The 144179-nt window shown below is 41.2% G+C and overlaps 2 protein-coding genes across 11 annotated transcripts; one reads left to right on the top strand and one right to left on the bottom strand.

Annotated features, from left to right (window-relative positions):
• Nucleotides 1–39572: 39572 nt before the first annotated feature.
• On the top strand, nucleotides 39573–49716 carry LOC310632042 (uncharacterized protein). 5 transcript variants are annotated; one of them, XM_083348920.1, is made up of 4 exons: nucleotides 39586–39765; nucleotides 43260–43396; nucleotides 44211–44451; nucleotides 46966–49716. In XM_083348920.1, exons 3-4 carry the CDS (start codon nucleotides 44268–44270, stop codon nucleotides 48315–48317), a joined length of 1536 nt encoding a protein of 511 aa, XP_083205046.1. In that variant the 5' UTR covers nucleotides 39586–39765; nucleotides 43260–43396; nucleotides 44211–44267; the 3' UTR covers nucleotides 48318–49716. The 5 variants fall into 5 exon arrangements, with proteins under 5 accessions (XP_083205048.1, XP_083205046.1, XP_083205047.1 ...); XM_083348919.1 differs by having other exon boundaries at nucleotides 39598–39648; nucleotides 43238–43396; XM_083348922.1 differs by lacking the exon at nucleotides 43260–43396 and having other exon boundaries at nucleotides 39573–39765.
• A 1587-nt stretch (nucleotides 49717–51303) lies between these two features.
• Nucleotides 51304–97589, bottom strand: ZNF395 (zinc finger protein 395). Of its 6 annotated transcripts, XM_083348439.1 has the most exons (12): nucleotides 97469–97474; nucleotides 85757–85783; nucleotides 84294–84341; nucleotides 82150–82402; nucleotides 73029–73330; nucleotides 71212–71324; nucleotides 66145–66371; nucleotides 65364–65464; nucleotides 63108–63378; nucleotides 61943–62035; nucleotides 60133–60236; nucleotides 51304–58975 (listed from the first exon to the last, which is right to left on the bottom strand). In XM_083348439.1, exons 2-12 carry the CDS (start codon nucleotides 85759–85761, stop codon nucleotides 58864–58866), a joined length of 1629 nt encoding a protein of 542 aa, XP_083204565.1. In that variant the 5' UTR covers nucleotides 85762–85783; nucleotides 97469–97474; the 3' UTR covers nucleotides 51304–58863. The 6 variants fall into 6 exon arrangements, with proteins under 6 accessions (XP_083204565.1, XP_083204567.1, XP_083204569.1 ...); XM_083348441.1 differs by lacking the exons at nucleotides 84294–84341; nucleotides 85757–85783 and having other exon boundaries at nucleotides 97469–97589; XM_083348443.1 differs by lacking the exons at nucleotides 84294–84341; nucleotides 85757–85783; nucleotides 97469–97474 and adding an exon at nucleotides 97400–97462.
• Nucleotides 97590–144179: the final 46590 nt, after the last annotated feature.

Raw genomic sequence — 144179 nt, 5'->3', positions numbered from 1 at the left:
ACTGTTCCCTGAAACTTAGATGAAAAGTGCTACTCGCTACAGAAAAGGTTCAGACAAATTCCAACCTCAGCTCAGGCAGGCAACATAGCCTGTGCTAAACTATGTTCCACGATCTCAGGGCAAGACCCTCTGCTTTTCACATTTTTATTTTTTATTTTTTTATTTTATTTTAATTCCATTTATATCCCGCCCTTCTCCGAAGACTCAGGGCGGTTTACAAGCTTGTGTGAGTTTTAATTGAATTTTTAACCCATGTTATACAAGCTGCAACATAACATGTACAAAAGTGGCAGGATTTCATTTGAAACACTGTCTGCCAACTTAGAATCAAATAAGCTTGCTAAATCAGAAACTGGCCATGCAGAGATACCACAAGTTTCTGATTGACAGAAAAACAAGTTCCAGTTAAAAGAATCTCTGGAAATTAATGCTGCAATTGCCTGTACCACGGTACAGTAGTACAGTTGCCTGGACTACTGCAATTGCAGCTTAAAGTAAAAATTCTAGATTAGTCTGATATATATTCTCTAAGCTCTCATAAGGCAGCTTTCTATGTACAACTTTCCTGAATCTTTCTGACTAGCTCAGGAATTCTGGGAGTTGAAGTCCACAGGTTGTAAAGTTACCATAGTTCTAGAAGACAATAAGGGATAACTAAAACATCTAGTCCTCCCTACTATGTTGATCCAGTTTTTGCAGCGCAAATATGAGCCTTATCCTTGGTTCATATAGGGGTGCCCACCATGTGAGGTCAAAAGTTGAAGATACCTTCACTTGTTTTTTATTTGTGCTGCATATAAACACTGCAAATACGCTAAATTCAGATCTCACCTATGTTGAGGGACTCACTAACCTTTGGCAAGCCATTTTTCCTCTTGTGTATATCCCTGCAGTATAACTTACAGGGGATAATGATTTTGACTTACAGGATTGTTGTAAGGGTTATAACTAGATAATGGATATAAAGCACTAAACAAATAGTAAGTGATAACCATGAATTTGGTTGTGATTGTTTTTAGGAAATTCACCACAAGCAGTTTTGTAACAGGCAGTTTTTCCATGACTTCAAGTTCATCTTCACAGCCACCATTACCACGAAAATTCCCAGGTTTGTAGGAGAACTTCTCTGTTTTCACTTGTTCAGTTTCTATGCCCAGAAATGACACAAATTCCTTCTGGATAAAATTCATTTAGCTTAGCATCTACTCTACTGACTCTCACCAAGCAGAAATTAACTGGGAGGGAGTCAGATATGCAAATAAAATACAATAACAATGTCCATCAACAAGTACTTTAGAGTTTCCACTCTAAAATGGCTTTGCTAATGGCATTCATGCATTATATATTTAAAAATAATGTGATTTAGACACATATAGTTTGATATTAATTTGTCATGCATATTTCCACATATACACCATTATATATATATATATATATATATATATATATATATATCTTATATATATATAAGATCAGCAATTATATATATATATATATATATATATATATATATATATATATATATATATATATATATATATATATATATATCTTATATATATATAAGATCAGCAATTTGGCGGGTCGAATCCTGAGTGCTGCGTAGCAGAGTGAGCGCCTGTTACTCGTCCCAGCTTCTGCCAACCTAGCAGTTCGAAAGCACGTAAAAATGCAAGTAGAAAAATAGGGACCACTACGGTGGGAAGGTAACAGCGTTCCGTGCGCCTTTGGCATCTAGTCATGCCGGCCACATGACCACAGAGACGTCCTCGGACAAGCGCTGGCTCTTCGGCTTTGAAACGGAGATGAGCACCGGCTCCTAGAGTTGGCAACGACTAGCACGCATGTGCGGGGGAACCTTTACCTTTATATATATATATATATGCCTTTTTTTTAAGAAAAACACTTTGCCTCTATGCCAGTCACCACAATTTCTTTATGTACATGTTTTTACTGAATAAACCTATGTATCCAGAAAGGCTGCAGATGTGACCTGAACATGCAGCCAAACATGAAAGCAAACATTCTCAAATTATTTTAAGAAATTATTTTCTATTGGAAAACTAAAGAAAAAAGAAAAGGCATTTCTCTGTTAAGCAGTCAGAACAAAACATGACCGAAACAACCTTTAGAATCATAAAGATAACAGGAAGGACATCCCTTTCATTGATCCTTGAAAATGGATTATCACAAGCAGCTTCCTCAATTTGTTATATCTCAGAGTGGGGCTGGGAATTATAGTCTAACTCTAACACATCTGGAAATTGCTCAGTTGGAAAACGCTAGTTGTATGTTTCCAGCTTTGATCACAATGGGAGATCTAGAAGAAAAGAGATGGGGACAATGCCATGGCAGCAGGCTTAGGATGGTATTAAATAGTGAAAATTGACTGTTTCTTTCACACAATGTGTATACTTTCTGTATGTATCTCATCAGTCACTTGCTTCCCAGGGTGATTACCAGCAAGATAAGCGAAAAGAAGAAAAATAGGAAATAAAAGTAGATCAACAATTAAAGGAACAAAAAGAGCAAAACAAACAATTGTGAGAAAAAGAAAGCATAGCAGTAACATTAAAGAGTATAAAATGCCCTCATCACTGGAAAGGCCCTTTCTGGGTGGCTCAGATATTGGGCACATCTTCTGGAATGAAGGACCTTCTACGTGGTGTGCTTCAAAAGTCACTGCCAAAAAAAAAATGCCCAAAGGAGTTCCGTCAGTGTTTTGTCACCATTGGCAAGATGGCACTGAATACTGGCTTCTGAGTTCAATTAATATATGGCAAAATGGTCTTACACACTGCACTAAGCCACAGTTTATTTAACCAAGGTTGCAGATTAAGCCACACTTGAATGAGTAAACGGCATACAAATATTTCTACTCATAATTCATCATACATCATAAACAATCCAGCAAGTAAGCATACCAAATTGTAAGTCTGTAATTTAAAATGCCAAAACGTAATAACCTGCCACATGGATTGCTCAATACAATAAAATCAGAATTAAAGTCATGTGATGTAGCAACTGTTTGCAGGAAATAATGATTAAATTTTTGAGAAGATTATGTCTCTGGGTCTAAAAACAGGTTTGTTTTTTTAAATTTGTGCTTAAGAGATGAACTCCCTTTTTCCCCTCACTAGTTAGATAGCTAAAGAAGCACCTCTTAGTTACTTCCCAGCATGTCAGAAACGTCACTACAGGCAGGGAAAATAGAAAATAAGCAAATGGAACAGAGACAGCAGGATCCCTACATTGGCTGTTGGTCTCTGGAAATCTGCAAAGCAGGATTTTACTGCACACAATTCCCTTCTTTCTCCTTAGCAACAGTCTGTCCCTTTCATCTAATCTCATTTAAGCAAATACTGAGTTCTTCCTTCACAAAAGCTTTTTGCTTCTTTCACTTTATTTCTCCAGTGATGCTATTAGAGGAAAAGCCAACAGTGATTTCTCTTCCACTTCCTCCTGTTGTTAGTAGATGTGTACACATTTAATTTACTAAACTCTAAAGGGCTTAGATCCTCTGTCTGTCTATCTACTATTAATCATGTGTGTAAGGCCTCACAAACCCCTTAGCAGTTTGGGGCAGTATACAATATTAAACACAAATTAACAGCAATAACAGAATCAAAAAAGTAAATAACCAGAGAAAATAATCATTTCAACCACAACATTTTTTCCACAGGAGTTCATCACCCAACTTAACCCAAACAAAAGAGCTTTGAACAAGCCCCAAATAGAGGCAATGCAACTCTCTGGATTACCAGAAGACCAGTGCAGGAAAAGGCCTATTTCCTGAGTCCCACTAAATAGGAACGTTTAATCAATGAGTAATCAAAAGATATCAACTTGGTTGGATTGAACAGGAGAGACAGACACTATAGGTAGACAGTTAGTCCCTCAGATAAACAGGCCTTATTCCATAAATAGATAAGCAGTTAATGCCTTTAGTTGTGATATTAGGAAGACTACAAGCTGTACATGCAGGGGTGATTTATTCATCTTATCAATCGGGTAGCAGGAATTGGATAGTAAACAGCCCAAACAGACACACATACTTCCTGCATCCTCTTTAAAATGAGCATTGAGGAAACGAAATTATGTCTCTTAGCCATTAAAGCATTCCAAGGCTAGAACAAAGTCAAGCATTCCAAAGATTAGAACAACATTTCCTATTATTATTATTATTATTATTATTATTATTATTATTATTATTATTATTATTATCATCGCCACCACCACCACCATCATCATCATCATCATCTTTTTCTACCTTGGGCAATGGGTTGGATTAGAAGACCTCCAAGGTCCCTTCCAACCCTATCATTCTTCGATTATGTCCCCAAAGGCTTTTTTCCACTTGCACTTGACCATGAACAGCATGTCCTGGCCATATCCTTTCTTCTGTGTCATTACATCTGGGAAGCAAAAATTGATTTCCCAGCTGCCAAGCAACTGAATTTTGATCACATGGCCATGAGGATGCTCTGATGGTTGTAAGTGCAAGGACCAGTCCTAAGTCACTTTTTTCAGTGTTATTATAACTTTGAACCGTTGCTAAATGAATGGTTGTAACTTGATGATTATCTGTATAGCAGCAAAGAATTAGTGTATGTATCTTAGCTGCCATCTAGCATCCCAAGGATGCTTTTTCACAAGGCAACTGGACTTAGTTGTTTTTCTTTGAAGACTATGACTATGACCTGGATGACTGAGAATCTCCATGGACATTTGTCATCTAGCATTCATTCAGAAATTTCTGCATCTCACACCTAATCAGTCCAATTTGCCTTGTAAGCCAATTTTTGGAGGCAATGTTCTGAATACCTTCCACAAAAAGTTCCTATAAACAGCTGCCTTTTGTGTTTTTTTCAGCACCAGGCAAGTGATCGCAATAGTTTTAATATTCACCAGATATTTTTTGTTACTATAAAGAGCCCTGAGTATTCACAGTTTGTGTGTTTGTGTTCTTCTGTTTCCTAGTCCCCAAAAAAGAAGGAAGCAGCAGTCTTAATGTAGTCACGCTTTTTTCCGTTGTCTCCAAAACAATTGATGAGGGGAAAAATCAAAAGAGCAAAAACTAAAGACGGCTGAAAGAAACTCAATCACGGAGTGGAAGTAAAGGAGAATGTGAGCACCCACAAGTAAGTCAAGTAAAACTTTAGCTGATACTGGTGAACAGACACATGCAGGGTGCTTTTAATACACATACTTTCTGAATTCTGTTGGGATAAACTGTGAGCATCTACTCAACCTCATTAGCATGGTTCAGGACCTCACTTTGCTTTTGGCTCCTTTGTGTCTACTTCTAAGCTGGAAAAGCTACCGTAAGTTAATATTTCCCAGTGTGTTGAATTCTTGCATTCTGTCTTAGCCTTCCACCTAATTGGTTTCTTCTCTCTTACACTGATAATCCATTTACTCTGTGATTTTTTTTAATGACTTGGCACCTCTTATAAGAAAAGGATCTAGCACTTCTTTCTCATTCTAAGTCTCTGTAGCCACAAACAGCTTCTCCAAAGGACCAAATCAGTGTTGGATGGCCTGCAGGGATTACAATACTATCCAGTAGTTCCAGTGGAACTCTGTTTAATTATGAGCAATTTTCTTATATTCCAGCAACCTCCTAAGCCTGTATCTAGGGGCATTATCTAGTTCAGTGTTTCTCAGTCTTGGCAATGATGTTAAGATGTGGGGAGTTCAACGTCCAGAACTCCCCAGCCAGCATGCTGGATGGGGAATTTTGGGAGTTTAAGTCCACACATCTTAATGTTATCAAGGTTGAGAAATGCTTTGCTGCTGATTCAGTCCATAGTAAGAAACAATTGTTGGATTTCTTGCATATTTCACAGTTTAGCCAAATTCACACGCTTTCCCTGCTTCTTCAAGAAGAGAATGGAGGAAAGTCTAAATCACATCTGACAGAATGCATAAGCAAACTCACAGCCCTGATACAACTGTGGTGCAAGCCTGCTAGGAAAAATGCAAGCTTATCTGTGTAACTGTGATTTATAGTTGAACATTTATCCCATTTTTTACATGCACTGTACATATGGCTATTTAATTTAGTAGGACTTTGGGCATAAATTTGTATTGTGACAATCCAGTTCTAAAAAGAAGTATGTCCAGATTATTAGCTGAACCCCCTTAACTAATAAAACCTTTATCATTGTTTTAACAACTATATTATTATATTAGGACTATTAAAAGGGCAGAGGAGTTGAATAAAAGAAAAAATTCTCTATAAGCACTTCTATTTTATTATAATTCCAGAGGTATAATAAGCTGTTTAGCCATATATTTTTGCATTTATCATGCAGTGACATCTGCAGGGGGATTCAAAAAGTCAAGATGGTAGATACAACCACACAATGAAACTCCGCCATTTTTCATGTTTGTGCAATGCATGCAATGTACACTTAAAAGGTCTGGTGTTGCACATTCACATCTAGTCTTGATTTTTAGAGATACACATGCCTTCCACAGATTCCCCTTCTCTGGAAAAAGCAACCAGGACCAAACTTTTTATACCATCCAATTGAAAGGAAATTCTTTTTATGGAATATTTTTAATTTTATTTTTATTTATTTTAATCCCATTTATATCCCGCCCTTCTCCGAAGACTCAGCACGGCTTACAATTTAAGCACAAACCAATGTGCTTAGCAATAGCCTTCATTCTATGTATATGCCTGCTTATTAGGGCTTTCGGCCCCCGCCAAGCGGCATTATTACAAAGTCAGCTTATTGCCCCCAACAATCTGGGTCCTCATTTTACCTACCTCGGAAGGATGGAAGGTTGAGTCAACCTTGAGCCTGGTGGGATGCGAACCTGCACTAATTGCAGGCAGCTGGTGTTACTTACGGAGGCATTAGCCCACTGCTCCACCAAGGCTCTTAATGTTGGTTTTACATTCCAAGAACATTGTGTATCTCAGTTTAACTCTGCTGAATTTGTAATATGAAAATAATTGGACAGTTCAATTCTATTTTATATTTCAGGAGTTTTCTTGCACCACAAAATCAGAAATGCTTTATTTTGGATTCATTAACTGAACAAAAAATTAGATTCTGCTGGTGAGTGACCATCTGGAAAAATAGATAACACCTTCTAACAGTAAAATTCTAGCAGTCCACAAACTGGACTTTTTTGTACAGATCATGGAGAAATTTGTTCAGCTTGTCCTCTTTATGAAATGTACCTAGTTAACATTTCCTATATCTCTGTGTAACAATATGTCAGAACTGGGCCCAGAGGAGTCATTCAACATTTGCAAGTGTGCCTCTCTATGTGATCAGTGCATATAAACTGTTCCTTTTTTTCTTTTTTTTAGTGCTCCTCTGTCTGCACCATCCACTTTCCCCAATGTTGCCACTTTAATGATCTCTCCCACAGTGCAATTAAACTAGATTTCATCTTTGACTGGTCACTTTTTTTTATAAGCTCCTTGTAATCAAGGTAATAGATAATTGAGCTGTTGCTTAATTTCAAGGAGAGGAGCCATCCTGCATTTTCTGCAACATTGAACATAAAGAGAAAACCTGACAGATCTAAGGTCTATTGCTTTAGCAAAATTAGCTAGTAGAATGGGCAGGGGAGCATAAACTCATAGGATGGAGAATTTTATCAATGGTGTCTATCTTTTTTTTTCCAATTCAGCATTTGGTCTTGGACTAATTCTTTTTAGGAAACATGTTTAGCCATTCATAAAAATGTCTAAAGATCCTACTATAAAACATATAATCTCCCCAAGGAATATTATGGTGAAAGTGCCTCAAATGGATAACAGCTTATCATTATTATGCATTATTATGCATTATTCACTTAACAACTGCATTTATTCACATAAGAACCATGGCAAAAATGTGTGATCTACTTAATAATTTCCTTGCTAAGCAACAAAACATTTGGTCCTAACTGTGATCATAAGTCGAGAATTACTGTAGTGCAGCTCAAATGTTTTGCTTAGATATACCTGTCCAGAAAAGAATACAAAGGGAAACTGGAATGGTAGGCACTAGTGTCTTAGAGAATCAGTGAAAAGTGATAGGACATTTTCCCTTCTTTTGAATTGATATTTTTTTTATTAATCTAGCCCAGTTTGATAACTATCTCCGTCACAAACACACATTTCCAAATATGTTTATTGACTCAAGTGAATGATCTGTGACTTTACATACATGGTTTTAATGTACAAAATATAACATTATTAGTATCTCACTTTTATATCTGATCTAATGGGTTCTTTTAAAGAGAGATGTTACCACTGGGTAATGAACATCCAAACATATCAAGTATATATTTGATCTTGATAGCAATAGCAGTAGCATTAGACTTTTATACCACTTCATAGCGCTTTACAGCACTCTATAACAGTTTACAAAGTCAGCATATTGCCCCCAACAATCTGGGTTCTCATTTTACCAACCTCAAGTCAACCTTTTCTGGTCAGGATCAAACTCCTGGGTGTGGTCAGAGTTAGCCTGAAATGTTGCATTCTAACTACTACGCCACCACAGCTCCTCAGACAATATAAGCCCTTCCTTAAGTTTGTAAAAATTTGTAAAATTATTTGGCTGATTGCAGAATACTAAGCAAGCTTCCAGGTCTTCATAAAGCTTTACCAAACTCAATAATAAATGCAAAGGATGAGGAGAGAAGGAAAACAAGGTAAATTTGCTGTTGAAATCCCAGTATATTAATCTGATCACAGGCTGCTTCTAGATAAGACTATTATTGAGCAAACAATCCTAGCTTTTTCACATAATTTGATTCGGTTCAGATAATACTGTCTTTCTTGTAATGTCTCCCATTGTTTTCCCACTATTTCCTTCATTTTATTGACAGCAACCAAAAGACAGAATAATTGCCTGATGACTTTTGACTGATGGATGCTTCAAATAGTTCTAATCTTAAAATGTAAATGAAGATTGCAGAGTTAATTGGATGGTGCTCTCCTAGGTGCTATACAAATTTTAGGTGTCATTTAATCCAATAAAATTAGAAATTTCATCCTTTGTGCCACATGTTGCAACTTCTTCCCTGCTTTTTTCTGCTTTGTATCTAATCTGGGGGTGAGCATACTGCATCCCTGAATTTCTTTGACATCTGCAAACTCCTCTGGCTGCCGTGGCTGAAAAATTGATGGCATAGTTCTTACCCATTCTGACAAACATTAAAAGTATCATCCAAGTCAGATAACAAAAATAAGTACATTTAAAACGTCAAGAATTTGCTCCTGAAATCAAGAAAAATTAGCCCCAACCATTTTGCATCATTGCCTGTGTCTCTTCAAAATGTTCAATCCTCACTGTAAAAGGTTACCCAGCCAAATTCAGCCTCAAGGAGAGTTCCAGAGAATGGGAAAAGCTGGCTTGCTATTTTATGATATACAGGAGAAACTCAAAAAATTAGAATATAATAATAATAATAATAATAATAATAATAATAATAATAATAATAATAATAATAATAATAATAATTATATCGTGCAAAAGTTCATTTATTTCAGTAATGCAACTTAAAAGGGGAAACTAATATATGAGATAGACTTATTACATGCAAAGCAAGATAGTCCAAGCTGTGATTTGTCATAATTGTGATTATTATGGCGTACAGCTCATGAAAACCCCAAATCCACAATCTCAGAAAATTAGAATATTACATGCAATCAATAAAACAAGGAGTGTACATAGAACAACATCGGACCTCTGAAAAGTATAAGCATGCATATGTACTCAGTACTTGGTCTGGGCCCCTTTTGCAGCAATTACTGCCTCAATGCGGCATGGCATGGAAGCTATCAGCCTGTGGCACTGCTGAGGTGTTGTGGAAGACCAGGATGTTTCAATAGCGGCCTTCAGCTCTTCTGCATTGTTCGGTCTCATGTCTCTCATCCGTCTCTTGGCAATGCCCCATAGATTCTCTATGGAGTTCAGGTGAGGCGAGTTTGCTGGCCAATCAAGCACAGTAATCCCACGGTCACTGAACCAGGTTTTGGTGCTTTTGGCAGTGTGGGCAGGTACCAGGTCCTGCTGGAAAATGAAGTCAGCATCCGCATAAAGCTCGTCTGCAGAAGGAAGCATGAAGTGCTCCAAAATCTCCTGGTAGATAGCTGCGTTGAACCTGGACTTAATGAAGCACAGTGCACCAACACCAGCAGATGACATGGCTCACCAAATCAACACAGACTGTGGAAACTTCACACTGGACTTCAAGCATCTTGAAGTCTCCATTCTACCTCCAGACTCTGGGTTCTTGGTTTCCAAATGAGATGCAAAAGTTGCTCTCATCAGAAAAGAGGACTTTGGACCACTGAGCAACAGACCAGGACTGTTTTTCTTTAGCGCAGGTAAGACGCTTCTGGCGTTGTTTGTTGTTCAGGAGCGGCTTGACAAGAGGAATACGACATTTGAAGCCCATGTCCAGGATCCGTCTGTGTGTGGTGGCTCTTGATGCACTGACTCCAGCCTCAGTCCACTCCTTGTGAAAGTCCCCAACACTTTTGAATGGCCTTTTCCTGACAATCCTCTCCAGGCTGCAGTCATCCCTGCTGCTTGTGCACCTTTTTCTTCCACACTTTTCCCTTCCACATAACTTTCTATTAATGTGCTTTGATACAGCACTTTGGGAACATCCAACTTCTTTTGCAATTACCTTTTGAGGTAATGGGTGGGTGTCAATGTTGGTTTTCTGCACAACTGTCAGGTCAGCAGTCTTCCCTGTAATTGTGATTTCTACTGAACCAGACTGAGAGACCATTTAAAGGCTCAGGAACCCTTTGCAGGTGTTATGGCTTAATTAGCTGATTAGAGTGGGACACTTTGAGCCTAGAATATTGCACCTTTTCACAATATTCTAATTTTCTGAGATTGTGGATTTGGGGTTTTCATGAGCTGTAAGCCATAATCATCACAATTATGACAAATCACGGCTTGAACTATCTTGCTTTGCATGTAATGAGTCTATCTCATATATTAGTTTCCCCTTTTAAGTTGTGCTACTGAAATAAATGAACTTTTGCACAATATTCTAATTTTTCAAGTTTCACCTGTATTATCTGGTCCTAATAAAGTACAGGTAGTCCTTGACAACAGTTCATTTAGTGACCATTTTTACACTTACAACCATTGCAGCATCCCCATGGTCATGTAATCAAAATTCAGACACTTTGGAATTGACTCACATTTATGACCGTTGTAGTGTCATGTGATCTTTGTGATCTTCTGACTAGAAAAGTCAATGAGAAAACCAGATTCACTTAACAATCATGTTACTAATTTAACAACTGCAGTGATTCACTTAACTGTGGCAAGAAAATTCATAAAATGGAGCAAACTTTACTTAACTAGTGTCTCACTTAGCAACAAAACGTTTGGGCTCGATTGTGGTCGTAAGTTGAGGACTGCCTGTATCACATAATTATTGTAGCATTTGTTTTCTTCTAATGAACTAACAGTGTTACATAGTCAGATAATCTATGTAACACCAAATCTGAATACAGTATGTTCCATCATCTGTCCAAAAATAGAAAAGGTCTTTAGCATCTCTCCCTGAATCATTTTACAGAAAGGAGACATGTGATTTGTTGTTAGCATTTCAGATTCACAAGAGTATTAACTGCCTCCTATTCAATTCTCTCCCAAAAGCTTTCCAAAGAGCAATATATGTTATTGCATTTGCTGGAAGGAAAAAAACACCATATTACAACACCATATTTGACAGGAGGTTCAGTGGGCCGAAACAGGTTGATTATCCCAAACCAGGATTTTCCTGTGCCAACATTCATAAACCAGGCTCCAGGAAGCACTTAGCATGCCAGATGACAGATGAATGCTTTGTCAGATCACATTTTAAAATCAAAAGGGACGTCCATAAAAGTTAATGCTATGGAACAAGAGCAGAAACACACATGCTGTACCAAGTGTTGTTTGGGGAAAATGTATGTATTTCATGAGGGATACAAAATGAGGCTACAGCTGGCAAGCAGGATGTGTCATTGTGTTCTATAACAGTATTCATTATTATTTAACTGAGCAGAAGCTATTACAAATTCAAAAGGGCAGCCACAACATTTCATTGCAAAGCTCAAGAGGACCAACAACCCCGCTCATGTGTGGTAGAAAAAAAAACCTCTTCCACCCTCAATCCAGATATGTGCAAGGATAGCAGCCATGAGATGGGAAAACAAGAGCATCCTGGTCATTCTCAGAAAAACTAAAAATAATTTAAATACATTTATAAAAGTGCTGCAGAACTGGTTACTCCACTTACTCCATTCCATTTCCCCATTCCTATTTCCAGTTCTCAGTTTACAGCGGGCTTTCAAAGTTTTCAATGAGCTATTTTTATCCTGCAAACCTAGATCTATTTTTGCCTATCCAGTATTTCTGCATCTTTGGCATTCCTCCAAACAACCTGTTGATACGAAAAACAATGCTTCTTGTTGCCTGAACATGAGAAACAGGAGGAATAATGTTTTTGCATTTTCATTTATATGTTGTTTCCTACCCATTTGGTTCTTGAACTAATATATCACAGATTAAAGCAATAATAATAATAAAAGAGACCATTTACCAATAATTAAAAACAGCAAAAGAGAACAGAACACATAGAGAATGGTTGCTATCCTTAGAAAAAGCTCCTCTAAACACAGTAGAGCATACTTCTAAAAGTTTATGTATAGAATTGTACTTTAATCCCCTTTTAATAGCTGGGCAAATAAAAAATAAAAGCTTTTGGAATGCAGATCTCTCAAAAAGATATTTCCCAATTTCCAGAAAGGCACAACTTTTAAATATGGCATTTTTAGTTTTCTCTTTTGATATGAAATTAACTATTTGAATGAGGAAGAGGTTTCTGTCCCCAACTACTTAGAAAGGAAAAAGTCACATCTGCACAATCTTTTCTGCACCATTGTTTAACCGGTGGGTGGTACTTACTCCTCCTCCTTCCCCCACTTCCTCCTTCTCCTTCTCCTCCTCCTCCTCCTCCTCCTCCTCCTCCTCCTCCTCCTCAGGCATGGCCAAAAAAAATATCCTAGGAGATGGGAAGCCAGCTACATATAGATCAATCTCCATTTCAATATTACCAGGCCCTGCTTTTTCCTGGACATAAATAGCCTTTCAAAATGTTCCATCACATCTGAGGACAGGAAATCAACAATTTTCCTAATTATTAGCAAGGGAAAGAAAAATATTTCCAAATTTTATCAAGGCAGGATTTTTTAATAGACAGAATAACCTGTGGCAGGAATCATTTCATGAGATATTTCCTGATTTACTTGATGTATTGGAAGCCAGGAAAAATAAATCAACCTTCTTATTGGAGGGCAGATATTCTTTTCATCTCCCTGTCTCTTTTACCATTAGTATTTTAGCAAGAGTTTAGATTAAAATCAAACACTTAATTACTTTTCTGAAGGTCATCCAATGCTATAGAGCCAGACTACAACAAAAGACAACACTTGGAAATCACAGAGCTAAATCAATGCAAGATTTAACTATAAGAACAGTGCACCAAACTCCACTCATGAGAATGTCATCAAAACATCAGTTCCTCTTTAAAAGAGAGAGCTTGTCAAATGAGGGATGATGGTGGGGTTTCCTTTCATAACAGTTGGCCAATGTAATGCCTTTTTCCAAAGTCCTCAGATAAAGAATCAAACAGAGATCTCAGTTTCTCGTTTTGGAAATCAGGATGGCTGCATAGGTTCCCTTAACAGTCAACAGTCAACTCTTCAGAATTTTAGGGATTCCTCAGAATAAGGTATTTTCTCAGAAAAATTATGTACTCATCCCAATGGCATGGCTCTCACAATATCATGTACTAAAATCGGCTTGGTTAATTGTAATGTATTAGGGGTTTTGCTTGTACTGATTCACGTGTCTGTTTAAATGTGGCATTAACTGTTGCTCAATGGTGCATGTGTAACGACTATTGACTAAGCCAGACTTGTTGCCTCCAGGGCTATTATTGGTAGATTTGGGGTGGGAATGGCTTCCTTCAGATCTATTGGCTAGTGGCCAACTGTATAAATAGCTGCATAGCAGCCACTGTTTCAGTTCTGCTCTGTTTAACTTCAATAAAGCATGTTCCTGTTTGAAACCTTCTGTCTCACTCAATGCCTGCAAAGAACCAGCTACACAACACTGGCAATGAAGGTGAGATCTGCTGCTTCTTCGTAAGAGCCTGAAGTCACTAGGGGGTGAAAACAGCACAGCACCTGGTAGGGATAGCATTCCCCCCCCCCCTCGGTCTGCCTAGCAAGCCACGCTGGAGACCACCCCACCCTGAGGATCAGTCCCAGGGCCTATGAAGAAGCCAGCAGCACAAGGCAACGTGAGACATGATCCATCAAGACTTGTCACCATGGCAAAGGTCAGAAAACTCAAAGAATTCAATGTCACACACCCGGAAAGATGGTCGTCCTACATCTCCAGGGTGGAGAACTATCTACAGGCAAATCAAGTTACCGAAGATGGTCTGAAGGCCACAACACTCCTCTGCATGTGCGGGTCTGCAACGTTCGACATCGCTGAGAACTTGGTCACACCGGAACAGCTGGAGTCCGTTACTTACGCAGACCTGAAGAAACGGCTCAGCGCCTATTTTCAACCGAAACTGTTGATGATAGCATGGAGACATGCCTTCGAACAGCGAGAACAACAACCCAGCAAGACGGCCATGGAGTTCATCGTGGCACTGAGGCAAGGGTCTCTTCTTTGTCAGTTCACGGACTTAGAAGAAAGACTTCAAGACCGTCTTGTCTGTGGACTCAGGAGCAGAGAGCTCCAACAAAAACTTTTTGCAAAGGAGACTCTCTCACTCCAAAAAGCTTTTTTATTATTATAAGTTTTATTAATTTTATTCTATTTACATTCAAATATTTGTGAAGCAATACGTTGGTTGGGTAATCAAAAGTAAACAATATCAAATAACAAGTTATTTGTACATAGCTCAGGTTACATCAACAAAAATTCCCTCTCCGCTTCCCTTAGTTATAACATAGTCAAATTAATCAAATTAATACATTTCTAATTGTGACCTAGTCAATTAAAAGAATTTTCAATATATATTCACTAATACATATCAATATCCTGCTTTTAGGTTTTACCTAATTGCAATAAAATAATCTAAGTAGTCTATAATAAATGGAAGAAAGCTTACTTTTTGGATAACCCACATTTCCCTATTTCAATAAAGAGTAATTATCCTGTCTACAAAACTTACATTGTTCATTTCAAAACATTCTTATTTTTTCCCCCAATAACGTCTATTTATTATCTTAACAATTCACCACTTATAGCAAAATAAGTTATATTATATCTTTCCAAATTCTATAATATATATCAATTCTTAATAACCAACTTTCCTTTAAAAGTTAAATACAAGATGAGTTTGTGTCTATATCATTACAGCTAATATATTCTATATGTCGTCTTAACCGTTCATCAATTGTTAAAATACTATCTTTCGTTATAACATTCCAAATTCTATAATATAGTTCAGAATTATATTCTAGAAGCTTAATTTTGTTTTCCCTTACAGATCTAAAACCTAAATGTAAAATCAGTTATATTTTTTAGAGATTCCCCTTAATCCATTAAAAGATATTTTTAAAAACTCTATCCTTAGGAATCCCAAAGAAGAAACAAGTTCAATTTTTTAAATCTAACTCTTGCCTTTCTTTTGTGCCAATCAGGCTTCCCTTTTGGCATCTTTAAATTCTCAAATGTATCTCCCTTTCTTCCTATACCCCTTATTTGAATCCAGGGAGAGCATCCAAATGTCAGTTTTGCAAAGAAAGTGTCCCCTTTGTAACCATTGAAATTTTGCTTTAATAGTTCAGTTTTTGATGATTGATGTAATATAGTTGTCATTAGATCAGTCAAGTCTTTTTGTTCTTCCAATTCTATCTGGGTTAGGTAGAAAGTAGTAGCTGGTGTTATGGTTGTCATTTGATTAGCTGAATTATCAATATAGTGTATTTGAAGGCCTTTAATATCTTCACTCTTAACGTTGCTTTCTTTGGGTGCTATTGCTTTTTGAGTTGTAAGTTTTGTAGTTGTCATTGAAATTTGGATTTTAAGGTTCTCTGTAGGTTGCATTTGTTGTTCTTTGAAGTTTCCTGTTTTAGTGTTAGTTTCCACTTCTATTTGCTTTTGGATTGTCAGTTCCACATTTAAGGTCATAATTTGATTTAGTGGCTTTAAATTGTCAGATTTTTCTTGCAGTTTGGCTTTAATTTGCTCTGTCATTGCCAAAATCGTGTCTAGTATCAGTTTGTAGTTAAGTGATGGGATATATTCATCCATTTCATTGTTGTTTGCAGCTAAATCTTCCATGAAGGCTATTGTAATAAGAGTCAAAGATTATCCACATCCAAAGGAGTTGTTTTCAGTGTCAGGTGTTCCCACACTTATCTTTAAAAGTGATGTCAAGGACAGCTCTGTTATTCAGTCAACTCTCACAATAGAAAAAAAAATTACTTGCTGTACCAAGTTTCTCCACAAGATGTCATCAATAGCATATAGAATGTGATGTAATTTTTTTTCAAAATTAATATAAAACTTTTATAATTTTTAATTTTTTTAAATTTTAATCCCATTTATATCCCGCCCTTCTCCGAAGACTCAGGGCGGCTTACAATTTAAGCACAAACCAATGTGCTTAGCAATAGCCTTCATTCTATGTATATGCCTGCTTATTAGGGCTTTCGGCCCCCGCCAAGCGGCATTATTACAAAGTCAGCTTATTGCCCCCAACAATCTAGGTCCTCATAGCATTAGTCCATTTTTTTCCCCTTAATTCAGAGCTTAAAGAGAAAATAGGGTAGTAGATCCCCACCAAAAAAACAGGAGCTTTTTAGTAAATACAGATAAAATTGCTTAATTTCTTTGCTGAATTACTTGATTTTCTTTTAAGGCTTTAAAATTTGTTCCCCAAGTAAATAATCGCCGTTCTTTCAAAAAAAATGGGGAGGAAATTTTCAGAAAAGTCCCACAGGAAGATGGTTAGGGGAATAAGAAAGGTAATAAATTTCACCCAGGTCCTCCAGATTGCTTCTTAGTGTTAGGTAGTGCTTTTGGCTTTTGGCAGGAAGTGGCTTAATGATCGGCCATCTTCATGGCTGGTCTCTTCTTCTTTGGGCCAAAGGAGCTGCTCTGGATTCAAGCAGAGGGCTGCCGCCCTTCCATGATCACAGGGAGAGCCTCCTCATGGTAGTTGCCCCTCCAGGGCGACTTTCAACCCTTTTCAGGGTCCTCCAAAAAAGAAAGATTGGACGGCAGGGAGCAGACTCTTCATGCACGTCCAGAGGAGCCGCGCACGCAAACTGGAAGCCACTCCAAGAAGCTCCAAGAAGCTTTGAAAGAGGTCATGGCGGACAAAGCCACCGGTGGGGACATGAAGGTGTTGTGGCCTGCCAAAAGCACACCACATGCAGAAGCCGTCCACCACGAGGATGCCGAGCAACAAGACATCGACTCTGACCATGAAGTTGACAAGATTCAACGACACCAAGACAAGGAACAGAGGACCCCTGACAGTTCCCTTCCTTCAATGTTTGGGCTGTGGAGGCTGCCATCAATGAGCAGAATGCAGATTCCGGACAGCCACATGTTGGGCCTGTGGGAAATCCGGCCACATCGCAGCCATCTGTAGAGGTCACCAGCGGGACCACCAACCAAATGAGGCATTCAGGAGAGGTACCGGGGCCCTGGGGCAACATAGAGTAGGGTTCTGCTCCAGCCATCGGAATGTCTGCTGCATGGGAGCTCGCCACCCCCTCAAACAAAAGCTTTGACTACAAGCCGAGCTGCAAGGCATTCCTTGCAGAATGGAAATAGACACCAGTTCAGCTATATCCATCATTTCCCTTGAGACCTTCTGGTTTGTTTGCAGTCGCAAGAGATGGGCCAAACTTCAGCCGTCTGATATTATTTTAACCGACTTCCAGAATTCTCGAGTAGCCGTAAAGGGCGAGGCCACTTTGGCTGTAAAATTCAAGGGGTTTTCGGGGGCCCTAGATGTCATTGTGGTGGAGGGCCAGAGACAAGCCTCATTGGGCTTGATTGGTTTGATGCACTGGGCATTCAAGTAACTGGAATCCACCAGACATAAACGGCAAACTTGGCATCAGTATGCGAAGAATTCACAGATGTTTTTGACACAGGTCTGGGAGAGTACAAGGGCCCTCCGATAGCCTTTAAACTTGACCAATCCATAACGCCAATTAGGGTTAAGCCCCGTCGAGTGCCCTTTGAGTTAAAGCACAAAATTGATGCAGAGCTGGAGAAGCTGGTCAGTCAGGGGCCACTTAAGGCCAACAGGGAGATCAGGATTTGTGCTGATTACAAGTGCACCATTAATTGGGCACTGCAGCAGCATGCGTACCCGGTGCCAGTCATGAGCCACATCTTGGCATCGCTGCAAGGGGGTAGCATGTTTGCTAAGTTAGATTTGGCACAGGCCTATCAGCAGTTACCAGTGGATGAGGCCACAGTGGCTGCGCAAACCATTGTGACACATAGGGGGGCTTTTAAGGTCAAGCACCTTCAATTCAGGTTTAGCGTAGCCCCAGTAATCTTCCAGGGAGTAATGGAGCGCACGCTCAAGGGTATTCCAGGGGCCTGCCCCTATTTTGATGATGTACTCATCACCGGAGAGTCTACTGAGGTCCTGGCAAGGCGGCTCAAAGCTGTCCTTCAGCAATTCCACACAGCAGGACTCAAGCTAAGGAGGGACAAATGCAAAATGGGGGTCCCTTCCACTGAATTCCTGGGGTTCCGTATCAATACTAAAGGCATCCATCCTGCAGATTCCAAGCTGAAGGTGATTCAGCTGGCACCAAGTCCCAGATGTAAGGGAGAGCTCCAAGCATTCCTGGGTCTCCTAAATTTTTACCACGCATTCCTTCCTAACAAGGCCACAGTGGCAGAGCCGTTACACCGGCTCTTAGAGAAGACCCCATGGAAATGGAACAAGGATCAGGAAAACAGTTTTAAGGTGGTAAAATCACTTCTGTCCTCAAATTCAGTGCTGACACACTTTAATGAAAACTTGCCAGTTTGTATTGCTTGTGACGCATCCCCTTATGGGGTTGGGGCTGTACTAAGCCATTTGCCGGCTGATGGGACTCAGTCCCCTATTGCTTACTATTCAAGGACCTTGTCCTTGGCTGAGTGCAATTATGTTCAGATTGACAAAGAGGTCTTGGCCATCGTGGCCGGGGTTAAAAAATTCTATGACTATTTGTATGGCTGCCAATTTACGGTCTTTACTGATCACAAGCCATTGCTGGGACTAACACAGACCAGTAGATGCCTCAAATACTTTCCCCAGAATGTTAAGTTGGTCCATTTTTATGTCAGCCTACAGCTACAGGCTGATCCACAAACCTGGCAAAGACATGGGCCACGCAGGTTGCCATTGCCACGTGTGGAGCCAGATCCGGCTCCAGCCACTCGCATCTTGTCCATTCAAGATTTGCCAGAGTTTCCTCTCCATGCAGGGGACGTTGCTGCAGAAACAGCAGCAGACAAAATTTTAAGCAGGAAACTGTCCTGGGTTCACACCAGATGGCTGGAAAATAGCCCGGGACCAGAGTTCCAGAGCTATTTCATATGAAGAAATGAGCTTTCAGCTCATACAGAGTGCATTCTTTGGGAGAGCAGGGTCATTGTCCCCAGTTCATTAAGGCACAGAGTTCTCCAGTCTCTGCATGAGGGACATCCAGGTATCGTCCAGATGAAGGTACTGGCATGGAGCTACCTTTGGTGGCCAGGTTTAGATAAGGCTATTGAGGCCCAAGTACATGGGTGTTACACATGTGAACAGTCCAGACCAGAGATGCCACAGGCTCCTGTCCACCGATTGGAGGAGACTCATACACTGAGGTCAAGAATCCACATTGATTTCTCTGGGCCCTTTAAGGGACAGCTGTTTTTAATAGTGGTTGACAGGCACTCTAAATGGTTGGAAGTAATTCCCATAGCCACTATGACTACTGCTAGGACCATCCAGGTGCTTAGGAAACTTTTTGCTACACATGGGCTGCTGGACGTATTGGTCTCCGACAATGGAACCCAGTTCACAGCGTCAGAATTTCAGGCCTTCTTAAGGGCCAACCTCATAAGGCATACCACGTCAGCTCCATTTCACTCCATGACTAATGGGCAGGCTGAATGCATGGTGCATACGATGAAAGAGTCACTAAAATGCATTGTTTCAGGGGATTGGCACCACAGGCTGGCTGATTTCTTGCTATGCCAGCACACTATGCCTTGCACAGCCATGGGCAAAAGCCCAGCAGTGCTTCGCTGGGGAAGAAGACTGATCATAAAACTGGACAGGTTACACCCTGACTGAGTAGCAGCTGACACCACACACCCAAAGGCACCAAGGGGTTGCAGGTGGGTGAAAGGGTGTGGGCTCAAAACTACAGGCATGGGGCTTTGTGGGTGCCTGCTAAAATTGCTAAGGTTTCAGGATCCCCCTCCTATGAGGTGGTCCTGGAAGGGGGACGAGTTATTTGCCAACATATTGATCAGCTGCGATGGTGGGTTGCTGAACAGTCACTAACTGAGGACTCCTCAGAGGGTCCACAAGAAGAACCACCAGCCAGCAGTCTAAAAGAGCAGTTTAGGTGCTCTGAAGACTATGCCAGACATTACAACGGGGACGTGGCCATAGACAGAACCAATCTGGAGACTCAAATCATGTCCCCAGACGGGGAAGGACAACCCAAACTGTGCAGCAGCCCTGCTGACCCCGCTGCCCAACTGGACTTTGATTTGGGCCAGCCAGGAATGGCCAGCCAAAGGAACATGAGTCATTTCGACTCGATCTAACCCAAGAGTCCCAGTTTACCCAGCCCGGCAGGCAAGCAGGTAGACCGGGAGCTTCCCAGAACCCCCAGGCGTTCTGAACGGTCTCATCAACCACCGAAATATCTTCAAGATTATGTTAGTAAATAATGTGTGTACAATCTAGGGGGGAGGGGTGTACTGTATTGGGGTTTTTGCTTGTACTGATTCATGTGTCTGTTTAAATGCAGCATTAACGGTTGCTTAATGGTGTATGTGTGACAGCTACTGACTAAGCCATACTTGTTGTCTCCAGGGCTATCATTGATAGATTTGGAGGGGGAATGGCTTCTTTCAAATCTATTGGCCACCGCCTAGTGGCCAACCATATAAATAGCTGCGTAGCAGCCACTGTTTCAGTTCTGCTCTGTTTAACTTCAATAAAACATGTTCCTGTTTGAAACCTTCCGTCTTGCTCAATGTCTGCAAAGAACCGGCTACACAACACTAATTACGGTTCAGTATGTTTCATGAAATTAATAATTGTTATCTTTTCCCCAAGAGCTCACTAGCAATAGTAATAGCACTTAGACCTATATACCACTTCATAGTTCTTTACAGTCCTCTCTAAGCAGTTTACAGAATCAGCATATTGCCCCCAACAATCTGGGTCCTCATTTTACCGACCTTGGAAGAATGGAAGACTAAGTCAAACTTGAGTCAGTCAGGATTAAACTCTTGGCTGGGAGCAGAATTAACCTGCAATACTACATTCTAACCACTGCGCCACCACAGCTCTTAGATGGGGATGATTAGATGGGGATCTCCCTTTATTAAATTTATGACAACAGCAACCTTTAAGAGAACCTGAGCTAGGAAAGAGTGACTAGTCCAAAGTCACCCAGTGAGTTTCCATGGTTGAGAGTGAACTTGAATTGGGGGGTCTTTATCCATCCTAGTATTTGAATCCTATCTCTCACTATGCATAAAGAGAGGAGCAATGTTGCTACTGTTTCTCTTTCTAGATTAAAGAAGGATGATTTTTCCCAGGGCGTAGTTTGATAAAAATTACAGTGACACTGAAACCCTGCCTCACTGTCAAGCTGAAGTCCCAACTATCCATCCTCCCAGAATCAGCAGAAAACAATGCCTGCATGAGATTTGTGGTCCCGTTTTTGAGCCCTATCCTGTATCTGTTATCCTTCTGTCGCATCACTGAAGTCATTTGATTTCCCTTCAAGGTAATGGGTACAAAGCCTAACAGACATTACAAGTCTTGTGGCTCCCATTAAGTGCTTTTGACTTAAAGAAGGAAAAGGCCACTTTAACACTAGTAAAAACTAAGGCTAATTTAAGGTTGATTGTAATGGGCTGGAGATGAAAATAGTGCCATGGAGGGTGGGGGGGATGTTGCCAGGGTATGTTTATTGATAGCTACAAGAGAGAAAAGGCCCTGAGAGGCTATCTTGTGAAACAGAGCTGGGTATATAAGGTTAAAATTGTGGGCAGAAGCAGCTGCAAAATTGAAAAGCCACAACAATTTACAGAATAGATTGGCTGGAACATCCTGGGTTGCTGATGCTAACACCCTACAAACAACAGCCTTGGATTTGGCTTATTCCACAGCTGAATATTGTGCCAATCTGTGGCTTAACAGTGCCTACAACCAAATAGTCGAAGTCCAACTCTGCCAGACACTACGTATCATCTCTGCACATTGCATTCCTCTCCTGTGCATTGGTGACCAGTACTTAACAATAGCATACCACCCCACATTAGAAGACAGCAAGCTCTCATTCACTGTAGTCAAGAATGCTGAACAACAAGGCCCATCACAAGACTGAAATTCTGTAAGCCAGCTTGGAAAACAGCTATTCACTTAACATCTACCCAGTTTAACCCCAAGTATGCCTGGAGAAAGGAATGCTCCAAGGTTGCCTTCTTGGGGCCTGACCATTAGTGATCCCTCTACCAAACCACCTGGTTTTGACATGTCTCACTTTGTCTATTCAAAATTGAACAAAATCAGGTGTGATACTGGAAGAAGTGCCTCTGCCCTTCTCAATGTCGATGGAAAGATTTCCCTTTTTGTGATTCTTCTGCTGACATGCAAACTATTAAAATATTGTGCAAGATTGCCCTGGATGTTCAGTCTCTGGTTTCCTAGGTCTGGATGAAGCAACGCCAAAGGTGATCTCCTGGATAGCTGAATTGGACATGCAGTGATGAGACCACTGCCATACCCCTACAGAAGTGAACTATGTATGTGTGTGTATATGTGTGTGTGTGTATATATATATGTGTGTGTGTGTGTGTGTGTGTGTGTGTGTTTACTTCTCTTATGTCATGTTCTCATCATATGCTAACTCTGCCCACAGTCTGGACTTCAATCCTGACAGGCTCAAGGTTGACTCAGCCTTCCATCCTTCTGAGGTTGGTAAAATGAAGACCCAGATTGTTGTGGGCAATATGCTGATTTTATAAACACCATATTGTAAACATCTTGCTCAGAGATTGCTGTAAAGCACTATGGGGTAATATATAGGTATAAGTTCTGTTGCTATTAAAGTAGGCATAGGAGGCTAAACCACAAAAGAAGAAGAAAAACCTAGGTCTTAGCCAAATTAATTTGCCTGGAGAAAGGGTATATATTCCTCAAGCACCACTGACAGCTATGCTGTGAGGGGATAATGGGAACTGCAATCAACCCATTTTGTTAAGAGCACCCTGGGAAAATATTAGACAGAAATAACTGGAAAAAAATTGACCAGCTGTCCTCAACAATATCTACCCATTTCCCTTAGCACAAGTATAAGGCACTATTCTATCATCATAAACTGTTCATTAATCTTCAAAGCACCCCTAGGGAAGATAAAATTAATATTACTGTATTTTATTTTCAAAGGGAGACAGCAATGCTCAAAGGGATCATTGGGTGAAACTGTTATGGGCCTGTGAGCTAGACATAGATGAACCCCATTTAATGTAATTCCTGTGCAGAGAATTCTAGGTAGCATACTGTATCTCTCTATTTCCACCACTGAAGCAGAAAAAAACTTCTAAATTTTTTTGCATCCCACAGCTGATTTAACCCTGCCAAGGGGACCCTAAATGGGTCAAAAGTCACCCCAGAGAGTTGACAAAGAAGGAGGGGTGCCCCGATGATCGCAGAACAATGAGAGAAAGGCTAGCTGCACATCAGTGTCTAGCCCAAGCTACCAGCAGCCGAAGTCCAAAAGCACGAACCAGAACAATGGTGAACAGTGTGTTTGAAACTGGGTGAGAATATCGATCTTCTCTCTTCTATTCTGTAGCTGATTCCCTGGAAAAGATCCCCAAAGCAAGAAATCCTCCAAAAGTGAGGGAGGGACTAAATCCCCACCCCTCCATAGACAGAAGCAGCAAATTAATTTCCAAGGGGAAAAGAAATATACTGAAATGAAGTTTAAAACACTATAGTCTGGATAAATCTGAAAATTAAGGAAATAGTTAAGATTTTACACCATAAAGAGCTTTGATGAAATTATTTTAAAAAATTACTTGAAAAAGTTGGAAAAAAATAACTACTGACATCTAGTGGAGAATCAGAGCATAGAACAACAGTAACTAACTCAGAAATTGGCAAGACACTCAGAAACAAAGAATAATCTGTTCCTTGAACTTTAATAACCTTCAGCTAAATAGAAAACAGATGGGAACAAAGAAAGAAAACATACTGGGCCATATTTAATCTTAAAAAGTCCCTGCAGAAAAAGAAAACTTTAACTGTTGTCTAAGCTGAGGAATTGTTTGCAGAAAAAGGAAAACTTTGGCTCTTGGCTAATCTTCTAGAGGGGAATTTATTAGAAGGCTTCAAGGTAGCTAAACATTCTGGATTGTAACTCTGACTGGTTAATAATTGATCCCTGAATAGAAGAATTGTTATAAAATACTGCTTTCACTGATGCCTTGACAATTGGAAATGCATTGGATTACAAAAAACATATATAAAGATAAGAACTATATAAGATTTGGTTGTTTGAATTTTGAGATTGGCTGATTTGATAAGGCTAACTACAGAGACTATGGTACCAGTGAAAGACTATTTGGAGGGGGGAGATGAAATGGATATTGCATATTTATCTAAAAGGGACAGGAAACCACACCTAATATACCCATCTGAAGGATCTAGCCTGAAACATCAGAGATCTGCAGGAGTAATATTCCAAGACAAGACAAGTACTGTTCTGGAGGAAATGTACGCAATGCTATGACAGATTCAAATGACAATAGTATCAAACCACAATGAGATCAAAAACAACTTTGATGACATAAATGAGCACATCTTCAATCTAAACTTACAATTAAAAAAACTTTCAGAAAACGACGATAAAGAATGAACAAATCAGATAACAGAACACAAACTAGAAGAAAGTAACTTAAATAGGGAAGCTACAAATGAAGAGAACTACAACTTAACACAAACAGGAAAAAAAATCATGACAATGAAAATGCAAAAGATATTTTATCTGTCAGGACTTCAAAACAAATTCAAGGATAAGAAAGAAGATTTAACAAAATGGATTATAGAGCTGCTGGGGAAATCATCAAAGTCTGGGAGACAAAAAGCATATATCCTATTCCAGGGCTTTTCAACCAGTGGTACGGGTACCACCTGTGGTACATTGGCACCTGGCAGGTGGTACGCGATCATCCTAGAAAAGTGGTAGCGGGGGAGGGGAATGAGCTGAACCAGTGGTAGCACTGCACAAGCCTGAGCGAGAGATGGCTGGAGCTGCAGGGTTGTCAGGGCTCAGCGGAAGCGCCAGGATCAGCGCTTCTTCAGGGCTGTCAGGGCTCAGTAGAAGCACCAGGATCAGTGCCAGGCTCCAGCTGGAGCTCGGCGCTGATCCCGGTGCTTCTGCTGAGCCCAGAAGAAGCGCCGATCAGCTGGAATGTTGCAGCATCTCCAGGGTCTTGTGATTTACATTCAGATGCTTGGCAACTGATTCATATTTATGACGGTCACAGTGTCCCAGGGTCACGTGAAGTGACCAAAACTTGCTGCAACCACCCAGCAGATGGGGGGGAATAAAAACCAAACATCCCCACCCCACCCCCACTGCCAATTCTCAACAGAAATACTCACAACAATGAAAACCTTGGACAAGAGGAAGAGCACCGCCTGGCAGGCAGGCAGGTGTCTTGCTCAGCTGTGGCTTGGGGGGCACTTTTTTCAGTGCCATTGTAACTTTGAACAGTCACTAAGCGAACTGTTGTAAGTCGAGGACTACCTGTATTTCATCACTTTTGTCCTTCTTTTTTTTGGGTCATCAAGTTTTTGACACCTTGCTGGTGGTACTTGGATGTTGCCATATCCTAAAAGTGGTACAATGGGTGAAAAGGTTGAAAAGCCCTGTCCTACTCAACTTGTCCTTCTCACTACCAACAACACTTACAAAATACAGGAACCTCCTGGCAAGCGGAATATACTAACTTGGAAAGCTATTTGGCAAAAGAAGAAGGCTAGTGTTAGACTTAAGAGAGTTGATTCAACTTACCAGATGGAGTACTACATGATTAAACATTTGTTTGAATGTGGTTAAAAGAACAGATAACTTTGGATACAAAGGAAACTTATAGTAAGAGGGATAAGAGATATAAGTAGTATAGTATTTTTTACAATATATGAAATGTGAGATATACTTTTACAAATATAGTTGAAATATAAGCCGCTCAGAAAAGATGTTATATGTGGATATTATAGGATATATAAGTAGTATAATATATTTATAATATATGAAATATGAAAATATTGGGATGGTATATGTAAATGAAAAGTTTGGATATTTAGGTAATCAATTTTGAGCAAACTATGACTGATAAAAATGGTTTCAGTACTGAGAGGAAGAATTTTGAAAACAGGACACATAGTGACCTAACAAGATGACAAATACAATTGAAACATAAGTTAATTAGAAAAGATGCTATATATGGATGTCATTGTTATTTGTACAAACACAAAAAATATTTATATCCAACCTTGCATGCATTGAAAATATTATTACATTTATCTAATGTTGACAAAGGAGAATACCATTAGAAGAAGGGAAGATCAAGGAAACATATTAATTAATATATTGATTATGAAATTATAGAAATTAATTATTATTGTTTTTTCAAATATATGAACCCAGACAACACACCGTTTACTAAGCACTAAGGATTGTTATTGCAAAATATCAATAAAATATATTTTTTAAAAAGGTGAGTTTCCATTTCACTTCACCAACCCCTAGATACAGTATGTTCATACTGTAATCTTACACCTACACCTTGAGAATCGGAAGCTTGAAGAACAGTCTGCCATCTGGGGACTGAAAACAGAACAGGTCTTCTATGTAAGGAAAAAGAAAAATTGGGCCAACATTTCCCTCTAGTGGGTAGTACTGTAGTAATACATATTGAAGCTGGAACGGTATGAAATTAACAAGCTATAATGAGAGTGTAGCAACAGTAAATGAACAAAAGATCTTGAGGCACTTTAAAGGTGAACACATTTTATTTTTATATGTTCAGCGCTGGAAAGTTATACTTACAATAGAGGAGTGTAAAGTAAAGATGACAGGATTGGCATGATGGTTAAATTAATGGATTTTGTGATAGGAAAAAATGTGGGGGGACATCAAATTATAACAAATATGTATTGGTTTTAAAAAAAATTAAATTTTTTTTAAAAAATTCCTTTGGGAGAAAAATGGACACTATATTATAATGTTAAACTAAGGGTTGAATATAAATACATCTTTGAAAGAAGCCAGAAGTCATTCTTCATATATATTTTTGCTTTCCATTCTTTCTTATACAGGTAGTCCTCGACTTACAAGAATTTGTTTAGTGACCATTTGAAGTTACAACAGCACTGAAAAAAGTGAATTATGACCGTTTTTCACACGTATGACCATTGCAGCAAGCAAAGACAATGGCAGAAGCTGGATTTGCTTAATGACCATGTTACTAACTTAACAACTGTTGTGTTTCGCTTAACAACTGTCTTGCTTAGCAAGAGAAATTTTGGGTTCAATTATATACACGAAACAGATATATAGAGGTCTTGGTGCAGAAGTGGCCATAGAAATGTGTGAGTGTGTGTGTGTGTGTGTGTGTGTGTGTGTGTGTGTGTGTATTTCTATGGCCACTTCTGCACCAAGATGTCCAGGACTTTTTTTCTCATAGAACGCTCAGAACGGAGTTCCGGCACCTTTTTTTGATGGATTTTTTCAACTTTTGCACAAGCTGTGCTACTCCCTCTATTGGCTTTCAAAAGCCAGTAGGAATTGCTGCTGAGCGCGCCAAAAGACCCAGCCGGCAAACATTGCACATGCAAGTTGTCTGCAATGAAGGCGAGTTGGCAGGAACTTTGCACCCCTCCCTGCTGCCCAACTACACCATCTCCTAGTTGTAAGAGAGGACCAGGAGTGGCAGGTGGGAAGCAGCACTTAATTCTGCCCTGCTGAAAAGCGGAGTCCATGTGCACTCCTGACTCGTGCTCACCCATCTCAGCCAGGCTCTCCATGCCCCACTGCAGCATGGAGAGGCTGGCACCAAAGCATAGAAAACATGTGCGCACCTGCATCATGGTCACCTCATGTCACCCAGGCTGACCACAAGTCAGAAGGAAAAAAACGCGGTGGCAAAGAAACCACCTCCTCAAATAACTCGCATTTGTCAAGTCCACCCTGCCCTCTGCAGGACCATTGACCCAATGGGGAGGAGAGGCCTGGCGGACATGATTTCCCTCTCCACCTCTTTTTAATGGTAGTCCTGAAGATACCTGGAGGAGATGGGAGTGGCAATGCCACGGTGCTGTGGGAGCCACAGGGCCCGCTCTACATGGCAGGGCTGCATGGGGCGGGCGGCAGGATGGAGGTGGTGCTGGCAGGCAGTTGGGGCGCAGCGGGCAGCTGACCTTCCATGGGCCAAGCCAGCTGGTGGCCTACCCAGTGCTGGACCTGTGCCGCCGCTGCCTCACCCTGTGCACCTACATGGCTGCATCTGGAGCACCTGGCCTGCAATCCCTGCTGCTGCCTTGGTCTGCCCGCTGCCCACGCCCTCTCGCCACCCCATGCCAATGTCTGGCTCAGCGACTACAAGCTCTGCGCCATCGATGTGCATTGCGTCTGGTGCTGTGGGAGCCGCAGGGCCCTCTCTACATGGAGGGGCTGCGCAGAGTGGTCGGAGGCAGCAATGGTGGGACATCTGTGGGCCCTGGGCACAGAGGTGGCACCTGTGGGGCATGGCAGGCAGCTGACTTTCCACGGGCTGGGCCAGCTGGTGGCCTACCCAGTGCTGGACCTGCGCCGCTGCCTCCTCGCCCTGCGCGCCTACGTGGCCACCCTGGAACGCCTGGCCCGCGATGCCTGCAGCTGCCTCGGCCTACCCGCCACCCTCACCCTCCCACTGCCCCGCACTGGCATTTGACTCGGTGACTGCAAGCTCTGCACATTATGGGAGACACATCACCTTGCACAAATTGGCCCTGAACTGCTGCACTGACTTAACCTGGTTTGACCACATCATCCCGTGTGGCCTGGAGGGGCTGAGGGTCACCTCCCTCAGCCAGGAACTCTGTCTCATGGCTACTATTTTAGTGGTTATCTGGATTCTTGCAGATTTTGTACATCTATCTGAAGTGATAATCTTAAGCATTTTTTCATAAATTACTTAAGGATATGCAACTATATTTTCTCATATTTATCTAATGTTACTTTTACATCTACTTTTTTCAGTCCATTTTCTTTCTGTCATTAATTCCCCAAGAATAAGAAATGTAAATTGTAAGCTCCTCATAGCACAGTTCTATATCATTGTTAAAATACGCTGGGCAATTATGGACATATTCATTCATATTCATAAATAAATTGAATTGTAACACTTTCCCCCTCACCTAAGCCTGTTCTCTTGTGTGTATAATTTGAACATAGCCAGGCCATTTTTTATCAGCAGTTGTAAAGAAATAGAAACAAAATGTTTAACTTATGTATTAATAGCAATTTCTTTGCAATTCATTATCTTGTCAGTATCATGACTCTATCAATTAAACACATATATGTTGAAGGCAGCATATGCACTGTATTAGACATCTATTATCTCCCACTGCTAGTCCTTCCAAAAAGAACTCAATATATGTCATACTATATATATGCAAAAATTGTCTTCTCTATTAAAGTGCAAGACATCATTTTCCAAGTAGACAAAAAATAATATTCTATCTTTACTATACCCACCTGCAGTATATAAACATGGGGGAGCTATTCCACAATTTTTCACCCCTATGGCAGCCTACTATGCTGTCTTTATGATAAATTTGATAAAACAGAACTTAGTGTTCTAAGTTCATCGTGAACTAAGTCTGATGAAAATAACTATTTTGGCAGGGATGAATTAATAGCATGCATTTTGGGTTATAGAAGCATCTCATTCACTTGAACCAATGTGATCATATCTTTAAAATGGTATGTACAAGCCATCAATAATGTGGTTGCAAATATAGGTAGGTCCAGCTTATGAGCTGTTTGTATTTAAGGAAATGCTCACAAAAAATTCTAGTTTATTTGGTGAATGCCTGAAAGATGCATTACTTCATCTAAGCCAAAAACAGATGAAAAAACTAAAGGCAATTATGAATTAAACTTGGCTCAAATCTCAAAGATTTGCCAGACAAGAATTGGACAAAACTTTGGAATTTACTATGAACATTTGCCTTAAATACAATAAATTAAATTTATGTTAAGAACTGAATATATTTTTAATTATATAAATAAATATATAAATAAAATAAAAGATTAACAATATGAGAGTTCTGGCACCTTTTTTTTTTTTTTAGAAAAAAAGCACTGAAGACGTCTATATATCTGTTTCGTGTACACTAGTACAAAACCAGGCTGCATTTACTCTAAGGCTTGTGATCTATAAAACCCAAAAGTGTAAAAAAAAAAAAAAAAAAGTGGGGCTTGAAGAGAAGAAGAAAAAGAAGAAACTGGTGCTATTGGTTGTTAACACAGAACCTTTCTCTAATAAATATAATGATCAGCTTCAATGGAAGCAAACCAGAGAGATGCAATCCCTCTGCAAAGTCAGTTAGTGGGGCTCCCAACTTCCATCTCTCCCCTATGCAGCTTGGTACAGTAGAAAGGTTGCCACTGAATGACAGCTGAGGAGAATGATACCAATGAGCAGTTGGTCCCTTTCAGCCAAGATGATCAGAAGGTCCTTACCGTCCTTAGTGTTCCTTCCATAAGTTCCATTCAGCCATTAATAGACTTCCCCATTCCCCTTTGGAGCCCCCTAAGTAAAGGTAAAGGTTCCCCCGCACATGCGTGCTAGTCGTTTCTGACTCTAGGGGCCGGTGCTCATCTCTGTTTCAAAGCCAAAGAGCCAGCACTTGTCCGAGGACGACTCCGTGGTCATGTGGCCGGCATGACTGGACGCTAAAGGCGCACGGAACGCTGTTACCTTCCCACCGGAGTGGTCCCTTTTTTTCTACTTGCATTTTTATGTGCTTTCGAACTGCTAGGTTGGCGGAAGCTGGGACGAGTAACAGGTACTCAACTCTGTTATGCGACACTCGGGATTTGACCCGCCAAACTGCCGACCTTCTGATCGACAGGCTCAGCGTCCTAACCCACTGAGCCACCGCGTCCCTCTAATTGCATCAGAGATTTTTTAAAAAGCATTTACAAACAAGCTATATATCATAGTAAACGTTAGTCTCATTTGAGCTTAGATTGACTCTTGGTCGTCATGGACACATTTCATGGTTTTCTTGGGAACAGTACATGTGCTGTCCTGCTTATTTATTTATTTTGTATACTCGATCATCTTACTTGCACATGACTCTGGGTGGTGCGCACAATTAGAGCAAAAACTGAATCAGCAGCATATTTATTCAAAATCAGTTATTTTATCTGAAAGATGCTCTTCAAATTCCTTGGTCCAACCCTGAAGGTGGAACTCAGGACCCATTTACACAGAAGGATCTGGATCACCTTAAAAAGTGCTACCAGTTGGCTATCTGCAGATGTAATAAGGGCAGAGAAGTATTAATGCTTCACCACCCTTACCACCTTAAGGTAGGCCTAACCAGTGTTCATTTAAATTCATTCTTTGTTCTCACCAGACAGTGCTCCAGACATCTCATAACCTGCTTCAGCTCCCAGAGCAATTCTATGAACCATAGAGAGTGATGTATTATATGGGTAGGGAGAGGTTGCATGGGTGTGATCTGATCCAAGGCCTTGGTCACCCCCCTGTTCAAGGTAACAACCAAAGCTTTGGTTAGACCCTAAAATGGATCATCAGGAAGTTTCTTTTGAAACCCATTCAGCTTCATCAGTCATTATGGGCAAACTGATCAACTAGGTTCCACCTCCCTGCGGTCAAGTACAGTAACCAGAAATTCTTATGGCCACCAGGGAATGATTTGACCATGACAGGAAAACCTTGGAGAGCTCCCCCAAGTCTAGATCTTATTGCCACTAATCCAATAGGAAAACCAAATCAGGGGTGTTGCCACTGTCCCATTTTGGACCCGGTGTGGCCTGGGACAGGCACATGGCTGTCACGGTAACCAGAAACCCCTGAGCTATCTCAGGCCTACCCATAGAGAACACCAATTGAAGTGTCTCAGGACCATAAGCCTGGGAAACTCCACTGCCAACTCACAAATGGAGTCAAGGAGCTCAAGCCAGAAGTTGCTATGAATGCCTGGTACCTTAACTTTAGTCCAATGAAGAATTGGTCAGTGAAGGTCAGGTGTTTTAATTTTGCTTATAGTCAAAGCTATGCCTCACGTTTCTCCGTAAGAGCTAGTTAAACAGAAGATTCAGCCACCAGCAACTTATCTCAGATAAACAGAAGCTTGCCCGCAGATGTTAACTGTAGGTAAGAATCAGCCCAGGCATAGACCACATATTGTAGAAGGGGTGATAGTTCGATAAAAAGATGTGGTCAGAAAACAATTCAAAGAAACGTTGCAAGTATGCCCATTACTTGAAAGTATCATGACATTTAACTTACAGCTATGGGCAAAGAGTCTGGGCAGGCATCCAGAGGTGAACAAAACTTCATAATTAGCATACTAAAAGTAGAACCCCTAAGTATTTAAATAGCAATTTAAACATTATGCTAAAAGTATAATGGGTTGGAATATGCTATGTGGAAGTTCAAACAGTATAAAAACTTAGACCACAGAATACTAGACTTGGAAAGGACCTTGGAGGTCTTCTAGCCCCAACCCCCTGCTCCAGCTGGACTCTATATCAGGGCTTTTCAACCAGTGGTACGGGTACCACCTGTGGTACATTGGCACCTGGCAAGTGGTACACGACCATCTTAGAAAAGTGGTATCGGGGAGGGGAATGAGCTGAACCAGTGGTAGCACCACACAAGCCTGAGCGAGAGATGGCTGGAGCTGCAGGGCTGTCAAGGCTCAGCGGAAGCTCCAGGATCAGCGCTTCTTCAGGGCTGTCAGGGCTCAGTAGAAGCGCCAGGATCAGTGCCAGGCTCCAGCTGGAGCTCGGCGCTGATCCCGGCGCTTCTGCTGAGCCCAGAAGAAGCGCCGATCAGCTGGAATGTTGTAGCATCTCCAGGGTCTTGTGATTTACATTCAGATGCTTGGCAACTGATTCATATTTATGATGGTCACACTGTCCCAGGGTCATGTGAAGTGACCAAAACCTGCTCCAACCAACCAGTAGATGGGGGGGTTGAATAAAAACCAAACACCCCCACCTCACCCCTGCTGCCAATTCTCAACAGAAATGCTCACAACAATGAAAACCTCAGACAAAAGGAAGAGCACTGCCTGGCAGGCAGGCAGGTGTCTTGCTCGGCTGTGGCTTGGGGGGCACTTTTTTCAGTGCCATTGTAACTTTGAACAATCACTAAACGAACTGTTGTAAGTCGAGGACTACCTGTATTTCATCACTTTTGTCCTTTTTTTGGGTCATCAAGTTTTTGACACCATGCTGGTGGTCCTTGGATGTTGCCATATCCTAAAAGTGGTATAATGGGTGAAAAGGTTGAAAAGCCCTGCTCTATATCATTCCAGATAAATGGCTGTCAAGTCTCTTCTTAAAAACCTCCAGTGATGAAACATCTACATACAGTACAGCTTCTGGAGGTAAGCTGTTCTACTTGATGTAAAGCTGATTTGAGGCCCATTTTCTTTTTGCTGAAGTTTACCAAAACTGTCAGCAGAGGTGCTCCTTTACTTCTGAAATAAAGTGTTTGAATTCCACTTTCCTCCACTCTCCATGAATAATTGGCCTATTGTGCCAGGTGAACAAACCACAAAGATGGCTCTTGGCCATCAGCTATGAAACAAGAAGTAGAAAAATCCCAAATGATCTGTAGAGTCCAACTTAAGGAACAGGATCTCACATCCTGCAATTTATGGAGCAGGGCCCCTAAAGGCCATAAGAGACTCCCAAATGACAATCCTACACTCCCACCTTTGCCCTGAAGTATTGGCCAATGCCATATCCTAAATCCAAGTTGGCACATTTCCAAGAGATGGATCCCCCTTTCTGGACCCAGTCAGGTCTTGCTAATACACACCAGGTTGTACCTCTCCTGAGTGATCAAGTCATATGTGGGAGGACTTAAGCCTAATAGTAAGCAGCAATAACTGAAAGCCAAAGCCTCTGGTAGATTGTTGGTACAGGTATGATTGAATACAGGGCGTTAAGTACATTGCCTCCTAGAGTTTTTTCTCCCTCAAATTCCATATTAGCTCAATTCTTTTATATTTCTTAGTGGTCTCCCATCCAACTTCTAACTAGAACTGCCACTGCTTAGCTTTCCAAGTTTAGCTTGATATTAACACAGCATGGCATTCTAAGGGAAATGTATATTTCCCTGGAAAACAACCAGTTCCTGCAGAAACATATTTCCTGCCTCTCAAGCACATACCTGCACCAAGTGATAAGCCTTGGCTCTAGTTCTCCAAAAAGCACCCTAAATACCATTTGGAATCACTTCTGCTTTCCTAGCCCTGAAGATGCTAGTTTTGGCTCAATTTCCTACTCTTTGAAATCTGTACTTAGAATAATTTATTATCTCAGAGCATTTAAAATTAATTAAAAGTATTTCAGAGGCTACACCTTAATCAAAAGCCATGCTATTTATTTGGAGTAGATTGCTATACAAAACTGGCAAGAGTGCATGGAAGTTTGCCTTGTAGCATGCCTTTTGGCCCCCCCAAAAAAATCAAAATCAAAATCACAGAATAAGAAATAAATGAAGATTTTTTCCAAACTGGATGAACTAAATCTACTTATATAACTAGTCTCACTTTCTTGTTGGTTCAACACACTCATTTGTAAGTGTATATTTATGCATTTTTGCTTATCAATTTTAACTTTGTTAAGTGCTGTATAATAGATCTTTAAAGGATCTCCAGTACTGAATAATATGAATATCTCTTGAAGACATTGCTATTTCTTTCATTCATTTTACTGAAGTGATTTTTTCTGTCTCTTCCCAGATTAAAGCAGCTTTATGCTGGATTACCACATTGTGACACATTATATTTTGCTTAACTGGGGTTTGTTAAATAAGCCACAACTGCCTAGCAGGTCATAAAGGAGCCAAATCTAGACCATTGCATTAAGATTTTGTGGAAAGATTCCAGCTATTCACAACACACCAAGTTGGCAGGCATGGCCCACGTGCAGCCACCCAGCAACCCCCAAGAGTGATCAAGGCTGAAAATGTAAAGCATGTTAAACTGAGGCTGGGTTGGAAGTGAAGCCTTTAACGCTTACTGCATTTTAGAAGTTTTTCATTTCTTAAGATCCTGAACTCTTGTTCTAAATTAGGTCACTTTTTCCAAATGGAATTTGGGCACTTTAGAACTCCTCCAAATATCAACCCCATGGGGGGGAAGCATGCAAACAGAAAATTTTTTGGCACTACTCATTTAGTGGTATAACATGACACCACAGGCTACATTTTCTCTGACTCCCCAAGCCACAATCTGCACTTAATTAGTTATATGAGATGGGTTAAAGAGCATGGTAACTCAGACTAAGCCAAATTCTAATTATGTTTTGCTGAATAAACTACACTTGGCAGGACTGTAGAACACTATTTTAAACTGTGGTTTAAGTGAGTTCTGGTGTGAGGTAAAATGGGTAAAACCTTTTACACAAATACAAACTTTTACTTGAACAAACATATGATCACATCATCAAAATCTGAACTTTTCCCTTGGAGAAGATATAAATTTAACCCCTGAAACTGTCCAAATTTGGGATTACTTGAAATCTAGAAGGATTACTAAAGATAAAACATAATCATGAGATAAGGACAAATAATAAAATAATAGCAGATTGTTAAGTGGAAGCCATCTTCTTGGTAAAAACCTCAATGGATAAGGCCAACACTGCTTCCCTTTTTCTTTTACTGATCTGCTGAAAAGGTTACAAGCCTGCAGCAACAGTTAATTCCAGAAAAAAAGCACTCTGGGTTTATACAGAGATGCAAAAGGCCAATTTCTAGTTGCTCCTTAAATAGGATTCTCCCCCAATGAGGGAGGGGGAATGCTTCTCCAAGATGAATGAGAAATGAGAAATGGCTCTTACCTTAACTAAGTAGAAAACTGAGGGCCAAATATGGCTTTAGGCTCGTGCCTCAGCATGCATATTTTCCAAATAAACAGACCAAGACAAGAAGATAAATTTATTATGATTTATTCATAACATTCTAATTTAAAAAGATCCCTGTTATTCAAAGAGGGAACCCCAGCTTTCAGTCTTAGAGTTAACACTTCAAAGGAGAATTAAAAGAGAAAAGTTGATTGGACATGACAAAAGGTAGTCCCTCCTTCAGACAGAAAATCAGTTATGTGGAGTTAAATGTGAAAGCAGGGGTGTAAAATTTAGTCAAGAAGAGACAAATCAGACAGTAATTAGACAGTAATTGTCTCTCTCCTATCAAAAGATAAGACTGAAGACATCCTATTAAAACAAACATGCTGCTATCTAGCCTGACCTGGAGAGCAAAGACATGTTTTTATCTTGAAGTTTAGGAATGTTAGAAGTTATCAATTAATCCATTCTTCATTCCAATCTGTGCTGATTTGGTAAGCCATTAACATCATTTAAAAGAGAGAAAAATAAGTCACATTAAAATAAAAAATATTTTAATTAGCAAGTACAACAATACTACAAAGTCCATGTTGTATACTACAAAGTCCATGTTGTGTGGCCCTCAAAAGAGAGAGCGAGTTGGGTGTAGAGTAGTGATTAAGGCGTCAGCTAGAAACCAGGAGACTGTGACTTCTAATTCCACTTCTAGCGTCAAGTTAGCTGGGAGATTTTGGACCAGTTCCCTGGGAAACAGGCAAGGGCAAACCACTTCCTAAATCTTGCCAAGAAAACTTCAGGAACTTGTACAGACAGTCTCCAGGAGTCATTGTTGTCGTCATCGTCATCATCATCATCATCATTCTCTCTCTCTCTCTCTCTCTCTCTCTCTCTCTCTCTCTCTCTCTCTCTCTCTCTCTCTCTCACACACACACACACACACACACACACACACACACAAAGAGACTTCAAACAATATGTCGAAGTTTTCTCCTACTTGTTACAGGCCTAATTTCAAGTGATAAATAAAGGCTAACTTTATTTCTTAATTATCTTTTGGGTGGAGGACATATAAGAGCACAACTGGTTCTAGGCAGCTCCATAACCCCCTCACTATGGTGACTGTATGGTACGGGTGTCAAACTCGCTGTATCATGTGGTGTGTTGTGAGGTATTGCAACTTTTTTTGCATTGCTGGAGCAGGGGTGGGCACAGCCTCCGCATGATGCAACCGGCCTGTGGGGCAGCAGTTTGACACCCCTGCTTTTATGGGAACCACCAAGTCAGATCATGTGAAGAGACTAGAAAAAGTATCTTTGGAGAGTTCAGCTGCAAGAAGGGTAGTTCTGATTGCTCCTTTATTCCTGAATGGCTAATGTCTCAGTCTGCATCCTCCACTCCTTCCATCTATGTCTTGCTGGCTGTGGAGACTGGCTATTTTTTTCCAGGAGGCATTTGATTGTGGCTTTAACTCTAAATACTACATGGAATTATAATAATTTTTATTTCTGTAAACTTTATATGCAATGTCTAATTGTGAGGACCTTAAGAATCTGCTAATCTTTGATTGCAATAAATTGAAATTGGCATTAAGAACACCTTTATTAGATCTACTGTACATTCCTCTGTTAGGTTACAGGGCAGCCAACAGCATGCTCTATTTTTTTTCATAAGGATCTTGTGGGATACATTGAGCTAACAGCAACTGTCCTGAAGACATCCAGTGGAGGAGGATGGACCCGGATTTCCTTGGTCAAAATCCTGTATTGTACAAACTATAATAATTGAATGCATGGAACCTGCTAAACCAAAACCAAATTAAGCTTATTACAATTCAGTATGTTATATGAATACAGCCCTTGAGTTTGTAATAGAGATAAGATTCCGAGGACTTGAGCGTTTATATAGATCCCTTCTCATATCAGATGGCTCTTGATATAGACAGAAGAAGGAACAGGAAAATTTTTTTGCTAATGAGCCAATGGTCTGATAAGAGCAGCTTGATTTTGGGTCAAGAAAATAACTTAAGAAAACATTTCAGATAAGCTGCTCCCTAATTCACACAAAGATAAGGGGAAGAAGGAGGAAACACTTTCAGATTTGCAATATTCTGTCACTGAAGCTGTTTCAACACCGTAAAAGCAGTTCTGATCTATATAGTATTGATTACTTTGTCTGTTCTTCCTCATTGGGCTGAGTTGCTGTGCCTCCCCTCACCCGACATTTGGAACCATGAATTATTGCTCTACATTCTTCTTCCAGTCATGGTGCACTGTACCATAGTACAGGGTTTCTCTCCCTTGGGAACTTTAAATATGGGCTTCGCAACATCCCAGAATTCCTCAGCCAGCATCCTTGTTCAGCTCCCTACAAGTGCAAAATCCCTACAAGTTCAGAATCCCACCTCCAGGTTTGGTGACCAAAATTACAAACAGCATCCATGTAATGTGTGCAGTCAAAGCTCCTCTTTCTCTTATGTTACTAAAAGGAAATAGAGACTGCTTGCTTCCCCCATTTCTATGGAATGGATACCTAGTTGGGTAGCTCTTGGCTGAGTATGTACCAGGTTGCAAGTTGTTTATATTCTAACCTAGTATTTCTTAAGCTTGGCAATTTTAAGAGGCATAGACTTCAACTCCGATAATTCCCCAGCCAGCTAACTGAGGAATTGCAGGTATTGAAGTCCAGTACAATACAAGCATAGGTCTATGTTGCAAGGTTGTTCAAACCTGACACCCTAATTCCAACACGACCAACTCTCATACTGCAGTATCTAAAATCAAGGTTGTGTTTTTGCATAAATACTTTTTAAAAATATTGTACATTTTTAGAAAAGGCTTCACACAAAACAATACTTGAGTTTGATATTGCCTACTTATTTTGAAGAGAGGGAGGACCATCTTAACTATGTGGGGGAGGGAACTTCTACAGCAACTTAGCGATACCAACCTGCCATTTCCTACCTAGGCAAATTAGCAAAGCCACTTTATTCATTCTCTCTCTCTCTCTCTCTCTCTCTCTCTCTCTCTCTCTCTCTCTCTCTCTCTCTCTCTTCTCTCTCTCTGCTATTGGCTTTTCCTTCATTAAGACCCGCCCCGGAAGCTGATGTTTGAAAATGCAAGTAAGATTTCCTAAAAGCCCCAGGGGAAGTGGGGGGGTTTTCTCTTGGATTTTACAAGCTCGAAGGTGGGCGAAAAGGTCTTGGACAGACCTGGGTGAGTGTTGAGAGCGGGATTTTCCCCCCAAGAAAAACCCCGAAAGAGGCTGAGATGCAGATCGGAAGGATACGAAAACCCGCTGCCGCACCTTCTCATCCCCCCGTAGCCCAGCTTGTAAGAAGGGACCAGTTTTCCTTCCTCTGCGCGTCTGATAGTCTGGGAAAGGGGACCTTTGCAATACCTGGTTTCATATTCCGTAACTAGTGGGTTTTGTAATCTCTGAAGCTGCCCTCCCTCGGGCTTTATTAAACACCTGTAGAGAGAGAAATTGCAGGGAAAGAAAGCTTAACCGAAAATCTTCAAGGAGATTATCAGGATGTCGATCACAAACAGATCGACCTCTTTGATCATGGTCTTACCAGAGGGACACGGTTAAGAGAGGAGAAAGGATGGGGGAGGCACGCCATCTAGGCAGATGGCAGGGAGCAAAATCTGCAGCTCAGGAAGGAAGTTTGCAATATAATTCTTAGCTGGAGGCTTTCCCCCTTAAAGCTTAGAGTAATTCTGGATTGGTGACTTAGTTTTCACTAGTTTGATGGCTGCAATCTTTTGTAGATAAAGTTGACCTAGCTTCCACGATGTTATGGTTATGGCCAGGCTAAATTATTATAAAGTATACATTGAGATTCTTCAGACAGCCAGGCTGCAGAGTGTGTGTATGTGTATGCATGAGGAGGGGAGATGTGGAGAGAGAAATGAAGCATTTGAATCATGCATATTCTTTGCCAGTACCATTAATTGCATATTTATTTCCAGATTCCATTTAGTGTTGATCTTAGTCATTAAAGCCTCACATGGTTTAGCTTGAAATACTTCCTTTCCCTGTATGAACTTGTGTGAATTCTGAGCTTGGCTTCAGAACCCCTGCTTTCTGTAAAGGTAAAGGTAAAGGTTCCCCCGCACGTGCGTGCTAGTCGTTTCCGACTCTAGGGGCCGGTGCTCATCTCCGTTTCAAAGCCAAAGAGCCAGCGCTTGTCCGAGGACATCTCCATGGTCATGTGGCTGGCATGACTAGACGCCAAAGGCGCACGGAACGCTGTTACCTTCCCACCGTAGTGGTCCCTATTTTTCTACTTGCATTTTTACATGCTTTCGAACTGCTAGGTTGGCAGAAGCTGGGACGAGTAACAGGCGCTCACTCTGTTACGCGGCACTCGGGATTCGACCCGCCAAACTGCCGACCTTCTGATCGACAAGCTCAGCGTCCTAACCCACTGAGCCACCGCATCCCTCACTGCTTTCTGACCCACCTCTAAAACCTGTTATTTGTGAGCATTGGGGTTTGAGAGATGAGATTCAGCATTTTGCTCTTTTTATAAGTTTGTTTTTGAATTAACCTTTTTTTAAAAAAAACAAAACAAAACATTGCTTTGTTTGCTTCTGCTGCAAGGAATTTACCATCAACTGTTCATTTTTCAAACCACATCCATACTTCTATTATCCTAATGTTAATCAGTTCTTTATTTTTTCCAAAAATTTACACTACACCAATATTTGCAGGTAGGATTATTGTAGCATTAAATATTAGTAAATTTAAAAATGCAAGTAATTATTCTGCATTTAGTTATCATTGTGGCAGATGTTGTGGCCACAATGTTAATTATATTTCTGATATCTAAATTTCTGATATATAATCATAAATGTTAAATGTTAATATAATTGGATTTATTTCTACTTCAGTGCATTTTAGAGAATATTAGATTTCTGTATATTTGTTCAATATCGAGGTCTTGCAAAGCAAGTAAAAATCCTTATTCCCTTGCTGGAGAGAAAAAGGAAGACATAATTAATAACAAACATAATTATTTCAAAAATAATAGACATACACACTTTTAATGTATGCATAAGGAATACATAAGGAGGAAAAGAGAGGAACCTGCCCCACTTTACATTGGGGGGAGGGGGGACTTTGTGGAGAGAATTCCTGGGAGTCTACCTCTGTGAAGATCTTACCTGGAAAGTCAATACAACCCAGGTGGCCAGAAAGGCCCAACAGAGACTCCACTTCCTCAGGGTCTTGCGGAAGAACAAGGTAGAACAACGGCTAATGACCGGTCTACTATAGAGAGCGTCCTCTCGCACTGTATTGTGGTTTGGTATGCTGGCCTGACAGCCGCAGATAGGAAAGTATTACAGAGGGTGGTGAGCACAGCACAAAACATCGTGGGCTGTCCCCTGACACCACTGGATGACATCGCCAGGGCTCGCTGCCTTGGAAGAGTGAGGAAAATTCTCAGGGACGACTCACACCCTGGTCAGTACCTCTTTACTCTCCTACCATTGGGTAGGAGATACAGGAGTATAGCCAGCCATACCAACAGGCTGAAGAACAGCTTCTATCCATGGGCTGTCAGGCTCTTGAACAGGAAATAACTTTATGTATGATTGACTTGCGAGGCCGGTGTGTTGTATGCAGTTAGCTCACATGGTGTAACAAAATGGTGGATTTGTTGTCACTGTGAGTTTGGGGGGGGCACGAAGGGACGCTTAGCCAATCTCAATGTATACATGGTTGTACTTTGACAATAAAGGTTCATTCATTCATGTAATTAGGCCAAAATGGACTGTAAAGAAAATTCTTGTGGTAAGAAGTGAGATACTGTTTATATGCTGTTATACAAAGAATTAAGACTCCAGTTGTTAAGTATTGCTTAAAAGTTCCGCTTTGCACAAAACACAATGGATAATATTGTTTGCCCTTCCGCTTATGCTCAGACATTGAGGGTGGACCCCTCTAGTGACAGCCCTATACACAAAGAGTCTTGCACAGATCAGGACTCCCATTTTTTGGAGGACTTCAGTTCTCACAGTTTACCATGCTTTTTGTATTGATGGCAGGGATAAGGAAGCATGCAGTATGCTTGTATATGCAGTAATTAGGGGCTTCTCTTTCTTAAAGTCAATTGAGCACTAGTCCTACATCTAACCTGTTTGGGAATACATCCCATTTAATTAAAGATTTGGCAGGTGCATTTGTACAACATAATAAGCTTGGGTAGAGTTAATGTCTTAGATTTTTTGTAGTTTACCAGAGTGAGCAAACCTTGCTGTTAGGTTAGTTTATGATATATAGGTAGTCCTCAACTTACAACAGTTGGTGACTGTTTAAAGTTACAAAGGCATTTCCACCTTACAAACAAAAAGACCAAGTTTTAATGAATTAGTTGTTGTTTTTTTACTCTTGGAAAACGTAGGTGATAATGTTTATTATACAGAGGTGGAAAGAGATATTTGGGCTACTAAGTCCAATAACATTGGAAATCAGGGTTGCTAAGTCCAATAACATTGGAAATCAGGGTTGATAACCAACACTGACATCAAAAGGAAGCATAAAAAAGCTTTCCATTTGTATTAATTTGTAGAACAGGATATCAGTGGACATTTTTATAGACTAAAGTACAAGTTCCTTGTCCATCTTGAGTCAACTGCATGCAAGGTTACCATGAGCTGTGTGTAACTAGTTTCTAACAAAAAGCTTCAACAAGTTTAATATATACCTTCAAGTAATTCAGTCCTGATATCCCTCTAGCTTGTGCTAATGGGGCTGATAAACATAAAATTGGGTCTTTTTTGTTATGCCTTTCAGTTTTTTTGCTTTATCTTGAAAGGATTCATTCCCACTACTGCTCTGGAAAAAAAAAACTTCAAACTTCTAGCAACCTGAAGTTCCAACTAAGATGCAAATGAGACTTCTGTGTGCTGTGACTAAGAGGGATAGATGAAACAGTGTATGTCTGCTTCTTGGGTAATGAGGAATGCCTTTTTGTGTATCTAAACTTCATTGTGAGTCTGAATTCAACTAGGACTCCTTCCTTCAGGGAAGAGAGAAGTTGATGTATGCTTACAGTATCTACACTCTTTGATCCTAAATGGAAATGGGGAGACAAAATAATTTTCCCAAGGTTATTTGCTCTTTTAAAAACACTACCAAGGCCATCCACATGATCTAAGTTTACAATTTCCATTTAATTTTTTTTGGGAACTTATTTTATTTAAGGTCTTCGGGATCTGAAAAAAGGAAGGAAAGGTGAAAGGCCTGATTGTAGTGAAAGGAAGGAAAAGAAAAAAAATCCAGATATGCAACATAGGTTTACTGAATACAATTATTTTTGAAACACATTTGAGCTCAATGTATACAGTATATGTTTTCTTATGTATCTGGGGATTCTTTCACCTCCTTCACAATTGCATCAGACATCTTAGAATGCTTGATAACATTTTTTTTCATTTTTATTTTATTGGGCTTATAAACAGTCATGATTTTTCAAAATAACTAGAGGCAACAGACTGTCAGAAAGCATACGATTGGTTTTTTCCCCTTTTATTTTGTATACTGGGGTAAAGTTCAATATATGGAAGAGATAGGAAAATTATGCTCAAAATTTTGGATTCTTAATCTGATGAATGCATGAGACAGCTAAATTCCTTTTGAGATCTGAAAGGTGATTCTTCCACTTAATTCCATTCCCACATACATATAGAAAATAATTTTGAAGTTGCATATTTTCTAATTTATGGAACAAATTGGGGTGGGGTTTTTTTTTTCATTACTCCAACAGGCCAGGAACGTTTAATCAGAATCAGCGAGGAGAAACATACCAGAATATTCAAAACCTATGGAATTATATGGCAAATCAGCATGGAAAGGAGAAGATTGTGGTTTCCAGAACTGGGAGCAGTCAAAAACAAGCCAAGAAAGAGCAAAATATATCCCAGGGGAGAAAGTAAATAAAGCCATTCCCTGCAGAGATGGGAGCCCAACTCCTTGTGGAAATAGTGTCCAGTTGAGAATTGATACTGGTAAGGACTATGGATATATCTTTTGAGCTTGGTTCATTTTTGCTCATTTTAACACTAAGCCCCAACTTGTTTTCATCATGGCTTGTTGAATAAGCTGTTGTATACTTATGTATTACACAGTTTCTGTGCTGCTTCAGTTGCAACTGGCTTCATGCAGCATAATTCCATTTTAGTAAACAGATTATAAAATACAATAACCATAATAATTCTAATTGTGCTACGCTGAGAAACAACATTCCTAGAAACAAAATCGAGAATCATTTGGGAAGCGGGGGAAAGAAATCTCATTTCTCAAGTCAGTCTTAAGCAGTTTCTTGGTTGGCCTAATCTTAACAACTTTGTTAAATTGCAAGAGGGTTAATGCTGGGCTAATCATAGCGGGAATGTTAGTCCATAGCAGTGGGGCAGCAGGAGAAAAAGCTTGGCTTTGTGCTTGATGGTTGTTCTGTTTAGAATAGGGATTCCAAGTAAATCTTCCCATCTAGGTTTTACTGGTATTGCTCAAAGTAGCCTGTCCTAAAGCTCTCCACGCCCCAGGCCACATAGGTCTTCCAAGGTGCCCATTGGTACTTTGAATTACATCCTATTATCTGGATTTACTCTCAGAAAAAAATGGAAAAAAAACCCAGTATGGCACAGCATAAAGATCAACAACATGGCAGTCATGGACATAAAAGCTACTGCCTCCACCTGCTAAAATAGTACAAATCAAAACACTGAAATTCAGTGAAATCCCTCATCTGTGACATTTTGGTGATGTTACCAGACCTGAGGTACAAAACTTCAGGCCACAACAAATGTGGCTGCTTGCTGCCATCTAGAGTCATCCGGATTTTTGAAGCACCAAACTGGTAGCCTTCATTTTTAAGGCTTTTAGGAGAGCTGACGGAGCACGGTGGCTCACATGGTTAGAACATTGGGTTAACAATTTGCAAGCCTGCATTCAAGACCTGAGGCCTTCTGTGTGATGGGGTGAGCTCCCATCATTCGCTCCAGCTCTTGCCAACATAACAGTTCAAAAGCTACAGACATTAGATAAATAGATTCTACTTTGGTGGGCTTATTAACAGACCATGAAAGGAGCCCCCAACTGTGTGTCCCCCAAGCAGTGGTGATGCTGCTGGCTAATTCTTTCAACCTGGAAATGCCTCAGTGCTTCCGACACGACAATGACAACCACCAGGAGAGCTATTTGATCCCAACTCATTTAAAAGAGCCTTGGTGGAGCAGTGGGCCTCCTTAAGTAACACCAGCTGCCTGCAATTAGTGCAGGTTCGCATCCCACCAGGCTCAAGGTTGACTCAGCCTTCCATCCTTCCGAGGTAGGTAAAATGAGGACCCAGATTGTTGGGGGCAATTAAGCTGACTTTGTAATAATGCCGCTTGGGGTGTGTGTGAAAGCCCTAATAAGCAGGCATATACATAGAATGAAGGCTACTGCTAAGCTTGTAAGCCGCCCTGAGTCTTCGGAGAAGGGCGGGATATAAATGGAATTAAAATAATAATAATAACAAAAACTTGGTCAGTGGAAAGAATGATTAGATATTATTAGCATGATGTAACACAAAAGAGATCAATTGACCCAGTTAGCTAATACTCAATAAAATTTATCCTCAAACAGAACCAGTTATGCATAGAATTAAAGCTAATTTGACCCAATGAATTGTGGACAGGCCTAAATCTAGACATTCTGTTTTGATTAAGTAACTGTTTGCTATATAGAGAAAATCAACTGAAAAACCAGTATTGTTTATTCCAAGATCTGGCAACCCAGAGATATGTCTCTTCCACATTAATTGGCTATTGTTAGCACTTAGAGGTAATTCTGATATGAAGCAGTACTATATTGCTAATTCTTTTGTAAAGTCACATTAACAGAATCTTGAAAGACAAAAAGTACCTCTTCCTTTCTTCACGTTTACTCTCCCAAAAACTAGAGAAAATGCCTTCCGAGATACTTTCACCACATCTCCTCCTTCAGACACACATTTTATCAGACTACTGTATAATCTAGGCTGCACTCTTCTTCCCAAGATCATTCCCATTACAGTTATAGGGGTGAAGCTTCTCCTGCTGCTGCCTTCTTGTTAAAGGGGATGGGGTTAGTGATATAATAAAACTTGCCAGTATTTGACTGATACAAAGACTCATAAGGTATCAGGTACTTCATGAAAAAGTGAGATGGAGAATCTGTCTTCCTAAAATAGCAGTTGTTGACCCAATTAAACCAGACGTGTGCTGCAAAAATCACTGCTGATGAGATGTAGTGAGATTCTAGTTGATTATTAAGAATGTTGCAGAAAAAAGCCATTTAAGATTATATTTGTCCCTGTAAATCAGAATCCTAGTGGAAAGAGAGATAAATCCTGTAGCAGATTACTTAGGAAGGACCTAGGGGGCTAGTTAACTGTTGTTGTTGTTTTGGGGGGAGAGCCCAAGAAACTAACTAGGTTTATAACACAATGTCTGGAGGTCCTACATAGAAATTTTGTTGCATTTCTCTTTTTATTCCAGTGGATAATGGATGGAAGAGTGAGAATGATGGGAAGCAATCAGAAAAAGTCAAATCTGAGGAACTGAAAGAGAATTTTTGGAATCAAAGCAGACCAACAGGAGAAGGAGGAAGTTTTGTGGAGAAAAGAGTTGATAAATCTATTACTTCTCAAGGTAGAAGTTTCAGTGAAACTCCAGTGCAACCTAACAACCAAACAGATAAGAGATGTAATAATTGTCTGAATATTCACCAGTTAATCCATGCAGAGGGAAAGTCAAATAAAAACTTCAAATTTGGAAAGAGTGTGAATTGGAACCACAACCTTGCTGATGGTCAAGCATTTCTTGAAGACAAGAAACCCTATAAATGTTCAGAGTGTGGAAAGGGCTTCAATCACAGCTCAAGCCTCCCTTCACATCAGAGAATCCACACAGGAGAGAAGCCCTATAAATGCTTAGAGTGTGGGAAGAGCTTCAATTCAAGCACAAGCCTTTCTTCACATCAAAGGACACACACTGGGGAGAGACCATTCAGCTGCTTAGATTGTGGCCTGAGCTTTCGGGACCATTCAGGCCTTATTAAACATAAGCGGATTCACACTGGGGAAAAACCCTACAGTTGCTCAGACTGTGGCCTGAGTGTTAGCACTCAGTCAAGCTTAGTTAGACATCAGAGAATCCACACAGGAGAGAAACCATATCGGTGCACGGAATGCGGAAAATACTTTGGTCAGAGCACAGATCTTGCTTCACATAGAAGAACCCACACAGGGGAGAAACCATATAAATGCTTAGAGTGTGGGAAAAGCTTCAGTCGAAGCACAAGCCTGACTTTGCATCAGCGAATCCACACTGGGGAGAGACCGTACAGCTGCTTAGACTGCAACAAGAGCTTTTCTGATCAGTCAAGCTTTATTAAGCATGAAAGAAGCCACACAGGAGAGAAGCCATATAAATGCCTGGAGTGTGGTAAGAACTTCAGTCGGAGCACAAGCCTTTCCTCGCATCAAAGGACACACACCGGAGAGAGACCGTTCAGTTGCTTGGACTGTGGCCTGAGCTTCCGGGACCATTCAAGTCTTGTTAAACATAAGCGGATTCACACTGGGGAAAAGACATACAACTGCTCAGACTGTGGCCTGAGTTTTACCACTCAGTCCAGCCTAGTTAGGCATCGTAGAATCCATACAGGAGAAAAACCATATCCATGCTTGGAGTGTGGGAAGTACTTTGGACAGAGCACAGATCTTGTTTCACATAGAAGGATTCACACAGGGGAAAAGCCCTATAAATGCTTAGAGTGTGGGAAGAGCTTCAGTCGAAACACAAGCCTAACTTTACATCAGAGAATACACACCAGAGAGAGACAATAAAGTAGGAAAAGTTTTTATCAAGCAAAAAAAACCTATCCAGAGAAGAAGTCATATTTATATGTGCAGAAAGATCTACAGAGAACAAGCATTACTTCAAAGTATTAACTTGGACTTTTCATCAGCCTACGTAGACTTCTTTTACTTAATTGTATTTTTGAAGGCAGCCATATGAAAAAGTTATTTTGTTGGTACTCATTCTCTTAAGAAATTTCTGCTATGGTCATTGAAATATAGATTAGAAATACATTGGTAATTCTAACGCATTGTTTAAATGGAAAAGTACGAGTAATTAAATTTTACATTGCTTGCAAAGAATGTTCTGTTGGAACAAAAGGTAGACAAAGTATATACAGTATCTGTAAGAAATTTTTGAACACTTTCAGAGCAACCATCTAAATTTGCATAAAACAATTGCATGGAGTAAAATAAACCATGCTGTTTCTCCTGACAGTGCCAGTTATAGCTTTTACGAGAAGGAAATTAGGCTGATAACCTATAGAATGGAGGGAAACATCCAGATGCAATTGCAAGCGAAGGGGAAAGCTTTAATACATTAAAGCTTTAAAGGTCTGTAATTGATTGCTAGGAATTTTTAATATATTCCTGGAGATAAGCTACATAATGGGACTTAACCTCTGAGTAGGTTTGCATAAAATTGTGCTGTAAACCAATAAAAGGTCAAAGAGGAAATGCAGATTATTGAAATCAAACTGAATGTGTCTGATCAAGGTTTGTTCTATGTTGGGGCAAGAGTAGAAGGGGTGGTGGTGGAATAATCACCAGCAATTAAGAGAAGGATAAGCAATGCCTGCAAGTAAAATGCAAAAGGGAGCTTCTGAGATAGGAGAGATCTTGAGGAAAACAGTTGGTACTTTAAATTGCATACTACATACTTATTCTGTTCAGTAAATTAGATAGTCCTTGCTTAGCCGTCACAGTTGAGACCAGCTCAGTCATTAAGTGAAGTGGTCGCTAATTGAAATGACTGCTTGTAAACTTACATCAGCTTTCCTTTCCTTTGTAGACCTGTGAAAATCATAAATTTGAGGATTGGTCACAAAGTTATTTTTTCATCAGTCATAACTTTGAAAAGTTGCTAAATGAGGACTATCTCTAATGTCAAAATATGCAGTAGCTGTAAAGGAAATGTCATAAATTTCATAAAAGATGTAAAATACAGGTGTTAGCAGACTGAAAGGTTAGATTCCTTGTTGAATATTGTGTGACTTCGTAAGATGTAACAGAACAGTTGGGAAATTGATAGTGGGGTTTTGTTGAGATTATTTCATTTGGATTCAATTTAAATCATTTTTTTTTAAAAAATTGAATCACCAAGAGATTAAAAACGTGCTGTTACACTTTATTTTACATTCTAATTGTTTTTTATATATTTTTTTAAGTTGGGATATTGGAACACTGCTATCATGTCACCCCTCACCCTTCTCTTCATTAAACTACACATACCCAATTCCAGCAACCGTTCCCTATGTTTTAGCCTCCAGTCCCCCAGTTGCTCTTCTCTGTACTCTTTCTAGAGTGTCGCCATCTTTTTTACACCGTGGTGACCAAAACTGGATGCAGTATTCCAGGTGTGGCCTTACCAAGGCATTGTAAAGTGGTATTAGTACTTCACGTGATCTTGATTCTATTCCTCTGTTAATGCAGCCTAGCACTGTGTTGGCTTTTTTGGCAGCTGCAGCACACTGCTGGCTCATATTTGTCCACTAGGACTCCGAGATCCCTCTCACAGTTACTACTATCGAGCAAGGTACCACCTATACTATACCTGTGCATTTGATTTTTCCTGCCTAAATGCAGAACCTTACTTTTTTCACAATTGAATTTCATTTTGTTAGATAGTGCCCAGTGTTCGAGTCTGTCCAGATCCTCCTGTATCTTAAGCCTATCTTCTGGAGTATTGGCTATTCCTGCCAGCTTGGTGTCATCTGCAAATTTGATATAGTTCCCCATCTATCCCCTCATCCAAATCGTTGATGAAGATGTTGAAGAGCACTGGGCCCAGAACAGAGCCCTGGGGCACCCCACTACACACTTCCTTCCATGTAGATGCAGTTCCATTGAGGACCACACGCTGAGTACGGCCTGTCAGCCAGCTACAAATCCATCTGGTGGTGATGCTATCTAACCCACATTTTTCTATCTTATCAAGTAGTAGGTTGTGATCTACTTTATCAAATGCCTTACTGAAATCCAAGTAAATTAAATCTACAGCATTCCTCTGGTCCACTAGTTTTGTCACTTGGTCAAAGAATGCAATAAGGTTTGTCTGGCACGATCTGTTTTTGACAAACCCATGTTGGCTTTTAGTGATAACTTTGTTCACATCAAGGTGTTCGCTGATTTGTTGTTTGATTATCTTTTCCAGAATCTTCCCAGGTATTGAGGTTAGACTGATAGGTCTGTAGTTTCCTGGATCTGTTTTTTTCCCCTTTTTTGAAGATGGGAACTACATCAGCTCTCTTCCAGTCCTCTGGTAGTTCCCCAGTGCTCCAGGATCTTTGAAAAATATAGTGCAGTGGTTCTGAGATCACGTCTGCCAGTTCCTTGAGAACCTTGGGGTGTAATCCATCTGGTCCTGGTGATTTGAACTCGTCTAGGCTGGACAGGTGTTCACTTACCATTTTCTTGCCTACCTTAACTTGCGTTTCTATTCTGTTTTTTAAGGTACTGTTTTTGATAGGTTGGACTGTTTTTTCCCTTTGTGTAAAGACAGATGCAAATTTGGCTGGATATCAGTAAGAACTTTCTAACAGGAAAAGCTGTTCAACTATTGGGGTAATAGTTGTACCAGTAGCCTGGTTTAATTTAAAAGTCAACTTTCTATGTCTCCATACACATCCTGACCAATTGGGACTATGAGTCGATAGTCTTCTGGGAAAGTAGATGGAGAAATCACTTTTATGTAGACCTACCCAATCACCCAGCCACCCTCCTGAGAAGGAGCAAAAATACAGAAACTGACATCTACCAGGCCATATCCTTTTATTATAAAATATATTTCATATTGCTGTTGTAAAAATTACATTTCACATTTTTTGTTTACAATAAAAAATAATACTTGGAAGACAATCAAAAGAAAAGCTCCAATTAGATAGCAATTCACAATACAACAGATTCCCCCTCCCTTTAGGCTTGATAGCATATCACCATTGAAAGAGCAGCGGGTTTGCAGATTACAAGAACTATCCAGCCACTCCTACCTTCATTCCTTTTTTTCCCCAAAATCTCTCATACTTAAGAAATTCAAAAACCTAGGCTCACCAATCTCAAGCTCAGAAAACCAACCAAGTAACTTGGCTTTAAGTGATATTAACTGAGGTTTTAACAGGCTTATTGATCTTCTAAGAAGGCTAATTCTGGGGCTTCCTCTTCACCTTGTGTTGCTCTCTGTAAAAGCAATTGTTGGTGATAGGACCAAGGGAATTTCCTTGTTCTCTACCCTGCACTGGAGTTAATGTTTACACTCAGTTTTAGGGGAGAATTCTATCCGTGCCTAGAATTGCATGTTGATCCCAGAGGATGAGCTGGCAAACTGTCTCTACATGCCTAACAAGGCATGGCACTCACACACATCTGCACTCAGTACACATATATACACCGCTGTGCAACTATATAGCCCTTTTATTTGGAAATCAATTCCACTTCTGTTTGAAAGCAAAGACATTTTTTTAAAAATTCAGACACATTAAATTAATTGGATTTTGGAGTTCTACATCTAAACCTCATTGAGGTGTTTTGGTTTCCATCATCCCCAGTCTCCATGCTGGTTAGTAATTATAGGAGCTGGAGTCCGACCCAGCAGATGGAAACTGGGTTGGTGATGTTTCCAGTATGCCAATTTTGCTACACAACATTGGTGACTTTCGTTTGAAATAACAAAATCAAGGGTTCACAGTGCATAGCATGAATAGAAAATAGGCCCTAGCTAGTGCTAATAAAATGGTTTATATATGCGTGCACGTCACAATTTCCCCCTTCCTCTCCAAAAAAAAAGTTAGTGGTATTTGCAGATCTCAGATCGAGTTAATTTTTGAAAAATGGATACAGATTTGGAATTCAATCCTGTAATCCAGTGTTTTTCAACCTCAGCATCTTTAAGCAGTGTGGACTTCAATTCCTATCATGCTTCAAGTCCACACGGCTTAAAGTTGCTGAAGTTGAGAAATACTGCTGTAATCCGAAGTAACTAAAATCAAAATGGAAGAATTAAAAACTGTACTATCCATTAATTCAGATGAGAGGACCATGGAATGATTACTGTCTTAAAGCTAAAATCCTCTGGCATCAGAAATACACCAATGTCCTTAACTCAGTAATAAAAACAAACCATAATGACCTCATTTGGGGAAGGTGCACTCAGTAGGGTCCTGATGCATCCTATTGACTCCGGCAGTGAATTATGCTTCTAGGATGGGGGTAGGCAACCTTGGCTCTTTTATGACTCGTGGACTTCAACTCCCAGAATTCCTGGGAATTAGTCCACGAGTCATAAAAGAGCCAAGGTTGCCTACCCCTGTCCTAGGAGGACAGGGAGTGTGTCTACTCACTACCCACAGGTGCTATGCAAATCAAGTAATTAGAAAGATTGGGCTGGACAAAAATGGGGAAAAGGAGCCAGCCTAAATATCTGAAAATGCTTTTTTTCCCTTTTTTTGCTATTTTCAAAACCAGGAGAAAAGCCTCAGTTGCATCTGTGAAATGGTAATCATTTTTTTAACATTTTCATAAAAGAAAAAGTAGTGGCTTGGATACTGATAGGGATCTCTTTCATTCTCTCTTTGGCCTATTGCAAGAAAGAGCAAAGGTTGGGAAAAGGACAATCCTGTGAGCAGAAGAGGCAGAAATGAACTAAGACAGAGCAACTCACAACGTGGACTACTGACATATTACAGGCCGCCCTTGCAAAATGGCTGCCACCCAGAAATGAGATTGTTCACATCTTGTTCCTTATTTCCTCAAAGCCTCTCTCAACTACCAATACAAGCTCTCTTCATTCTATGAAGAGAAAACAGGATGGTCTCCACTGCAAATACAACATTTTTAACACAAGTATTTAGGAAGCATTTCCTAAAATTGCTTCCTTCCAACTTTCCCTTCCTGTGGGGAGGCTATATTTGGGGTGAAGGAGTGAAGAGAATTATATTCCAAAGTGTCTTGGTTAAAAAACAGAAATACCGAAGAAGAAAAAAACAGTGACATACATTGTCCAGCCTAATTGTACCGCATAGCTCATGAAATAAAAAGAGAAGGGGAAAAACATATCCTATTTAAAAGATATTGGTAACAAATATATTTCCATGGAAAGCTAGCTTTTCTTTTCATGCTCCAAAATTAAGTGCTATAAATTTTGGGGGGAATGAGGCATTTGAGAAAGGCTGGGTTTTTGTTTTGTTTTTTCAAAAAAAAGGACAGCACTGACTGCATGCTTTGGTGATGATTATGCTCCTAATAGCAGTAAATGGCACATATTCCTTTGACACCATAATAAAAGGAGTAACATTTTGACTCCAAGATCTGTCATAGCATAACAGGGATATCCTATATTGCAGAACTGTTTCTCAACCTTGACCACTTTCAAGATTTCAATTCTCAGAATTCCCTAGCCACAAATGTTGGCCAGGGAATTCTGGGAGTTGGAAGTTCACACATCTAAAAGTAGCCAAGGATGAGAAACATTCCAGAGGCTTCTGTGTTTCACTGCTTATTCTTTTATAGGGCCTTTTCTCTCCACAACTTTTTAATCATATTCTAACAACAGCTACCCACCCACCCCCCGCAAAAAAAACCCCTGCTTTTTGTAAGCATAAGACTCAGACTTTTGCCACTGAAGAAACTGATCTTTAAATATCAATCTGAAGATAATCATTTACTACTCTCTCCTGATTCAATAAGAAATTGAGATACCTCTCCTAAATCAAAAAAGAAACTATTTTACTGATACAAGGATCCACCCATAGTAGGGTGGCTGAAGTAAAGGAGCTGTTAAAAATGCTGGGATTTTCAAACATTAATTTTAATTTGGGGGGGACTGAATTTTAATCAAGGCTATTTCTCAATACTCAATTTTTAGTGTCAAAATTGGAGCCTTACCCGTCTTGGAATTTGAGGAGAAATGGCTTTGAAATTCACAGGTTCCCACTGAGAATTTTTTGGAGACCATCAACCTGCAACAGATTGGCTTTGCATCTTATAACTTTGGTCTATAACACAGGCCACCTGGAGAGTTACTAAGACTAGTTTGAAGGAAGGCAGCTGCAGAAAAGCAGTCAAAATCCCTTTTTAAAATTATTTTGAATCTCTGATAACCATAGAGGATCAGAGCAATGAAGTACTATCATTAAAATAAGAAATTTCAGTCCTTGTACATTTATGTATTTTTAATATTAATTTTCTCTTTTTATTAAGAGGACTTATAGAAATCAACTCCATCAGACCTCCCAAGTGTTTTATACTTTATAGTTTGGTCCATAAAGAAAAAGCGATTGCACTGCCCCAAACCTCCAAACATTTATGGCTTTAGATGGAAGCCGTGATGATGCACTTCAATTGTAGAAAGCCAGAGATTCCCTTCTTTACCTGGCTTCAGGGACAGAAAGTAGCAGCAAAATGTTTCTCAGGAGGAAGAATGGATGCTTAAAAAAAGAAAAATATCTGGCTGATTAGTCAGAGCAGAGAAGTTCTGAACCAAAGGCATCAAATAATCTAATTTGAGCAACATCAGCCACAGATCTCCAAAAAGAAGTATCCATCTTCTTGGATGGGTCAGTCTGATCCACTTGCTAAATCATGACTCATTGTAATGATAACTGGCTGCTTTGCTTGGCAGAAACCATCACTCAAACAAAACCAACCAAGATGGTCGGTCCACAAAAGTTCTGTTGACTTGGATGTAATGGGAAACAGGCTAGTAGGTCAAGGCCCTCCTGCATTCAGCAACAGGTGGAAGCCTAAGGTTTTGTGCCACAGCCACTAATCCTAGTAAACTAGTCATCTTGATAATGGGTTGTGTTTGATGAGATCAAGTTGTACTTTTTAAAGGGCCAGGTTTGTCTCTGTGGACCAAGGATTGATTTCTGTTCAGCAACCCCTGCTTTTATTGAAAGAAGGATGTCCAGGTCAACCCCTTTCAATGTTTCCCAAGAACTCACTGAACCGAAGCTGTAGAAGTGAAAGAAATGTATCTCAGATGGGGAGGAAAAGACATGAGGTTTCTCCTGAAGCTAAAACTAATATTTCATCTAGGACTTTTCCCTACCAAATTCCCATTAGTATTTTGGCATGAAGCATGATTTTCAAAGCCAAGCTCCTCATTTTTTAAGTTCCAAAGCGTTTTCACTTTGTGACCCAAGCAATGCATTTAAGTAAAAATCCCACATTTTATTATAAACCTGAAGCTTCAGTTGTAATACCTCTTATCTGAACTTCAATATTCCCAAATTCCCTATTCAGAATTTCCATTACATAAATCTGAGTTCAATTTTAATTTTCAAAAAATTAATTTGTAATTTGTACAATTAATTTGCAACTAATTACAAGATCAGTTAAGCATCTATCAGATGTCCAGGCTAGAAAAATAAAATCTGACATACTGTGAATATTATGCACAAGATTACCAAAAAAAAGCAATCAACAAGCACCAAAAATATACATAATTCCTTTTCAAACTCTTCCACCCATCCCTTAAAGTACCCTCAAAGAAAGATAAAAGAGCTCACATTTTTATATAAAGAAATTATAATTCTCCAGGACATATAGTTCAGTTAATATTTTACAGAGAGAGGTTTATCTCTTTAGTTTATGGCTCATGATTATCAAAACGCTTCAGGGAAGGGGAGAAAAAAGGCAGAGAACCAACTTCAAAGCAATGTAAATACCTACCAATATACCTCATTTTTCATTTCCATTATCATTACTATTGGTGTCGCCATTTTACATCTGCAAAATAAAAACAAACCAAGCCACATGGTTTTCCGAAATGGAGGAACAGATTTCCCCTTCAGCCAAACTGATGGCTTATTTGATAACTTGACAGTGACTTCCGTGGTGAAGCTAGCCATCAAATTTAATTAGGCTCACCACTGAAGCAGCATTGCACCACCTATGATCATGCATTTTTGAGTTTGTCAACCTTGAATGTAAACTTCCACACACCTCCAACACATCATCTGAGCCCTGAGAGCCCCCACCCTCCTGCGTGGGCAGGACTGAAAAAAATAGATCCATTTTAATTGATTTGGGAAATTTAAGAAGAGAAATGAGTGGCTTAGGCCAACAGAAGTCAAGGCACCCATAACAATCCTTAAAATACCCTTTGCCTCAAAAGTTCAGCCCTGCCTATTATGTCGATGGCATATGGCTAACTGCCACCCATTGCAACATCCATCCAACAGTTGGTTTATTGGACTGTATTCCCCCATCCCTCTGAGATCCTACCTGGCCTACCTTCATGTCACCAGATAACGAGAGAGACAGAGAGAGAGAGAATATTTGCAAGGAAATATGTCTATATGAATTCTAACATATACATGCTAATCACAGAAAACTGAAAGGAATAATTGTACAGCTTGGCTAACATACTTTGGATTTACAGTCCCTTCTGTAGATGATACAACCAACACCAAGTGTGTTGAGAGAGCAGGCAACCATTTCCAATTCCAGTGTCTCTCATTGTAGTTTAACCCAAACACAGTCATAACAAGAATAGTTAGACAGAAATCTTGTGGGGGGAATAGATTATTACAATTTTACAGGTTTTTGAGGCCAATGGGTCATGAGGAAAATACACGTTTATAATGATGGAATTATTGGTTATTCTTTCAACACAAACACACCCCAAAATGGGAAAATATTCATTTTTTCCCAGATGACTCAAGAATCTTTGAAAATTGTGCTCATAAAATCCAAACCAATTTTAAGACAGTGTTGGCCTCAGCTGTCAACATATCTCTGTGTCCCTCCCAATTTCCAAGAGGCCTAGATTTTCTTTCTCTTCTAACTATATCCTGAGAGACTGGGACTACAGATATCTAAGATTACTACAGTGGCCAGAAAGATGGGATGGAAACAATGAATGGGGCGGCAGGGCAAAATAAATGGACATTCCAAGAAACTGAACATGGATGAGCATGCCCTACAAAACAGATCTGGATTCTGATATGCAAATCTTGTTATGCTGCTTCACTGATGTTCAAAGGTTTAGACTGCTGACCCTGAAGAGGAAGGAAGAACATAATCATGGTTTTTATGTGCTATGCTACTTTGCTCATTACCTGTTGCTTCCTATGATAATTAGAAGAGAAATGAAACTGTCCAACCACGTTACCATTCATAGGAAACTTAATTAATTCATAATTAAACATCTAATTCTTCTCTGGAAGATAGGCCTAATTTGGGGAGCCAATTAATAAAGACAGACGAATGCAGAGTTGTAAAGGGGAAAAAATCCCAGCTGCATCACTAAAAATGTGATATGCACAAGTCAAATTCATGCTCCAGAAAACATTCCAACTATTGGGAAAGCCAAGACTGACCCAGATTCTTGCTTAAAAATACATGTGTAGAACTTTAATTTACTGCCACATACTATATAGAGTGGCAATGGGGAGATTGTGATGTTCCTATGATATCCAGGTAATGAAAGTTGCATTGTGGATACTCAAGATACCATACATCTTAAACCACCAGTTACCTCAGTCAGTAATTCTGTGCAGTGAAGACTCTTGCAGAGTGCATTTGTTGTGAGGTTTACAACTGCTAAAAAAAATCCAGAAGATTATTTTTATATTCCTTCCACTTCAGGGTTATTTGGATTTTTTTTGGGGGGGGGAATCATCTTACAATTTAAAGCAATGATTGTTTTCCAACAGCAACTAAAGAAAACGAAATAAAAAGCAGTGCTCATTAGGATGCAAATGGCTAATTCCTGTGCAGGCATCCAAGGACTACCAGGGAAACACAGTGTCCATTAGTAGAGCAACTGTCCTCGTCTGCTAATAGCAGTTCCCTTCCTGTCCTCTTTTGCACTCTCTAAATGGTTACGTGACTTCAGGGGAAGTGAAACAGTTGCTTCTCTCCTCCATATTGCAGTCATTGATCCAACTACACAGCCAATCTCACCCTATACTGGGGAACAGATCAAAGTTCTTTGGTCCCTGGACACACCTAGAAACAAGTCTGTAAGATAGATCAAGCAATCAGCTTTTTTTTTCCTTTGTCCTCCTTATTTACAGATAGAAAGGGAGGCTGTATTATTTGTCATTTTAAAAAAAGAAAAAATTGTGTAGAAAAAGCTTTCCCACAAAACACTGAACGTTAGAAAACCTGGCAGACGTAGACTATACAGAGCTTGGGATAAACACGTGGCTCGCGAGACTTCTGCCAAAGCACCAGGAATTGCTTCCAAGATGACAGGGCCCTGGATGTGGCCAAAATACAGAGATCTGGCAATTTGCTCTTGGGTGACTGCAAGAGAGAGCCCTCTTGAGACTTCCCATCAGAAAGGGATGTGAATACAGATGCATCCTTCTCAGTCCAAAAATCTCTGGCAGGCTTTTTTCCACCGGCAGGCTGTGCACCACTGGTCTCGGTGCTCAATGCCATAAACTTTGCGGCACTTCTTGGCTTCACCACGGACTTTCCTAGAGAAAACAAAAGACAGAAAACTAATGAACATACATAGCTACTGAGCATTAACTCTTTCTCATCTGATACAAACCCTGGGGCTTAATAGAGGCCTTTCCACCTGTAAGTCTTGAGGGCTACTGTTCTGTTCCATCCACAAAAAGGCTCCTGTTAATTAGCCGAGAGCTTGCAATGGAGCCTATTCTCATGTATGGTAAGTTCATCTACAGGCAGTCCTTCCTCACCAATTATCGTTCAGTGACCGTTCATAGTTACAATGATGCTGAAAAAGGAGATTTATGACCAGTCTTCAAAGCTGCCACCATCCCAGTGTCCCAACCGTCATGTGAGCGTAATTTGGGAGCATTTCCAATGGTCACAGTATCCTACAGTTACCAAGATTGCTATTTGTAACCTTCACAGCCAGCTTCCGACAAACAAAGTCAATGGAAAAGCTGGCAGGAAGTTGTAAGTCATACACTTGATGTTGCGCTTAACAATTACAAGTGATTCACTTCGCAACCGCAGTTGCAACCAACATCCTAAGTGAGCATAGTCCCTTGGTCCCATTTTACAGCTGCAATTGCTTAATGATAAGAGTTCTGGTCCCAAATACTGTCAGTAAGTGAAAACTACTTATGCTAAGATATGGCTCACACAATCCTGGTTCAAAGACACCACAATTGCCATAAGAGCAAATTGTCCACCATTTCCAATTCTTCCTAAAACTAATAAAAAATAGATTGTACTGCACAAATCAAACACATTTGCCATCAATTTCAGTAGAACAATCTAAAGATTTTTTTGAAGACCAGAAAATGCAGGTTGTCTCTAGTGCGCTGGAGCTGATGAAATACAGTGCTGGATACAACACATGGCACCTAACCATTACATTGTTGTTTATGGTTTACTGCCATACATGAATTTAGACATTTTGCCTCAGCTAAAAATGACGAAACATACCAATCTGTCTTATGCTTAGTCAGACCACTGACTAAGACCACTGGCAGTAGATGTCCAAAATTTCAAGCAGAATGGTCTTTCCTCTGACCCCTTCCTAAGCCAACAGCACATTTTCAAAAATTCTAAAGAATAACAACCCCCAACGTTTTTCTTTTTGAGTCTATCCGACATTTCCCAGCCCTGCTTGAAATGGCTCAGTCTGTCTTCTTACCGAGTGCCACTGGGTGCTCTTGGAGGGGATGCAACAATCAGCTGGGATTTCAGCACTGGAGGTGGGGGTGGTTGTTCGCTGAAACTCAAAGACCGGCTTCGAACCTGCAAGCAAAAACTTTTTGATTTATTTGGATTTTATTGTTCTGCATAACACAATAATGGATGGGTGTCTTTAAAGGTTTTTCTACTCAGATGACAACTGTAAACTTTCTAAAAGTATGTCTTATTTAGATACTTCAAAGGCATTTTCTCCTTTAAAAATATCAAAATAAAAATATCAAACTTACAGAAAACTGGTGCCCTGCTGTATTTCAGAACCTCAAGTTCAACGTTCCTTTTTTCAAGGTGATACTTCTGGGAAAGTATACCTGCTGTTATTATTTTTGAGATACGCTGCTTCTTAATGCAGATATTCCCTTTAACTCTCTTCTACTGGCCACAATCCCCCTAAAAGGCCTTCTCTAATAAAGCCAACCACAAATATAAGTTTTTCACAGCTATATAAGAAGGAAGTAACCAGTTTGGAGAGTGAAAAAAGGAAATTTCCTTTTACATTTATTTTCATTTTGAAATGTGTCTTTACCATGCAGAGGCTCGGAGTGGGGTAGATGTGTAGAGAAGAAAAAAGTAGTATTTTATTGGAAGGATCCCTTTTCTCATTTTGCCTTTCTCAATTCAGCACCATTTAGAATTGTAGGATTCAGAGAATTTGAAAACTGAAGTTCTGGGCAACCCTTTCCAAATAGAATGACACTGCTGTAACTTGACAACAATTTGATTACATCTCCTTTTTCACCTTTTGAACATTTGCAACTGACAACTGATCCCCCACCCCAAATCACACTGTTTCACAAATGCTGCATCATACTTTTAACTGATAGATTCTCACTGTCTAGCTGACTTCTTTGTTTCTCTCTCAGTTCAACTCAAACCAAAGTTCTAAGTTTTGGAAACTAAAAACCCTGTCTAGCAACTTGGATTGGATGTTCTGGAAACATTTTGCTTACAAATGCCTTATTTTAGGAGAGAGGGGATTTTTTTTTCAGGCTGACATGCAGTTGAACTTTTCAATTTGCTCATACAGAAAAAATTAAATCTAATTTTAATTTGTGGTAGCAAATTTCATAAGATAATCATGCACAAAGGGATCTTTAAAAACCACAGCTTTCTTAGAACATGCCACCCACCAAGTATATGTAATATATTCTTCTGAACCAATCCAGGTATAACTGGACAACTTTCTAGATTCTTGAGTCATTTGACACAAGATGGGCAGCAAATAAATTTAGTAATAAAAAAGTAGGTAAGTTACTAAAAGTTGTCATTTCAAACATATTTCCTTACTGAAACATGATGAAGAGCAGTCAAAAAAGCAATGGGAGCAGTAGTGTCACCTGACTTCCTATGGAATTCCCCACTGAATTTCCTCGTGGGAAATTCAGGGAGAATTGGAAATCTTCCTTCTTTCCTTGCCCTCCCCAGCTCTCCTTTTCCAGCAGGTAGGTTTGTGGCTGCTACTGGTGGGGGGGGGGGGAGCAAGGGATTGCAAGACTGGCTGAGAAACTGTTACAGAATGTTGAAAATTGATGAAGATCATGTGACTGCAGTAGCCCAGCAGCAGCAGCCAGCACCACTGACACAGCCATAACTTTCTCAAATTTCACTCCATCGGGAGTTATGGGTACCAAATTTCGAATGCATACTCTAAGTTAGTCCATTGGTTCAAAAATTATTGCCCTGTGATGTACCACTTTGCCGAGTTAAAGGTCATGACAAGAGTTTTAGTAGTATAAGGATGTCAGACTCACCGGTGAGAGGGTGGGGATGGTTGAGGTTGCAGCAGCCCAGCTAATGCTGGTGAATATGTGCGGGGATACAGGAATCTGAATAGATGGCAGAGCCTAAGTAGAGAAAAATGTCTGTCTTAAGAAATGAAGAGCATTTTCATGTCCACTTTCTGTGTTCCATCAAGAATTTTCTCACTATGGAAACATAATGTTGTAAAAAGGACACTGGAAGTCTTTTAGAAAACCTCCTCCTCAGTGCAGGAATCCTCAACCATCTCAACAAAAAGCTGTCCAATATTTAACAGAATAAAAGAGTTAGAAAGGATTTTGGAGGTTTTCTAGTCCAATCCCCTGCTCAGGCAGGAACCCTATACTATTTCATAAAAATAGTCATCCAATCTCTAAAACATCCAGTGTTGGAGCTCCTACAATTTCTGGAGGCAAGTTGTTACACTGATTAATTTGTTCTAATGGTCAGGAAATTTCTCCTTTGTTCTAAGTTGCTTCTCTCCTTGATTAGTTTCCACCCACTGCTTCTTGTCCTACCTTCAGGTGCTTTGGGTTTATTTTTATTTATTTAAAAATAAATTCTTTATTTTTGGATTTATTTAAAAACCTTCAAAGATGATGCAATCATGACCCCAGAATCCATGCTATTCCACTGCTTAATAGGTCTCATGGACAGGAAAGTATTCCTTATTTCAAAGTTGAATCTCTCTGTGTAGGGCTTCCATTGGTTCTTGCCCTGCCCTCAGGCACTTTGGAAAATATGTCCATACCCTCTTCCCCATGACAGGCCTTCAAGTATGAAAAAACTGCTATCGTGTCTCCCCCTAGCCCCTTTTTCTTTAGGCTAACCATCCCTAATCCCTTTACTGTTCTCTATAGGATGAACACATTAACTGTGCATTATTCTTTCGCTCTCTTAACACTTTGCCCAGAAGTATAAGCAAACAGAGAAAGAATACGAATACTTAGAAAGGTATTTACCGTATTCTTCATTTGAAATTCGAATCATCCATCTTGCTATCACTACTCTCAGAAATGCAATCCTGCCACTTAACTACTAATCATAACTGAGGGGCTGTTTTATTTATTAGGGTGAACAAACCCACAGAAGAATTCCAAACACCTTCGGGAGGAATACAGATTCCTAACATTGGGACGCAGGTGGACACTAACTTACCTGGTATGCATGGTCAGCCTGGATGTGCCAGAAAGAACTGGGGGCCGACTGGCTGAGGGCACTGCTGGGCAGATGAGGTTCCAGAGGGGTTGCTTGATCCAGAATGAGAGCCCCTGGTTGGGAGGCAGCCTGTTGGATGACAATAGGAGAGGAGCCTGCAGTGGGATTGGGAGCAACTACTGAAGGTTCCGGAAGTGCCTCCTCCTTCACTTGCATCTCAGTGTAATAGAAATCCTCTTCCCGTTTTCTCTGGTCAGAGTTGGCACCATCTCTGCAGGTATTGATAAAGGATGAAAGAAGGAGATGTGGAATAAATAAGGTAACTCCCAAGTAACGTTTTCCACCGTTTTGTTATCAAAGCTTTAACAATCTGGGGCTTTTGTCCCAGAATGTGAAAGTAGAGGAACATCTTATCTGGGGAACTTTCACATCTACAACCTCAAAGTGGACAAGTTAATACCAACTCTAATATCTCTCATCAGCTCTGCCAATTCTCCTCTGTCCTATGAGATGGAGACACATTTTCTGGCAAATTCTGAAATTCTTCTGCATTTCTCAGAAGAACCAAGCACTATTTTATGGAATCCCAGTAAATCCTTTCTTTCAGGATAACATTCTGTTCATAGACTAGCAAATGGAAGAATACAGAACTAAATCTATCTGCTGCTACAGACACAAAATGGAGCAATTTTTCAGGTATACTTGATCCCTTTTTGGTGCAAAGACTTTTGGAGCAGCAGAGTTATCTGGTGAATGCTGACCTTTTCTTTGGACTGCAAAACTCTCATCTATCTCCATTAAGAAGTTAACATTTGAGCTGCTCTGGTATTATGCAGTATTAAAATAATTCAGCTGTTAAAAGAACAAGTCAAAGAGGGAAAAGTGAATTGAAGAAGCAAAACTCAACAGAACTAAAGATCATTGAAAGCAAAGGAAGATATTTAAAAAGATGGAAAAGATATAACCAATTCTCCCCACTAGAGGGCCTCACAACCACATAGCAAATATCAAACATGGTTCAGTCATTCCTAGCCAGGACTGTATTCAAGCCAGAGAAATAGTTGGCAATGCTCAAATCCAGACTCAATCATATTCTCCAACTCACAAAAAAAGAGAGGCCAGCTTGAAATAAATGACTGTCTACCACAGGTGTCTTCAAACTTGGCCCTTTTATGACTTGTGGACCTCAACTCCCAGAATTCCTCAGCCAGCCAGGGCAGGCTGAGGAATTCTGGGAGTTGAAGTCCAGAAGTCATAAAAGGTCCAGGTTTGAAGACACCTGGCCTACCAGGACAAGAGCTCTCTTCCAGGGGTTCCCAATAACCCCATCACATCAGATAAGATGGTTCAGAGACTGATGAACACAATCAAGTAACTCAAGGGCAGGAGATATGCTTGCAAACAATTCACGTGGCATCTCCCTACATCCAATCCACCTACCCCTTTTCTTTCTTAAAATTTTCAGTTTTAACTCAACTGAGTTGAGTGTTAACTTCATTTTAGATTTAATTCGCTTTTTTCGCTTCAGTTTTAACTCAACTGATAAGTTGGTATTTTAAAATCCCACAGACTATCATGAGGACTGAATGAATACATCATATTTTGTTTAGAATTGCATCTAACACCCCACATAAAAAGAAAGAACTAAGCAGTCTAGCACACCTTCTGGGGAACTACAGGAGATACCATGGAACTCCTGCAACCATCAGACCTGTGGTAAATGAGTGCTTTGTGACTAGCTGTGCACAGCAAACGTTTTGTAAGAATCGCTACCTCCTTTCAACATTAAAAATGTGCCCAACAACAAATCAGTAACTATCCCTGATCTGGGCCTTTCCAAATAGAGTGAACTTTATATCCAGAGCCTGAACTTGACTCAGTAATTTACTCATATCATCTTTGCAGCCTCATAAAGGAAAGGGGCAGTATAATGGGGTGATTGGCAAACACCAATAAACTCATGGAATGACCTCAACTGAGGAAAAAATGGGGACCCCCAGCCACCTCCTTTTACATGGTCAGCAGGGACAGGGACCATTCTCTGCAGCACACCAAAATTCACCTTAAGTTCCCCTTAGGCTTTGATTTTACCCTCCAGTTCATGAGGATCATCATCGAAAGAGCCCACCAAAAGTCCAGATTTGGCATCAAACTTTCCCCACTCCAGTTACTGTTTTGAAATATAATTATGTCTACTGGTGATCCTTTCCAATATAACTGTGCAAGTGGGACTTAAACTGCAATTTAAGGCCTTACCCCAGATGCTGGGTCTTCACGTGCCTCTTAATCCCAACAATGGAGCGAAGGACTTTGCCACAGCTGGGCCACAAGCATTTGTACATCACTTTCACTGAGTTCTAGAAGAAAAACAACTCTTAAGTCAAGCCATGCTCATATATAAGTTGTGAAAAACGTAACTTCTCAGGATTCTTAACTACTGGGGACAGCACCACTTTATTCCTCCCCTTCACTCACATCCCTTTGGTTGAAGTTAACAATTCGCAGAAAATCTAAAAGAGGGCTCAGTTTTATATCAACTTTCTAAAAAACAAATCAAAGTGACATGCAAAAGAAGTCACCAGAGCCTATTCACATCAAAATTAATACATTTCCACTGTTAGCCAGAGTTAAAACAGTTGCCAATAAAAATGAGAATTAGGATGGTATCATGGTTAAGGTGTTAAATCTAGGACTTGAGAAGTCCCATATTCAGGTCCACCTCAGTCATGGAAGTTACTTGTCTCTGAGCTCCACCTACCCACAGGACTGTTATCGAGGTGAAAAACTGAAAGGGAGAGGGCCATACACATTATAAGATCCTAAAGGAAAGCTAGCATACAAAAAACCCTAACAAATAATTAAACATGAATTTATGGAGCAGATAGGAACAGTAATGATGGAGCTCTGATAGTAAAAAACTGGAACAGCAGGCTTGTATAGATAGTTTTCTTTCTTGATATGATAGGAAGAAATCTATATTTAGACCCACAGCTTCTAAGGAAAAATTCCTTCCCCATCTTATGGTCACATTATGTACCTTCCTTTTCCTTGGAGCAGGCTCTTCAAAGAGAAAGGGATCCGAGTCCGTTTCAAAGCCATCATCAGCCCGAGGAGAACTGAAGGCCTCGTTTGAGTACTTGGGGCTGGCCTCTGAGTGTGGGGGAGAAGGGGTGGAAATGCCACTCCAGTGCCCGCTTGTAGTACTGCTCCCACCATCCGACATGTCACCGCTCTCTTTCCAGGTATCACAGATTGCTTGGGATGCTGAAGACAAGATATGAAGATAAACAGGTGCATCACTGATTTATTGAGCTCTTTCATCATTTTTACATAGAGCATGGGTGGGGAACCATAGCCTTTTATGACTTGTGGACTTCAACTCCCAGAATTCATAAGAGTTGAATGCTGGCTCAGGAATTCTGGGAGTTGAAGTCCACAAGTCATAAAAGGGCCATGGTTCCTCACCCCTGACAGGGAGGCACAGCTGGAGGAAGGTGGTACTGAATAGAAGAAATGGGACAGTCTATGTTTTCATTCAGTAGTCTGCTATTTAATTAATTTAATTTATTGAATTTATATACCGCCCTTTCCCGAAGGACTCAGGGCGGTTTATAGGGTATAATTTTTACTATTAATATTTGAGGTTTTAAAACAAACACAAAAATATTCATATTGTAAATTTTGCTACTAAGAACAGGGAATGTGAGAAACTGAAAAAATATCACCTAAATTTGCTTTTCTGTAATTTATTAACTGGGAACAGGGGAGCCGAAAGAACCTAACAGATTATTAATAGCTTTGTCTTAGTATTTCATTTATAGTGGCCTTATTCTATAGTATAGAATGTGAATGGGATTTTGTACAAAAGATATATATTCCTAAATAATCTACCTTTTTTTGAATATTAGGAAAAACTTCCTAAAAAGCACTTTGACAGTGAAACTGATTACCAAGGGAGGTGATAATCTCCTCTTCTTTAAAGGTAATCATCCAGAAACTGGACAAATGCCTACTAAGGATGCTTTAAATTAGATTTTTGCACTGAGCAGAAGGATGGACTTAGTTACTGAAATGGCCATTCCAGATGGGTTTAAAAAACTTGCTAGATTGGGCTAAAACAGGGCTGCTTAGTTTGTTGTTCAAAGTGTTAAAACCTAGCCATTAATTTAAATGTTATGTGAAACTGGAACATCGCATTTTGCCACAATACTGTTTATTTGTTTGGGTGTGACCCATAATATGAACCTTAGATTCTATGACTATATAACTCTGCTCACATTGCCAGTTCGATTCTCTCAATCCTGATCTGTTCAAGGTTGACTCAGCCTTCCATCCTTCAAAGTCGTTAAAATGAGATCCGGGATCGTTGGGATATGCTGACTCTGTAACCCGTTTAGAAGGCTGTAAAGCACTGTGAAGCAGAATAGCTACTGCTATTCCAGATTGTTGTGTGGATTTTCCAGTCTAGCCTACATCCCTGGTGTTCCCTGGCAGCCTCCCTTTAAAGAACTAACCAGGTCCAATCCTGCTTAGCTTCCAAGTCAGAACAAGTTTACAAAATTCTGCCACCTATAAACATTTTCTGAGATAAAGCCCGACTGAATTCAATAAGGATAAACATATTTTCATATATAAAATTCCTCTGTAAAGTTGGAATCGGGAAGTGAATGACAGGAAAAGCCACAGGATATCTCCCCCCCTCCCTTCTCAAGTTCAGAAGCCTTTTTCACACCTTCACTGTCATTCCAGCATGCAGACATACAACAGGCCTAATTGACTGCGAAGCACCTGCATTTCCCACGCTGGAAGGCTCCTATTTTTAAACAGACACACAGAAGGTCCAAAGAGGCTTATGGGAAGTGGCTCCATATAAAGACACCGGCTCTTCTTGGTGTCTATTACTCCCGTAATAGGTCTGATCATCCAACTGGAAACGGCAGCCAGGGGTTGGATTACACAACCCCTCCCTCCACTGGGGATGGCAGACACCATTCCTAATGTTTTTTTAGCAGTTCTCCAATGGCTGGGTCTGCTGGAGGGATTATAGGTAAGGTTTTACTGCTTGCCACAAACAGCCAGTCTCAAGGGATTCCACATACAGGCTTCTCATACATAAATTTGCAAGAAAAGTTCACCATGATCTTCTTTCTAGTTTGTAATTATAGCTTGAGTAAATATGTGATGGTAGAAACACTGAATTTGGATCAAATTTAGTAGGCAAAAGGCTATTTAAAGAGAATTGGTGATCTGAAAGAGGGGTGGGGCAGTACCCTTTTCCCACCTATCGGTCTATCCTCACAATCCCATTCCTACATTTGAGGACCCTGCCAAGATAGGTGGTAGCATTCAAAAAGCCAAGTATTTAATCTTATTAGGCTAGGCTGAGAATTCAAACAAATCAAACTAGAAGAGGACATCTTCAGCAACTCACAATTCAGACCAGCCAGAGAAGCTGAGCTCACTGAATACCACCACAATCAATCTGAGAATATCAACCAATTGAATTCCTCCCTCTGACATGTAACATGCTGAGTTTACAGCTTCCACTTCTGGATTCTAGCTGGGAATTCAGAAATTCATTTCAAAAAGAGAGAGAGAAAGAGGGACAAAAGTTTAAAGAATGGGGGGGAAAGATTCAAGCACGTATATACACACACAACAGAGACTGTGAATTGGCCTCCATCTGTGTGCGTTCTTCTGGTAATTTGTGAAGCTACACAACTAGGTGCAAACAGCAGCCTACCTATGGGAATTACAGCTTCCTCCTTTCATAGTGACATATCAATATTCTGGTATATTTTCTCTACATAGCCCGCAAGTATTCTGTTGGTTTTCACACATCACAGCACTATCAAATCCTTATTTTCAGGCTTTGCTAGGAGAAATATGAGCCGAGAGGTAAGGGATATGGCAAATGGAAACAGCCACTCAAGAGAAGAATCGTAGAACTGACAAGACCACAAGGGTTATCTAGTACACTGTTTCTCAAACTGAGCAACTTTAAAATATGCGGGTGAGCTTCAATGCCCAGAATTTCCCAGACAGGAGGTCTGAAGGACCTTCCTCAATGTGCACAAAAATCAATTAAACTGGGAGGCAGCTATCCAACATCTTAAAATTCTCCAGAGGTGAAGAAATGACCAATTCCACCTTTGGGCTATTTTCCTGTTGTATAGATTTTACTATCAAATGTTTCCTTATATTTAACTGAAATCTAGATAAAAGGTAAAGGCAAAGGTTCCCCTGCACATGTGTGCTAGTCATTTCCAACTCTAGGGGCCGGTGCTCATTTCCGTTTCAAAGCCGAAGAGCCAGCGCTTCTCCGAGGACGTCTCCGTGGTCATGTGGCCGGCATGACTAGACGCCAAAGGTGCATGGAACACTGTTACCTTCCCACCGTAGTGGTCCCTATTTTTCTACTTGCATTTTTACGTGCTTTCAAATTGCTAGGTTGGCAGAAGCTGGGACGAGTAACAGGCGCTCACTCTAGCTACAACTAATATAGTTTAGTCGTGGCCCAGGTTTCTGCAGCCATGGAGAAGCATTCATGACCATTTTCCTTTTATGTATCTGAACTTGATTATTATGCCTCCACTAAGTCTTCTATTCTTTAGAGTGAGCATCCCAGGTTTGTTCAGTCTGTTCTCACAGAAAATGTCCTCAAGTCACCATTTTCCTGTACTGGAAGCAAGAGAAAGATAATAAAAATAATAATAATAATCCCTCTCTCATTTTCTTAGGAGACAAGGAAGAAGAACATTTCAACATGTTTTTGCAACAGAGGCTGGTGAATATTAAGGAGGTGTCAAAAACATGGGACAATCTCTGGGGAAACTTGCTCATGCATACGTCATCAAAAGGAACAATAACTGCAAAAGTGCCCTGCAGACCATCTTTCCTTATCCCTATTCTGCAACTCTTAAACAGTTCATCAGACAATAATAACACTTTATGTCAGGATATGTTGGGGCAGATTTTCAAGGGTTCGGAAACATCTGGAATGCTATGTACCTAAGAGAGCCAGAATGCCAGGCAAAAAGCGTTTAGCAAAACCATGGTAAAGAGAAAAGAGCCAGGAAGGAAAATCTAGAAGCCAGAAGGGGGCTTGGTTTACTATGATGGACACTTTATTCCTAAACTTCACAGCTGGAATAAAATTCTGGATCTCTAACTGGGTACAGCCTACTTTTGAGAAAAACTTGTTAAGGACATAAGAGATACATGAGCCATTTAACAGGAAGTAAGTCAGAAGTAAATGAATGCTTTAGAAACACAGATTTGAGGCAGGTAGCCAAGAAGCCCAGAAGACCAAAGAAGTAGAGCAGAAAAGTTGGATCTCCCTGAAAGCTGAACTGACAAGTCTGTGTGTTGGCCAAGGCACTTCATGCTATTCTATTACCTTTATTTATGCCATTTTCTCTTTTTATACAACTTCCAAAATTGAGTTGCAAAGTGGCCAAACCATTAAAAGTGGCCGAGTATCAATAAAAGGCTCTCCAAAAAAGAAAAAGTGCCCCCCCAAAGGGTCTCAACAGAAACTTCAGAATTAAAATATTTCCGACTGAAATTCAAAAGATTTCTTACAAAAACGAAAGGGACTCTATTCCATAACATCAATGTTACCCACAGGCAGAGTTTTCCTCTGCAATCATTGTTACAGTGTGGAAATCCCAAATCTACAATTAATGGAAATGTTCTTAATCAGACTCATTTGCATTATTTTTTAATCAGAAAGTTTTCTGATATAAGCTGAAAACTGCCCTATGCACATTGTTGCCTCAAAAAAAAAAAAAGAACAGCATACTTTTGTGGATAGCCTAAATTCTCATGTATGTATATTCAGGAAAAAGCAGATACTGAAATGCCGGTGTTCCAAATAATCATTACCAGCTTGGCATTCTCCAAATGTGTTGGGACTGTCATATCCAGAATCACCAGCCAGCATGGCAGAATCCTGGAACTTGCATTCCAACAACAGGAGAACATCCATTTGGGGTGATGCAGCTAAGCCACTGTGGCTCCAGTGCTATGCATCACAACAGCTTTTTTTGGGGGGGCACAGAATGCCAAATGGCCATCAGAGGCCTTTTGCTGTCAAACTTACTTGAGTTGCTGGCTTCATTATTAGGAGGACTCTGCACCACAGGGCTACAGGATAAGCTGGTTAAAACCATTGCCGCCATCATCTCATCCATCTCCACTGCAGCATCTGGTTTCCTGCAATGAGAGAAGGAGGGGGAAGGATAAGATGATTCCTCCCAAAAATAATCAACATACCAACTACACTAGCAAAGGCATTGCTCACCAGACAATTCCATCTCAAGTGCCTCATGCCTCTTGCATTTGTTTTCTTGCAACACTTTCTTCCTCGGGGCCCAAGTTAATTGTTAAAATGCAAACAGTAAAGCATTATGATCAAAGTCTCAACTTTTAACAAGCCATTCACAGCCACAAATTAAAGTGAATCCAGGTCTTTTCTTCTAGATCTGTACAAGATTTGGACTCAGGAAAGCGCTCCTGTCTCCAGAATGAAAAATTTTCTAAAGAAGAGTTTTTAACGTGAACAACCCCACCCCTTCCCTGCTAGTCATAAATGCATATCTCTTGATGTCAGTAGGAAAAGCTTCCACTGTTAATTTTAAAAACAAGCAGACCAGAAAAGTATTTGGGATTTCTTATTTATAAGGAACCTGCTATAATTTTGGAGGGTGGGGCCTCAATGTAGTTATGCAGGCAGAAGAGATCTAACTCTACCCACTGGGGTGAAAAATGAACTGCAGTAGTCGCCTACAACGCTGGAAAGGCAAAACATATAGAAGCAACTTTTCAATTTTAGTACTAGATACGTTAATGGGCAGCAACTATTAGGGAAGTAACATTTTCTTGTCTCTTAACAACTAAATGTAATATGATTGTTTCAATTGGACAGTAGCAGGCTAAGCTTTTAGATCAATTCTATTGGCATTATTGTCTCATTCTTTTTCTTAGTTCATTTTGAAGGATTTGGGATTTATTCGTTTACTTTATTACAGTTTTTATTGGCTGCCTCAGTCTCTACAGATGCTAGGAAGCAAATGAAGTTCTCAAATAGAATCATTAAAACCAAACCATAATAACAACGATACCACTTATAATGGATGCTCAAACATAACTAAGAGCCAAAAGCCCTGTACAAAACATAATACAACTTAAAACTTGCTTCTATAAAGCAAAATGGAATGAAGTTCTCTAGCCTTCCAGGAGTAACTTGCTCCATAAAGAGGTCTATCATACAGCCCACACCTTAGGCACCTTGCATCAATTCAGGTGATCCTACCTAAGAGGCAAATTTTATTTTGGCAATGCACTGCTGTTTATAACTCAATACTGACCAGTAAAGGGCTTTAAAAGTAATGTCCAGCACGTTGAATTGGGCCCCAAAGCTTACTAATAACCAGTATAGCTACTTCAAAATAGGCAAGACCCCCTACCCTGGTGGAACTGTCCTGACAACAACCTTGCTGTTGTAATTTACACCCAGTCCACCTACTGGGTTATCTCCAAAGGCAACCCCTTCACGAGCATGTTTACACTGGGTGGATCATGGTATGAACTACTATCACCAAGGCATCTTAGTCAAGATATGTTATTTTAGTTTGTGGCTGCGAATTATTTGCTCATTTGTTTAAAATATTATAAATACTCCCATCTACCACTCTTCAGCTGAAAAGGCTCCTAGAGTAGCTTATGTAAGATCGAGTGCAAACAAAGCTGTATTTGCCTTTGTGCTTTCAACCTAATAAAATGAAAGAGAAAGAAAACAACAGGAGGGAAAACTGCTTTCCACGTTTTGTTTCAGCCAAGGAGAAAAAAATCTCTTCAGTTATTACGGAAATGTTACGCAATATTGCATAACTACAGACAAAATTTTAAATCACCCACCTTTTTGGTACATCAATATTCCTAGAAACCGATCTCAAACTAGATGTCACAGCAACGTCTGCTACAGATGTGCAATGCTTCATCACCACAGGAACCGGATTATAATCCATAGTTGTAGGGGTTCCATGATCCATCTCCAGTTTGGGGAGAGGTGACATCCCAGCTTCAGCCAGTCTCACTTCCTCCGTTTTCCTAGTGACATAAAACCCTTTTTCTGGGAGCAACACCTTCACTTCGTGACTGACCAGGTCGTGGTATTCCACCAGCCCAGCACTCTCTTGCCCGTTGTAAAAGACATACACCTGTAGGAAGAAAAGCCACTTTCAGTCATAATGGTCATTCTGGTCTCCAAATGAATTAACCTGTTTTGTTGTCCTTGTTTCCATTTTTTCCTATCATAAATAAGCAATCCAAAGTCATACAAACCAAACCTGCCAATAAACATGAGCCAGTGTTCAAATGGCACCCTATCTTCAGAGGCAATGAACAGGAGTAGCTATGCTGCTCAAACTTGTAAAACAGGGATCCTCAACCCCCGGCACCGGTCCATAGCATGCCAGAAACTGAGCCACGGAAACAAGAAAAGCCCCATTCTGTAGGATGCAGGCAGCACGCGAAACCACGTCCCCTCCTGTCTGTGGAAAAACTTCTCTCCACAAAACTGGTCCCTGATGCCCAAAAGATTGGGGGGGGGCGCTGTTGTAAAGCAAATGGTTGACCATCATTAAAGAGAAGATGCTCCATTAAATGTCATTTTGATCTGAAAGAAATTCAGAGTTTTGATGCCTTATAACGGAAGGGCTTCAAAAATGCATTTCCTGAACAACATGAAAGCAGCAGCTTTCTTTCACTGTACTCTGCCGCCATAGTCATATCTACATGACCAGCATGTGATGCATTTTGCGCTCTAGTTCAACTTCTAAGTGAAAGGGACACACTGTGATTATCAGCTGACTTTCCATCAGGTTTTGTCAAATCTCTCAAAGAGTGTCAGAACAGGTGAATAAGCAGAAACTCGTGAAATCTATCCAACCATTCCTTTGCTCATTACAAAGGCACATGCAATCTAGTAAGACAGTGCAGGAAAGGAGAGCCAGAAAGAGAATGACCAGCCCATGCTTGGGTAGTTCATGGAAAGATGGTATTTAGTTTCCCCAAAAGGTCTTTCCCCTCTGCCGCTTAACTTCCTAAAGTCTATTTTAGTATGTAATTTTATCTAGGCTAAGAGGGGCACTCTTTGAGTTAGTTATTCCTGGGGGTGTTATTTATAGAGGGATCCTAATTACTATATGGAAAAACTGGGGAAGCTACAGTGACCCCACTGTTCTGAAAAAGCAGAGTAACAGGATCTGTAAACTGTGTGTGGTAACCTCGTGCAGCCCAATACAGGGTCCCGTAGGGCTCTTGACATCTTTCCAGAATCACTGCTTCTTTTTGCTCTAAGTTTCTGCGGGTGTCTCTGGCTGTGTGTGCAGGAAGGGAGGGAGGAGTTTGCCCACATACTTCCTAATTCGGAGGTGGGCAACTATGGCAACTTTACGACCTGTGTACTTCAACTTCCAGAATTCCTGAGTCAGCCATGGCTGACTGGCTCCTGGGAACTGAAATCCAGAGATTGTAAAGTTGCCATAGTTGCACACCCCTGTCCTAATTCATTTTAGGATTAGACATCAAATTAAAATGAGAGAGGATGGAGAGCACTCTATGTATGCTGCTTAAAATGCTGCAGTTAGATCTAATGCAATGAAAATGTATTCATGATTAGGTTAGTGTTCATCCCCCATCCATTTTCAAAATTATGAGGCTCCACATGAGCCCTCGTGGCACAGTGGTTAAGTGCAGTACTTCAGGCAAACTCTGCCCACAGTCTGTTGTTCGATCCTGACAGGGCTCAAGGACGACTCAACCTTTCATCATTCTGAGATCAGTAAAATGAGGACCTGGATTGTTGGGGGCAATATGAAAATAATGCTGACACTGTAAACCCAGGGAGAGTGTTGTAAAGTACTAAGGGGTGTTATAGCAATAGCAATTAGACTTATATACCACTGCATAGAATTCTCTGAACAGTTTACAAAGTCAGCATACTGCCCCTAATAATCTGGGTCTTCATTTTACCTACCTGGGAAGGATGGAAGGCTGAGTCAACTTTGAGCCGGTCAAGATAGAATTCCAGATTGTGCCTGCAATACTGCATTCTAACCACTTTGCCACCAGGGCTCCTAGTATGTAAGTCTAAATACTATTACTTTTGCTAAAAGGTAAAGCAGGACAATCCATCACAACATATCCTTGAGGGGAGTAGGTGGAGAGACTAAGACAGTGCAATGAACAAAATCACACCAAACTGAAAAACTTGGGACAGGAATTCTGTTGGATTTAAAGATTTGAATATATTTATTTTTATTTTAATTCCATTTATATCCCGCCCTTCTCCGAAGACTCAGGGCGGCTTACAAGCTTAGCAGTAGCCTTCATTCTATGTATATGCCTGCTTATTAGGGCTTTCACACACACACCCCAAGCGGCATTATTACAAAGTCAGCTTAATTGCCCCCAACAATCTGGGTCCTCATTTTACCTACCTCGGAAGGATGGAAGGCTGAGTCAACCTTGAGCCTGGTGGGACTCGAACCTGCACTAATTGCAGGCAGCTGGTGTTACTTAAGGAGGCATTAGCCCACTGCTCCACCAAGCCATAGTTTGAATAAAGTGCACACTAACTGGGATTATATAAATGTGCTACCCCAAAATCAAACACACCATATTATGGTTTAGTGTGATGGCTGAGCCAGGGTAACAGCACCATAACACTGGCTTTTGGATCAAGACTTCCTAAATTTAAATTCCAATTCTTCCAATTGGGCCAGCCTTGGGTTATTAGTCTCCCTAATGGGAGAAACACAGTGGAGGTAAAGTGGAAGAAAACCCAGGATTTCAAGCCTCTGAAGGGAAAAGGAACTTATGCAGTAGTTCTCGACTAACACCTGTTCATTTAGCATTCAAAGTTACAAGGGCACTGAAAAAAGGGATTTATGACAGATCCTCAGACTTGCTGTACAACCATCGCAGCATCCCCACAGTAACATGATCAAATTTGGGGTTCTTGGCAACCAGCGTCTACTTACAACGGTTGCAGCACCCCAAAGCCATATGATCACCATTTGCAACCTTCCCATTTGGCTTCAAACTACAGGTAGTCCTTGACTTACAACCACAATGGAGTCGCAAATTTCTGTTGCTAAACGAGACATTTGTTAAGTGAATTTTGCCCCATTTTACAACCTATCTTGCCACATTTGTTAAGTGAATCACTGCAGTTGTTAAGTTAGTAACACAGTTGTTAAGTGAATCTGGCTTCCCCAATGACTTTCCTTGTAAGAAGGTCGCAAAAGGGGATCACATAACACTGGGATGCTGCAATCGTCATAAATATCCGCCAGTTGCCAAGTGTCCAAATTTTGATTATGTGACCATGGGGATGCTGCGCAACAGTTGTGTGAAAAACGATCATATCACTTTTTTCAGTTTTGTTGTAACTTTGAACTGTTGTTAAGTCGAGGACTCTCCGTAAGTCAATGGTGGAAGCTTAATAATGGCACAATTCACTTAACAACAATGAAATACTTCACTACTAAGCAATTCGCTTAACAATCGTGGCAAAAAAAGTTGTAAAATTGGGCCCAACTCACTTAATAAGAGCCTTGCTTAGCAATGGAAATTCCAGTTGTAGCCATAACTTAAGGACTAGTTACAATGTGATCAACAGATAGAGAAAAGCAGATACCTATTGTAAATAACAAGGCTGCTACAGAACTCCACCCACCTGCAGAAGGAGTGGGAACAATTCCAGTGGTAGGACTCCCAAGGGGAGGTCATATTTCAGCCAAAGTTTCTGGTTGGTTGAACTGTTTGCTTTGCTTAGCCTTGGGTGACATGCAGCTGGGACTTTGCAGAATCTACCCACACCATCCTGAAAGCTGTTGTGGCACCTTCTGGATCAGGCTATATATAACCCCAAAACCTTAGACTCCCAGAGGCCCTCCAAATTGTCTTCAGCTTTATTTTTAAGATGACAGGATATGTGTCTAGGGAGCAATCAATAATGTATTTAGTTTAATCTGATTTAACTGATGGTTACACTTAGTTAAGTAAGAGAGGAAGGACGGAGGGGAGGGGGGGCTTGGGCACGGGGTGCTCTGGTGCCTGTGCAGTGGGGAGGTCGTGGTCCTTGGGCCTCCACGTGCAAGGCCCCCATTCTGTGCTACAACTGTGGCCGCAGCTGCTGCTTTTCCAGGCAGGCGCCGTGATATTCCTGAGTGCCTTTGGTTGTCCTCTCCTGCTGCCATTTGTCTGAGATGATATAGGTTCTCCTGCTTGAACAGGGGGCTGGACTAGAAGACCTCCAAGGTCCCTTTCAGATTCTATTCTATTCTATTCTAATACACTCACACAAGTAATAAATATGCGTTAATTTTTGCACCTTACACCTGCCTCCTTCTGGAGGGCAGTTCCTAGCAAGCCAACTATTAAATAAAGGTAAAGGTAAAGGTTCCCCCGCACATGCGTGCTAGTCGTTTCCGACTCTAGGGGCTGGTGCTCATCTCCATTTCAAAGCCAAAGAGCCAGCGCTTGTCTGAAGACGTCTCCGTGGTCATGTGGCCAGCATGACTAGACGCCAAAGGCGCACAGAACGCTGTTACCTTCCCACCGTAGTGGTCCCTATTTTTCTACTTGCATTTTTACGTGCTTTTGAACTGCTAGGTTGGCAGAAGCTGGGACGAGTAACAGGCGCTCACTCTGTTACGCGGCACTCGGGATTTGACCTGCCAAACTGCCGACCATCTGATCGACAAGCTCAGCGTCTTAACCCACTGAGCCACCGCGTCCCTACTGAGCCACCGCGTCCCTAACTATTAAATGCAACCCCACAAAACAGTGTCCCTGAGCCCTAAATAGCAACTCACCTAACCAGAACAATGCTGCATTTACAAGTTGAGGAGAAGGCCTATTTTCATTTGGTTAGCTTTTGAGGATTTTTTTTTTCATAAAGCTCCCAAATACTTTTAGGCACTGGTCATGCTGAGTATGTGGATGAGTGGTTTTGAATGCATTCTTTTTATAGTCCACTAACCCCAGCAAAAGACTTTGGAACCAGAATTATTTTTATAGAAATTCACAATAGGATTACTTCACATTTCCTCTTTTTCCGCAATGCCACCCAATGTTTCTCTCTGTGTTGTCATCCCCTAATGCCACCTTAATTTCACACTTTTTTAACCCAACCTTCCCCAAGCTGGACCTTCCAGAAATGCTGGGCATGGTGCCCATCATTGCCAGTCAGTATTTTCCATTTGGAAAAGCAACCTGTCCTTGACATTTAACAAAGAGAACAGGAAATTATCTCCTTCCCAAGGGAAAGAGATAACATGCCACATTTTAAGTAACCCCCACTTTTTTTTTAAATATCACATGCATCACTTTGCATAGCGAAGGAGATAATGCAAAATGACTCGATATTAAATCAAGCTCTTAAATCTACCGTATGGAAGTCTGTTGGAAATTGTACCAAGTGCAGCTAAATCTCCAATTTTAGAGCACATTAAAACCCCCGTGACACTAAAAAGGAACCTTTATTTTTGGGGATATCGAATGAATAAAGCATCGTAAGAATAGCCTGTTCCACTTGATTCATTTACAAAAGTGCAAAATCGCTGTCCACTATTTCTACATAGTAACATATCAGATCTATAAATGGGGTATCAATCAGGAAGAGGGCCTCATCTGTTGTTGCACTCATTCTTTAAATACCCTCCCCCTGGAAATAAAGATTACATTGTTGTAATTTAGTCACAAGCCAAAAAAATATTTCAATTCATCGTGCTTGAGCATTCATAATAGTGCAAGTAGGAACTACGCGTTGCCATTGTTACATTTCTTTATATGTTTTAGGGAGATATTTTAAATGCATTTTAAATATTTTATATACTGACAAGAGAATGCAGATAATTTATATTTATTTATTCATTTGTGCCTTCAATTTAGTCTTGATTCCTAGCAACTGCTTGGACAAATCCTTGCAGTTTCCTCAGCAACATTTTTAGAAGTGGCTTACCATTACTTTCTTTTTCCTAGGTCTGAGAGAGAGAGACTGGCCCAAGGTCATCCAACTGCCTTTATGTCTAAGGCAGGACTAGAACTCATGGTCTCCCGGATTCTAGTCTGGTGCTTTTAACCGCCTATAATACATTGGCTGTGAGCAAGTGACATAGGAAGACTGGAAATAAAGACATAGGAAGACTGGAAATAACTCAACTTTCGACATCATTGGCTTAGGACAGCCAGGTGTGACTTACTTAATTCACCTCACCTCAGCCAGTATGCCCAAAGTGATGTGATGGTGATAAGCCATTTACAGGTCAGGAAGGGCATCTTGTGGCAGTTCAAATAAACTGTGAACCCTGCCATGAAATGTTTGTTAATACAAAAATAACATAATTTCCTTCCCCTCAAAAAAACCTGATTTTTTTTTATTTTTGCAGATACTTCTGTAAATATTAGCTCAACAAAAGTCCATAACACCCACTGATTTGTTGCATGGCTGTTGCCCTTGAAGCCAGTTCATTAACTTCAGCTTCTGAAAAATTTTGCTATTAGCATTTCAGTTGTAAAACTCCAAGATGCTTTCTCCAATCTAGGGAATTCTGGGAGTTGTAGTCTTAACATATCTAGAGGATACCAGGGTAGGAAAGACTGATCTAACCCAAGGTTTAAGGAATTATATTAGTTTCCTATTTACCGTATTTTTCGGACCATAAGACGCACTTTTTTCCCCCAAAAGTGGGGAGGGGGGAAACGAGGGTGCGTCTTATGGTCCAAAGGTGATCCGTATGGCCAGCCCCAACCTCTGCAAGTGGAAAGCAAGGGAGCTTGCCAGGAGCACGAATCGGCACGTGCTGAGAAACGCCAATCTCACGCTCCTGCAATTTGCCTCGCTCGGTTTCAGCTTCCCTTGCTACAAGAGAAAGCAGGCTGAAACGGAGTGAGGGAGATTGCCAGGAATGCGAATCGGCTGATCTCGCGCTGCTGCAATCTCCCTCGTTTCAGCCTGCTTTCTCTTGTAGCAAGGGAAGCTGAAACCGAGCGAGGGAGTTTGCAGGAGCGCGAGATCGGCCGATTCGCATTTCTGGCAATCTCCCTCGCTCCGTTTCAGCTTGCTTTCTGAAAGAGAAAGCCGGGCCGCAGGGCCGCCTCCGCGGGTACTGCTCTAATGCAGAGAGGGAAGGACAAAGAGGGAGGGAAGGAAGGAAGGAAGGAGGAAGGGACAATGGGAGAGGGAGGGAGAGAGAGAAAGAGAGAGAGAGAGAGAGGAGAAAGAAATAGGGAGGGAGAGAAAGAGGGAGAGAGAGAGGAGAAAGAAAGGGAGAGAAAGAGGGAGAGCGAAAGAGCAAGGGAGAGAAAGAAAGGGAGAGAGAGAGAGAAAGGGAGAGATAGAGGGAAAGAGAAAAATAGGGAGAGAAAGAGGGAGAGAGAAGGAGAAAGAAAGGAAGGGAAATAGAGGGAGAGAGAGAAAGGGAGAGATAGAGGGAAAGAGAAAAATAGGGAGAGAAAGAGGGAGATGGAAAGAAAGGGAGAGGAGAGAGAAAGAAAGAGGGAGGGGGAGAGAGGGAGAAAAAGAGAAGGAGAGAGAGAAATTAAATTAGTAACATGATTGTTAAGTGAATCTGGTTTCCTCACTAACTTTGCTTCTCAGAAGGTTGCAAAAGGCGATCACATGACCCTGGAACAATGTGACCATCATAAATATGAATCAATTGCCAAGCATCAGAATGTAAATCACATGACCGTGGGGATACTGCAAGAGTCATAAGTGTGAAAAATGGTCATAAGTCACTTTTCAGTGCCGTCGTAACTTTGAACAGTCACTAAGTGAAACACTGTAAGTCAAGGACTACCTGTACTTTATCTTTTTTTTCCTTTTTTGGTGGGGGGTCAAGTTTTTGACACCTTGCTGGGTGACTGGTGGTACTCGGACATTGCCTTGTCCTAAAAGTGATACAATGGATGAAAAGGTTGAAAAGCCCTGTTTTAGTATACCGGTACTATTTGGTTCAGAATTTTTTTTTCTTGTTTGCCTGCTCTAAAAACTGGGTGTGTCTTATGGTCAGCTGCGTCTTATGGTCCGAAAAATACGGTAATTTCTAAGTTCAAATTAATGGCTAGAGACCAAAATTGTTTAAGACTTTCTCCAAGTACTATCAACCTAAGAAATACTTTACACATTATAAATGAGGCAGAATTCTCCATGATGGCACTCTAACTCTGGAACATGTCTCAAGGGTGATGCAATTGGTATCAATAGCAACCCTGCTCATTTTTCTGCCTCAACACACACACACACACACACACACACACACACACAGACACACACACAGACACACACACAACACACAGACACACACACAGACACACACACACACACACACACACACACACACACACACACACATATATATATATATATATATATATATATATATATATATATATATATATATATATATATATATATATATATATATATATATATGTTTTCTGAGGTTTTCGCGGGTGTTCGTATGTGGATCTTTGGTTATTCGGGTTTTTCCCCGCGTAGAACTAAAGGTGTAGGCGCGACGTTTCGACGGAACACCCCCACCATTCAAAACACACTCCCACCCAATCAGAACACACTTGGTCTCCCACCCAATCAGAGCACATCTCCACCCACAAAACACACCCCCTCTGGCAGTTTAAAAAAGAGGAACAAACAGCCACATGCTTCTCCCAGAAGAAGGAAGCAGAAGCCACCAGCCTGATGATGACGGATGGGATTCTGTCGAAACGTCGCGCCTACACCTTTAGTTCTACGCGGGGAAAAACCCGAATAACCAAAGATCCATATATATATATATATATATATATATATATATATATATATATATATATATATATATATATATATATATATATTTTCTTGCTTGCTGACTAAATAAACCTGTATGGCTTGTTATTTACAGCATTAATACCAACATTTATGAGATGAAAGGTGGTTTATAGTCATCACCACAAAATTCAGTACCTTCTGGCCAGGTTGCAGCACTGGCCAATTTTGTTTCTGATTGCCAGAGTCTTCAATATGTTCCTTGAAGTGGCCATCCTCATATGAAAGGGTGCTCTGATGTGAGGATGCTCTGTTGTGTTCCGGCTGCAGGGGATGAACTTGAGTTGACATAAGCATCCCATCCCCCAGCAAAGGGGGTGCAGAAATGCGGGTGCCCAACAGGGACCGCTTCCCCAGCCTCCTGGACAGCACACTCGCCATCACGGACACACTGCGATCAATGAAGAAGGAAAGGACATTCATTACAATTAATAATAATTATTGGAAGATGGGGATTTAATAGCACCTCTATCCCAGGGCTGGCCAAGGGTCACACTTTATTAAAGTGGGGGGAAGCACAGAGGTCTCAGTCTGGCAGGGCAACACTGCAAAGTGGGAAGGATCATGTCATCTATTTGGTGAAGCCAGGATGTTTGGACTTTTTAGATTTGGAGTTATTGGGGGCATTCCTGGAAAGCCTAGTTAGAATGTAAACTCCAATTTTTTACATTTCTGTCACCAGATTAGCTAAAACCACATCTCTTGATGTTCAACAACAGTAGCCACGGCAGGTGCTGAGAGCTCCAATAAAGGGCTTGCGGACCACAGTTTGCCAGTTTGGGTTCACACTTCTCAAGCACAACATTCAAGCAATCCTAAGGAAACAGAGCCTTTATAAGGAAAACCAGACACACAAGTATTCCACACATACATTTCAACTTTATGGTTCCTAGATGCCAACTACAAGCAAAGCCCACAGTACCTGAGGGGCCAAGAAAAACTAGGCACAACATTCCTGCAACATGAAGCTCTGTACTTCAAATGAATATACCAGCCAACATTCGCCTAAGATAGCCCAAATGAATGTGAGGCTACACATCCTTCATGGCACTGAGGTCAGGCATTTTCAGTAGGTCTGCAGTTTGCTTTGGAAAAGTCTACAGCCCTATCACTATATAACCAAACAGGAGTCCTCAGCATGTCGGACTTCTGAAACTATTTTGCCTGGAATCAAGCCCACCTAGAAACAGATCTTACCCCAAGAAAGTCCTGCTCTCTAATTGCATCCACACATGGGTTCAAGCCAGGAATGTATTTTCAATTAAAATAGGCTTTTTTTGCAGTTTTAAAGTAGTGAGGAAGAAGAGAAGAAAGTTCCCTTGTGTAGACATGCAGCACTGAGCTTTTGCAATGAAAGAATCGAGAAAGAGATTTCTGTGTTTTGCATCAATTAGGGAGTGCTTTGTGTCAAAAGACAGTTTAGGAACAGAATAGACAAGCAAAACCAATACCCACGCATGTCCCATGGGATAGTACTGACAGGAAGCGCTAGCCCCAAAGCTCAGGAATGGCTTTTTCAGAACTCAGCAAGCCACTGCTGTGTAAACAAAAAGTTGCACTCAGAAGTCAGCCTGCTGAAAAAGAAATGCTTACGGTACAACCCACCATTGGGCATGTATAATCTATAGCAGAGGAGCAAACATGAGGTTCCTGGGCTGTATGTGGCCCCTAAAAACTCTGGGCAAGTATCCCAGAGATCTGGTATAATCTAATTAAGGTAACAGAAGATGGAAATTATTAAGTACGTAGCAGGAGTCATCCTATTAACCAGATTTAATGGTAAGGAAATGTAAAGGAACTCAAACTCAGTTTTATTCTGGCTCTTCCCACTTCTTTCTGAACTGAACGTACTTAAAGACAAAACATGGGACCTTAGCCTGCAAGGTCCCTGATTATAGGAAGCCTGGAATTCACCTGAATCTAGAGCTCACTACTGGAAATTACAACAAAGCATTGATTTCAGGACATGTGTGAAATGCCTGACTTACACACATCACAATTGTATGTATCGGAGCTTAAAGGAGTGAGAATATTTTAGTTTGTTCTCAATGTACAATTTCCAAGCTGGTCTGAACCATAGCATTTCTTTAGGAAATGAAGAAATTTAACCAAGCTGAGAAAGAAGAGACAAACAGCAATATGCAGGCATCAAAGCAGGTAGATCTTCGGGACACAGTCTGCCTTTTAAATTCTTCCCCTCTGACAGCACTTTGCCAAACTGAAATTCCAAGAATTATTCCTGTCAAATTGGCATGTTACATTATATTTTAGGTATTAGTAACCTGAGAAAAATCCAAGTTGCAACCACCAGATCATTGCCCCAAGGCAGCCTACAAATGAAACAAAAATGGTACAGTACAAAAATTATGCAAGCAAGGATAAATGACAGAGACCCTTTTTCCCCCCAGAAGTTTCCTATTATGACCCATTAACAGTATAATTGGCAGGCACTAAAAGAGAGGGGTTGTTTGTGATTCTGGGGGCATCAGGTTCTGTACCCAGTAAGCCACCTGCTCCCTCCAGAATTTAGCTAAAATTTTACCTCCATGTTTTAATTTGTATATATAGGTTTCATTCAGACCATCTCACCTAACTCTCTCTCATACTTGGACGAGAACTGCCTTTTCCCAAATTGGACCCTCAGATATCCTGGAATTAAAACTCCAGGAATTTGTAGCCAGTTGGTTAGAACACATCTAAAAGGGCTAACTGATGGGATTCAAGATAAGGTTTTACAATCTGGGTATGAAGTACAGGTAGTCTTTGACTTATCACTGCCCATTACAGTCATAAGTAATGATGGACATAAAGCGGGTACCCTATGTTGACCGACCTAATTTCATGACCTTTTTTGCAGTGGTTGTTAAGTGAATCACTGTGATTGTTAAAGGAATCCATGGTTGTTAAGCAAGCCCATTGCTCACTATGGGGTGTTTTTGCCAAAAAATGAGAAGCAAATGCTGGGTTTTGGCAAAACAATATCCTGGAATTAAAACTCCAGGAATTTGTAGCCAGTTGGTTAGAACACATCTAAAAGGGCTAACTGATGGGATTCAAGATAAGGTTTTACAATCTGGGTATGAAGTATAAATTGCATAAATTGCATGGGTATAAATTGCAATCATATAACTAGGGGCAGCTTCTGGACCTTCAGAACTGGGTTGTAATACTTTTTTGGAATTTATTATAACTTTGAAGAGTCACTAAGCAATTAGTCGTAAATCGAGAATTACCTATACTAGTTGTTTTTAATTCAGAGAGCAAGCTGGCCTGCAAAAGGCAAGTTGGTAAGGCAACAAAAAGGAACACTACAAATGATTCTAATCAGTTGAAAGTATCTGTTAGCTCTGAGCAGCTAGTTCTATTTATTGATTTCATCTGTGCAATCAGATTGCTTCAATTCTGCCTGGTAGATGTTCTGCCTTCATTGTAGTATTGCTTTGGCGAGTAAGAACTGGATGAAATCGCAGGCTGAATATACTTTAGAAGCAGTTACAACTGTATCTTTACAGGCTGCTTCTATCATAATACAATAGTTGTTACTCTCTGACTGAGATTCATATCCTGCTTATGATTTAGCAATATGGTTTGGAACAATAGTTTTACTTATCCACTTCCAAAACAGAACTACGAAAACAAGTTAGAATTTCTCTCTTGGATATACTACCTATTTATATGTGAGGGAGAGGGTAAACATTTTCTTTAAAAATCCTCTTGACATTTGAGGAGTTGTAGTCACGTTTACCTCATTTTGGTGCTTGGGTAGTCTCTCCTGGAAAGTAAATGACAGAAATGGGGAGCAGGTTAAGAAAAAAAAAGGGGGCTTGGGCAAGTTTTCTTCTTGGTTCCCATTCCATTCTTCATTTCCAGACTCAACACTCTCAGCACACAACATATTGTTTCTGGCAAGCCTACCTGCAAGATATGGATGACTGGATGGGTAAGTGGGTAACATTAACTATCGCATACCAGAAATGCCTCAACCCACTGTTCCCCACAGAGTTGCAGCAGGACTGATCCCAAAAGATAGGATGGTTGCCATCTAATTCTTCTGAAACAAGTTAGGTGAACTTCAACAGATTCTAAATTAATGACACCAATTTACACTCCCACAATCCTCTACAAAATTCTATTAGCTAGCAATGAGGGCTGAATTCTAAAACATCTGGAGAGCTTCCCTTAACAGTACAGATTACCTAAAACTACAAATCTTAGCTTTAGGTAAACTTTCAAAATTGGGTCACATTTTTAATCTATTTTTTTTCCCTTTAATGATACTGTAATCCCTTGCATTGGAGTGGAGTTGGGGCGACTGAATAGAGCTGAGCGCTTACTAGCCAGATGCCCTTCCTGACACCTACAGGGAATTTGCAACAGACAATTACTCATTGCGCCCAGACAGAAATATCTGCCGCTACCTAGGAGCAAAGTCTCCTCATTGTGAGGCAAGAACCCCACTTCTAGGCCACCACGCTGCCTACATTTTTAATCTAATAGTTCTTTCAAATTAAAATCCCAAACTGCAAACTTTACATAATACATCTAGAAATGTAAAATCCAAAAACTGACATTTAAGAGCTTTCCAGAAGTTGTAAACAAATGCTTTATTTTGCTTTTAAATCACCTTATTCAATGGATGCAATCCTGGGTGACTGCCTAAAGTAATGGGCAATTTTGAAAACCAAAGATCTGTATTTAAGTAGTGTTTGTATCAGTGTACATTATTTTAGTCCCATTTGTTGTTTTGGCAATGGGGGACAATCTAAATTGTGTACAATGTCAGAATCTCTTTCTTGCAGCCCAGAAATGTTTCTGTAATCTACTGAATTTGAGGAAACACTGAGGTGTTAGACTAAACATAAAAGTGAGCTTTATGGCAACAGCCCCCACTGCCTCAGCCCTGTGCTGAGGCAACACCAAAGGGTTAAAAGTGAGATTCTCCAAGAAGGAAAAAGCACGGATTAGGAGCTTTCTTAGAAGGAAAGTCTAAAACCTGCAAATTTAAATCAGTTACTTTCAGCATATTCCCTAGAGTCTGTTAAGGAGGAGTGGCAATCTTGCCTGGAGGCAGGTATGAGTCTGTAAGAGCTGGAAGAGAAAGAGCAAAGTATGCATACTCTCCTTGTGAAGGCACTAGTGGCATTATTCCTCACGCTTATAATATCTCCCCAGCAACAGTTTATCTGTCATTGTTCAGGCACATTTATACAATAGTTTGACAGGAACTCGACTGCAAGGGAGATCCCTTTTATTTCCCACGTTCGAGTGACAGAATTGAGGACATGGTAGGAGCATTTGTTCCCACCTCCCCTTGCAAAGTGAACCAGATTTCAAAACTATTCCAAGAGAAGAAAAGTTTATAATGTCATACCAAATTCAATCAGCACTGCACACAACCTGCTCGAACTGCAAAATGGTAAAACCAGTAGGAACTAGGTGCTAGAATTGATCCTTTTCACACAGAAGCAATAGATTCCCAGTTCAGGCTGGAAAAGAGCAGTCACAAACCATAAAGCCACACTGCACAATACAGACAAAGCTAAAATAGATTCACCAGTCTTCTGCTTTTCCCATCACATCCAAGTGCAAAAGTAACTTTGAACAAAACACAGAGGCTCAGTTCACTAGGGTTAACACATCTGGGCTGCAGAAACCCAGGAAACCACTAGATAGCAGCAAAGAGGGGCACTTTTCTGTATTTTTTCTATATCTTTTTGCTGTCATCTTGAGTTGCCCAGATTTTCAGAGTCTAGACCTGATAGTTATGGAGTTCACACAATATGATATATCCAAATTAAGAAAAAACAGATTACAATATTTTAAAAGAATTATTAGGTATGCTAATAATGAGATTGCATGGCTAATACAATATGATTAAAATAACAGCTGGCTTTCTGCAATACAGTAATCCACAGCCTGTGTAATGTGTAAACCAGTTAGCAAGTTCCATCAGCAAGTCTACTTATCGAATTCTGCAGCTCAATCCCAAATGAATGCAGAATAACACACACACACCTGATACTTCATTAACGCAAAGGACAAATTTCATCACAAAAATCAAGACAGGTAGTTTTGGGGGACAGGAAAGAGTTAGAAATGTTCTCTGTGCGGTCTCTGCTTAGTCCTCTTTAAAAAAAAGGAATCACCAAAAACTTCCAGGACAGCCTGAGGGATGTCAATTGGCAGAAAGGGGGTGCTGTTTCCAATCAAATTCACAAATGTTATGGGCAGCATCTGCCAAGGATGAGCAGCATGCTGCACTAGGACCACATGGAAATTTCAAAGCTCATTGCAAGCATGCAGGTCAGACTCTGGCAAAAGCAACCCATCCAATTTTATTGCCTGGCAAAGGAGAAAGCAGAAAAGGTGGGAGAGACTCTGATACCAAAGGGAGAGGGAAAAATGGGGGTGTTGCAAACCTACTTCTGGGTCTGGCCCTGCCCACTGCTTGCTTAAACCCCAATCCACATTGCTGCATAATTTCTTGCAGATCACTGCCAAAGGAATACACTCTTAACAATAACAACAATAACAATAATGGCTGCCAAACTACACCCTTGTCTCTGATTTAACGCCAGATACTAAAATCAAAACACCATTAGGAGGGGCACAGTAGCTACATATGCAAGAACCGTATGCACAACAGAAACTGTTCGTGCAACTTTCTCTGAGCTGCATCATATTTTAATTCCCTGCCATAGAAATGATCAAAGAGAAAGCTAGCCTTTTTTCTGCAGACTGAACATCACACCAGCAGGATTTTTTCCTGGAAGCAAACTACTGTACACCAGTCTTTTTCCCCAGAACTCCTTATAAATGCTGGAAAAGGGGCTTGAGGGATTTTTCTAGTAAAGATCGCCATGAGGTTGGGAGTGGACAGATTGAAAAGATGAGAAAATTTTCTTTTCTTTTTTTTTATTGAAAAGTTTTACATTTTTTTAACAAAACTCCTCCCAACCCCCTCCCCTCTCCCCAACCCTCCCCCACACCTCCCTCCCCCACACCTCCCTCCCTTCCCCCTCCCCCCTCCCCGACTTCCCAGAGCTAAATGCAGGGTATAAAAATACAAACAATCATAATCTACCTTATGCAAACAACAATAAACTATTAAATCTATCGTACTTTAACTCTTATAAAATAACTACAAGCAATATAAATATCACATCACATCAATACTTATTCAAATGCTAGATGAAACTTTTTAGTCCCATATTTATTCTGGATATAATCAATCCAATTTTCTAACTGGGAAAATGTCCCTGGTTGAATTTGAAAGTGACAGTACCAAGCCAACATTGGCTGCCCACAAAAAAGCTAAGTGGGATCAAACCTCCTTGGTAGTGGGATAGGAGGCCACCAGGGAATCCCAAGGCTATGGCTAGACAGGAAAATGGATAAAAACATCAGAAAAGTAGGTAGTAGCAAAGCACTACCACAGGATTGCCAAGAAAATGAAAAGCAGTTCCTGGCCAGAAGTTAAAGTCAACTCAAAGATGGCTTTACATTTGCTTCAACCTACTCATCTCAAGAGGGTCCTCTGCCTTTAGTATAGCTTTGCAGGGTATAGCTGAAAGTGAGGGTTTGGGCCTTCAAAAATGTTATTTCATCAGCACTTTACATTAACTCAAAGTGGGGAGCCAGTTTAAGACAGAGGTTAAGGCATCAGGCTAGAAAACTTGAGACTGTGAGTTCCAGTCCTGCTTTAGGCCCAAAGCCAGCTGAGCAACTTTGACCAGTCGCTCTTTTTCAGATCTGGGAAGCAGGAAATGGCAAACCCTTTCTGAAATCTTGCCAAGAAAACTGCAGGGACTTGTCCAGGCAGTCGCCAGGAGTCAAGACTGACTTGGAAGCTGCACACACCCACCACACAAAATGTTCACAGTTGGTTCTCCCCACCTCTTTTGAGAATCTGGGACCCTGCCATTTTTGCCATTTGAAATGTACAAAAAGACTTTTCCTGCCTGCAAAAGTTTCTAGTCCATAAATAATTTGTTAAGTCCATTATATAACTTGCTTAGGGCAATCTTGGTGACTCTGAAGAAGAAAAAGAAGCAAGCCATTTTTTTTGGAAAGGAACTTCTGCCTGGCAGTAAGAGCTCTGATCACTGGCTAATCACAAACTTAGTCAGCAACACGTATACCACGAGAAAATGGCAGGAGCCGAGAAGTCACCACACCACTGCATGGAAAAAGGTAATCAAGTACCAGCTATCAGCCATCAAACAGATGTTAGTTAACTCACAGGACAATATGTCAAAGAAGTTCAGGACTACATCTCCCAGACTGCACAGCCGTGGATACTGGCATATTGTGCAGTAAATTGTGTGATTTGGAGAAGGCCCCAACTCTCAAGCAGAAGATCTGAGATATGTTCCAAGTTGCAAGGAGGCAGCATAAAGAAGGGGTGTGGCACAAAAGGGGGGGTGACACAAGATGTACCACTTAGGGCTACAAGAGGAGTGAAAACCTGCATGGTAACAAAATGGGAAACAGGAAGGGCCAATGGTATACGGCTCCCTACATTTGAGGCAGCCTCCCCTTCCCATCTCATCTCACCCTGTTCTATTTCAAGGCCAGAGCAGGGCCCAGAGAAGCTTGCTCATGCCACAGATTCCCCATTAAGAGGTGCCACTTTCTCTCTCTTTCTCTTCTACCCCACAAATAAAGAGACTCAAAGAAAGCAGCATCTGCTGAAATGCAGCATGCTGGCTATGTTCACAGAACATCCTTACCTGGGTTGCTGTGTTAAACACTTCTGGAGGATTTGCACAGTGACTTGAGCTATAAATTAATCAAACTGGCTGGATTCACACAACATGCAAATCCAACAAGCTCACCCCACATATTGTGTAAAAACAAATACTAGGCCTTTCATTGACCAATGCAAGTTATGAAAAATATTTAAGTTCTTCCAGCTAGCAGAACTCCAAGAAGATTGTTAGGCAGGGAATCTTCAGACTATGATCTTTTGGTTCTAAAATTTGTCACACTAAGCTTCAGTTTCCTAAAAAGTCTTCCTAAAATGTCCCCATCCAAATATCTACATCTTTCCTAAAACAAAGACACAGGAATTCAGGTCTGGGAAACCAGAAGGCTGGCACGCAAAGAGCCATTTATTTAATTGCTTACCGGAGCATTTTAACTGCACTTTAGAACTCCACACCATTAGAACAGTGAGCCCTGAGCTGCAATCTCAGTGAGATTTACTTTTGAACGAATACATTCAAACCTGCACAGCATTATGGAAGAGAGGGTGCATGACAAATGGGATCCAAGCTGTGGAAGGCACTGCCCAGAAGCTGAAGCCTTGTGTAGCTATGCAAAAGCTAACAGCTGCACAAGTATATTTATGTTAGGAGTCTGTGAGAAAGAAATCCACAGTGAAGGGTGACAGCTGCAGAGACCTACAGAACAAAACATAGTTGCCTTGCGCTAGCGCAGGGGTAGGCAACCTCGGCTCTTTTATGACTCATGGACTTCAACTCCCAGAATTCCTGAGCCAGCATAGCTGGCTCAGGAATTCTGGGAGTTGAAGTCCATGAGTCATAAAAGAGCCGAGGTTGCCTACCCCTGCGCTAGACTGTTCTGGTTTTCTCAACTCTTGTAGTATCTTCTCTTGCTGATTTTCCAAAGATTCACTACAGAAAGAGCCAAGAGGTTACCAGCCACTCAAACCACAACGGGAAAGCCTAAGCAACGTTCCCAAGTTTGTCTGTTTCAGGACGGGGCACGCTCGTGCAAAGTCGGGAAGCGCCCTGAAGTTTGACCGTCAAGATTCAACATCGCCGGTCACTTTTTCGCGAGATGGGCAGTCATCTAAAATTGACGAATAAATCAATAAAAAGACTTAAAATGTAGAGCCTTGGGCTGGACAGAGAGGCGTGGTCTAAATGTAAACGTGACATGGCCGCAAGAAGAGGGGGCGTGGCACTTTCCTCCCAGGGCAGAGCCCCTCTGCGCCTAGAGTAGGCGTGTCATGTGCAAAACAGGGGCGGAGCAGGCGCAGCGGCTAGAAGGCAGAAGGGGGCGGTTTGGCTGGTTGTGGGGAAAGGGCTGAAGCGGGACCCAGGAGCTAGGAAGGAGGGCGGGACGGCGAGGGCCCTGCAGACGAAGCAAGAAGCGGGTCTTGCCGCCTTGGTTTGCACCGCTCCCGGTGCCAAAAACCTGACAAGACCGTAGGAAAAGCGCCCGCTAAAGGGAGGCGTGGCAAACACGCGTTGATCAAAACACACGGTAGCTCGCACAAGGAAGAAGAACTGGTTACCCGGACCAAGTAATCGCGGAAATATAAGGAACGGGAGTAAATCGGCTGCGGGTTTTAATAAAAGCGCGCGGAGGGGACATTAAGAAGGGAGGAAGAAAAGGCTAACCGAAGTAGATTCTCCCTCACCTCTCGCCTCTGGAGGGCTTGTTTCCAAGGGGGAGGAAATGCGAGGGGACTTCAGTAACCAAGCCGAAAAAACCAACGCGCAGCGAAAACCACTTGCTGCGGTGCAAGGACAGGCATAAAACAGTTCGGTTCTGCAAAAGACGAGAGGAATCTAGAGCAGCGTTTCCCAACCTTAGGAACTTGAAGATGCGTGGACTTCAACTCCCAGAATTCCCCAGCCAGCTATGCTGGCTGGGGAATTCTGGGAGTTGAAGTCCACGCATCTTCAAGTTCCTAAGGTTGGGAAACGCTGATCTAGAGGGCAGGTAAACTGTTAAAGAGCGCCGAGGACCGGGGTCGCGGCTTTCGGATTAGGGAGCTGCGCGCGAGAGCTCACCCTTTTCCAGCCGGCAAGCAATTCCTAAACCGGGGTGGTGGTGAAGACGAAGTGAGCTCCACCAAGTTTGGCTCGGGTTTGCCGAGAAAAGCGGACGGAATTAAGATCCGCCCGCAAAGCGCGCGGCGGCGAGAATGCACGGCCCGTGGCAGGTTGCGCGCGCACACACCCACTCGGCTTGCGCTGCCGGTCCCCGCTGCCTGGGCTTTTCGGGCCTCTTTCCAAGCGCCCCCCCGATTCCCCCCCGCGCGCGCGAGGGGGGGGGTGCGCGCGCCCTCCCCGCCGCCACCCGCAGCGCTTCCCCGCTTACCTCCGGACGCCGCTTGCCAGCTCCGCTCCCTCCTTCCTTTCCGAAGCTTGTTTTGAAATTCACCTTCCCCTGCCAGCTCCCTCCTCCCTTTCTCCTCCCCTCCCCTCCCCTCCAGTCCCCTCCCCTCCCCTCCTCTGTCCCCGGCACAAGCTGCCTCACGTACGCGGCTGCAGGCAGCCCCCGGCCTGGAGTCCCGGCTCGGAAGGGAGGTACTCGCTTTGCGGTGGCGGCGGCGGCGGCGGCATAGCAGCACGTCGAGGAAAGGCGCAAAACCAGAACGCAAACACACGCGAGCCCCACCGAGGAACCGGCTGGGAGCGGGGAAGCGCCTTGGCAATTCTGCACACATCCGCCAACCCGCGTGGCCGCAAAATAGCAGGCGCCAGCTGACTGGGCAAGCAGCATCCACGGGGCAAGCGGCACCAGTCGGGCATGGAAACCTCGAGGCGTGTGGCGAACTGCCGCTGTAGACCAGCGTTTCCCAACCTTAGGAACTTGAAGATGCGTGGACTTCAACTCCCAGAATTCCCCAGCAGCTGGCTGGGGAATTCTGGGAGTTGAAGTCCACGCATCTTCAAGTTCCTAAGGTTGGGAAACGCTGCTGTAGACAATATGCTAGCTCAGGTGAATTGCTGGTTCCTCGCACACTCGAGGGAGGTTTTATTACTGCTGTAGCTCCGGGGATCGGATGATATTGTACTGGGCACACGCAGTGTCATCACCGCTTTGCTTAACGACACTTTGGGAGCTAGGACGGCCAGAAGTCCCTCCATATGTCAGATTTCAAGCCCCATCATTCCCAGCTGGCAACATTTAGGAAAAAATATATTTGTTCAGAAAGAACTAAGCTTGATGGGCGTTTGACACATTGTATGCTGCTTCCTATGCAAATGCATTTCAAAGTGGGTTACAAAATATAAAATAATAGATACGATTAATAAATATAAGCTATATTCCTTGAAAAGTTGAGACGAAAGGAAAACAAAAGCAAAGACCACTTCATGAACTATTCATACAGGATGAAAAGGTATATTTCGACATCTAAAAATTAATATATCCAAGTTCTGAAGGATGTATAGAACAGAAATGTGACAGAAACCATGGAAGCAAAGCCAAAGTGTGCAGAGGGGGAACAAAATACCGGTATGTTGCAGAGACACTACTACTGCACATAAAAAGGGGACACGCAGCTGTGTCACTTGTCCAATGAATGACTCAAAAAATTATTAGCATATATAGTAGAATTGCTGCATCAAGTAAATAAGGTTGCTGTGGTTTTTAAAACCCACTTCTTAGAATTTATTTAGAGCCATGTTCACTGCAGAGAAAACCAGTTTTATTCAAATAAAGTTTGCCATTTTCACCACTGAATATGCCACTACTGTAGTTATCCTTCTTAACACACATATTAACAAGTTGTTTGCCCCAAGGGTTTGCAATCATTTGTTTGAAGAGACACACCTACACTGCAAATAGAAGATGGAGTGTAGCTCAAGACTTAAGCAATAAAACAGCCTAGAAAACTTTTGAAGAAGAAAAGGGGGGGGTGATGCTAAGCTAGAACGTGGCACCTTATATTTATCAGCTTAATGTTGGAGAGCTCCTTCCTTGAGCTTCTAAGAAACATCCAGTATTCCTAACTACAGGGCAAAAACAGAACAATTTCTCATTTGCATTTTAAAAGAAAGGTTGTATTGTTTTAAAAAAAAACTGAACTGGACCAGACAACCAGATAAATCTTTGCAAGGGTTATTTTGTACATCATAGTTGTGTTTATCAATTCAGTTTTACCTAGATAGACTTAAATTTAGGTTCCTTGAAATAGATATTTTAAAAAGTTGGAACACTAGCCTAGCCTGGATTAACTAGTAAAATTATTTGGGGAAAATAAGCACCAATACTGAAGACATGTTTTGCAGATACTAGCTTCCAGTTAAAGCAGCCTTGGAATTTTTCTTGAGATCCCAAAAAGTTGGAGAATTCTCACAATTCCACACTTTCAGGCAGATATGGCATGGCTTATTGAAGATAGAGCTAAAGTCTATGCTCCAGAGATATGTGCTTTCCTGTGTTATATGGTTTTCTGAAAGTCCACTTCTGTTGATTTCACCTTCCCAGTGTAGAAGAGCTACTGAATTTGAACTGCCAAAGTGCAGCCATTTTGCCACTGAATTTCAAACAACCAAGGTCTCAAAGCACGGGTAAAACATAAAGGGGGCCATATATGGCCTGGTCTGAGGCATTCTATAAGGTTATAAAATAGTTCTCACCATTAAGTCTTAGTTTTTCCTAGAGTGATGTAGCTGCCTTATGCCAGGACAGACTATTAACTATCAACTTGGACTGGCAACCATTTTTCAGAGAAAAACCTTCTGTAAATGTTACTATCTGATCCTTCTTTCCACTGGAGATATCAGGGTTTGAAAGGTGGACTCTCTATATGTCAAAAGGGGTCTATATGTCTAATCTAGCGGCCCTCCTGATCTTTTTTTAAAGCATCAAGTATGTGCCAATTGTAAGTGAAATTCTCTGACAGCTACAGTATATATCCTACCCAATGTAGCAAGATGCTTTATTGTATTCTTACTTTATTGCTCTGTACACCGCCCTGAGTCCTCCGGGAGAAGGGCGGTATATAAAACAAACAAACAAATAAATAAATAAATACACTATCCAGCATGATCACCAAGAAGCAAGGTATTTCACAAATACAAGAATGAGATCTGGGTGTATCTATTCTATTAAATTGAGGAATGGAGGATAAATTATTGGAAAGCTGCAGTGGGCAGATCATATAGTGAGCAGAAGCTTATCTGCACCTTTGGTGGAGCAGAAATTCTCCATTTTTCCCAGTTGAGGAGGAAAGAATGGTTTGTCTTCCAAAGTATGCCACACCTATTTTAGGATTTACATTAACAGTCCTGTGTTTCTCCCCCAGCACAAATGGTGCTGGGTTTGGGGGCCTTTATGCTGCTGAAATCCACAGATACAGATAGACACAGCTTTTGACACCTGCAAAAAATGTAGTTTGGAGATTGAATGTGTTCTGTGGCCACTGTTTGCCCTCGTTTGACTTGAAGTAACCCCTTTCCACCATCCATTTGCTGTCTAAAGCAGTCTTTCCCAACCTGGCACCCTCCAGATGTGTTGGAATTACAACTCCTAAAATTTTTAGAAGCTGGAAGCTCTAGGAATTCCAGTCCAATCTATCTGGAGGATTCAGAAAGGCTGCTATGGGGCTCTCAGTTTACACAGTTGAGGCTATCAATAAATATAAATTCGTACAAATGCATGCACAGGATTTTTCCCCAAAATTTTATGGAAGAACTTCTGTAATTGCATACTACAATTCCTTTAAGGAGATGAGCTGCAAAGTGCTTTTAAGTGAGTTAAAAGTCTCAGACTAAACATACACGTTTGCAAAATAAAGGAAATCAAGTTACCTTCATTAGACAATCTTAGTGAAACAATGGGTCACTTTCTGCTTAAGACTAAAAGCAAAATACAGTATATGCAGACATTAATGTACAAACATCCAGAAAAGTAATATACAAATGATTACAGAGCTGTAGTTTGCTTCCTCTGAGAAACAGCTAAAACTGCCTCTGCCAGCCCTGTGCCTTCTGAATGTTAGGCTACACAATTATTTATCTTCCTCCCCCAGCATGGGCAATACACATACTGTCTGCAAAGGTTGGTGGTCAAATGCACCTGCAACTGTGCCCTTAGAAAAGGCTGAGATTCTGCTTTTCTTCACGTGGAAAGGACTTAATTTAGACAAACTGGGGGGGGGGAGGAAAAGCAGATGAACATGTCAGCCAGCTATAAAAATGCTGCGCGAACTATGAAGAAAGTAAAGCTTTCTCTTAAAACATTAGAAGCCGAGAATGTGTATTGAGGCAGATCACGGAGACAGTCAAAAACCAAAATTGCACTTCTCTACTTAACGCCTAAGCAGTTTGGGGGGTGGCTCTCAAAACGTCGTCAGACGAAGCAATGGCCGCTGGCTTCTAAGAGGAACCCAAAAGGACTGGATCATTTTCCAGGCAGATGAAGTAACTACTGTACATGGACTAATGGATCCTGCATATGCAGAAGCAATATATCTGCCAATAGCCTCTTTTGCCGATTAAACACAAAACCAGCAACAGTAAGTCGCCCCCTTCCAGCCGCTTAAAAGCCACCTTCGCAAGGCGCCATTCGGAACTATACGGACCTTTGCTCTGAGCCAGCCCCCACTTCGCCTGTCCTTTCGCAAGATCTGGCACCTTTTTTCAGCGAACACCCACGATCTTGCCTTAAATTTATTTACCAGTCCCGCCAGCGCACGGTGGACTTTGGCAGGGCCTGTCCAGGTCCGTCGCTGCACCCATCATCTCACCTTGCAGACGGCTCCTCCCGGGGCGGGCGGTAGAGGGAGCGGACAGGGCGGCCTGGCCGGCTCCCGCGCGCGCAACTCCACGTGCTCCCGCCGCCAGGCTTTGCTTCTCGCCGCCTTCCTCCTTGCCGGCCGGGTTAGAACAGCTCGGAAAGATCTGTTGTAAACAAGCTGCCCTCACGGTCCAACCCCTCGGCGCGCATTGGCTGCGCGGCTCTATTTAAATACACGCCCCCAGCCGGAGCCCTGCAAAAAATAAACACCGAAGCCAAGCCGCTTCAGTTCGCCTCGCCTCGCCGTCCTCCCCCGTTTTCACCCACTCCTTCTCGTCCAGCTCTGGTTTTAAACTCCTTGCTGCCATGGCGAAGCTTGGTAAACGACGGCAGGGTTTTGTAACGTCCCCCAAATGTTCCCTTTCCAACCCATAAGGGGACTCTTGCCCCTCAGTGAGACAAGATTGTTTCGACGTTATTCGTTGCCTTCCTGTAAACCCAGAAAGCCCTCATTGGAGGAAATGGCGTTGTCGTGAGCGTGGAATAACCTTCCACAAAACTGCCCTGTAGCAGCATTAGCACATTTTGGCTGTGGTGTAGCCCACCGACAAGGAAAGGATACACCAGCGAGTCTACTGAGCATCCATGGGCACCTGCTTTTCTCCAATCTTTTTTTTTTTTTTGCAATTTAGGGGAGACTGGCAACCTTTCTTTCAGGACTGTTTGTAAAGACGACTGGAATTCAAATAAAGATGCCCTATGGTAGCCTCACCAACTCTGGAGATCATAGTACCTGAGGATGATGGGTACTATTGATGATCTACAAAGTTATATGGTAAAATTGTTAAGTAATACTAAGTACTGTTGTAGCTGCAGGCTTCATCAGCTAGAGTTTAGTACATAAAGTTAACTACTAATCCTCATGTAAAACATAAACCTAAGTATCTTTCTAATATTACAAGAAACTGAAATGAGTTCAGCCAGAATCTGGTGTTGCTGTAAGCATGTTAAACCAAGGGCCTTAACCTTTGGTTCTGTCTCGGGATTGTGGCATAATTTCTTCAGGTATAATAAAGGAAAGTATGTGCACAGTGGTGGATTCTTTCATTTTAATACTGAATAATTATTAGTGCCAAATGCTATATCAGTGCCCATGTTACATATTAAGGGTAGCAATGAGGCATAGCACTGGGACATAAAAGTGTATTGTTAATTTACTCTATTTTTCAAAGACACATCTCAAAGGCAGTCATATAAACAATAATAGAAATGACTCATGCAAATATTTGCTGGAGAGGTTCAATTAATATGACTAGATTATCATGTTGGTAGCAATGGACATACTACTTTTACCTCTGTGCCATTTCTCCTTAGGCTGATTTCAGATCTTGGAGTTAAATATGGAAAGAAAGAAACTTAACAGGGAAGAGACAGAAGAGAATGGGTCAACCCAGAAAAGAGATAACAGTCTCCTTCCATTCATGGATTACCTGTTGGTGCTAACAAGCATTTCTTCCCAGGTCAGAAATTGGCTTCAATGAAGGGAATGCCGTCTGCAATGGAGCATGGAAGGAAAGAATTAATTTATCCCCAGAGGGTCCTCCTCCCCGCAGAGAATGCTATTTATTAAAATTAGGAATACCTGCTTAATTACATGTGTAATATAGCACTGATACACAGTCCCTATTCTGCGGAATTCAAACTTGTTAGTTGATTAGTGCTGATTGCATTCACCAGGTCATAAGCTAGGGCTATACTATGCAAATACTGGATGGATGAATCCTTTCTCTAATTCCTCATGTGACAATGGCAACAGTCTAGATTTTGGTAGTGGAATATGCTATGCTGGATTGGCTGAAGAAGCTCCAGATTAGCTTGATTTACACATAGGCATGCGTACGCGCGTGTGTGCACACACACACACAAATGATCCCTGTTGTTTTCCCCACCCAGTGGCTTCTCTGTCAGCTTGGGCCTCATCCAAGTCTTCTGTGCACTGTGCCAGTGCAAGCACACACACAACATCTTTCACTTTGCTTCGGCCTGCCTGCTCACAAGTGCCATGCAGTTTTAAACATGCAGAAGGAAAAAGTACTGTGTTTCCCCATTGCCTCTGGCTGCGAGTGGACACAGGAGTGGACACAGAACAGAATAGGAGAGAGGCAGAAGTACACACCAGCTGTCCCTGCATGGTATTTGTCTGAAATGCTTCCTGAATTGCAGAGAACGTCTTTTCTTTGCATTAACTCAGGGCATTTACTTGATGTCAGGGCACAATATACCTGATTGTGCCACATTTTAATGAATATAAAAATAATCACGTGCCTTCAGGCTTGCCTTTATGGCTCAAAGAAACTTTGCAAGTTAAAAACAAACCAAATACAATTAAGCATATCGAAAAGATGTTTCTGAAAATTCTATGAATCTGCACACCATCTCTTGTTACAACCTCCAAAACTGATATATTGGACAACATGGGACAAGGCAAAAATATATTACATGTTCTTGGTGGTTGGAGCTAATCTTTCCTCTAACTATAAAGCTCTTGGGTTGGCCCCAATTGTGCAGTTCCCAATAAATTAGCAGCATCTGAAGTTTCCAGAAAACAGTCTGTAAAACAATTGTGCTGTAGTTGTTTTAGTAGAATCTGGCTCTGGGGGAAAAATCCAGTTATGTTTAATTTCTGTTATGAACTGGGTTATTAGGCTGGTTGCTTTGTATTTTAACATTATTTTAAATCTATAACTATGCAAAATTAAAACACATTTTCTGCTATAAATTTAGAATTCTAACAATCTCTTTAATCTGTGTCCTCCTGCAGAAAGTCTCTTTCTCTCTCTCTCTCTCTCTCTCTCTCTCTCTCACACACACACACACACACACACACAAACTAACACTTATTTCAATTGCCTCACAGACTGTTTTGTATAGTGGGTGTTAATATTGTCAGAATTGTGTTTATTTGGTTTATTTACTCAAATCTACATTTTTTAAACATCAGTTGTAGTCAGCATACATTTTATTTGAATTCCTGTTCATTGTCCTCATTTGGTTTTAAGACTTTCATGTTCACAAGGAAGTTTCTTTCTTCTAATAGTCTGGCTCTGCATATTAGCTTGATGTTATCTTTTCCAATGTGCAATATTTATTCTGAGTTTGTCTTATTGTTAGTTTGATTAACTGCCAAGAGTAGGCTGCTATGATTCTCACAATTAGCATCCAGAGGTTGATCCATCCTAATAGTATTTAACAAGATTAAACTTGCCTATTGGAAAGTTTTGGTCATTTTCCTAAGACTCTGGATGGATTCACACAACACATAACATTTGCTAATCCAGCCTCATCCCCAGAGGTCTATCTTAAATCCTGGGTCTACCTCAACTTATCTCAATTAGCAACAAGTCCTTTTATTCACAGGAAGACAGTTAAGCCCACACAACGAGTATACATGAGACAATCCCTGAAAGGGGTACTAACAATTATCATAAATTGCATTTATTAATGACTAATGACTCACATAAAGGGACGCGGTGGCTCAGTGGGTTAGGATGCTGAGCTTGTCGATCAGAAGGTCGGCAGTTTGGCAGGTCGAATCCCGAGTGCTGTGTAACAGACTGAGCGCCTGTTATTCATCCCAGCTTCTGCCAACCTAGCAGTTCAAAAGCACGTAAAAATGCAAGTAGAAAAAAAGGGACCACTGCGGTTGGAAGGTAACAGTGTTCTGTGCGCCTTTGGCGTCTAGTCTTGCCGGCCACATGACCACAGAGACGTCCTCGGACAAGCACTGGCTCTTCGGCTTTGAAACGGAGATGAGCACCAGCCCCTAGAGTTGGAAATGACTAGCACGCATGTGCGGGGGAACCTTTACCTTTACCTAATGACTCACCGGTGTAATAATATCCATATATTAGGGACTATTCTACTCTAGACAATTCTGCTGGTTATTGTGGGAAGGGGGAAAGCTTGTGAGAATCCCAATGCAACATGCATGAAAACATGACACATAATGCAATAACTTTCTCACCACAACTCAAGAGAGCTAAAATGAAACACTGAAAAGCATGCCTGAGAGACTGGAAGAGGAACAAATGAGGATGGGTGACACCACAAGGCAGATTTTGACCATGTGCAGCAGGTACCGTTGAACAATGGTTGAAGTAAACTCTAACACTGTATGCAAACCAGCCCAGGGATACATTGCAGAGTAGTCTAAGTACATCAACCATTCTCACTACGTTGGCTGATCTTCACTGGCATGGGGGCAGATGGTGAGCAACCAGAGATAGAAAGTGAACCAGAGTGAGAGGTAGAGAGCAGAATCAAAGTAAAGAAACACGACTCCGAGCAAATAAGTGACTACATGGTTCTATGCTACCTGATTCCACTTTCACTTGTTGGATAGCACGCCAAGGCTCAGCTCTTGGTCTGTGTACTCTGTCCTGCATGTGTTCCATAATATTACTGTTTTGGTCGATTGTGTTGATTGGTTTAACCTATGCAATCCCCCTAGAGACATGTGTGAGTGGGCAGTCATGGAAATTTAAATAATGGTGTGGCTCCAAGTGCAAAGTGTATGGAGTCCCTGGAACAGCACAGGGAAACCTTCTGTAGCTTCCCCAATCAGCACTATCTAGCAGAGGGCAGAGCAGAGCATGGGAAAATTGCTAGCCCTGCATCACTGTGCATTAAAGCATGGAAGCATTCTCAAGGATTGTTTCCTTACCAGTCCTCAGGGTAACTTTGAATATCCCTGTGTTCAAGGCAAAATTCCTGTAAGGAAAACAAGTACAATTGCCTAGTCCTTCCAATTCTATCCCAAAACTCTAGTTAAGTATGTCCCTTTGATCTTCCCCTCTTTATATTTAAGAATAACTGAAGTGGCAAGGCAAGTACACCAATGTCAAAGTGTCTTGTCTCAAGAAATGCATTATTTTCAAAATCATTTTGTCCAGCATAATTTGTGAGGAACTGAGGCTTTATTTATTCTTGGAATTCCTGCATGAAAAATAAATGCTACAGGGAAAACCCAACTTAACTATTGACCTAAAATATGTGTGGTTCAGTATGGCTCTAAAAATAGCTACCAATGACAGTTGTCATCTTAATTTAATTGTGATTAATTTCAAATAAACTCTGCAGAAAAGTTTGACCTCTTTGACACTACTGTTAAGGGGATACGCTCATACTATGGGCATACATCCATGCAGGATTTTGAGGTAATAGGACAAAGGGTTTTCTACTGCTGTTGTCTTATGATTTTTCTTCCACTTCTCAAGTCTAGCCTCTAACCATAGGGCATCTTGGTGGCCTCTCATACATACATGTTTCTTTATTTAAAATAGTCACAAATAGTATCCAGGCACAACAATGCTTAGCTTCCAAAGGCAGGCAAAGTTGGACAGGCACTGCCACATGCATGACACTTAAATTAAATTGTATGTCCTTCTCATTCTGGTCCTGCCCACTTCTTTCTCCCAAGTGTAATTTCTTTACAGCACACATCAGTCAAAGGCCAAATATAACCCTCAATATAAAGGAACTTGTGCACTGCTGACATAAGCAAAATAATTTCGCTGGGAGAGGAGCAATAAACTTGCTCCACTGCTGCATAATGGGATGTGGGGGCGGGGTGGTGGTGGAGAGGGCTAGCCTCTCCTAAATGTGCTATCCTGTGCTTTGGAAAGTCTTTCAGGCCTTTGTAGCATGTTTTAAAGATGCATATGGAGGCAATTGGGGAGAGTGTGAACTAAACATCCCATTGTACAAAGCTTTAATTCATGCAACATTGAAGACTGTTCATTAGTGCTTGTGTTTTATCAACAGCAACATATCGGCATTTTTGTAATTTCAAATCCCAGCAATTTTTTTAATGGTTCATGAGCTGGTGATTTCATGATGAGCAATGTACTGCTGCTTTGTACTACTGGAATCCCAAGATAAGTATATTAAAATAACGTTGGAAAGTAGTTGTTTTCAAAACAGTGCTTTTTATTTTTAGAAATATGGGAATCATATGAATATTTAAGAGAGGAATGGCTTATTATGTGAACTTCTTGATTTATTTAACAGTAAATGTACGTTTAAGGTCATGTGCACCATTCTATATGAATCATGCAGAGCATGTGGTAGGTTGAACAGCTGTACACCAGTGTCAATCTTGGAAGAACTTTAGCCATCCAAACTAAATTCTACTGTATGGCTACTTGATGATGCACGGCAGGCAAGAAACCCAGTTTTAGGGCATCTCCACTATTTTTGTCCCCCAATTCCTTCATGTTTCATGAAGCTTGTTGTGTTTCATCTTCACTACTGCAGCCTTTAGAACAGACACGTCAAACTCGTGACGTCATTGCCGGCCATGGGGTGGGCGCAGCTTCCGGATGACGTGTCCGGCCCATGGGCCGGCAGTTTGACACCTCTGCTTTAGAACACCAAAGCGAAGCTCTCCTTCCATCTGACCTGGAAAGATAACAACTTTCTCAAGTCAAGCTTGTCATGTACATGTAGTTTTCATGCCAACAATGCAGAAGTGATGTGCCACTGCCTTCTCCCTGGATGTTGGGAATTCCTGGTAGTTCCCCATCCAGATTCAACATTTTATAAATAACTCAAGTCAGTGTGAATATACCTAATATACCTTCTTCCTCACAACATTTTAATTTAAATTTAATTTAAGCAACACATTTTTTAGATTTTCAAGATCAACTGAGATTGAGTGGATGCTACCATTGATATAAATAATTGACCAATAGGAGAGGTGACCCTCCCTCCCCCCCAAAAATTAATTGGCATTTGTTTATTTATCAAATGTAGAAACTGCCCATCTCAGGGTAAAACTCAACCCATCCTTTGTTGATTCTGAAGCAACAAACATTTTCTTACTTCCTACACAAAATAAATAAAATGGCTGGGTCCTACTACCCAACAACATACTGGCTACATTTATTTGGTCATTTGTAAAATAAACCCCAGAACCAAACAACTGCTATAAAGACAGAGGTGCAAAGTCATCCAGCTCCCCCTCCTCTTGCACTTAAAAGTCCATTGCAAATTGTGACAATGATAGAACAAAATCCATAGTTGTGTGGCATTGCAACTGTTGGAGAGTAGGAATTATTTGTAAACAGTACATTCCAACAGATAACGTGAATATGACACTAAAGGTGGCTGAGAGGACTGTGAAGGAGAGCCCTGGCACAGCAAAAGCCCTCGACAAAATTACTAGTGTATGTGCATTGATGCAGCACAAGACAGTTAAAAAAGCCCCACACTTCAAGCAGAAGCCTAGAGATACTTTGTGGAAGGAACATAATTTTCCTCTGCTGTCTTCAGTCAGCTGAATGTTCTGACAAAATACTGAAAGGATCTGTTAACAGTCAGAAAAACTCAAGTAGTACAATAGAAGGAACAGCATTGGGTATATTTATTTCCCTGTAAGGTAAAGTAAAGGTAAAGTTTCCCCCGCACATGCGTGCTAGTCGTTTCCAACTCTAGGGGCCGGTGCTCATCTCCGTTTCAAAGCCGAAGAGCCAGCGCTTGTCCGAGGACGTCTCCGTGGTCATGTGGCCGGCATGACTAGACACCAAAGGCGCACGGAACGCTGTTACCTTAAAACAAAATTGAAGGGAGATAAAGCCATCAAACCCTCTCTTCTTTCATGGATCTGATGAACACAAGGAGTGTTCATGGATCTGATGAACACAAGGAGTGTTCATCAGATCCTTGAAAGCACTTGCTGAGAGACAACTTTTGCCCACGGTGAAATAGACCACATCCACTCTCTAATGAGGTTCTCCAATAAAAATGTTAAAATAACATTTGAAAGATTGCAATGCACTACAGTTGTTAAAAAAGTAAGCACAGGTGATAGATTAAGAATACTTAGAAATGGCATAGAAATCCCATATGAAGTTGCCAGCTTTGCCGCTCTGACCAGTACAGTACACTCTGGCTTTATTATGTGCTATAATATTTATCCCACTGATCTTAATGTCTCAGACACTCCCAGGAAACAGAGCCAGCTCTACAGGTTGCTATGACTGGGAGGATCATGTAAGTATCCTTGTGTTTTGCCACTCAGGGCAATTTTCTCAACCTCAACAATTTTACAATGTGTGGATTTCAACTCACAGAAATCCTCAGCTGGATTTAGGACATTGGTATAAGAGTATTCAGGAATCTTTCAGAATCTGCAAACCTCAAGGAGCAATCTTCACCCCACAACAAGAGTTTGATTATGTGGGATAAAACGTCACTAAATATTGGCCTGGCCATGACAATAAGCAAATATCACTTTCACTTCCATGGTAACCAGACTATTCCTTTCATGTCCCAAGACAAAGACTAAAACAAAGCCATGACTTACTCTAAATGTTGGATAATGTCAAATTGAGTTTTATAATCATCGCATCTAAACTTGCCCATCCGTATAACAGCCTCAACATGAATATTAAAACTCCCAAGAGCAATCATCCTAACATTCTGCAATACCGCCCTAGAAATCACCTTAGGGGAGAAAGTTGCAAAGCAGTAAAGTGGCCATGCAGCAATCTCCAAAACTAATTTATTGGCACAAACCTGGTAAAGGCCAGCAAAGCTTGCATCATTCTGGCGTTTTATCTAAGTATGATAATAAAAACAAACAAACTGGGCCCTTGGAAAAAAAACTGACCTTCCATTTTGTGATGAATCATCAGTAGTTGGATGAGGGTTAAAATGTTGCTGATCGGCCAAATGAAGATGAAGGAGAAATAGACCACAAGAAAACAGAATATGATAAACAGAGCAAACGGACATACAGAACATTAAATCCAGAGATATCAAAGAGAAACACTCTGCTTATCTGTTTCTTTGTTAAATATAAACCTTCATGCCAAGATGGGGGAGTGAAAAGTAAAAAATAAATACAGAACAAATATCTTGTGAATAGAACCAAGATAATCATGTAAATGCAAATTTATTAAATAGAATGGGAGAAGGAATACACAAGCAGGTTATTTGTCTGTTATAGAAAGCATAATTTCAAAGAAGTCAGAAACCTTAAAAAGGGCCCAATTCTTCCCCATAATTGTTGTGGATGAAAATGCAAGGATGCAAAATTAATGTTGCCCTGGGGTGTACTATTTTTTTCTGTGAGATGAGATGCAAAATAAAATCTGAGAGCCAGGAAAAAAATATTAAAGTAATGATACATTATTAACTGAACCTACCAGAGATGACCTCAAACTAATCCTAAAAATGCAAGGTTTCTCTGAACTAATTGGAAACAGTAAACACAATGGCTTCATATTTATATGTAACCAGAAAATTGCCAAGGTAATCAGCTGTGCACTAAAAGAAAATAAACTTCTAAATTAACAGATTAGTAAACTGGAAGTTGAAACAGAAAGTTGAGGGGGTCAATTCTCTATTGTTCAGGGTTATTCAAAGCTAGAAACTCCCCCCCCCCCCAAAATCCAAGAGGTCACCAGCAGTTAAAAAAATGTCAACTATTAGATAAGGCTTTTTTCAGAAAGTTTCCAAATAAGGAGAAAGGGAATGTAAATTTGCGCAAATATACCGAACTTCAGAATAAGAATCTGATTAGAACGAAATCCAAAGCTCTCCTTGTTTTAAGAGCTCCCATCAAAAACAACTACGTGCGTTTCCGAGTACACGTAGACAATTACTACACCGCAGCATCCTGCTGCTGTGAATGAAGCCTTCACTGATTTTCCTGAATGCGGCCTAAGTTTCCCTAGATTCGAGACGCATTACTGGCTGGAAAATCAGGTGCTAGTTTATTTAGCACATTGTAAAATCAGGTTCTGGGAGATAAAAAAGCAACAGCATTCACGGCAGCTTTTATGTTTTAATCAACTAATGCAGGGGTCGGCAACCTTGGCTCTTTTATGACTCGCGGACTTCAACTCCCAGAATTCCTGAGCCAGCATAGCTGGCTCAGGAATTCTGGGAGTTGAAGTCCGCGAGTCATAAAAGAGCCAAGGTTGCCGACCCCTGAACTAATGGGAGCAAGAGGGAAGCAGGCGCAGCCAGCCACAAGGTTAAGCCTCGTTTTGTTTTGCATGCATTCAAAGAGGCAGCTGACAGCAACCGCGGGACGGGCGGGAGAGCATCTGCGCTGAAGTTCCCCTCCCGTTTGAAAAAAAAAGCATCGCGGCGGCCACGCACAAAAAGCGCTTCCAATTGAGAAATCGGAGGATCGCTCCATTCCGCTTCCCCTCGTCCCACGTGACTTGGGCAAGCGCTCGGCCTCCTCCTCCTCCTCCGCTTCAGCTTACAGGCAGGGCGGAAAGTGACTACGTGCCACTCCCCACGTGGAAACAGCTCTTTCCCTCCCCCTCCCTGAACAGCGAAGAGCCGCAGGTTGGAGCTTATGTCAAGGGTGGCGGCCCAACGAGGGAAAAGAGCGTCGTCCAATCAGAGATCCCAGCGACCGGGCCCCCCCCCATCCAATCGCAACGCTTAAAAGGAGGAGTCGGGATGCGAGCTTGACCAATCCGAAACCAAACCGGGAAGAGTTGGCGCTGGAGGCCAAGAGACGAGGATGTGGGAAGGAGGGGACCCAGAGAGGGCGGCGGTGGGGGGGGGGGGAGGAAGAGAAGAGACAGCCAATCAGGAAAGAAAAGCCACTGGCAAAGAAGCTGAGAGGAACCTTATCACTAAGGGCGGGAGCACGTTCAGTGGCTAAAATAGCATCCAGCTGCAAGAACGCGCGCTCGAGCTGCTAAGGCAATAGGAAAGGAACCTCCCTCACGCTCACGCTGTGAAGGGGCGGGGCTTGCTATTTTCGCCGCGGGGCGGGGGAGCGTCCCTTCCCCCCCCCCCGCTTGAGAGGCGGTCGGCCGGGATTCCGCCTCTCCTCCCCCTCGCGCACGCCCAGTCATAAAAAGCTTCGACCGCCGTTGGGTACACATTTATCATGTTTGACAGCCGAGTTGTGGGCTTGTTTACTTCGAAGCGATCTGGCGGCCTAATCTTCCATTTCCAGCCGTGTGCACGTGTGAAGCTTGTCCCCGTCAGAAGGCCAGACTTTTAAAAAAAAAATCTTCCGTTGAATCGTTCACAGTGTTTGGGACGGTTGAGTTCGGCGGGACAGAGAAGAAAAAAAAAAAACCAAGTCTGTAAAAACATGGCAGATCTTAAGATGGTGCTTTGTTAAAAAGAGTAGCTGACTGTGCCCGAAAGAGCCCCAAATCCCACAACTTTCGAGGAACGGGACGTTGTTTTTTTTTTTCGGTGCCGAGCAATGAATTTCTGAGGGCAATTGTAGCCTTCCTGAATTGCCACGCCGAACATCCTTACTAGCCCTGCTGTCCGGAATACTGGAATTCTTCGACATCTGGAGGGCCGACTTTGCCCGGGTATAATTTGGCAGGTTCTGCATTGCTGATGGTGGGGCCCAGGTAAAGACCCATATTGGGAGGAACTGAAGCCAGTGGTGAGTGGGGTCACCTCCTGCAGACACTTAACTTGTCTTTCCCATTTCCCACTCCCTATTCAGTGGCTTGCTTTTTACCACGTGAAATCCCAGAACGTGGGTTTCATACTCCTAGGTAAGGAATGAACAGAAGACCATAATAGGATCCACAAGGCTGTTTATATCAAATCTTTTTTTTTCTTTGGTGTTGCCAGGGATGCTGGAAATAACTAATCTTCCCCCTTCTTCATGGTGCTATCTTTGGCTGTGTGCATGTGCCCTTGCAACATTTTTTTTAAAGCTCATAGGCTCATTCCTAGCCTATGATAGTGTAAGGCAAGCTTAAGCCATTATTAGCTGTAGTGTTAGAGTAGTATTTTCCTTGTTTTTTCCTCTTGCACGCTGTGCAAGGGCAGCCTCAAAAATATGTAAAGCTTTTAGGCTCCCATCCCTCCCCTTTACCGAAGTCAGATGACTGGGAACAGAATTGAGAGAGGCATAGCAATAGCACAGCAAATGTTTCTAGTATTCTGTTGCTTTTTGCCAACTTAAGTTTGAAGGAGAAATGCTAACTTCCAAGTCAACACTGGATAAATATGATCTCCAGGCTATGACTTGCACAGCCCTTTTCCACTGTATTTGCATTACCAACCATTTGCCTGTTAAATAAAGACAGTGCATCACTATACCAAGACATTTGTCTATACTTGCAGCAAAGGCAGAGTGAGTTCCACTAAGGATTGCTAATAAGGAACAGCTCAATGACAAAATTTTTGAAATATTGTAGAGTTTTACCCTGGAGGTCATCTAGTCCAATTCTCTGCCCAGTGCATGAATCCTCATCCCAGAAAAATGATTGTCCACACGTATCAACATCCTGGAATAAAGAGCTGACCTAAAGCTTATGATGATGAACTGATGTTTAAAAAAGAAACACAGAGAGGGATGATTGAAAAAGTTTATATGGGTACTCTGAGGTGCAATTGATTTAATGTGTTCTAGTGGAACTATTTTTGTTGCTTTGTGCCATGTAATGTCTACCTTTTTTTTCCTTAGTGTTTTCCCACAGGTGCAGGGTCCAAGTGTTGATCCATTGGTTGCAACAGAAATTGACCAACTGGCTTGTTGAGGCTGAGATTGATTGGCTCAAAATCACCTAGTTGGCTTTCATACATAAGGCAGGACCAGAATTTAGTCTATAGTTTTTAGTGTTGCCCACTAGACCAAACTGATTGATCTGTAATGTCTACTTGTATACTCAATGTTTCAAAAATCCCCAACATACTGCAATATATCAAGTGGAGATCTCATCCTGCCTTCCTAACCAAGATGTTTGCCACTGAAAATCCCAGAAACTAAACCTGACAGTCTGCATATAATGGGTATGCACTGCTGAAAACTATGGACCCTCCCAACTCATTTTCTAACATCCAAAGTAAAAGCAGTTTGTGGCTACCTCTGGCCAAGGACCAACATATTTTGTAGGTCAATGGCCAACTTTCCTTCGCGCTTTTCACTAAGGGGAAAAAAAAGGATATTTTGCCAACATTCTGTGCTTTTCTAATAAAATGAGCACGTGCAACACAGCTGAGACTTGTATTCAACCAGTTATAAAATATTGAATGCTGTCACTAAGCAAAGTATTACTATGTTGGTCTAAAATCAGATTTTTGATATCTGCCTGAAAGTCACCTAGCAAATAAAGATTTTAATAATTACGGTTTCAATAACTGGAAATCCCTCACTGCTTTACTATGTTTTTTCATTGGGGCTCCTTTGTTATTAAGAAATGTATCTTTGATCTGAGGATTGTTTACAAAAATCAAAAACAAAAGTATACAAATACTAACATGTAAATTAGCAAGGCAATAAAACACCACATGAAAATTATTTTAAAAAACAGTAGAAACAATAGCTCCTATTGATTATTGTTTCTATTTTTTAAAATCTAGTTTAAAGATTTTTTACTTACAGTACTTGATACGCTGTATACTCTGTTTTAACTTATTGGGAAGACTGTTATCCCTCATAATTAGGATTCTTATTTAATAAGCATACACTGAATAGATGGAAATAAATTATTTGATAATTTAATACTTAACGTTAAAATACTTAATCCATGTTAACTGGTCTTGTGCGTGTTGTCACATTTGTGTAATCTATATTCTTCTATGTAAAGTGTAAACAGTTTACAGAGGATGTGGCCCCTGCTACGGTAGTTATATAACCACGGTTAAGAGTGCCCTGCAAAACATTCTGAGGTATCCTTCTATTCAACAGCAAGATGGAAAGCCCTCTGTATTTCATTCAAAAAACCCAACATGCAACTTCATACAGGTTGAGTGTCTGTTGGACAAATGAAATTTTCTGGGACTTGGTTTTTAACTATTTGACCACTGTGTTTTGCACTCTGCAAAGAAGTTGTCTATAAATGTGAATGCTAGTAACTATTCTCTTAATTTCCTGTTAGAAGAATTGAATGAGTTTTAAATCAGGAATGTTCAGTTCAAAATTGTTTCAAAAGTAGTCTAATTCATTCACTTTCTTCCATGTAGATGTAGTTCCATTAAAGACTACACATTGTAGATCAGGCATGTGAAACTGCCGGCCTGTGGGCTGGATTCATCACGCTGAAACCGCACCCATCCCATTGCCAGCAATGGGAAAAAGTCCTGATATGGTGCGTGACATCACATGACGTCGCGAGTTTGACATGCCTGTTGTAGATAATTTCAAATAGAGCAGACATGTCAAACACAAGACCCGGGGGCCGGATCCGGCCCGCGAAGTGGTTTCATGCGGCCCGCGAAGCCATCCTGGAAACAGTGAGGGAACGGCCCCCACTGCCTTGGCCCTGGCCCAGAGACCCTCCTTCTGCCAGAGACCCTCAGATCTGTCCCATTCCTGCCCAGGCCCCCATAGGCACCCTTGATGTGAACGATGTAGAGCTGACCATGCCCACCCAGTAGGCCATACGCACTCTAGCCACACCCACCCAGTAGGCCACGCCCATCCAGGCCATACCTACCTGGCCCCCTGAGGGCAACCGCAATGCTGATGCAGCCCTCAATGAAATTGAGTTTGATGCCCCTGAAATAGAGTTTTGTAGCATTTTAAAATGTATCCAAAAGATTAACATGGCCCTCGCATGGGAAATCAACCCTCTAAAATACAGAGTTAGTTCAAAGCAAATTCTGAATACTGTAGTAATGGCTAATCATGATGAAGCTGTACCAAAGTTATAACCAAGCTGTTTTCCACAGTAAGCTCATTATGTTAGGGCTACCAAATATGGACTGTAAAAATTCATATGACTACTCGATTGCTAAATTTAACATTTTCTGCACCTCTGCTATTTGGTCCTGTCAGAATTTTGCAGTCTGTTAGCCTTGTTGTTGTTAGCTGCGAAGTCGTGTCCGACCCATCGCGACCCTATGGATAACGTTCCTCCAGCCCTTCCTGTCCTCTACCATCTTCTGGAGTCCGTTTAAGCTCACGCCTACTGCTTCAGTGACTGCATCCAGCCACCTCATTCTCTGTCGTCCCCTTCTTCTATTGCCCTCAGTCTTTCCCAGCATTAGGCTCTTCTCCAGTGAGTCCTTCCTTCTCATTAGGTGGCCAAAGTATTTAAGTTTTAGCTTCAGGATCTGGCCTTCTAAAGAGCAGTCAGGGTTGATTTCCTCTAGGACTGACCGGTTTGATCGCCTTGCAGTCCAAGGGATTCGCAGGAGTCTTCTCCAACACCATAGTTCAAAGGCCTCAATTCTTTGGCGCTCAGCCTTTCTTATGGTCCAGCTTTCATTGCCATACATTGCAACTGGAAAGACCATAGCCTTGACTATACACACTTTTGTTGACAGGGTGATGTCTCTACTTTTTAGTGTGCTGTCTAGATTTGCCATGGCTTTCCTCCCGAGGAGCAAGCGTCTTTTAATTTCTTGACTACAGTCCCCATCTGCAGTGATATTGGAGCCCAGGAAAATAAAATCTGTCACTACTTCCATTTCTTCCCTATTTGCCAGGAATTGAGAGGGCCAGATGCCATGATCTTGGTTTTCTTAATGTTAAGTTTCAACCCAACTTTTGCACTCTCCTTCACCTGCAACAAGAGGCTCTTTAGTTCTTCTTCACTTTCTGCCATTAGAGTGGTATCATCTGCATATCTTAGGTTGTTGATTTATTTATTTATTTATTATTTATTATGGGACTTATATGCTGCCCTATCTCCTGAAGGACTCAGGGCAGCTAACAACAATAAAATACAGAATACAAATATTTAAAAAAATTAAACTATCACAAAGCCCCACAAAAACCAATAAAAACATTAAAAACATAATTAAAAACCCTTATCAGTCCAGGTCGGCCTGTTGGAAAAGGTATGTCTTGAGGTCACGACGAAAGGACCGGAGATCTGGGGCCATCTGGAGCTCCCGAGTGTTGTGATTCAGGGTCAGCCTGTGGATTTGGCAGTTGGGTCGGATGACTCAGAGGAGGAGGGGGGTGTTGAAGACCTTGCTGAGGGGGTTGAAGATCTTGCTGATGATAGCCCTCAGCCAGGGTCCTCCCACTTGGTCACCACGGAGACCCAGCTGTGTGAGCCTGACAGTGTGGATGAAGATGACCCACAGCTGGCCCTGTTCAAGGACGCCCGACGCAGGAGGCAGTCAATTAGGAGTAAACAGAGGAAGGCAATGGGGCTTCTCGGAAGGAGGCAGAGAGAAGCCACGCCCTGAACTCTATATAAGGGGAATGTCTGGGAGGGCTGGTTTGCTGAAGGCAACCGCTCAGATGGTTCATGTTTCTTAAAGCTCCTGTTTCTTGGTTCGTGTCTTGTTTGTTTTTGTAGTAATAAATTTGGCAGGCGTAATTCCAGCCTCTTGCCGTTTGTAAAGGGGTTGACCCTGCCTTTTCTGCAGGGCCGGTAGCAGGCTGGTACAGAACACCGGGGGAGCTGATTCCACAAGGCAGGTGCTCCCACAGAGAAGGCCCTCCCCCTTGGGGTCGCCAGACATTGTCTGGCGGATGGCACCCTGAGGAGGCCCTCTGTGTGAGCGCACAGGGCGATGGGAAGTCATTCCTTGCAGCAGACGGTCCGGCAAGTAACCCGGGCCTAAACCATGTAGGGCTTTATACGTAAGAACCAGCACCTTGAATCTCACTCGGAGGGCAACCGGTAACCAATGCAGCTCACGCAGGAGGGATGTAATATGGGAGTATCAGGATGCTCCCATCACAACCCGCGTGGCCGCATTCTGAACCAGCTGAAGCCTCCGAGTGGTCTTCAAGAGCAGCCCCATGTAGAGAGCATTGCAGTAATTACGCGGGAGGTAACGAGCACATGAGTGACCGTACGTAAAGCATCTCGGTCCAGATAGGGGCGCAACTGGTGCACCAGGCAAACCTGGGCAAATGCCCCCCTGGCTACGACTCCTATGTGATCTTCTAAACTGAGTCGTGCATCCAGGAGGACGCCTAAGTTGCACGCCCTATCAACGGGAGGCAACACCTCTCCCCCCATTACCAAAGATGGTAAATCTTGGACTGCACGAGATGCTGATACATAAAGCCACTCAGTCTTGGCCGGGTTGAGTTGGAGCCTGTTCTTCCCCATCCAGATTCGTACCGCTTCCAAGCAACGGGACATCACGTCGAGGGCATCACTGGGTTGGTTCGGGGTGGAGATGAAAAGCTGGGTATCAGCATATTGATACCTCACCCCGAAACCACGGATGATCTTGCCCAGTGGTTTCATATAGATGTTGAACAGGAGGGGAGAGAGGACCGACCCCTGAGGCACCCCACAATCAAGGGGCCTCGGGGTTGACCTCTGTCCTCCTGCCAACACCGTCTACGAATGGCCCGAGAGGTAGGAGAACCACCATAAAAACTGTGCCTCCCACTCCCAACCCCCGGAGACATCGCAGCAAGATACCATGGTCGATGGTATCAAAGGCCGCTGAGAAATCTAATAGGACTAGGACAGAGGAATAACCCCTATCCTAAAAAGTTGACTAAAAAGTTCCATTTAGCTTATGAGTAGATTTTAGTGGGATATTGTTATTGGTGCTTTGTTTGTAGTTATGTTAAAGGGGAGTTAAAGCACATTATGAATTTGGTTAATTGTATATTATGCATAATTTTTATTTAGAATATGATTATTATAACTATAATCCTGTATTTAGCTCTGGGAAGTGGGGGGGGGGCAAGTGGGCAGGTTTGGGGTGGGGGGGATTTGGGGATATATTGTAAAACTTTGTTTTTGTAAAACTCTTTAATAAAAAAAACCCCTATCCTGAGCCCGCCAGAGATCATCCACCAGCGCAACCAATGCTGTCTCTGTGCTGTACCCGGGCCTGAAACCCGATTGGTACGGATCCAGGTACTCAGTTTCCTCCAGGACCAACGGGAGCTGCCGTGCCACCACGCTCTCAACAACCTTCGCAAGAAAGTGGAGGTTGTAGACAGGACAAAAATTATTCAAAATAGCTGGGTCCAGAGCAGGTTTCTTGAGGAGGGGCCTCACCACCGCTTCTTCAAGGCGGCAGGAAAGCACCCCTCACTCAAGCATTAATCACTGCCTGGAGCCAGCCTTGTGTCACCTCCCAAGCCGCATAAACCAGCCAGGAGGGACACGGGTCCAACAAACACGTGGCGGCACTTAATCTACCCAGGATTCTGTCCACTTCGTCCGGAGTCACAGGGTCAAACTCCTCCCAAATAATATTGGCCAGACCTGTCTCTTCTCCCTCGCCAGATACTGCCCAATCAGAGTCCAGACCGGTCTGAATCTGAACGATTTTGTCCAGCAGATGCTGACTAAACTCCTTGGCCCGTCCCCGTAAGGGATCTTCCCCTGTCCCCTGATTTAAAAGGGAGCGGGTCACCCTAAACAGGGTGGCCGGGCGATTATCTGCGGACGCAATGAGGGTGGCGAAGTAAGCACGCTTTGCCACCCCCATTTCCACAAGGTAAGATCTGGTAAAGGATCTTAACTGTTCGGTCAGATTCGGACTGACTAGATCTTCAAATGCTCTCTAGGCCCCTCCTCCAACATTTCATCTCCCATAGGTCCACAGAAAACCAAGGGGCCAACTGGGACCTGCGCCGGGTCAGAGGCCATGAAGGCACAACGCGGTCGAGAGCCTCCGAAGCAGCCCGGATATTTCTTCTGGCAATCTTAATTCCAACTTTTGATTCATCTAGCCCTGCCTTTCTCATGATGTGCTCTGCATATAAGTTAAATAGGCAGGGCGACAGTATACAGCCTTGCCGGACACCTTTCCCCATTTTGAACCAATCAGTGGTTCCGTGTCCAGTTCTCACTGTTGCTTCTTGGCCCACATATAGGTTTCTCAAGAGACAAATAAGATGGTCTGGTACGCCCATCTCTTTAAGAACTTGCCAGAGTTTGTTATGATCCACACAATCAAAGACTTTAGCATAGTCAATGAAGCAGAAGTAGATGTTATTCTGTAACTCTCTAGCTTTCTCCATGATCCAGCGTATGTTGGCAATTTGATCTCTAGTTCCTCTGCCTCTTCGAAATCCTGCCTGTACTTCTGGTAGTTCTCGATCCACATACTGCTGGAGTCTAGCTTGTAGGATTTTAAGCATAACTTTACCAGCATGAGAAATGAGTGCAATGGTGCGATAGTTTGAACATTTTTGGCACTGCCTTTCTTTGGAATTGGAATGTAAACTGATCTTTTCCAATCCTGTGGCCAATGTTGAGTTTTCCAAATTTGTTGGCAAATTGAGTGTAGCACTTTTACTGCATTGTCTTTTAAGATTTTGAATAGTTCAGCTGGAATATTGTCACCTCCACTAGCTTTGTTGTTGCTCAGCTTTTCTAAGGCCCACTTTACTTCACATTCTAGGATGTCTGCCTTGAGGTCAGTGACCACCTCATTGTGATTATCAGGGACGTTAAGCTCATTCTTGTATAGTTCTTCTGTGTAGTTTTGCCACCTCTTCTTAATCTCTTCTGCCTCTGTTAGGTCCCTGCCATTTTGGTCCTTTATCATGCCCATTTTTGCATGAAACGTTCCCTTCATCTCTCTAATTTTCTTGAAAAGATCTCTGGTCCTCCCTATTCTATTTTCTTCTATTTCTTTGCACTGTTCATTTAAGAAGGCATTCTTATCTCTTCTAGCTATTCTCTGGAATTCTGCATTCAGTTGGGCATATCTTTCTCTTTCTCCCTTTCCTTTGGCTTCCTTCCTTTCCTCAGCTATTTGCAAAACTTCCTCAGACAGCTATTTTGCTTTCTTGCATTTCTTTTTCTTTGGGATGGTTTTGGTTGCTACCTGTTGTACAATGTTGCGAACCTCTGTCCATAGTTCTTCAGGCACTCTGTCTATCAGATCTAATTCCTTAAATCTATTTGTCACCTCTACTGTATATTCAACAGGGATATGATTTAATTCATATCTGAGTGGCTTAGTGCTTTTCCCTACTTTCTTCAGTTTAAGCCTAAACTTTGCAATGAGAAGCTCATGGTCTGAGCCACAGTCAGCTCCTGGTCTTGTTTTTACTGACTGTATAGAGCTTCTCCATCTTTGGCTACAGAGCATATAGTCAATCTGATTTCTGTGTTGACCGTCTGGTGATGTCCATGTGTAGAGCCATCTCTTGGGTTGTTGGAAAAGAGTGTTTGCTATGACCATCGTATTCTCTTGACAAAATTCTATCAGCCTGTGCCCTGCTTCATTTTGTACTCCAAGGCCAAACTTTCCTGTTATTCCGGTTATCTTTTGGCTTCCTACTTTAGCATTCCAATCCCCCAAGATGATAAGGACATCATTTTTTGGTGTTAGTTCTATAACGTGCTGTAGGGCTTCATAGAACCGGTCAATTTCATCCTCTTCAGCACCGGTGGTTGGGGCATAGACTTGGACTACTGTGATATTGAATGGTTTGCCTTGGATTCGAACTGAGATCATTCTGTCATTTTGAGGATTGTATCCCAGTATTGCTTTTCCTACTCTTTTATTGACTATGAAGGCTACTCCATTTCTTCTGAGGGATTCTTGCCCGTAGTAGTATACCTGATGGTCATCTGAATTAAATTCACCCATTCCTATCCATTTTAGTTCGCTCATATCTAAGATGTCAATGTTCAGTATTGTCATCTCTTGTTTGACCACGTCCAGCTTTCCTTGATTCATAGATCTTACATTCCAGGTTCCTATGGAGAAAAAAATCTTTACAGTATCGGACTTTCCTTTCACCACCAGATACATCCACAGCTGAGCGTCTTTTCGGCTTTGGCCCAGTCACTTCATTCTTTCTGGCGCTACTAGTACTAGCCCTCTACTCTTCCCCATTAGCATATTGGACACCTTCTGACCTGAGGGGCTCATCTTCCAGCGTCATATCATTTTGCCTTTTGGTACTGTCCATAAGGTTTTCATGGCAAAGATACTGGAGTGGGTTGCCATTTCCTTCTCCAGTGGATCACGTTTTGTCAGAACTCTCTGGTATGACCTTTCCGTCTTGGGTGGCCCTGCATGGCATAGCTCATAGCTTCATTGAATTACACAAGCCCCTTCGCCACGACAAGGCAGTAATCCATGAAGGGGCTGTAAGCCTTAGGGTTCTTGTAATATACTAAACTTATATTAAGAACATAAAACTGTTGTGTGCATATGCTGTCCCCAAACAAATAAGCCATATTATGGCCTAATGTGATAGACCAGTTCATACAGCATTAGCATTCTAAAATAAGGAGTGGGTTCCCACAATGTATCTGTCGAGTGAAAATTTGGCAGGTACCTGCCTCTCTGTTTTCATCTTGCCATTAGAGTAAGTGTTGGTTTCAAATGGGTTAATTAGAGAAACAAAACCTCTCCAGTTCTATGGAAGCTTGCTGAGAGTCAGCAGTCTGGAAACCTTTCAGGGACATTCTAGCAGGTGTGAAGAAGATAGCAGACAGGTCCCATAACAAAGAAACTTGTTTACATAAGCTACATGGACATTTGGGGGGGGTCTGGCTGGGAAAATTGTTGTATGCTATGGTCTGATGCCTTGGATTTTAGAATTAGTTTTACCTCACCTTTACCAGGCCATGTATTCAATAAACCGTAAGCTTTTCAGAAATGAAAATAATCCTGGACTTTTATTTGGATACTTGAGATGGAGGCTGACAGTATCACCACATACCCAATTCTAATAAGGCATCAGTATATGTGTTGCCAACCTAAGATATGCAGATGATACCACTCTAATGGCAGAAAGTGAAGAAGAACTAAAGAGCCTCTTGTTGTGGGTGAAGAAGGAGAGTGCAAAAGTTGGGTTGAAACTTAACATTAAGAAAACCAAGATCATGGCATCCGGCCCTCTCAATTCCTGGCAAATAGATGGGGAAGAAATGGAGGTAGTGACAGATTTTATTTTCCTGGGCTCCAAGATCACTGCAGATGGGGACTGTAGCCAAGAAATTAAAAGACGCTTGCTCCTGGGGAAGAAAGCCATGACAAATCTAGACAGCACACTAAAAAGCAGAGACATCACCCTGTCAACAAAAGTGTGTATAGTCAAGGCTATGGTCTTTCCAGTTGCAATGTATGGCAATGAAAGCTGGACCATAAGAAAGGCTGAGCGCCAAAGAATTGAGGCCTTTGAACTATGGTGTTGGAGAAGACTCCTGCGAATCCCTTGGACTGCAAGGCGATCAAACCGGTCAGTCCTAGAGGAAATCAACCCTGACTGCTCTTTAGAAGGCCAGATCCTGAAGCTAAAACTTAAATACTTTGGCCACCTAATGAGAAGGAAGGACTTACTGGCGAAGAGCCTAATGCTGGGAAAGACTGAGGGCAAGAGAAGAAGGGGACGACAAAGAATGAGGTGGCTGGATGGAGTCATTGAAGCAGTAGGTGTGAGCTTAGATGGACTCCAGAAGATGGCAGAGGATAGAAAGGCCTGGAGGAACGTTGTCCATAGGGTCGTGATGGGTCGTACATGACTTCGCAGCTAACAACAACAATATGTGTTGTGCAAACCTATCAAGTAAGTTTTATCTCAGGTCAGCTGATAAATTATTTAGATCTCTACATATCCATTAGCTGAGAAGGGTTTATGTCCAAGGTGTTTTTGTAAACTAAGACTGCCAAAAATAATATCAGAAACAATAAAGCCCAGATTTAGTAACCCTACTTATATCACTTGTGGGAAATGCAGGAGACATATTAGAAGCTGCAGTTTAGATAAAATTACACTGTTTTATTGAGTAATTTAGAATTAGGCATGTTAAAAAAGTTGGGGATATGTTGGAGGCGCTTCTGAAAAGGAAGCATGGATATTAACAAAAGGTGCATTTACCAAAAGGCAAACTGCTGAGATTGCTCCCATCACCATACTCTATTACCCCAACTTAGTTCTGTTGTTTTTCAAGACAACTGGGCACCCTGCCAAAGCAATGGTCCTATTTACTAGCATACTGAACCCTAAACTAGCTAACTTGGGTAATTTGTCTATCATGCAAGTCAGACTCCTTGGGCTGAATTAATCATATTCAGATTAGCAAAGTATAAGCATATCAGCCCAACCATTATGACAGCATCAAGACAATTTTGACTGATCTGGAAAACTAAGAAACATTCCTGGTTAGTATTTAAATGGAGACTGTCTAGGATGTTCAGGATAGCATAAATTAGACTGGAAAGTCTTTAAAACATTCCAGAAAGTGATCATAGCATTTGGTGTTGCAGAAAAAAATATATAAGAACGTATCCATGTAAGTCATCAAGCTCAACCTAAAGGCATCCTTTATAAGGCATGTCATGTAAGAAAAGACATTCAGTTACAACCATGCACTATTTTCTCATTCTAAGATTGCCTATGAAGCCAGTATTTGGGCTTTGCAACTTATCAGCCTCCCCTCATAATTAATGTCAATCTAATTCTTTAAAAATCTGGATAAGTGAGGAAGTTTATCACAATCCAATGAGATGGTTGCAGGCACAGACAGTACTTACCCAATTATTATAGAAGGTTGGAGTCTTGGTATTATGTTTGCACCAAATATCAAGGCTTGATAAATGCTTGCCAAACACAAGCACCTCTCTCCCTCACATTGTACTCCTTCAGACACTTACGTGTTACAATGTAGGGTGGGCGCATTCTAGTTTATGCTTTATAGGCTAAGTACATCCTGGTTTGTGCTCTGTAGCCTTGAGCAAGGCACTGATCTGTTGTTTTTTGCTTGAAGCAGAAACTACCTGTGCTTACTCCATGTGTTAGTTCTTTGTGCTTTTCATTGCACACCTTTTGCTCTTGATGTGTGTCTTTACACTTATGCAAGTTCTCGGAGACTTTCTAGTACATTTACTACATTTACAGGAGATTTCACTACATATAGTTCATCTAGTGAACAAATTTCAAAGATATTAGACCAAAGTATGCCTCAGCCTTCAGAAAAGAGTTAAATATAAATGCTATTAAGTCACTTGCTCACTGAATAATTTTCTAAGGGGAGTTTGAATTGCCTTTTTTTAATTCACTGAGAGCCATTTCGTTTTGTAAAAAAAGTTTTATCGTAGTCCTGAGAACTTTCACCACCACCACCACAGTGGTTAAGGAAAAGAACAAAAATTAAACCCACACATGCTTTTTTTCCCCCTGCAGCTGCCAAATATTTTCTGAGCCAGAGAGATCCAGTCTCAGCAGGCTGGATATATAAACGTGATGAGGGAGGGGATCTGGGTTGTTTGGCTTGGCTCTCTCTGCTGTAAAGACACCCACATGCAAGCCAAAAGAGGGCTGAACTTTTTCTTTCCTTAAAGAGACAAGATCAGGAAAGCTGGAAAAGGGATCCATAAACACATAGCTGACTTTTTAGATCACTTAGTGGAAGAATTTCAGCTTTCATTGGACCCCAAACTTCCTCCCAGCTTTGCTTCCAGATATTGGCTCAGTTGTGATTATCAGCTAGATAATTTTAATGTCTTGAAAACATCAGTACTATATCAGTACTACAATTTAAAGGCTTCATTTAATCCCACAATTCTGTGGCACATTAGTTGACCTTGTCAAAATCAAGATATCTGATCTGCAAGATACTTTTTCTTTACGGGCCAATATGGCTACCAGTAACATTTGGTTCTATGAGAAAGCAGGAAAAAGCACAGTGAGATAAGCACTCCAGTGTTTCATATCCTTTGACATTTGGCTAGAGAAAATAGGAGTCCAGCACTTCATATCAAATTCTGAGTTTTTCGTATGACATTGATTGAATCAAACAAGACCTAAACTTTTTCCAGAACTCTGGCATTACTTTATGCTAGTGTGTGTTTTAAATAGATGTTATCTGTGAGAAAGGAATTCTGAGATTACATGGTTTATGAATTACATTTTATATAGTAGTCAAGATATTTTTTTATTCTACACCTTCAAGACAGTTTCTAATAACAAACTACAAAAACACCTTGTGAAGTGGGCTATAGTTAGAGATAACAACTGACCTGAAGTTTCAAGGGAACTTCAGGGTTAAGTCAGGATTTGACCACCAGTGTCCCCATAATTTCAGATTAATAAACTATAATTTGAAATAGGTTTGTTTTAAGAAACCATAATTAAATTTAATCATAGTCTCTTCATATTTAGATTCACATTAGATTATGTTCATATAACACAATTAAACTGGTTACTGAATAAAACCTAATTCTTGAATTGTGCAGTACATTGAACTATAGACTAATCAAAAAGGCTAGGTATGCACAACACACTTAGCCAAAAAAAACACACAACCCTAATCAAGGTAAACAATAGGCAAGTTTAGTACATGGCTTGTGAATTACATGTGCTAAATCTTTAACTGAACAAGCTAGTGTGTTACTATTAAAACCATTAGAGCAGGGGTGTCAAACTCAATTTCATTGAGGGCTGCATCAGCATTGCGGTTGCCCTGGGGGTGGGTGGGGGTGGCCAGAGTGGGTGTGGCCTACTGGGTGGGCATGGCTGGAGTGTGTATGGCCTACTGGGTGGGCATGGCCAGCTCTACCTCATTTGTGTCAAGGGTGCCTATGGGGGCCTGGGTGGGAGTTGGACAGATCTGAGGGTCTCTGGCAGAAGGAGATGGGACCAGGGAAGTGCCAAGGCATGGTCCACCTCACTGTTCCTCTCAGGCCATGTGGGGGAGGGGGGCTGGATGGTGGCACAGAGGTCAAATGCCTAGCCCAGCCCTCAAGCACCCACGGCACTAAGCCCAGCCCCACTTCCCCAGGGGGTGACCAGTTGCATTTACCTCCTCCTCAAGGCTGCTGCTGCGGTGCTTGCTCTCCTTAGCCACGTTGCTCATGATGGGTATGAGGGCAAAATCAAGAGGAAGGCCCATTCCCTCTCCATGTGAGGAGACCTGGCTTTGTATCCAAAGCTTCCTTAGCAATAGGATGGGAGACACCCCACGATAGGCCAGGAGGAGGGGGCAAGGGGATGGTGAAAGGGCAGCAGGGCAGGACTAAGGTAGGACTTCCCTCAGACCTTCCCTCTCTTTCCTTCCTTCAAAAGAACAGAGTGGTGAGAAAATATTTGAGATGAGGGAGGGAGAAAAACAGGCAAGAAACACAGCTGGGGAAGTGTCATCCTTCGTGAGGAATGAAGAAATGCACCATTGCCTGGAAATGGCCAGCACATGGCCCTCGCCTACTTCACATATCCAGCTTGGTGGGCTCTATGGGAGGGGATGCCATGAGCAGCGTGAGAGTCGATGTTACCTGCGCAATGCTGCTCAGGCCCCTAGCCTGCCCAGTTTGGGCAGGTAGCGGGGTGCTCTACTCACAGTGCCGAGAGGCTGAGCCGGGTGGCATGAATCTGAAGAGAATCACAATGCTCCCCAACCCCTAGCCTGCCCGAAGTAGGCAGGGCCATATGCTGGCCACTTCCAGGCAATGGTGCATTTCTTCATTCCTCACAAAGGGTAATACCTCCCCAGCATGTGCTGAGGGGGCAGTGCCAACACGGCATGGGCCGGTCCCTCGCTGTTTCCAGATGGCCTTGTGGAGCTAAGACTGAATATATTTTAGCATAAATGACCACCACAAAATTGTACGTTGGCTCCTGGCCAGCCTGGGCCGGGGCCAAGATAGCGGGGGCCGTACCCTTAATGTTTCCAGGATGGCTTTGCGGGCCACATGAAACCACTTCACGGGCCGCATCCGGGCCCCGGGCCTTGTGTTTGACATGTCTGCATTAGAGCTTCTGAATTTCTGGAGAGGAAAGGATCAGTTTAAGATATTATTATTGTTATTAATTGAACAGTCAGCCAGATGTTCATACTGGATTTGGCATTTTTATCCATCTATTGACTTCTTCCCAAGGACCTGGGATAGGCAGATGTGGGTGTTTGATGGTGTTTAAGGGTATTATTGCAGGGTGCAAGCTGTTTTGAGAAAAGCTGTGTTTTGCAATTGACTGATTTTGTCATTGCCAATGATGCTCAAGTGGTACTTCAGTTGTTTTGGGATTGTACCCAAGGCACCTATTACTATTGGCGCTACTTTGCATTATTTTGTCATAGTCCTTTTATTTCTATTTGCAGAACTTGTATTTTATTATCTCTTCCAGTCCTTTCTCGTCTATTTTGCTGTCTCCAGGTATCGCCACATCCACTATGCAGATATTTTTTTGTCTTTCTTATCAACTATTGTTAAGTCTGGTATGTTATATGGCAGGTGCCTGTTTGAATTCTAAAATCCAGAGCACTTTAGCTTCTTCACTTTCTATTACTTTCTCTATTTTATGGTCATACCAGCTCATCTTCTTATGCTTATTTTTATTTTTAGGTAAGGCTACTAAATCTGGGTGACAAACTGCAAGCACTAGTTATGAACAAACAGGCAACCCTAATTTGTTGTAGCCATCTAGGGGTTGTCTGGATGTTTACAACACAGATCTGCTGACCTATGCATGCGTGACCCACAACTAGTTTCTCTGTCTCTCTTTCTCTCTCTCCCACGCATTAATTTTAATTCCATTTATATCCCGCCCTTCTCCGAAGACTCAGGGCGGCTTACAAGCTTAGCAGTATTCATTCTATGTATATGCCTGCTTATTAGGGCTTTCACACACACCCCAAGCGGCATTATTACAAAGTCAGCTTAATTGCCCCCAACAATCTGGGTCCTCATTTTACCTACCTCGGAAGGATGGAAGGCTGAGTCAACCTTGAGCCTGGTGGGACTCGAACCTGCACTAATTGCAGGCAGCTGGTGTTACTTAAGGAGGCATTAGCCCACTGCTCCACTGCTACACAATTTTTGAATATGGAAAAATAAAGTGTTAGGTTTATTGATGATAATACATCTAAATAAGATGTAAACCACTAAAAATACAGCATACAACACAATAATCTAAAGAAAAGCAAGTGCACAATCATATTCTGATGAAAATAATCTGTACCAATATGTAAGCGTATTTTGTATTCACAGCAACCCATTGATGCTTTAATTAAAATGTTCAAACATATCTAAAATTTGAGCTTTGTAACTTAATATTCAATATCTTTTTGTAGATATTATTGCGTATTTAATGTCCAGATTTTGACGAGATTCCCATATGTAGAATATGTTTTGTACTTTTGAACAAAAGTTCATTCTAGTACCCAGTGTCTTTACTCACACTGCTAAACATCCCTAGAACACTTATGCAATATTTTAACTTCCTGAATTTAATTTTCCAATAATTTATACTTGCATCAATCAGTCAATCAATTTATTATTACAGTCAAAGGCCACACATAAATCAAACATCCAAATAAAACAAAACTAAAAAGAACCATCACAAGAGGACATAGCAATACATCACAATCAATGATGCAGTCAATGGGTGATATACTTACATATGTTTAAGTTCAGGGACATCAACATATATTTAAATTTTGGACCTAACTTTAATTTCAATCTATTTCATTCTGACTTAGCATCTTTTCCAGTGAGGATGCAGAATGTACTCTATCTCAGCGGTCCCCAATCCCCGGTCTGTGGACCAGCACTGGGCTGGGGCATACCAGAAACCAGGTCGCGCAAACAACTGAAGCCCCAAGCCCCCCCCTCCGTTTGCGGGATGCAGGCAGCTTGCAAAAGCACGCCCCCTCTGGTCTTTGGAAAAACCTCTCTCCATGGAACCAGTCCCTGGTACCCAAACGGTTGGGGAGGGGCGCTGTTCTACCTGCTTGCTTTATCATCATCAATCTTAAGATACCTGCTGAAGTACTTCACACTAAAACAACTATATTTTTTAACTTTAAATATGCCAGGATCTAAGGACACACAATGCAACCAACTTGCACAATAAGCAAAATTGATTTAGTCTGGATGGGAATTAGATTTTTATCCCACCTTTATTACTTTTATAAGTAACTCAAAGTGGTGAATATACATAATGTCCTCTTCCTGTTTTCTCTACTACAATAATCCTGCAAGGCGAGTTGGGCTGAATAGAGTGACTGGCTCAAAGTCATTCCACTTTTAGTCCCAAAATGGAAGGAAAACAAATATTGGATAGCTGCTTTTATTTATAAATTCATCATCCATTAGCATTCCTCTGGAAACCTTTGAAGAATTTTGCAATTTAGAAAAAAGGCACAAAATAAAAACAACATCTCAATGTCTCCAATACTGAGATGCTTCAAGAACAATGAAGGATTGCAATGCTGATCATCTAATAATCAAACAATATTCTGTAGTCGTCTGGGAAAGCTTGCAGGACAGAATCAACCACGTCCTTTTTAAATATTATACCAGTGGTTACAATCCCTGGGATCTATGTTCCTCAGCATAGTTACTCTATTATTTCCTAGGTATTTTAGTTTTCTAAAAATTGTTCTGGTTTAAAAAATGCCTTGTTTGGTGCTTTAAAGCAAAACCAGGCTACATAAAACAGGACTTGCAAAGCATGTCTCTCTCTATGATCCATTTTTAAAATATCCTTCTTTTATGTGGCCTCTTGGCCTTGATTTTCTTCAGTTTGAGGATGCCAGAGTAGTATATGGATTTCTTGTGTTATATGGAGACTGTAAGAGCACAACTTTAGCCTTCCTTCTCTGTATCCCTTCAGGCCAAGCAACACTGACTGATTTGTGCAGATCGAATGCTAAAATCTGTTCCAGTCTTAGTTCAGGGCCGGCAAAGCAAGGGTGGACTTGTTAACTCCTCCTGCCCTCCCCCCACACCCCTCATTTTCCTCTGTAGCTGTCCCAGTTTGAGCAATCTTGGTCAGATCTCCCCTCCCTTCCAGTTTCCTGGCTCCCTCCCAAGTCTTCCCTTGCGGTTCTTGCTCGGGGACATTTGTTTGCCACATGCTAAATTGATCTCTCTCCAGAGGCAAAATTAACCCACGGCCACTGACACAATTTTGCACATGCGTGCGCATATACACACAGACACAGGCAATATGTCTTAGATTTCAGAAACACAACAATCTCAGAGGTTGGATGAAGTCCCTTCTCAACAACCCAGCAACCTCATGCATTCCTTTCTTTCCAAGGCTAGTAACAGGAAGAAAAGGAACTGCTTCTCGATTCCTCATTGGTTCGGAAAGAAAAGCAATTGGTAAGGCCCCCCCCACCCCCACCCCCAAGGCTCTGGAAGCAGAGCATTCCTTCTGGCTCTCTTTCCTGGAATGCTACACTACCAGTCTAGCTATCTCCTGCTTCTAGCCCGCCCTGGAACAGTCTCTCCACAACAGTTGTGAAAGCAAAGAACCTCAACGGCTGCAAGGGAAGACTTTTAATAATGCTTAAAAGTTTTCACTACATTATACCACAACTTAAAAGACCTAGCTTAAGATAGATGGGGTACCCTGGTGCAGGTATCCAAGGGCAAGGCATTTGTTAGTTTGCATTTATCAATTGTGCATGGTTTGTGCCTTTAAAATGCAGTTCACAGAGGGACCAATTGTGTGTGGGGAATGTGCCCCGCCCCAAACTTTGGCTGCTGAGCATGAAATTGTTCAGTACTATATTGCCACATGAGGATTCCTCTGCAGACATATACAGGGCTCTGGATATTTTTTTTAATTAACTTTAAAAAGGGGAGGGCAACTTTCTTTTTAGGCAAAAACACTTTTTGTTTCCTCCAAAGGCTTCAGTAGATGTGATCTTATTGGGGAATAGACCCCAGAATATTGGGCCAAAATATTGGCATTTTACTATGTTGAATGTTTAAAGTGACCAAAAAAATAAATAAATCACATCACTGACAGTTGACAGCTTTGGATATGACTACTGCAAAATGGGAGAGGAAGGAGATAGGAATTCCCCTTTCCCAATTTAAAATACTCTATGTACACTAATGCACAAGTGCAAAAATGTGTATTTTGGGTTATTTTTACAGCACTGTAAACTTTATCTAGAATTTTACACAAGAAGAAACCTATTTTATTAGCTGATGATTTAAATATGCAAGATTATTAAAAAATATAGATACCAAATTACAGTATTCAGAATTCCCTTTCTAGCCAGGAACCGAAGCTACCAAAAGCTACTTCACATAATTGCATGTTTATTAAATAATTATTAAAATGCTTAAATTTAAATGGAACTTCTGCCCCCCACCAACGTCACCCTGTTAATCCTGCAGGATTCCCTTCCTGTTTTGAAGCACTGACAATATCTTTCAGTCTCAGAAATGCTGATACTAAGGAAGAAATGGAGAGAGTACAGTATCTTGCAGCCAGTTGCCTTGCTCAAATGTTTCTGACTCTGTGTCTATGTATCTGACTCAGAGCAGATTTCAGGAATTGTCCCCTAATGTGTATGGAAGGGCAGAAGTCTCGAATTACATCACTGTCAACGGCCTTCACTTGCCACTTATCGCATAAGCTCATACATAAACAGGTCAATTAAACCAACTGAAAAGTGTCATGAAGCTGGCTGTGGCAATGGCATCCAAAGCATTTTCTGCTGATTCAGAGTAACAACATCCCCTTGTGACTAAGAGGAAGAAACACAACAGATTATAAATTTGTACGTGTGTGAAAGCGAGTAAGTGCCAAGCAGAGAATGCAAGATAGGGAGAATTGCTGTAACTGTTGCAGATGTTGGGACATCCCATCAGGGTTAGCAGGGACAACAGAACTGAATCATAGCAGAATAAAGGGTATATCCGGGAAATTTATTGTTGGCTTGCTGACTGTCTTGTTATGTCACTTTTGCAAGTGAGGGACGTGCATTTTGACTGATCAGCACTCAGGATTAGGCCAGCATTCAGCAGATTCATTGAATATGGGGAAATGGGTTAGGGATTATCTCTTAACCTTTGTTATAGTAGAGGTGGAATTTTTACATAAAAGAGTGGTAGGAGTTGCAGTTAATGATAAAAAAGAAGGTTGCCTGTGTTGTTCAAAAAGTAGCTCTTTGGCCAATTGTTTTGCACAAATTTCTGGAGCATTTTCATTTAAATACCATTGATAATCTGCCTTCTAAGTAAGTTATGTCTTTAAAAAACCCTTAAAATGCAAAAGCAGATCTCCCAATAAAAACAGAAGAACCACAAGATCTTCAGTAGAAGGAAAGAAATATAATTGGAACATATTCAACACACCTTCCTCCTCGTTTTCTCCACAACAACAACCCTGTGAGGTGGGTTGGGCTAAGAGAGTGACTGGCCCAATGTCACCCAGCTAGCTTTCATGGCTAAGGCAGGATTTAAACTCATGATCTCCATCTTTCTAGCCTGGTGCCTTAACCACTGCACCAAACTGGCCGTCCAAATAATAGATGATGAAGATGGATTTTTAATATATGCCTTTTTAAGAGATAAATATAATTTATAATATTCTATGATCATATTGAAGATGTAACCTAAAGACAACAGTTATAGTTACAAAAATTTTAACAGCATTGCTTGGACCAACAGCATTTTCAACTTCTGGGATGCCTGAGATAACTAGAACAACTGGTTAAAACCTTTAAATCTAAAAAAACTATTAGTTTTTGAAGATATTTGTTATTAATAAATCAGTTTGATATACAGATAGTAAAGAAATTAATGGAATAAAAAAATTAGAGGTTCCTGTGTTGCCCAGACAATGGGAGAAGGTCTTAACTTCTATAGCAAGAGTAGAAATGGACTCCATTATGTTTGTATATAAAAAGGATTATCTTATTGTCTAAAAAAACATTTTGTTGGAGATGCAATAAGATGTTTCTTTAAAACACATTTTTACAATGAGCTATAATTGGGAAATGGTAGTGGATTATATGAGTGAAACAAAAGCTAACATTTTCAGAGGATACTATTCTCTTGAATTACATACAGGTAGTCCTTGATTTACAACAGTTTGTTTAGTGACTGTTCAAAGTTACAATGGCACTGAAAAAGTGACTTGTTGTGACCATTGTTCACACAACTATTGCAGCATCCCCATAGTGACATGATCAAAATTCAGATGCTTGGCAACTGGTTCATATTTATGATAGTTGCAGTGTCCTGGGTTCATGTGATCATCTTTTGTGACCTGACAAGCAAAGTCAATGGGGAAGCTAGATTCACTTAACAATTGCAATGATTCATTTAACTGTGCCAAGAAAAGTTGTAAAATGGGGCAAAACTCAGTTAAGAAAGGTCTCATTTAGCAACATAAAATTTTGGGCTCAATTGTGGCCATAAATTGAGGACTATCTGCAGCTTTACGTGGAGTTTGACAACTGGGCATCATAAATGGATTCTGTGTGCCCTTACTATGACTTAAAGACGGATATGGCAAAATTAGAAATATAAATAAACAAATTCAGACACACAGATCAATATTTACACTTTGTTTCTCACCATCCACTGGAGCATTAAATGGGAGTCATCAGAATCCTACACCACCGAGCTGAAGGCCTGCCTATCAGCAAAGATGGGAAAGAAAAAGAACTAAAACACATCAAGGAAGCCCTCAGAAGTGGGCCTTCATCAAATCCCCAAAAAGACCCTGCAGGAGCTTCTCCATAACAGACAAAGAAGATAAATGAATAAATGTTGTCATTCCGTAGATTGCAGGAATATCTGAAAAGCACAGGAGGATCTTCAGACAACATACATGCACATTTTAAATCCACCCCAAGAATAAAACACCCACACACAAACTGAACAATGTGGTATATGCAGTACAATGTAGTGAGACGTGCAGATCTGTACATTGGGGAAACAAAACAACCACTTCATAAATGCATGGCGCAACATAGGACAGGGGTGTCAAACTGCCAGCCTCTGGGCCGGTTGCATCGTACAGAGGCCACGCCCATCCCAGCTCCAGCAATGCAAAAAAAGTTGCCATACGTCTCAACACGTCGTGTGACAAGTGAGTTTGACACCCATGACGTAGGAGAACAAACCCATCAGGACAAGAGTCAGCAGTCCATCTGCATTTAAAAGACAAAAGGCCGCTCTTTCAAAACAGCAAAGTCCACATTTTGGACAGAGAGGACTGCTTTTTAGAAAGAGGAGTCAAAGAGGCCATCTATGTCAAAACTGAACAGCCCTTTCTCAAAAGAGGGGGAGGGATAGGACATCATCTATCTCCAGTCTACAACACAGTCCTTTCAACAGTTCTAAGAAGGCTCCACACCCATTTGCACTACTCAGGTGACCCTGATGACACAGATAAACCTTCAAATGACCTCAACTACTCTCTAAAAGAATGCAAATGATCCGCTGTCTGCAAGGAATATAAATCGTTCCATTTCCCACCATCCTGTCAGCTTCTTGGATGAGTGAAACATCTTCAAATAAAAACTAGAAAGTTCAGTTGCCTCTTGAAAAAGCACTTTGGGACATAGAAATATAAATGTATTTATATTTCTTTTCACTCAATGGATTGAAGACCTGATTACATTTGCCACCTATAAACACAGATTTTGTATGTACAAGTATAATGAAATACGGAACTCAATTAAACAAAATATAATGTTAAAAAGTAATACTTATTAAAATATATTGAAATATATATATATATGCATTTGAATAACATTTACATTAGCTAAATATAAAGAACATTATAACTTAATTGCTTTAATAATATAATAATATAGGAATTTCTGATTGGTCATGGGATTTAGGACAAGCAACCATTTTGGCAGAGTATCCACACATTCCAAATAGCCTCACTGGCTGAAAAGGCAACCATCTCTACTGTAGTTTGGAGTGTATCCCTTTGAGTTACTGAATAAGAGATAAGGTAAAGTAGAAGTTTTCCTGTTCAGTTGTGTCTGACTCTACGGCATGGTGCTCATCTCTGCTTCTTGGCGAAGGGAGCCAGTGTTGTCCAAAGACATTTTCTGTGGTCATGTGGCCAGCATGGCAACAGTGCATGGAACGCTGTTACCTTCCCACCAAAGTGGTACCTATTAATCTACATGCATACACATGCTTTCGAACTGCTAGGTGGGCAGAAGCTGGAGCAGGAACAGGAGCTCACCCCATTGCACGGTTCTCAGGTCAGGAAGCTGGGCTGTCAGCTTTCCAACTGAGCCATTGCGCTTCCTATGAATAAGAGATAAGACATACTTTAGCAAACATGATACATCATTGGTATGAGGAGCCAATTTAATCCTTGTAAAACAATAGGGTGGTGAAAGTGATCTAAAACTGCCTCTTTTGATTTTGTAATTTTGCTTTTTTGTAACTGCCATCTAGATTTTGAATGGATGAATCATTCACTATTGTCTCATGATATGACAGATTTTCTTTTGCAAATGGAGAAATGGATCCTGTAAAAGAAAAAGAGCAGTAAAAGCATAATGAAGGGCAGTTGGTCCATCCCACACATCACATTTCCAGTTTTAATTTTGACATAAGTATCTTATGCAGTCTTTCTAGGAACAGGAATAAGTCAAAGGGGGTAGCTCCTATTTTATCTATTCATTTTGTAAAAACGTCCTGTTCCTGTTTTTAATTGCTCTTACCTAATCAACGGCCATAGTAATAACTGAAATATATGCTGTCTGAAGTTCCTGGTGCATTTTTCACTCAAAGGAAAGTTTAATTGTGTATTTGTTTTTTGGTTGTTGTGTTTTTGCTTAATGGGAAAAAAATGCTGTCCCATGAAAAAAGCAATTAAGTATTCTAGGATTCTGGTAAACTTTGCTTTGGCAGTAATGTGCGCCTATTGAAAACCAAAAGGAAAACATGAAGACAGGAATTTGTTATGAATTTCATTTAATGTTTTCATTAAATGAATGAATTAATGAGAGCTCTATGCAACGAAATTTCATTTTGATGTATGCCGATTGGTGTACATTCAAAGTGACAATAAAGTTATCATCATCATTTAAATTGTTATTTTTTCAGAGTTTCCAATTTTTTTAGAAAAAATCCTGGTAATATAAGAAATTCATAAACATTATGCATATGCATACTTGCCAACAACTCAGAATCAGAACCAGGATCAAGGTTGTTTCAGTATAGCACTATATGGATAATTTTCTGTTTTGCTCCCAGCCATGCATAAATGGTCTCTTGTCCTCGTCGTACAGTTGTCTTTTCTTCCATTTAATTGTGTATGATTCTCAGTTAAGTCCCTGCAGTTTTCTTGGCAAGGTTTTTCAGAAGAGTTTTGCCACTACCTGCTTCATATAGAGCTGAAAGACAGTGACTTGCCCAAGGCCATCCAGCTGGCTTTGTGCCTAAGGCAGAAGTAGAACTCATGGTCTCCCAGATCTCCCAGATGCCTTTAACCCACCACACCAATCTGGCTCTCAGTCTTAAAATAGATTCAATAAAACAAGATATTTAAATAACTATTTCTTTATAATTACCGGTATTTAATTATATTTACAGAACACATACCAAAGAAAAATAGCCTTTTACAGCCCAGGTTCAAAAAAAGATCTGAAATCTTTGCCGTCATTTGCAAGTTTGAAATTTTGATGGGAATCAAGTTAAAGTGAGTAGACCTCCACCTCCCTTCTGTGTACAAATTAGGATAATATCCAACATGCCTTAACAAACTTGTAAATAGGAATCTTTTCTTTTTTTTAATTCTTGCCCATAATATGAAATTGTATGTTAGCAGCAAGTAGGGTTGCACAAATTTGCATCCAAGAGCTGTAGCAAGCTGTTCAGAAAAACTTCTTCCCCACCATTTCCAGAGAAATACAAATTAGATGCTGTTTTAAAGGTATAGAGATGGGGGACAATTGCTTCATGAAATGCCTTTCTGATGATTAACTTCTTTCTTTGTAGCTCAGACACATATGGCTAGACATTTTTAGCCTTTTCTTAGAAGATCAAGCTATAGCACAAAAGATAACAAATTCAAAGTTTATCACAGGAAAAAAGGAAAGTGAACAATACCCCCTGCTTTTAATTTTAAATATCCAAAATGCAAACGTTCAGTTCCAGGAGAATCAGTTGGAGAAAAATTATAAAAGAACCTGACACTTGTCTCCTACGAAGAGGATTTCTCTAACCCGAAGTCTAACGAGAGAGGAGTGTTATTATCATCAGCATCCCCATCACTACCATCTTTATTTATTTAAGAAAATTAATATGGCCACTGAATTCAGTCTCAGTGACACTACAAAGATAACCATAAGATGATTTTTAAAGAAGGAAAAATACTAGATTTTTCAGTACTCTGCCTTGATTAGACAAACTTGAAATATCAGGCCAATAGTTCAAAAATTGAAAGAAGAGAAATTGAATCAAGTTCAGAGGAAAGCAACTGCTGGGCTATCCAGGTGCCAAAAGAAGCACATATGACACCCTTGCTCCACAAACTGCACTGGGTACCAGTTTACTTCTGGTTCCAATTCAAGGTGTTAGTCATCACCTATAAAGCCCTACATGGCGTAGAGCCAGGTTACCTACAGAAGCAGCTTCACCCCATCTCATCAGCTTATCTAACTATCAGGCAGGGAAGGCACGCTGCAGACCATGTCAGTCAAAGAATTTTGACTGGTGAGATCTAGGATGAAAGCCTTCTCTGCTACTGCCTGTACCTTGTGGACCTTCCTGCCAGCAGAGGTGAGAAAAGCCTCCAATCTCTTGACCTTCTGCATAGTGGCCCTAATCTTGGCTTTGTGGCCTTGCGTGGGGGACACAGAGGACCATGCATCTGTGGGGCTGGCCAGTCCTATGAGAGCCCCCTCACCTTGTAATAACCAACATTAAATGGCCATCTTAGGATTTTTACCCTTTCAATAATTAATGATCATTATTCTATAATTTTAATCCTAATTTAATTTTAATTTTAATGTTATTTTTATACATTGTTCATTTATCAATTGTATTACATTGTACACCCTCCAGAGCCCCTCTTTGAGGGAGATGGGCAGTTTAGAAATATGAAATACGAATGAATGAATGAATGAATGAATGAATGAATGAATGACAATGAAAGATCAGGAAGCCAAGCAGAATTGGGACAAATTAAAGGATCTGGTTATGTTTCACTACAAAAAAGACAGGAAAAATATGATTGTCTTCAACTATTTGAATGACTGTCACAGAGGGAAAGGAGTGGCAGCTTATATAAATGGGAAAACAGCACTTAAAATGGATTTGAAACTGACTTAAAAACTTTAAAGTAACTTTTAGACTTTTAGAATAATAGAATAATAGAATTGGAAGAGACTTTGGAGGTCTTCTAGTTCAACCCCTGCTCAGGCAAGAAACCATATATGATTTCAGACAAATGGCTGTCCAGTCTATTCTTAAAAACTTCCAGTGTTAGAGCATTCACCGCTTCTGGAGGCAGGTTGTTCCACTGGTTAATTGTTCTAACTGTCAGGAAGTTTCTCCTTAGTTCTAGGTTTCTTCTCTCCTTGATTAGTTTCCATCCATTCTTCTTGTCCTGCCTTCAGGTGCTTTGGAGAATAACTTGACTCCCTCTTCTTTGTGGCAACTCCTGAGATATTGGAACTCTGCTATCATGTCACCCCTAGTACTTCTTTTCATTAAACTAGACATACCCAATTCTAGCAACCGTTCTTTATATGTTTTAGTCTCCAGTCCCCTGATCATCTTTGTTGCTCTTCTCTGCACTCTTTCTCAACATCTTTTTTACATCGTAGTGACCAGTGGTGGGATTCAAATACAACTGGTTCTCTGTGTGGATGCCACTTCAGGAAGTCCATTCTGGGCCTGGGCAACAAAAAATTAGCTACTGGTTCTGCCAAAGTGGTGCGAATTGGCTGAATTCCACCTCTGGTGGTGACCAAAACCGGATGCAGTATTTCAAGTGTGGCCTTAACAAGGCATTATAAAGTGGCATTAACAGTTCGCTTGATCTTGATTCTATCCCTCTGTTAATGCAGCCTAGGACTGTGTTGGCTTTTTTAACAGCTGCAGCACTCTGCTGGGTCATATTTAAGTGAATATACAAACTGTTGCGCAAAATTATGCTTAAAATCTAGTTCTCATCACATTTTAAATGCAACCGGTACAGACAAAAAAAAAGATATCTTAAACCTTCAAATCTGTGAGCTTATATGGAGCTGCAGGTTTTCGGATGAGTCTTTTCAGTTTTATCTTATGATGCTTGGGAAATGAACTAAGGAACTTTATAGATAGAACAGGTGTTAAATCATGCTGCATCGTGGATAATATACTTATGTGCAAACTAGTTTGCAAGCCAGCATTGTTTTAAAGCTCTCTCTAGAGTTTTTCCCCTTCATGGATTACTGCCTTGTCGTGGCGAAGGGGCTTGCGTAATTCAATGAAGCTATGGGCTATGCCGTGCAGGGCCACCCAAGACGGACAGGTCATAGCAGAGAGTTCTGACAAAACGTGATCCACTGGAGAAGGAAATGGCAACCCACTCCAGTATCTTTGCCATGAAAACCCTATGGACAGTACCAAAAGGCAAAACGATATGACGCTGGAAGATGAGCCCCTCAGGTCGGAAGGCGTCCAACATGCTACTGGGGAAGAGCAGAGGGCTAGTACTAGTAGCGCCAGAAAGAATGAAGCGACTGGGCCAAAGCCGAAAGGACGCTCAGCTGTGGATATGTCTGGTGGTGAAAGGAAAGTCCGATGCTGTAAAGATTTTTTCTCCATAGGAACCTGGAATGTAAGATCCATGAATCAAGGAAAGCTGGACGTGGTCAAACAAGAGATGACAAGACTAAACATTGACATCTTAGGTATCAGCGAACTAAAATGGACAGGAATGGGTGAATTTAATTCAGATGACCATCAGGTATACTACTGTGGGCAAGAATCCCTCAGAAGAAATGGAGTAGCCTTCATAGTCAATAAAAAAATAGGAAAAGCAATACTGGGATACAATCCTCAAAATGACAGAATGATCTCAGTTCGAATCCAAGGCAAACCATTCAATATCACAGTAGTCCAAGTCTATGCCCCAACCACCAGTGCTGAAGAGGATGAAATTGACCGGTTCTATGAAGCCCTACAGCACCTTATAGAACTAACACCCAGAAATGATGTCCTTATCATCATGGGGGATTGGAATGCTAAAGTAGGAAGCCAAAAGATAACTGGAATAACAGGCAAGTTTGGCCTTGGAGTACAAAATGAAGCAGGGCACAGGCTGATAGAATTTTGTCAACAGAATACGATGGTCATAGCAAACACTCTTTTCCAACAACCCAAGAGACGGCTTTACACATGGACATCACCAGACGGTCAACACAGAAATCAGATTGACTATATGCTCTGCAGCCAAAGATGGAGAAGCTCTATACAGTCAGTAAAAACAAGACCAGGAGCTGACTGTGGCTCAGACCATGAGCTTCTTGTTGCAAAGTTTAGGCTTAAATTAAAGAAAGTAGGGAAAAGCGCTAGGCCAGTCAGGTATGAATTAAATCATATTCCTGTTGAATATACAGTAGAGGTGACAAATAGATTTAAGGAATTAGATCTGATAGACAGAGTGCCTGAAGAACTATGGACAGAGGTTCGCAACATTGTACAACAGGTAGCAACCAAAACCATCCCAAAGAAAAAGAAATGCAAGAAAGCAAAATGGCTGTCTGAGGAAGCTTTGCAAATAGCTGAGGAAAGGAGGGAAGCGAAAGGCAAGGGAGAAAAAGAAAGATATGCCCAATTGAATGCAGAATTCCAAAGAATAGCTAGAAGAGATAAGAATGCCTTCTTAAATGAACAATGCAAAGAAATAGAAGAAAACAATAGAATAGGGAGGACCAGAGATCTTTTCAAGAAAATTGGAGAGATGAAAGGAACGTTTCATGCAAAAATGGGCATGATAAAGGACCAAAATGGCAGGGACCTAACAGAGGCAGAAGAGATTAAGAAGAGGTGGCAAAATTACACAGAAGAATTATACAAGAATGAGCTTAACGTCCCTGATAATCACAATGAGGTGGTCACTGACCTCGAGCCAGACATCCTAGAATGTGAAGTGAAATGGGCCTTAGAAAAGCTGAGCAACAACAAAGCTAGTGGAGGTGACAGTATTCCAGCTGAGCTATTCAAAATCTTAAAAGACGATGCAGTAAAAGTGCTACACTCAATTTGCCAGCAAATTTGGAAAACTCAACAGTGGCCACAGGATTGGAAAAGATCAGTTTACATTCCAATTCCAAAGAAAGGCAGTGCCAAAGAATGTTCAAACTATCGCACCATTGCACTCATTTCTCATGCTGGTAAAGTTATGCTTAAAATCCTACAAGCTAGACTCCAGCAGTATGTGGATCGAGAACTACCAGAAGTACAGGCAGGATTTCGAAGAGGCAGAGGAACTAGAGATCAAATTGCCAACATACGCTGGATCATGGAGAAAGCTAGAGAGTTACAGAATAACATCTACTTCTGCTTCATTGACTATGCTAAAGCCTTTGATTGTGTGGATCATAACAAACTGTGGCAAGTCCTTAAAGAGATGGGCATACCAGACCATCTTATTTGTCTCTTGAGAAATCTATATGCGGGCCAAGAAGCAACAGTGAGAACTGGACACGGAACCACTGATTGGTTCAAAATTGGGAAAGGAGTCCGGCAAGGCTGTATACTGTCGCCTTGCCTATTTAACTTATATGCAGAGCACATCATGAGAAAGGCAGGGCTAGATGAATCAAAAGTTGGAATTAAGATTGCCGGAAGAAACATCAACAACCTAAGATATGCAGATGATACCACTCTAATGGCAGAAAGTGAAGAAGAACTAAAGAGCCTGGTGTTGCGGGTGAAGAAGGAGAGTGCAAAACTTGGGTTGAAACTAAACATTAAGAAAACCAAGATCATGGCATCTGGCCCTCTCAATTCCTGGCAAATAGATGGGGAAGAAATGGAGGTAGTGACAGATTTTATTTTCCTTGGCTCCAAGATCACTGCAGATGGGGACTGTAGCCAAGAAATTAAAAGACGCTTGCTCCTTGGGAGGAAAGCCATGGCAAATCTAGACAGCACACTAAAAAGCAGAGACATCACCCTGTCAACAAAAATCCGTATAGTCAAGGCTATGGTCTTCCCAGTTGCAATGTATGGCAGTGAAAGCTGGACCATAAGAAAGGCTGAGCGCCAAAGAATTGAAGCCTTTGAACTATGGTGCTGGAGAAGACTCCTGCGAGTTCCTTGGACTGCAAGGCGATCAAACCGGTCAGTCCTAGAGGAGATCAACCCTGACTGCTCTTTAGAAGGCCAGATCCTGAAGCTAAAACTCAAATACTTTGGCCACCTAATGAGAAGGAAGGACTCACTGGAGAAGAGCCTAATGCTGGGAAAGATTGAGGGCAATAGAAGAAGGGGACGACAGAGAATGAGGTGGCTGGATGGAGTCACTGAAGCAGTAGGCGTGAGCTTAGATGGACTCCAGAAGATGGTAGAGGACAGGAAGGCCTGGAGGAACATTGTCCATAGGGTCGCGATGGGTCGGACACGACTTCGCAACTAACAACAACTAGAGTTGAAGCCCAGCATCAAAGTTATATTTTTCACATTGTTGATCTCACATCACTTAACTGCTTCTCTGCTTTCATTTTCCATCCTCTTCCTTCTTTGTTTATCTCAAAAACAGTAACAATAATCCTCTTGTTCTAAAATTGCCTATGAAAGCTTGTGTTTCAAAACAAAGAATCTTGTCTTGGAGAGAAAAACCACATGTACTCATGTGCACACAGACACAGACACAGGCGTATTGCAGTCGGAGAAGAGCGAGGGAAGCCCCACTTATTCTTGGATTTTTTTTTAGGAACTGGGGACCCAACATATCTCTAAGGCAGCAGATTAGGGCATCCTTGCCATCTCTGTAGGGGTACAACATTTCCAGTCCTTGCAGTAACATATCTGTGGTTGCCCGACTTGCGGTTTTATTCAATACCTTTACCAGGTATTCCTTTATTTGCAACTCAATGGTTGATAAAAGTTTAGAATTCAAACCCCATTCAGGGTTTCCTTTGCCAAAACCTTTGGCATTCAGGTGGCAATATGTACAAAATATAGTTTCTGCTCAGAGTAAATACAGTCACTTGTTCTACTATTAAACTATTGCATTATTTCTATTCAGAAGTTCTTCAAACATTATATTGGAAGTCACCTACTGGTAATTTTGAATCCATTACTGTAGTCTAGATACTCTTGGATGATCAAGAACCAGTCTCAACCTTTTTCTGCATGACATCCCTTCAGATACCTGCAAAGACTCTGGCTAAAGTTAAGATTTAGTATGTCCCCATCATTATTATAATTTACTAAGGAAGATGCAAGATGAATCTGACAAGATTTATTCCTAAGAGATTAATGCCGACTTCTGGTAGTCATCACATTACACTACTTTCAAGATCTCTGCAATTTGATAACTTTATAATGTGGACCAGGGTGTCAATATCTTTTTAAATATATTTTATTTCTTCCATTTTACTGACACTTCACCAATTCCCCAGAATTTCTTAACAATAACACTCAGAGGTTTTTAGTAGACCATCAGCAAGTGGCTTCATCTACTCCAGGATGTAGGTTTAATCTTACAGTATTTCCCAACTATATTTCTCTTACTCTCAAGCCACAATCCTGCCTTGTCAACTGCCTGATTTGGAGAGAAGACTCAGCCAAAGGAGGATATGAATATTTGTGCTTTTTGTGTGTGTGTGCGCTCCATGAGCATTCTGCTGGTTTTTCTTTTATTTTGAACAGACCTGGATAAGCCCGTCTTGTTATTCTTAATGTTCTTTGCTAATCTCAGCACATTTTGATCTATAAATCTTTCTGATTCAATCTGTACCAAGCTGGACTTTGTACTGCAGTTCTGGTGACTCATCCCTTGTATTCATTTTTTTTATTTTCAGGTTTTTCTTAAGGAGTTCTCTCTCTCTCTCTCTCTCTCTCTCTCTCTCTCTCTCTCACACACACACACACACACACACACACACACACACACACACACAAAAACACACACACAAACACACACACACACAGAGAGAGAGAGAGAGAGAGAGAGAGAGAGAGAGAGAGAGAGAGAGAGAGAGATCTCTTCTGCTATCCTCTCCTCTGCTCTCCCCTGAATTGTTTGCAACTGTGCTTTTAATTATCTGGTTTTTAAAAATTCTTACCTCTCTTTTCCAATTAACTTTTCCTGCCATGCAAGTCTACATATTATTCCTTTTGAGTTTACTGAACTCTTTATTTTCTTGAAACCCAAACTGTATCTGGCTATATTCAACTTTGATTAATAGATTATATGCCATTAGCTCTTAATTTTAGATTTAGATTTTATTAGATTTATATACCGCCCTTTCCCGAAGGACTCAGGGCGGTTTACAGGGCATTTTAAAATCATATCAATATAAAATACAAAGTTAAAAGAGAATTAAAAGATTAAATTATCCCTGAAAATAAAACCCCAGTTTATTCAATGGGACTTACTTCCATTTGTAAAATATAGATTAGACTGATCCTTGCTATCAGAATTATTTGAAAGAAAAAGACATTACAGGTAGTCCTAGACTTATAATAATTGAGCCCAAAATTTCCATTGCTAAGTAAGGCAATTGTTAAGTGAGTCACACCCCATTTTACAATCTTTTATCTATTTATTTATAAAATGTATAGGCTGCCCGTCTTACCTCAAGGTAACTCCATGGTTGTTGATAATCACTACAGTCGTGAAGTGAATCATGTGGTTGTTAAGCAAATCTGGCTTCCCCCATTGACTTTGCTTGTCAGAAGCAAAGTTGCACCTGACAATCTCAGGACCCCGGGATGCTGCAACCCTCATAAATACATGCTGGTTGCCAAACACACAAAGTTGGATCATGTGACTGTGGGAAACCTGCAATGTCATAAATGTGAGAACTGGTCATAACTCACTTTTCTGTGCTGTTGTAACTTTGAACGGTTATTAAATGAATGGTTGTAAGTCAAGGGCTACCTGTAAGAGTACATATGATTGCAGCCAGTCAACAGTCTGCTGTCACATTTTCATGCTTGAGGAGACCCTGTGTAAATGGGCAGCCCACATGCACTGCAACACTCTTGCATGTGTTTTGCTGTCTCAGTTCCACACATAACTGCTCATTTTACCAAATCTGCATAATGTTTTCTTAACCAAACTTGACTGTGTTTTCTCAATCTGTGCCAAGTCTGCATAGAGCAAGAAAACTAAAGTAGATAATGAGAGCAAGTGGTTGGCCAAGGACTATAACAATGCTAGGAAAGACCAGATATTCCAGATATGGCATGTCTCATCCAAGCAAGGGGGAAAAGGTCTTGTTGGGAAGACAAAATTGGAGGTATAGCAATGATCCTAAACCACCTTTCTCCATGTTTATGCCTTCAGTGCTATCTATAACTGCAATTCAGCACACCCAGTACGGACACATTGAGAAAGATACTGTAAGAAAAAAATTCCTGAAGAGTTTAGTGTTGTAAATTAAATTTTCCTTTCTATATTCCTGAACATGCTGACTGGGGAATTCTGGGAATTGAAGTCCACATGTCTTAAAGTGGTCAAGTTTAAGTAACACTAGTTTAATATTGCCTCACTTCGAACTTCATTGGCTTTCCCTTCCCATTTCCTGAGGTGCTGTTTATCTATTTAAAAAGTTATCCATCAGACAATGAACCTGCACCTGCCATCAAAAATGGAAGCACAGCAAATATTGTTTTACAAAGCATACATATCTATACGAAATCATCACTGATATCTAATATAAGTAATTGACTGTAATCCATCTCCTGAGATCCAGCAAATTAAAATACTGAGGGGCAGATTGACGGTAATAGCTACAGGCAGCGACAAGAAATGCAGGGGGCCTCTGTAGGAACCCACCATTGCTGAATATCATCTCCTATTACTATTTCATTATTCAGCAGCTTGCTGGCCAATCTTATTGCAGGGCAGTAGGATTTTTCCAAAGTTCGAATTATGTTCCAAATGTATGAATTACAGAGGACTCAAATTAATAGCATGTTATTTTTATATCTGATTGTAATTCCCACCCTAGAAATAAAAATGCCTAGCTGTCAGAGTGAAATGTAATAATAAAATGCTTAACAGACGCAAGTCTAAACGTGCTGCAAAAGATTGCTCATATATGATACGCTTCTGTTGAGAAGGTGTGACAGTCAGCCAGTCAGCCAGTCCTGCTCTTCTCCAGACTCTTCTTCTTCACCTTTTGTTCTCTCTCTCTCCAGATTTCTCTGGAGAGAGAGCATGCTCAGTTCTCAGCCTCTTCAGTTCTCAGTCTCTTCAGGTGATCAGAAGACAGGTTGAGATTCACAGAGGCCTAACCCTGCAAAGTCAGGAATTCCTCTCAGCAGCTTTTAATGTATCCTTCTTTATCTCTGAAGCATACAACCCACTTAGCACTCAATAGTTGAATCCATTACTAAAAGAAGCATTGATAATCATATAAAAGCAGCAAATAAAAAGCAGCCAAACAACCTGGGCAATTAAGAATTCTTAAATGGATTGGGGTAATGGTGCTTCCTATAATATTTTATTTTTATAGCTTAGTAGCAAAGGGACGCGGTGGCTCAGTGGGTTAAGACGCTGAGCCTGTCGATCAGAAAGTCGGCAGTTTGGCGGGTCGAATCCTGAGTGCCACGTAACAGAGTGAGCGCCTGTTACTCGTCCCAGCTTCTGCCAACCTAGCAGTTCGAAAGCACGTAAAAATGCAAGTAGAAAAATAGGGACCACTACGGTGGGAAGGTAACAACATTCCGTGCGCCTTTGGCATCTAGTCATGCCAGCCACATGACCACGGAGACATCCTCGGACAAGCGCTGGCTCTTCGGCTTTGAAACAGAGATGAGCACCGGCCCCTAGAGTCGGAAACGACTAGCACACATGTGCGGGGGAACCTTTACCTTTACCTATAGCAAAGAGAGCAATACAATATGGCTAGCAGAGTACATGGGTGGTCACTACCCAGAAAGCTGTCTCCAGTCACCAGCTATCA

The sequence above is a fragment of the Vipera ursinii genome (assembly GCF_947247035.1).
Source record: "Vipera ursinii genome assembly, chromosome: 1".
In the NCBI taxonomy this organism is placed as follows: Eukaryota; Metazoa; Chordata; class Lepidosauria; order Squamata; family Viperidae; genus Vipera; species Vipera ursinii.
This window is presented reverse-complemented; position numbering and strand designations above follow the sequence as displayed.

What these genes read in the sequence shown, in the direction of transcription:
- ZNF395 (XM_083348439.1), bottom strand. An exon ending in GCAACTTGGATTTTTCTCAG is followed by an intron (nt 82,403 to 84,293) that starts GTTACTAATACC and finishes CATTGATCGCAG; the next exon opens with TGTGTCCGTGATGGCGAGTG. An exon ending in AATATTGATGTACCAAAAAG is followed by an intron (nt 71,325 to 73,028) that starts GTGGGTGATTTA and finishes CTCTCATTGCAG; the next exon opens with GAAACCAGATGCTGCAGTGG.
- LOC310632042 (XM_083348922.1), top strand. Translation starts at nt 44,268, where the DNA reads ATGGAATTATATGGCAAATCAGCATGGAAAGGAGAAGATTGTGGTTTC. An exon ending in CCAGTTGAGAATTGATACTG is followed by an intron (nt 44,452 to 46,965) that starts GTAAGGACTATG and finishes TTTTTATTCCAG; the next exon opens with TGGATAATGGATGGAAGAGT.